General features: G+C 51.5%; 6 protein-coding genes and 1 long non-coding RNA gene across 19 annotated transcripts in view; 2 read left to right on the top strand and 5 right to left on the bottom strand.

Moving 5' to 3' along the window:
• The window catches only part of TLCD1 (TLC domain containing 1), an 8,970-nt gene extending 6,256 nt beyond the window's left edge, over positions 1-2,714 (bottom strand). Inside the window, exons 1-2 of the mRNA XM_039365539.1 lie at positions 2,447-2,714; positions 1,871-1,953 (exon numbers count right to left, since the gene is read on the bottom strand). Of these exons, the coding sequence (XP_039221473.1) occupies positions 1,871-1,953; positions 2,447-2,637 (274 nt within the window). The 5' untranslated portion in view covers positions 2,638-2,714. The remainder of the gene's footprint in view (positions 1-1,870; positions 1,954-2,446) is intronic.
• Positions 2,715-6,627: 3,913 nt separating this feature from the next.
• On the top strand, positions 6,628-33,766 carry NEK8 (NIMA related kinase 8). Of its 4 annotated transcripts, none has more exons than XM_039365533.1 (15): positions 6,628-6,734; positions 7,832-8,037; positions 18,684-18,916; positions 20,779-20,910; positions 22,023-22,231; positions 22,741-23,120; positions 23,286-23,467; positions 24,995-25,145; positions 26,721-26,797; positions 27,453-27,570; positions 29,571-29,721; positions 29,900-30,066; positions 31,195-31,353; positions 31,449-31,607; positions 33,415-33,766. In XM_039365533.1, exons 1-15 carry the CDS (start codon positions 6,688-6,690, stop codon positions 33,441-33,443), a joined length of 2,400 nt encoding a protein of 799 aa, XP_039221467.1. In that variant the 5' UTR covers positions 6,628-6,687; the 3' UTR covers positions 33,444-33,766. The 4 variants fall into 4 exon arrangements, with proteins under 4 accessions (XP_039221467.1, XP_039221468.1, XP_039221470.1 ...); XM_039365534.1 differs by having other exon boundaries at positions 22,744-23,120; XM_039365536.1 differs by having other exon boundaries at positions 22,951-23,120.
• Positions 33,767-43,914: 10,148 nt separating this feature from the next.
• Positions 43,915-56,978, top strand: TRAF4 (TNF receptor associated factor 4). The gene is made up of 7 exons (XM_039365540.1): positions 43,915-44,057; positions 49,594-49,645; positions 50,661-50,765; positions 50,897-51,058; positions 51,954-52,115; positions 52,766-52,921; positions 55,659-56,978. The coding sequence occupies exons 1-7, from the start codon at positions 43,915-43,917 to the stop codon at positions 56,289-56,291; spliced, it is 1,413 nt and encodes a 470-aa protein (XP_039221474.1). The 3' UTR covers positions 56,292-56,978.
• Positions 56,979-57,896: 918 nt separating this feature from the next.
• On the bottom strand, positions 57,897-73,853 carry LOC120318165. The gene is made up of 2 exons (XR_005559430.1): positions 73,806-73,853; positions 57,897-58,067 (listed from the first exon to the last, which is right to left on the bottom strand). It is a non-coding gene; the product is annotated as an uncharacterized LOC120318165 (long non-coding RNA).
• A 2,664-nt stretch (positions 73,854-76,517) lies between these two features.
• On the bottom strand, positions 76,518-97,688 carry FAM222B (family with sequence similarity 222 member B). Of its 3 annotated transcripts, none has more exons than XM_039365508.1 (3): positions 97,589-97,688; positions 82,251-82,375; positions 76,518-79,356 (listed from the first exon to the last, which is right to left on the bottom strand). In XM_039365508.1, exons 2-3 carry the CDS (start codon positions 82,330-82,332, stop codon positions 77,822-77,824), a joined length of 1,617 nt encoding a protein of 538 aa, XP_039221442.1. In that variant the 5' UTR covers positions 82,333-82,375; positions 97,589-97,688; the 3' UTR covers positions 76,518-77,821. The 3 variants fall into 3 exon arrangements, with proteins under 3 accessions (XP_039221442.1, XP_039221440.1, XP_039221443.1); XM_039365506.1 differs by lacking the exon at positions 97,589-97,688 and adding an exon at positions 91,224-91,381; XM_039365509.1 differs by lacking the exon at positions 97,589-97,688 and adding an exon at positions 91,224-91,235 and having other exon boundaries at positions 76,518-79,244.
• ERAL1 (Era like 12S mitochondrial rRNA chaperone 1) lies at positions 97,129-111,807 on the bottom strand. 4 transcript variants are annotated; one of them, XM_039365510.1, is made up of 11 exons: positions 111,390-111,807; positions 107,524-107,651; positions 106,748-106,825; positions 105,862-105,908; positions 104,987-105,048; positions 104,696-104,808; positions 100,753-101,020; positions 98,936-99,114; positions 98,763-98,843; positions 97,589-97,707; positions 97,129-97,370 (listed from the first exon to the last, which is right to left on the bottom strand). In XM_039365510.1, exons 1-11 carry the CDS (start codon positions 111,727-111,729, stop codon positions 97,292-97,294), a joined length of 1,494 nt encoding a protein of 497 aa, XP_039221444.1. In that variant the 5' UTR covers positions 111,730-111,807; the 3' UTR covers positions 97,129-97,291. The 4 variants fall into 4 exon arrangements, with proteins under 4 accessions (XP_039221444.1, XP_039221445.1, XP_039221446.1 ...); XM_039365511.1 differs by having other exon boundaries at positions 98,936-99,085; positions 100,757-101,020; positions 111,390-111,806; XM_039365512.1 differs by having other exon boundaries at positions 97,129-97,707; positions 98,936-99,085; positions 100,757-101,020; positions 111,390-111,806.
• A 23,967-nt stretch (positions 111,808-135,774) lies between these two features.
• The window catches only part of FLOT2 (flotillin 2), a 51,968-nt gene continuing 48,907 nt past the window's right edge, over positions 135,775-138,835 (bottom strand). For all 5 annotated transcript variants that reach the window (XM_039365519.1, XM_039365517.1, XM_039365518.1 and 2 more), the window contains 2 exons: positions 137,589-137,738; positions 135,775-137,368 (listed from right to left, as the gene is read on the bottom strand). In XM_039365519.1, coding sequence (XP_039221453.1) covers positions 137,330-137,368; positions 137,589-137,738 — 189 coding nt within the window. In that variant the 3' untranslated portion in view covers positions 135,775-137,329. The remainder of the gene's footprint in view (positions 137,369-137,588; positions 137,739-138,835) is intronic.

A 138,835-nucleotide genomic window follows, 5' to 3' on the forward strand; every position in this document is an offset into this window, starting at 1 on the left:
AACAAAATACAAAGACCTACAAATAGAAATAGAAAGACTGTGGCAAAAGCAAGCAATGTTAGTACCAATAGTCATAGGCTCCTTGGGTGCAATCCCAAAACAACTGGAGCACCACTTGAACACCATTGGCACTGACAAATTCGCCATTAGTCAATTGCAAAAGGCGGCCTTACTAGGAACTGCTTCCATCCTGCGACGATACCTGTAATACCATCAAACATCCACATCTGCCTATCCCAGGTCCTGGGTAAGGACTCGATAGGTAGACAAAATGCCAAATCCAGTCTGAACATCTGGCTGACTGTGCGATGATCCATAATAATAAAGTTGGAAGGGGCCTTGGAGGTCATCTAGTCCAACCCCCTGCTCAGGCAGGTTTAATAAATAAGTTTTAATAAATCTGCAGGGCAGCTATTTGTAGAGAAGCCACAGATCCAGCTGGCCCCCCCCCCAGCCACCCCCAAACCATCCGTCTCTCAGGAGTCAAGAGAACGGCCATTAAACCAGGAACCTGTGTGCTCACCTTCCCCTTCGGCCTTTATATCTAGTTTCGCTCTGCCACAATTTGAACTCGGGGCCAGCGCCTGGATAACCCCATGAAGCTTTCTTGGCCCTTTTCTCTCAGAAATGACTTACTCTTCCCTTCTTGCTGGGTTGTGCGAGAGGCAGGGACCCTAAATGACCACCTGGCTGGACTCGAACTCGGGTCTTCCACTTCAGGGGTCTACAGCCTTGGCAACCTTAAGGCTTGTGGGTTTTCGGACTCGTGGACTTCAACTCCCAGAATTCTGCAGCTAACTTTAAGACGCGTGGACGTCAATTCCCAGAAGGCCCCAGCCAGCTGTCTTAAAATTGACTGGAGTCTTAAAGTTGGCTGGGGAATTCTGGGAGTTGAAGTCCACAAGTCTTAAAGTTGGCTGGGGACTTGTGGGGGTTGAAGTCCACGAGTCTTAAACTTGGGTGAGGAATTCTGGGAGTTGAAGTCCACAAGTCTTAAAGTTGACTAGGGATTTCTGGGTGTTGAAGTCCACAAGTCTTAAAGTTGCAAAGATGGGGATCCCCGTGTCTACTTCATAGCCAGGGGTCTTCAGCCACTCCCCCATAGCCCAACACCCCTAAGTATCTCACCCCACTTTCACCCGGCTGCACCCCTGGGAGGACAGAAACTTAACTTTCCCGCCTCCACCTCACCCTTTCCCCCCCCCCCCGCACAGAATTCAGTCCAGCCTCATCTCCCAGTTGTGCTAAAGCGCCCCCCCACAACTCAACCCCCAAATGGGGGGCCCAAATGCCCAGGAATTCACATCGCCATTGTCAAGAGCGACACTCAGGGTGGGGGGGAGGAATACGGCAGCTCTGGCGGGGGGGGGGGAGTGGGACGAACCACGCAACTGGAACAAAAGTGTTTTAATTCCTCCATTGTGTTCTCCTGCACGACAACACGGCAAAGCTAAAACAACATTTTCTGCCTGGAACAGATCCTCGGGCAGCAGGTGGGCCTTTCCCACCGAGACCCCCCCCCTTTCAAGGTCACGCCAGAGGGGGGGTATGGGATGGGTGACCTTTGTGGGGGGCCCCCCAGCCCGTCTCTTCGGATGCCCCACTAAACAGCTCCAGCGCCAGACGTTGGGTCCTCCGGGGTTCCCCAAAGACCCCCTGGCAAGCATTGGCAAAGGACAAGTTCTCCTAGGGGCAGGTGGGCTTAAATGGGTCGGTGGGCTTCAGTACTAAAAACCGTGTCCGTGAAAGGCGGAAGAGTTGCCTTGGGGGGGGCAACAAAGTTAACAAACAAAGAAGCAGTTTCCAATAAACCCCAGCCCCCCCCCTTGGAGACCAATGGCAAAGCCCCCCCCCCCAGGATTCTTCTTACCTGTGGAAAAACACAGCAGCAGGTGAGCGGAAGGGGAGGTGGTCTGCACCAGGTCATCCAGGGCCCCCGGCAGCTGACACATCCTGGGGGGGGAGAGTCACCGAGGTCAGCAGAAAGAACGGGAAGACCCCCCCCCAAACCAGGAAGTAATTTTAGAGGTGGGGGGAGAGAAATGAAAAAATGCCTCTTGGCATTTCTTGGCCTTCCCCAGCTTGGCCGCACCCCAAATTGGGCAACAGGTTGGCGGAAGCTTGGCAACCCTCCCCCCCCCGCCCCCCCTCCAGCAAAGAGGCAGCTCGAGAAAGTGAGCCCAGCTGGGAAGATGAGCTCAGATTGCCCCCCCCGCCTCCGCTTAAGCCCGTTTGGGGGTCCCGGCCAACCCCAGCCCGTCCAACGAGCCGATCCCCCCCCCACCCCGATCGCTTCCCGGAGGGGCCCCGGGGGTCCCGCTTCGAAGCCTCGGCGATCGTTGCTCCGCCGCGTTCCCACCCGGGGGGGGGGGAGACCGGCGGCTGGCGGGCCGGAGGGGGGCGCCCAGCCCCTCGGCCGGCGCTCTGCGCGCGCCCAGAGGCTCACCCGACGACGGCCCAGAGGCCGGCCACCACGGAGTGGGCGAAGGAGACCAGCAGGTTCCTCCAGCGCCAGGTGCGGGTGGCGTCGAGGCGGACGTGGGCGGGCAGCGGGCAGCGGCTCAGCGCCCAGCGGAGGGCCGCGAAGGCCAGCGACGAGCCGGCCACCAGCCCGGCCGAGCGCAGCCACGGGGCCATCGCCGCCCGCCTGCCCGCTCGCTCGCTCGCTCGCCCTCCCGCTCGGCTCGACGGCCCGGCCCACGTGCGCCCCCGCGGGGGAGGTCCCCCGCGCCCCGCCCCGCCGCCCCGGCCACGCCCCCGAGGGGGTTCCCCCCGTGGGGTGGGCGGGGCCCGGGCCCGCCCGGCACGTGTGCGCGGGGGCAGCGCCGGTGCCCGGCAGCCGTTGCAGCCGTCGGGCGGGCACGGAGCGGCCGCCGGGGGCTTTTTTGACGAAGCTGGACGGGCGGGATGCGCGGGACCCCGCCAGGAACCGCCGCAAATGCGGGCGAAGTTGCTTGGCTTTTGCCCCCAGCTGCCGCCGCCGCAACGCAGCCCCGAAGCTTCTGGCGCTAAGCGAGACGGTGGGTGGTTGAGGGAGCCTTGCCCCGTTCTTACGACTTTCCTTGCCGCAGTTGGGAAGCGAGTGGCAGTAGTTGTCAGTTGGTGCACAGAGTTGTGAAGCGAATCTCGATTTTTCCCCTGGACTTTGCACGTCAGGAGGTGACAAAAGGGGATCACATGACCCCAGGAACACTGCAACCGTCACAAGGACCTGCCAGTTGCCAGCCTCTGAATTTTAATCATGTGACCGTGGGGAGTCATTAAGTGTGAAAAGCAGCCATAAGTCACTTTTGTTGTGCTCTATTTCCTGCAACAGCCAGTTGTCCGAAATGGTACAGGGTTTCCTGCCAGAGCAGGAGGGTTGGACTAGATGACCTCCAAGATCCCTTCCATCATCGTCATCATCATCAATAATATAATAACAACAATAACGTTGTTGTTGTTATTATTATTACAGTTAAGTGAATCGCTGACCTTGGAGGTCATATAGTCCAGCCCCCTGCTCAGGCAGGAGACCCTAACCCAGTGGTTCTCCACCTGTGGGTCGGGACCCCATTTGGGGTCGAACGACCATTTCACGGGGGTCGCCAAACAATGCAGTCCGCCATTTTTTCCCCCCCTTTTCCTTAGCTGTGCTACTCCCTTTTATTCTATTGGCTTTTGAAAGCCAATAGAATAGACTCTCTTGAATAGAGTCTAATTCTAGTTGGCTTTCAAAAGCCAATAGGAATTGTCCAGGCTGTCTCTGCCCTGCTGAGCCCGCCAAAAGTCCCATTCTGCCAACGGTGCTGCACCAGTTGAGTAGTCCTCGACTTACGACCGGTTGAGTAGTCCTCGACTTACGACTGGTTGGGGGTCGCGGCATTAAAAAGGTTGAGAACCACTGGACTAGATGGTCAAAATACAACTTACAAAGGTGGTCAATATAGAGAGATTGGCTTTCTACTGTGACATTAGAATAGAATAGAGCTGGAAGGGACCTTGGAGGTCTACTAGTCCAGCCCCCTGCTCAAGCAGGAGACACTCTGACATTTCCGGTATGTGACTGTCCAGCCTCTTCTTAAAAACCTCCAGTGATGAAGCACCCACGACTTCTGGTGGCAAGCTGTTCCACTGGTTAATTGTCCTCACTGTTAGGAAGTTTCTCCTTAATTCCAGGTTGCTTCTCTCTTTGGTCACTTTCCAGCCATTGTGTACATATAGTATATGTTCGGTCAACTGAATTAGGCCAACTTAGGGAGGTTTTACAGTGCATAAAAGATGTTTATATGTATATAAAAGATGCAGTGCATCTATTTTAATTACTGGTTGCCAGGAGTCCTGCCCCAAAGCAAGCCATTTTGAGTTTCCTGTATTAATTTCAGTGGGTTGCTGGAAAAAGCTGCCTCGACTTCTTTAGAGGAAGTTTAGACCTGCTGGCAGCTGCATCTGGAGAAGGGCGGGACCAAGAAGGCGGCAGAGTGTCAATTAAAATCCAGCTTCCTGGCTGTTCTGCCCACCCAGAATCTCTCCTGCTCCTCCTGCAGCCAGCTGCGGGCACTGGAAGGTGCCACGTCAAGGAGAAGCAAACTTCTTTTTTCTGAGTTTTTTTTTTTTAACGCTTTTCTCTCCATCAGCCTTTCCCAGCTTCTGGCTATCCTCCGCCCTGCAGGAATAATTTAATCAATTTTTAGAGCGCCCATCACAGTCAAGCTGAGATCAAGCCGTCTTGCCTGCTTTGTTTAGTTTAGGAGACCCATATAGAGAGGGGTCTATATGGTGGTGGAGGGTCCTCCCCTACTCTTTTCCTCCTCTCCCCCCCCCACCCCAGGATCAGCTAGTATGTCTCCCAGTCCAGGGAATGCCACATGGAACCTCAAAGCCTGTGCAACAGGGGCCTGGACATGGAAGTTCGTTTTGTTTGTAGAATACAGAATGATGGAAGGGACCTTGGAGGTCTTCTAGTCCAACCCCCTGCTCAACCTGGGAACTTTAAGACTTGTGGACTTCAACTCCCAGGATTCCTCAGACGGCACGGGACTTCTTTGCACCTGCTCCAAGAGCAGACACCCCACCATTGATGAGGAGGGGGGTGGAATGGTTGGGAGGCCACAGAGAGAGGAAGGATGAAAGGTGCTTTGGGGAGAATGTTGTCACTTTAAAACTGACCAGAGTCCCCCAAAAACTGAACCCTCCTCACCAATGGAGGAGAAAGGACTCCAGAGACCATCTTCCACCATCATCCCCTGCAGAGGGTTGCCTCCCCTGCCCAGTTTGGGAGCAGCCACAAAATGCATAGACCAGCTTAGAGCTCTGGGCACCCCACACACCTGCTGGCTGGGGATGATAGGAACTGAAGTCCTGAGCCATGGGGGAGACCCTCCTTGTCTCCTTGCACCCACCCTGCAAGATCGTGGCTGGCAGAATGGTGCTGGTGGTGGGGGGTGACAAGCAAGGTCGCATCTCAAATCCCATCATCCCCTGCCAATACGAAATGGACTAGGGAGAGCCACAGTCCTTCCATGCCACTATCTGAGAGGATGTGGGATGCAAGGTGTCAGTTGGGGAAGGGCTGCACGGTGGGTGTTGTTATTGTAGTCCCTTCCTCCGGGGTGGTTATTGTAGTCCTCCCTCCGTGGTGCTCCGTCGCTGGAGGTTTTCAAGAAGAGACTGGACAGCCATTTGTCTAGAATAGTGTAGAGTAAGAGTGTCCAACCTTGGGAATTGAAAGACTGGTGGACTTCAACTCCCAGAATTCCCCAGCCAGTAGTAGTAGTAACTGTGAGAGGGACCTCGGAGTCCTAGTGGACAATCATTTAAATATGAGCCAGCCATGTGCTGCAGCTGCCAAAAAGGCCAACAGTGTTAGGCTGCATTAACAGAGGGATAGAATCAAGATCACGTGAAGTGCCACTTTACAAGGCCTTGGTAAGGCCACACTTGGAATACGGCATCCAGTTTTGGTCACCACGATGTAAAAAAGATGTTGAGACTCTAGAAAGAGTACAGAGAAGAGCAACAAAGATGATTAGGGGACTGGAGGCTAAAACATATAAGGAACGGTTGCGAGAATTGGGTATGTCTAGTTTAACGAAGAGAAGGACAAGGGGGGACATGATAGCAGTGCTCCAATATCTCAGGGGCTGCCATAAAGAAGAGGGAGTCAAGCTATTCTCCAAAGCACCTGAAGGCAGGACAAGAAGCAACGGGTGGAAACTAATCAAGGAGAGAAGCAACCTAGAACTAAGGAGAAACTTCCTGACAGTGAGAACAATTAATCAGTGGAACAGCCTGCCTCCAGAAGCAGTAAATGCTCCAACACTGGAAGTTTTTAAGAAGAGACTGGACAGCCATTTGTCCGAAATGGTGTAGGGTTTCCTGCCCGAGCAGGGGGTTGGACTAGATGACCTCCAAGATCCCTTCCACCTTTACTACTATTATTAATGTTAAGTTGAAGTCCATCAGCCTTAAAGTCCCATAATTGGCCACTCTCGGCTTGGGGTCCACTGCTAGAGCAGGGGGCTCGACTAGAAGACCTCTAAGGCGCATTGCAATTCTGCCATTTTCTCATTCCATATATTCTAGTCTAGCCGGGCGGCGCGATAACGGCGCGGCTTGACCCCCGCCGGCCGCCGTAGGCAGCCGCGCCCGGCAAGGTCACCATGGCAACGCGAGGCCCGTCGGCCGCGGCCTACTCGGCGGCGCCCGATGGAGAAATACGAGCGGATCCGGGTGGTCGGGCGGGGGGCGTTCGGGTGAGGGCGGCGGTCGCCGTGGAGACGCGGGAGGGGGCGGGACCTCCCCCTCCTCTCTTTCCCCAGCCAATGGGAGCCGCCCGGCTCGAAAACCGGTTCTTAAGGAGGATTGGGGGGAGGGGAGGGGAGGGGGCGTTGACGGCGGGGCGGTTCTGGAGGCGCGGGACTACCACGCCCATCGTCCACAGCCGGCGGCCTTTGGCGCGCCACCCCCCCTCCTCCGCGGCGGCCTTCCAAGAGACGGGGCTTCTCCCGCGATGGGCTTTGTAGTCCCTCCCTGCGGGGATCGGGGGGGGGCTCCCGTCGGCATTCAGCTCTGGCGATGAAAACCCCATTTCTCCCCCCCCTCCCTACAGAGGAACCCCCCCTCCCAGCCCCCAGCCCTCCTTTGCACCCTCTTTACCCACGGGGAAACTGAGGCACAGACAGGGCACCATCTCTCAGGCCCGGCTGGGCTCCCCACGGAAAGTCCCGTTCCAAAGGGGCGCTCAGGGGAGGGAGGGGGGCCAAGCTGACTCCCCATGTAGAGGGGGTCAGTTATGACCCCCGTGCCCCCCAAACTCCCCCGAGCAAAAGGGGGCTCGTGGGAGGGGCCCAGCTGCCCCCCCGAAGTAGAAGCTCCCCCAGGCCTCCCAAGCCCTTGCCATGCCCCCCCTGCCCCCCTGCCTCTTGATATACCCAATTGCCCCACAAAAGGGGGCTCAAGGAGTGGGAGAGGGCCAAGCTGACCCCCCCTGTGGAAGGAGCCCCCCATGACCCATGACCCCCATCTCCCCCTTGATATTCCCGTTGCCCTGCAAAAGGGGGCTCAGGGAGAGGGGCCCAGCTGCTCCCCCATTTGATATAAGCCCCCCATGCCCTTCCCATGCCCCCATACACCCTGCCTCTTGAGGCACCCAGAGCTGCCCCATAAAAGGGGGATCAAAGAGTGGGTCCCCCCCTGGTGAGGGAATCTCCCCATGCCCCCCTTGACATGGCCGTCTGCCCCGCCAAAGGGGGCTCAGGGAGTGGGTGGGGGTTTAGCTGACCCCCCCATGTGGGAGGAATCCCACCCCACCCCCATGCCCTACTCCCTGACGCACCCGGCCGCCCCACAGGATCGTCCACCTGTGCCTGCGCCGGCTGGACCAGAAGCTGGTCATCCTGAAGCAGATCCCGGTGGAGCAGATGACCAAGGACGAGCGCCTGGCGGCCCAGAACGAGTGCCAGGTGCTGAAGCTGCTGCATCACCCGCACATCATTGAGTACTACGAGAACTTCCTGGAGGACAAGGCCCTGATGATCGCCATGGAGTACGCGCCGGGTAGGGGCGCCCGCGGGCACCACCGGAGGCCTCCCCACCTCGAAGGGGAGGGGAGCTTTGCCCGCCAAAAGGTCGAACCCTCCGTCCAGTGCGGTCTCTCCCAGAAGCCTCTTGGCCTTGAACGGGAGGGGGGCCTTGTCTGTCAAAGGGTTGAACCCTGGGTGAAATGGGCAGGTGCAAACAGGTGGCATTGGGCACCTCCAGATGTCAAAATGGAAGGGAAGCTGGCCCACTATAGGATTTCCAAGGGGCAGATGCCAAGGGACAGGCCTGGGCACCTCCTGGCCTTGAAAGGGAAGCTTTGCCCACCATCGGGTTGGACGTTGGGTCAAAAGGGCTGGTGCCAATGGGCTATCCTAGGTGCCACTGGCCTCAGAAGGGGAAGCTTTCCCAAATTTTGGAAAAATGAGAATCTACCATCTGATCAGATTATTATTACCAGAATTCTAGAGTGTGCAGAAATGGGTAGACTAACATTAGAAATGAAAGAAAAAGAGGATTCAATTTATTTTAGAACTTGGGAAAAAATTTATCAATGGTTAGAGACACGTTAGAACTTGAAGGATTTAATATTTTAGAATAGATGACTGATTTTTAATCGAGTTCTAACTAACATTTTGATGATACGATTACTTTTCCTCATTTACTGATTTTCATTTGTTACTTTTGATTGTTAGGATTTATTTATTTTTTGGGGATTTTATTAGTAGTGTTTACTTAATAGGTCAACGTATTTGTTTACAAATTATTTTTAATATGTTACTCTGAGCCCCCTTTGTTAAATATGGTTGAATATGATACTTACTCATTATTATGAACCGGACGGTTGCTTGTTTGTTGAAATATGTGATTGTACCTATCCTTATTTTACCCTAATTCCTTATTTCCTTCCCCTCCCTCTTTCCTTTTACCCTTCCCTTTACCATACCTGTATTCTTCCTATTTTTCCTTACCTATATAAATTTAATAAAATTTTGTTTAAAAAAAGAAAAAAAAGAAGGGGAAGATTTGCCCGCCAAAGGGTTGGGTGCCTAGGCTTCCACAGAAGAAGGGCGAGAAAAACATTCCATGCTTACTCAGAATGAAAGGTGGCAACCCTGGGCAGACTCTCTGATCAGCTCAGCCCAGGAACATATTGGGATGGGAGACCAAGAGGAAGACCAAGAGGGATTCTGGGAGTTGAAGTCCACCAGTCTTAAAGTTCCAAATTTCCTACAAGGTCAAATAGATGTTGTGGGTGCTCCATCACTGGGGGTCTTTAAGAACAGTTGCTTGTCTGAAATGGTGTAGGGTCTCCTGCTTGAGCAGTGGCGGGGGGAGAGGAGGCTGGACTAGAAGACCTTCAAGGTCCCTTCCAACTCTGTTCTGATTGATTGAATGTTGCCATCTAGGAGTTTGCCTCTTTCCCGGCAGCCCTTGCCCCATGGAACACCCACCCCACAGAAATGAAGCAGGCCTCCACCCTCCTTGCCCCCCCCCCAAGGCTTGGAAGACCCCCAAGTGCTGGGATCAGATTGGATAACTGCAGATGAGAAGTCTGGCTGGGTGCCAGGTTTTTGTCGTGGTTGTTTTTAATGCGGCTTTGTTTTATGGTTTTATTATAGTTTTTACGGGTTTTTATTTTGCCTTGGGAGCCGCCCGGAGTGGGATTATAAAACGGATGGTTATATAAATGTTTTGCATGAATAAATACATTAAATAAATGAACAAGGTCAAAAAGTACTTCGGGGAAGGCAGTGGCAGGACGGCTCTGGGGCTGAGAAAACGGTCCGTATTCGTCCCTGGAAGTTTTGCTCCACTCTTGTCTGAATTTTATTGACGGGTGGAACAAGACTAGGAACTGGTTATTTAAAGCAGATTTCTAAATATCCAGCATTTCTTGCCGCTTATTCACCGGTCCTACTCAAGCTCGGTGGCCTGAATTCATCCACCAGAATTACAGCCTTGACCACAAGCATGAGGAACTTTACGCAGCTACTGCAAGAATTTCTGTGGCCAAGCAAGCCGGTTCTTAGCTGGACCGTTTTACGAGCTGCTTTGTCACGGTTGTCAAAGAAATCACGGAAGTCCTTAAGCGAAGCATGCAGTCGTTAAGCGAATCCAGTTTCCCCCATTGACTCTGCCTGTGGGAAGGTCGCAGATGGAGATCACATGACCCCCGGACACTGCAGCCGTCGTAAATAGGAGTCAGTTGCCAAGCCCCCCCTCCCAAATTCTGATTGTACGACCATAGGGATGCTGCAATGGTCGTCCGTCCAAGGACTGGCTGTAGGTTGCTTTTTTTCTGTGCCGTTGTAAATGTGGTCACTAAACGAATGGGTTGGAAGTCGAGAACTGTGTGTAAAAGCGAGAAAATAGATATAATAATAATAAAGTTGGAAGGGACCTTGGAGGTCATCTAGTCCAACTCCCTGCTCGAGCAGGAAACCCTATACCCTTTCAGACAAATGACTGTCCAGTCTCTTCTTAAAAACTTCCAGTGTTGGAGCATTCACCACTTCTAGAGGCAGGTTGTTCCACTGGTTAATTGTTCTCACTGTCAGGAAGTTTCTCCTTAGTTCCAGGTTGCTTCTTTCCTTGATTAGTTTCCATCCCTTGCTTCTTGTCCTGCCTTCAGGCACTTTGGAGAGTAGCTTGACTCCCTCTTCTTTGGGGCGGCCCCTGAGATACTGGAAGACTGCTATCATGTCCCCCCTCGTCCTTCTCTTAATTAAACTAGACATGCCCAATTCCAGCAGCCGTTCTTCATATGTTTCAGCCTCCAGTCCCCTAATCATTTTTGTTGCTCTTCTCTGCACTCTTTCTAGAGTCTCAACTAGAGTCTAGGTTAGTGTTTCTCAACCTTGACAATTTTAAGGCATGTGGACTTCAACTCCCAGAATTCCACAGCCAGCAATGCTGGCTGTGGAATTCTGGGAGTTGAAGTCCACATGCCTTAAAATTGTCAAGGTTGAGAAACACTGGTCTAGGTGGAAGGGACCCAGAAATTAAAATCTCTGCCTCTTGAAGGGACCCAGTTTGTAAGCCTGCCAGGCTAATTCTAACCTGTGCCAGGTTATTTATCCGTTTTTATAGCGCGCTCTCATTTAGTGACCAGAAGCCCCAAATGCCATGCTCTGATCCTATACCGGGAACATTTTCCAAGGCCCAGGAACCCAGGGCCTTCCATAGGCCTCAGGGGCTCTGCTGCCACGACCCTTCCCCAAATTCTGAACGAAGAGTTCGGACCACTTTATAACCACTTGCACTACTTGCACCCAGTTTTGGTTGCCACGACATGTTGAGACTCTGGAAAGAGGGCAGAGAAGAGCAACAAAGATGGTTTTAGGGGACTGGAGGCTAAAACATAGGAAGAGCGGTTGCAGTAATTGGGTATGTCCAGTTTAATGAAGAGAAGGACTTGGGGTGACGTGAGAGCAGCATTTCAGTATTTGGGGGGTTGCCACAAAGAAGGGGGGGGGGGGTTTCCACCTGTTCTGCAAAGCGCCAGAGGGCAGGACAAGAAACAATGGGTGGAAACTGATCAAGGAGAGAAGCAACCTGGAATTAAGGAGAAACTTCCTGACAGAACAATTAACCAGCGGAACTCCTTGCCTCCAGAAGTTGTGAGGGCTCCAACACTGGAAGTTTTAAAGAAAAAAATTGGACAACCATCCTGTCTGAAATGGTACAGGATCTCCTGCTTGATCGGGGTTGATCTAGAGGACCTCGGAGGTCCCTTCCCGCTCTTGTCATTCTGCTGCCTTGCCTTCTTGCTAGGTGGGAATTGAACTTGCCTGGAGGGGGCGATGAGTGTTGGAGTCCACACTCCCTCTGGGCTGGGTCTCTGGTCTCCAGATGCTCTGCAGGGGAAGGGTCACCGTCCCCTCTCTGCTACCTCGGGGGGGGGGGTCTCTTGTTGTGAGACCAATACAGGTCATTCCCAACTTAACGGCCACAATTGAGCTCAAAATGTATGTTGCTAAGTGAGACCTTTGTTAAGCGAGCATTGCCCCATTTCACGACCTTTCTCGTCACAGGTTGTTAAGTGAATCAGTGACTTTGCTTGCGAGAGGGTTGCAAAAGCAGGACCCGTGCCTCGGGATGCTGCGACCATCATAAGTACGAGTCAATTGGCGAGCGTCGGCATCTTGAGCGCAGGACCCCGGGGGTCGTAAGTGTGAAAAACGGTCATAAGTCACCTCTTTTTGTTTAGTGTCATCGTAACTTTGAACGGTCACTAAGCAAGGCGTCGTAAGTCAAGGACTGCTTGTGGAACTGGGGCCGGACCCAGCAGACTGTGTTCCTTCTCCCAGCCTCAGTGAAAGCTCCCCCCTCCCTCTCAGAGGATCCTCCCCCAGGAACTGGGGTGTGGGGGGGGGGTTGCCAGCCACCTGTGCATATGTGTGTGTGTGCTAGAGAATGGGATACTTGCACAACAGTGTGATGGGGGAAGGAGAGGGGGAGGACTCCAGGAAGCAGCCTGTGCCCCCCCCCATGCAGTAAGGAAGACCCCCACCTTGCTCCCTCCTCTCCAGCCCCAGGCTCCAAAATTTTTTTGGGGGGGGGAATTGCAACCGGTGGGCTGCTCCCTGCTAACACCTGGGCTGCTAGGAGGGGGCTGGGGGGGCATTGAGAAGGGGGGGGGCTGGCCTTGCTATAGCCAGGGAAGCCCTCCTCCCCTTGTTACAGAAGCAAGCTTGTGTTTGTGCGAGTGGTGTGTGTCCGATTTCAGGTGGGGGGGGAGGAGAGGCACTCCCTACCAGAGGCAGCCCCACTGGGCCTTGCAAACAAAGGGCCGTTTTGTGTGTCTGCTTACACAGTCGCAAGCAAGGAGGAGACACTGCAGCAGACACCCCCCCCCCCCGGGTGGCTCTTGGCTCAGGAGCGGAGCTGCCAAACAGGTCGGGCTTGATCTGCCGGGGCAGAAGCTGGGCTCAGCTGTGGCTGTTTTTTCCCTGAATGCCAAGGAGGCTGGGTTAACCCTTGGCGGGTCTCCTCTCTTGGCCCAGTGGCCCCCCTGGGGGGAACGACTTTTTGATGCTTTTCAGGCCCTGGAAGTATTCCAAGGCCACACCTGGAACCCTGCATCCAGTTTGGGTCACCACCATGTAAAAAAGATGTTGAGACTCTAGAAAGAGTGCAGAGAAGAGCAAGATTTTAGGGGACTGGAGACTAAAACATATAAAGAATAATTGCTGGAATTGGGTCTGTCTAGTTTAACGAAGAGAAGGACGACGGGGGACATGATAGCAGTGTTCCAATATCTCAGGGGCTGCCCCAAAGAAGAGGGAGTCAAGCTATTCTTCAAAGCCCCTGAAGGCAGGACAAGAAGCAACGGATGGAAACTCATCAAGGAGAGAAGCAACCTAGAACTAAGGAGAAACTTCCTGACAGAGAACAATTAACCAGTGGAACCACCTGCCTCCAGAAGCGGTGAATGCTCCAACACTGGAAGTTTTTAAGAAGAAACTGGACAGAAATGGTGTCCGAAATGGTGTAGGGTTTCCTGCCTGAGCAGGGGGTTGGACTAGATGACCTCCAAGGTCCCTTCCAACTTTACTACTACTACTACTACTATTATTATTATTATTATCGATCATCGCACAGTCAGCCAGATGTTCAGACTGGATTTGGCATTTTGTCTACCTATCGAGTCCTTACCCAGGACCTGGGATAGGCAGATGTGGATGTTTGATGGTATTACAGATATCGTCGCAGGATGGAAGCAGTTCCTAATAATAATAATAATAATAATAATAATTATTATTATTATTATTATTATTATTATTATTATTATTATTATTATTATTATTATAGCAGTGTTCCAGTATCTCAGGGACTGCCCCAAAGAAGAGGGAGTCCAGTTATTCCCTAAAGCTGCTGAAGGCAGGACAAGAAGCAACGGGTGGAAACTCATCAAGGAGAGAAGCAACCTAGAACTAAGGAGAAACTTCCTGACAATTAGAACAATTAACCCGTGGAACAACCTGCCTCCAGAAGTGGTGAATGCTCCAACATTGGAAGTTTTTAAGAAGAGACTCGACAGCCATTTGTCTGAAATGGTGTAGGGTCTCCTGCCTGAGCAGGGGGTTGGACTTGATGACCTCCAAGGTCCCTTCCAACTTTATTATTATTATAAGCCCCCCCCCACACACTCTTTGCCCTCCTCTTGACCCGCAGCCTGGAATTGGAAGGGTCTGAATTTTGATTGGATTCCTGCCTGCTCGTTCCCGGCCCTGCTTTGCGCTCTGCAGCCTGCGCTTGGTTCTCCCCACCCCTACCCCTGGCCCTTCTCCCCAAAGGGGGAACTGGCTCTAGGTTTCCGAGCGCAGAATAACAAGAGTGGGAAGGGACCCTGGAGGCCACCTAGTCCAGCCCCCTGCAGGAGACCTCCTAACCATGCTGGACAAATGATGGTCCAGTCTCTTTGGGGAGACCTCCTATGATGGAGCACCCACCACTTCTGGAGGCAAGTGGTTCCACTTGTTTTAGGCAGTCCTCAACTTAACCACAGTTCATTTGGTGACTGTTCCAAGTTACAGGGGCACTGAAAAATGTGACATGACTGTTTCTCCAGTCCCCTAATCGTCTTAGTTAATGGAATAACAGGAGCAGAAGGGACCTTGGAGGTCATCCAGTCCAACCCCCTGCTCAGGCAGGAAACCCTGTACCAGGGGTAGGCAACCGTGGCTCTTTTATGACTCGTGGACTTCAACTCCCAGAATTCCTGAGCCAGCTGTGCTGGCTCAGGAATTCTGGGAGTTGAAGTCCACGAGTCATAAAAGAGCCACGGTTGCCTACCCCTGCCCTATACTGTTCAGAACAGAGGGTCATCCAGTCTCTTCTTGAAAGCCTACAACGATGGAGCAGCCCTCACAACTTCGGTTCCCCTGGTTCATTGTCCTCACTGTCAAGAAATATCTCCTTAATTCCAGATTGCTTCTCTCCTTGATGGGTTTCCATCCCTTGCTTCTTGTCCTGCCCTCAGGGGCTTTGGCAGCCCCTCTGTGGCAGCCCCTCAAATATTGGAGGAGGTCACCATGTCCCCCCTGGGCCTTCTCTTCGTTAAGACTACTAGACCTATTTATTTATTTATTTATTTATTTATTTATTTATGAGACTTATATACCGCTTTAAGTGCAAGCACTCTCTAAGCGGTGTACACCAGTAAGCAATGTATAGATATATATTTACATTGCCCCCAACAATCTGGGTCCTCATTTTACCTACCTCGGAAGTCTGGAAGGCTGAGTCAACCTTGAGCCAGTGAGATTTGAACCGCTGACCTGGTGAACACAGTCAGCTAAAGTGGCCTGCAGTACTGCACTCTAACTGCTGCGCCACCTCGGCTCATTCACCTACCCCGTTCCAGCCACCGTTCTTCCTATGTTTTTGCCTCCAGCCCCCTGGTCATCTTGGTTGCTCTTCTCTGCCCCCTTTCCAGAGTCCAGCTTGGACACATGGCTGTCCAGTCTCTTGAGAAGGTTGAGGAGAGGAAACCAGCAAGCAGCTTTGCCGTCTCCCCGCCGTTCCCTGTTCTTCCTGGCTGGCTGGGGCTGCAAACGGGAAGCTATCCTAAGCAGGCCTTTGGACCAGGCTGGCAGAGCCTTGGTGCTGGCTGGTCTTGGGTCCCTGCCTGCTGGATACGACGTGTGGGATCAGCTTACTCTGCGGGTCCTTCCAGAGAGACTTTGGTGCTGCGGGGTTGTTCAGCCTGCTGGACCTTTGGTGCAATTCTGTCCGAGTGCGCGGTGGCAGCACTCAAAGGCAAACCACTTTTTCTTAGGACAGTGATGGCGAACCTTTTAGAGACCGGGTGCCCAAAAACCACCCCGCCCTGTCCGCCACCCCGTGCCCCGCCTGCCTACAGGGCCACGCACCTCCACAGCCCGCCACAACAGATCGCAGGCGGCCCAGCAGCGCCATGGTGGGCACACCCTCCACCCGCACCCTGCGTCATCATCTGCTCATGACGGAGCGCAAAGGCAGAGTCTTGTCCCCGCTGCCATGTCCTTTGCTGCGCTGCTCTGTGCAGGCCGCACCCGGGGGCGACTCTCCTCCCGGGGGGCGGCTGCTGGTGAGAGGCCCATGGGGGGAGGCAGGGCTGGGGTGAAGGCACGCGTGCCCACAGAGAGGGCTCTGAGTGCTGCCTCTGGCATGCATGCCATAGGTTCGCCACCACTGTCTTAGGATCTCGTCACTAAGAGGCTCATGCCATTTGAGATTGTCCTCATCTGATAAGGGAGGGCTCTGTCAGAGCGTGCATGGTCTTATTGCGCGAGATAACCCAGGAGTAAACATAGTAAACAGTGGTCTATATTAAATGGTGGTTTATCTTACGCTATCTACAACATCATACACCAGGAACAATAGACATACCTGTGCTAATACAGCAGGATTCAACAAACCACAGTTACAGCAGGAAACGGAAGAGAGAGAACACTTCAGCGGAGCCTTCCCTTTATACCAAGGCTCTTAAAGGGACACAGACCCTGCGGAGTAATTCCCCATCATTACATCAGACATCTCACATTACATAAGCTGGCTAGCTGTTAAATCAATGCCTTGACAGGCTTCTTGCCCAGTTGATTGGTACATAAGAAGAGACTGGACAGTCACTTGTCTGAGATGGTATAGGTTCTCCTGCTTGAGCAGTGGGCTGGACTAGAAGACCTCCAAGGTCCCTTCTCTTCTGTTCTATTCTGTTCTATCTTGCTCCATTCCATTCCATATTTTCTTTTCTTTTCTATTCTATTCTATTCTATTCTATTCTATTCTATTCTATTCTATTCTATTCTATTCTATTTAATGACCGTTCGAAGTTACAACAATATTGAAGTGACGTATGACCCTTTTCACACTTACGACCGTTGTAGCATCCCCGTGGTCATGTGATTTACATTTGGACCCTTGACGAACTGGTTCACATTTACGATGGTCTACGTGTCCCGGGGTCACATGATCCTCTTTTGCGACCTTCTTCCCAGCAAAGACAATGGGACGCCAGATTCACATCACAGCTGTGTTACTACTTTAAGAACTGCAGGGATTCATTGAACAAACGTGCCAATGAAAGCAGTAGAACGGGGCAAAACTCACTCAGCCAATTTCTCACTCTGCAACATACATTCTGGGCTCAGGTGTGGTCATAAGCTGAGGACTACCTGTATCTGGACAGTGGCCATCAAAGGACACAGCAGTCCAGATGTCCTTGTCTCCTGGCCTTGGCCCCTTTAAGACTGTGGACTTCAACTCCCAGAATTCCCCAGCCAGCTGGTAGTGCATGGTCAAAACTGGAGGCGTCCTACCTTGGCCCTTTAAGACTGTGGACTTCAATTCCCAGAATTCCCCAGCCAGCTGTTGTGCATGGTCAAAACTGGAGGCGTCCTACCTTGGCCCCTTTAAGACTGTGGACTTCAACTCCCAGAATTCCCCGGCCAGCTGTTGTGCATCGTCAAAACTGGAGGCGTCCTACCTTGGCCTCTTTAAGACTGTGGACTTCAACTCCCAGAATTCCCCAGCCAGCTGGTAGCGCATGGTCAAAACTGGAGGCGTCCTACCTTGGCCCCTTTAAGACTGTGGACTTCAACTCCCAGAATTCCCCAGCCAGCTGTTGTGCCTGGTCAAAACTGGAGGCGTCCTACCTTGGCCCCTTTAAGACTGTGGACTTCAACTCCCAGAATTCCCCGGCCAGCTGTTGTGCCTGGTCAAAACTGGAGGCGTCCTACCTTGGCCCCTTTAAGACTGTGGACTTCAACTCCCAGAATTCCCCAGCCAGTTGTTGTGCCTGGTCAAAACTGGAGGCGTCCTACCTTGGCCCCTTTAAGACTGTGGACTTCAACTCCCAGAATTCCCCAGCCAGTTGTTGTGCCTGGTCAAAACTGGAGGCGTCCTACCTTGGCCCCTTTAAGACTGTGGACTTCAACTCCAGAATCCCGTGCCAGCTGTTTTGCCTGGTTCAAAACTGGAGGCGTCTACTTGGCCCCATTAAGACTGTGGACTTCAAACTGCCAGAACTCCTTACGGCCAGTGTTGTGCTGGTCAAATGGAGCGCGTCCTACCTGTGGCCCCTTAAGACTGGGACTTCAAAACTCCAGAATTCCCCGGCAGCTGTTGTGCCTGGTCAAAACGGAGGAGTCCTACTGGCCCAATTAAGACTGTGGACTCTAAACTCCCAGAATTCCCCAGCTAGATGTTGTGCCTGGCAAAAAATGGAGGCGTCCTACCTTGGCCCCATTAAGACTGTGGACTTCAACTCCCAGAATTCCCCAGCCAGCTGTTGTGCCTGGTCAAAACTGGAGGCGTCCTACCTTGGCCCCATTAAGACTGTGGACTTCAACTCCCAGAATTCCCCGGCCAGCTGTTGTGCATGGTCAAAACTGGAGGCGTCCTACCTTGGCCCCTTTAAGACTGTGGACTTCAACTCCCAGAATTCCCCAGCCAGCAAAGCTGGCTGGGGAATTCTGGGAGCTGAAGTCCACACGTCTTAAAGGGGCCACGGTTGGCTGCTCCTGTTTCAAAATAAAGGCAGGACAGAGAACTTGCCGGCAGCTACGCTGAGAGGCAAAGACAGTGGGGTTTGCAGTGGGGAGCAAACCCCCTGGGGGTCGTGGGCTCTGCGGACCCCCGGCCTAAGGCCGCCTCCCTCTTCCTCCCCTGCCCAGGTGGGACCTTGGCTGAATTCATCCACAAGCGGGGCAACTCCCTCCTGGACGAGGAGACCATCCTGCACTTCTTTGCGCAGATCCTGCTGGCCCTTCACCACGTCCACGCCAAACAGATTCTGCACCGGGACCTCAAGACCCAGAACATCCTCCTGGACAAGCACCACACCATGGTCAAGATCGGTGACTTCGGCATCTCCAAGATCCTCAGCAGCAAGAGCAAAGCCTACACCGTGAGTGGGCTTTTGGGTGGGTGGGTGGGGGTCTGCGCTGGCGGTTTCTGGGTGAAGGGGGGCAGGGGGAGGCAACCTTGGGTCTTTTGTGACTGGTGGACTTCAACTCCCAGAATTCCTGAGCCAGCATGGGGGAACTATGGCCCCCTTCATGACTGGTGGACTTCAACTCCCAGAATTCCTGAGCCAACATGGGGGAACTATGGCCCCTTCATGACTCGTGGACTTCAACTCCCAGAATTCCTGAGCCAGCATGGGGGAACTATGGCCCTTTCATGACTCGTGGACTTCAACTCCCAGAATTCCTCAGCCAACATGGGGGAACTATGGCCCCTTCATGACTCGTGGACTTCAACTCCCAGAATTCCTCAGCTAACATGGGGGAACTATGGTCCCTTCATGACTGGTGGACTTCAACTCCCAGAATTCCTGAGCCAGCATGGGGGAACTATGGCCCCCTTCATGACTGGTGGACTTCGATTCCCAGAATTCCTCAGCCAGCATGGCTGGTTCAGGAATTCTGGGTATTGAAGTCCACAAGTCATAAAAGAGCCAAGGTTCCCCATCCCTGGGCTCGGCTGGTGTTTCTCAGCCTTAGCAACTCTTAAGATGTATGGACTTCGACTCCCAGAATTCCTCAGCCAGCAGGGTGATTGCAAAGGATACTGGGAATTGAAGTCCATGCGTAAAGAATGGTCTAGGCCAGTGTTTCCCAAACTTGACCATTTTAAGGCATGTAGACTTCAACTCCCAGAATTCCACAGCCAGCATTGCTGGCTGTGGAATTCTGGGAGTTGAAGTCCACATGCCTTAAAATGGTCAAGTTTGGGAAACACTGGTCTAGGCTGGTGTTTCTCAACCTTGGTAACTTTAAGATGGGTGGACTTCAGCTCCCAGAATTTGGGGTGGGGGTGTCTTACCTTAAGACAGTGGTGGCAAACCTATGGCACGGGTGCCAGAGGCGGCACTCAGAGCCCTCTCTATGGGCACGCATGCCGTTGCCCCAGTCCTAGGCCTTCAGCTGGGTTTTATAAAACCTTTTCGCTTTAGGCCTCCACCACCCTGTGCAAAAAAAAAAAAAGTTCAATCAATTTCAACTTCTCGTGGGAAAAATAAAGATCTTGCAAAGTTGAAATTGATTGATTGAACTTTTTAGTTCCACCCAGTCTGCTGTTACCACCGCAGCCATGCCCAGCCAATGGGCCACACCCGCCCGGCACCCGACGATGCATAAGTGGGTTTTGGGTTGCAGTTTGGGTACTCGGTCTCTAAAAGGTTCGCCATCACTGCCTTCAGACCACCACAGCCAGGCCTCCCACACAGCCCGACACTTGTCGCGCCTCTGCTTGACTTTAGCGGCCGCTTGCCGTCCCTTGCAGCTGGCTGCCCTGTGGCGCCTTGCGCCGGTGGCAGGCGGCATCTTGCCACGAGCAGCGGAAATGGTCCAAAGCGCTGTGCCCTTACGACCGTTGCAGCCTCCCCATGGTCACACGATCAAAATCCAGACGCTTGGCGACCGACTCGTATTTACGACGGCCGCAAAGTGCCCTGATCCCCTTTTGCGACCTTCCGACAAAGCAAAGTGAATGGGGAAGCCAGATTCACTTAACGGCCGTGTTACTCACTTAACGACTGCCGTGATCCACTTAACAAATGTGGCAAGGAAGGTGGTAAAGTGGGGCAAAGCTCACTTAACCCCTGTCTCGCTTAGCGATGGAAACTTTGGGCTCAGTTGTGGTCGTAAGTCGAGGACTACCTGTAAGTGACCAAACCAGACGGGGGGGTGGGGCTTCTGCTTTCTCCCTTTTTTCCACGTTTCCGGCTTGGCTGACGGGCGTTCCTTGGGGCGCCTCTCTCCTCAGGTGGTGGGCACCCCGTGCTACATCTCCCCGGAGCTGTGCGAAGGCAAGCCCTACAACCAGAAGAGCGACATCTGGGCCCTGGGCTGCGTCCTGTATGAGCTGGCCAGCTTGAAGAGAGCCTTTGAGGCCGCCGTAAGGGATGGGTCGGGGTGGGGTCTTCTCTCTGGTGCGGTGCGGCCCCCGGGGTGCCCCAGACACCCAGCACGCACCGCCTCTGACCACTGCTGGCAGGGAACCAGCGGAAAGGCTGGCCGCTGAAATTTGGTGAAGTTCTGTGGTTCTGCTTGAGTGGGGGCTGGACTAGAAGACCTCTAAGGCCCCTTCCAGCTCTGTTCTGTTCTGTTCCATTCTATTCCATTCCTTATTTTCTTTTCTTTTCTTTTCTTTTCTTTTCTATTCTATTCCATTCCATTCCATTCTTCACTTCTTCTATTCTACTCTACTCTACTCCATTCTGTTCTATTCTGTTCCATTCCATTCCATTTATTCTTCTATTCTATTCTATTCTATTCTATTCTATTCCATTCATTCTTCTGTTCTGTTGTGTTCTGTTCTATTCTATTCTATTCCATTCCATTCCATTCCATTTATTCTTCTGTTCTGTTGCGTTCTGTTCTATTCTACATTTATTCTATTCTATTCTATTCTATTCTATTTATTCCATTCCATTCCATTCCATTTATTCTTCTATATTCTATTCTATTCTATTCTGTTCTGTTCTGTTGTGTTCTGTTCTGTTCTATTCTTATTTTAATTCTATTCTATTCTTATTTTAATTCTATTCTATTCTATTCTACTCTATTCCTATTCCTATTCCTATTCTAAATATCCTCCGCAGGGAGGGTCTGTGGCCATAAATACCTGGGAGGGGGTCTTGCCAGGAGCAAAGGACCCCTCTTATACAGAGAGGGTTCCTCCGTAAGGGGGGTGCACAGAATGGGCAGGTCCTGGGGGCTTCTAGTGCCAGTCAGAGCAGGCAGCAGTGGAGGAGGCAGAGAGGTGGAGGCACCAGGCCAGAAACTGGGAGACGGTGAGTTCTAGTCCTGCCTGCTGGCTGACTTGGGGCCAATCCTCAGGAGATGGTGAGTTCTAGTTTCGCTTTAGGCATGGAAGCCAGGTGGCTCTCTTTCTCAGCCCAACCCACCTCACAGGGTTGCTGTCGCCCCCTTGCCCTCCTGGGGCAATTTTTTTTTGGGGGGGGAGTTCCTGCAAATTCCCTGATGGCGCCCCCTCCTCTCCCGCAGAACCTGCCCGCTCTGGTTCTGAAGATCATGAGCGGCACCTTTGCCCCCATCTCGGACCGCTACAGCCCTGAGCTGCGCCAGTTGATCCTCAGCCTGCTCAACCTGGACCCCTCCAAGCGGCCGCCGCTGAACGAGATCATGGCCGAGGCCCTCTGCGTCCGGCCCCTGCTGGACCTTTACACCGACGTGGGCAGCGTCCGGATGAGGAGGCAAGTGGGGGGAGGGGGGGCCTGCTGTTTCCCCAACCCCCCCTCCCTGCTTCTTCTCCCCCGCCTGACAAATACAGGCCATCCTCAATTTACGGCCGTTCATTTAGTGACCGTGTGAAGTTACAACGGTGCTGAAAAAAGTGATTGAGGACCGTTTTTCACACTTACGACCGTTGCAGTGTCAGAATGTTGGGAACCGACTTGCATTTATGACGACCACATTGTCCCGTGTGTGTGTGTGTGTGTGTGTGTGTGTCACGTGATCCCCTTTTGTGACCTTCCGACAAGCAAAGTCAGAGGGGGACAGTAGATCTGCTTAACGACTGTGACAAGCGGTCCTCAACTTACGAGCGCGGTTCAGCCCAAAATGTAGGTTGCTAAGTGAGAGATTTGTGAAGTGGGCTTTGCCCCATTTTACGACCTTCCTCGCCACCATTGTTAAGTGAAACACAGCAGTTATTAAGTGAGTCACTTGGTCGTTAAGTGAACCCGGCTTCCCCCATTGTGAGAAGGTCGCAAAAGGGGATCCCGTGCCGCCGCCACCGTCGTAACTGCGAGTCAGCTGCCCAGCGTCTGAATTTGGATCACGTGACCACGCGGGGAGGCTGCAACGGTCATAAAGCGTGGAAAAGGGTCACAAGTCGCTTTTTCCGGTGGCGTTGTAACTTCACACGGTCACTGAATGGACTGCCCGTACTAATGGAAGCGATTCACTTAAGGACGGTGGCAGGAAAGGTCGTAACACTGGGAAAAACTCACTTGGCCACGTTGAGGCTGAAATTGTGGCCCGTCTCCTGTGCTCTCGGCAGGCCCGAGAAGTCGTGGAGAGCAGCACCGGCCGTGGCCCAGAGCAGGACCGGGGGTGCAGCTGTCACGGCCAGAGCGAGGGGTAAGGCTGGGCCTGTGCTGGGGGGGGTCTCCCTCCGTCTCCCCAGGGGTCCTCCCCCGAGGGAGGGAGGGGCAGACTTGCAGCTCCCCTTCTTGGGCTTGGGGGCGGCCGGAGAGGGCAGCGTCCCCACCCCAGCACCCACGGACGTCCTTCTCTCGGACACAGGTGGCCGCGCCGGGACCCCCAGGCCCGGCCTCCCCCCGGCCTTGTCCTCCATCTACACCTGGGGCTCCGGCATCGCCACCCCCCTCCGCCTGCCCATGCTGAACACCGAGGTGGTGCAGGTGTCCACGGGCCGCACGCAGAGGGCCGGCGTGACCAAATCCGGGCGGCTGGTCCTGTGGGAGGTGAGAGCCCCTCGTTTCTGCCAGGGATGAGGGGGCAGCCCCCCTCTTCTCTGCTTGCTGAGGAAAGGGGCTGGGGAGATGCTGGTTAGCCCCCACCTCCCCGGTGGTCCTGCTTAACCCTCTTTTAGAAGTTTGCTCCAGTTTCTTTTTCCCCTTTTTAAAGAAAACCCATCAAGGCCCCCTTTGGGAAGGCAGTTGGCAGCTCCAAGTGGGGTGGGGTGGGGGCTTTAGGCAGGCCCCAGCGAGGTTGGCACTGCAGAGGCAGAAGGGGCCTGCCAAGGCGAAACAGACCCCCCCCTTTTTGCCAAATAGAATTGAATATGTTGAATAACCAGTTCAGCTCCAAGTGGGCGGGGGAGAGAAGGAATGAAGTAGCTGGGAAGGGGGGGGGGGCAGCCAGACACTTGGGGAGGGAGGGAGGGAGGAGGAGGAGGAGGAGGAGGAGCAGGAAGAGGAGGAGGAAGAAGACCACTGTGGGGTCCTTGGTGCTCTCTGAGCTGGGTGGTTTTCGTGCAGACATTTCATGATCCAGCTAGGCAACATCATCAGTATTGGAAGGGAGTTTTTTTTTGTGGAGTAGAGGGAGGAGGAGGAGGAGGAGGAGGAGGACGACGACAACAACAATGACGACGACGACTGTGGGGTCCCTGGTGCTCTCTGAGCTTGTTTTTTTTCTTGCAGACATTTCATGACCCAACTAGGGAACGCCATCCATGTTAGAAGGGAGGGTTGTGGAGAGGAGGAAGAGGAAGAGGAGGAGAAGTGGAAGGGATGAAGTAGGGGGGGAGAGGAAGAGGAGAGAGGGGGAAGATTGTGGAGTCTTTATTGATCTCTGAGCTGGGTGGTCTTCCTGCAGACGTCTCATGACCCAACTAGGGAACGCCATCAGTGTTAGAAGGGATGTGGGGTTTGCAGAGGGGAGGAGGGGGAGGTGGGGGGGGATCTGCTGCTCCATTTAGGGCAGGCCTCTCTTCTCTACCCGAGAAAGCCAGCAGAGAGAGATTGGGGCTCACACAAGCGCCCCCCCAGGGCACCTCCCCTCTTATTTATTTATTTATGAGACTTATATACCGCTTTAAGTGCAAGCACTCTCTAAGCGGTGTACACCAGTAAGCAATGTATATATATATTTACATTGCCCCCAACAATCTGGGTCCTCATTCTTCCTTGCAGCCTGGTTCTTTCCTTCCTGCTGGAAGAGCAGACGGGATCCGGGCCCAGTTCTCAGCCCCAAATGGGAAACCAAGGCAAAGTTCCATGGGCAGAGTTAGACGGTCCCTGGGAAGGACCTCTGCACGTGCCTAGGAGCCTTCCTTCTCCTTCTAGTCCAGTGGTTCTCAGCTTTGACAATTTTAAGGCGTGTGGACTTCAACTCCCAGAATTCCACAGTCCACACGCCTTAAAATCGTCAAGGTTGAGAAACACTTTTTCTAGTCCCTTCGCTGTTGCAATTCAAGGCTGGATTTTGAATCTGAGCAGCTCGGCTTGATCTGGTCTCGCTCTTGCCGCTTCCCCCCCCCTCCGCAGCCGCCCCCCTTTGGCACGGCCGGGGGGCCCTCCCTCCCGGGGGCCACGGAGCAGCTGCAGCCCCAGTTCGTGTGCCGCTTCCTGGAGGGCCAGTCCGGGGTGACCATCAAGCACGTTGCCTGCGGGGATCTCTTCACTGCCTGTTTGACAGGTAGGAGAGGCCTGGGCTGGCACGGGGGGTCCTGGCAGGGTCCCAGGAAGTGGACCCCGGTGGGAGGGGTCTCCCCTGGACACCTGCAAGGCTCGCAGTGGACTGGAGAAGAAATGCATTCAATTTTCACTCCTTCATTCAAGACGGGCTTCCCCCCCCCTGCACAAAGGTTTTTCAGGCAGCGTTAGGGCAGGGGTCTCCAGGCTAGGCCACTTGAAGGCCTGTGGACTTCAACTCCCAGAATTCCCCAGCCAGAGGTGGAATTAAAAGTCAGCTGGGGAATTCTGGGAGTTGAAGGGCGCAGGTCTTAAAAGTGGCCGAGTTTGGAGGCCTCTGGGCTGCAATACTGGAATCCCGCAGATCCGATTGTGCTGTGCCTGATCCTCCTTTTGATAATCCATGGATTTGTCTGGGCTTCTTCTGAACATGAAGATGTTTAAAACTCATTTTGACTCAGTTCCTGCCTGTCTTCACCTTGGTCATCTAGGGCGGGGGGTCATTTTGGGTCTGGGGTTGGACTAGAAGACCTCCAAGGCCCCTTCCATCTCTGTTATTCTATTCTATTCTATTCTATTTTCTATTCTATTCTATTTCCTATTCTATTCTATTCTATTCTATTCTATTCTATTCTATTCTTATTTCTATTCTATTCTATTATTTTCTATTCAATTCTATTCTGTAATTCTATTCTATTCATTCTTCTAGTCTAGTCTATTCTTTTCATTCTTCTGTTCTATTCTAATTCTATTCTATTCTATTTTCTATTCTATTCCCTATTCTATTCTATAATCTATGTTCTATTCTTTATTGTATTCTCTATTGTATTCTATATTCTATATTCTATTCTATATTCTATTCTAGTCTATTCTATTCTATTTTCTATTCTATTCCTTATTCTATTCTATTCCTTATTCTATTCTATTCCATTCTATTTTCTATTCTATTCTATTCTATTCTATTCTATTCTATTTTCTATTCTATTCCCTATTCTATTCTATAGTCTATGTTCTATTCTTTATTGTATTCTCTATTGTATTCTCTATTGTATTCTATATTCTATATTCTATTCTATATTCTATTCTATTCTATTCTATTTTCTATTCTATTCCTTATTCTATTCTATTCCTTATTCTATTCTATTCCATTCTATTTTCTATTCTATTCTATTCTATTCATTCTTCTGTTCTATTTTCATTCTAGTCTAGTCTAGTCTATTCATTTCATTCTAGTCTAGTCTATTCTTTTCATTCTTCTATTCTAGTCTAATTCTATTCTATTCTATTCATTCTTCTAGTCTAGTCTAGTCTATTCTTTTATTCTTCTCTACTCTTCTCTTCTCTTCTCTTCTATTCTTTGATTACTTTCCTTAGTCTCCGTCCTCTTGCTGTCCTTTGGGGTCCAGCCGACCTCAGCCCCATTGAGCATCCAAGCTGGCCTGTTCCTTTGTTCCCTGCTGCTCTGGCTGACCCAGCCAGGTGCAAGCCTTGGTTTGGGGGGCTGGGATTGGGGTGTGTGTGTGTCAGTGGATCCGCGCAATATGCCGGGTATCCTATCGGCTCCTTTTCCTCCCCACAGACAGAGGGATTGTCCTGACCTTCGGCAGCGGCAGCAGTGGCTGCTTAGGACACGGATCGTTTGTGGACATCAGCCAGGTTGGTTCTGCCCTCGGCTCAAGCATCTGGGGTCCGGTCCCCGAGGAGGGCGCGGTGGGCTCAGGGCTAAGGGGGGAGCCACAAATTCTCATTTTATCCACACACACACACACACACACACACACACACCGCCCTCCATCTGCAAAAAAAGGGAAACTGCGCAAGGGGGCTGCTGAGACGCCGCAAGAGATTTAAAAGGAAACTCGGGTGCACGGAGACATCAGAATACAGAATCACAGAAGTGGAAGGGATCTTAGAGGTCATCCAGTCCAGCCCCCCCTGCTCGAGCAGGAGATCCTGTACCAGGGTTGTCCAGCCTTGGGAACTTTTAAGAGTTGTGGATTTCAATTCCCTTGTTGGGGAATTGTGGGAGTTGAAGTCCACGAAGTTCCAAGGTTGGACACCCCTGATCTTCAGCTCGAGCAGGGGGTTGGACTGGATGACCTCCAAGGTCCCTTCTGTTATTCTGATTCCCCTGGGATGGCGTAAAGCAGACCTGGTGGGTGAAGCTTGCAGATTTTTCCTTCTCCTGCCTTGAGACAAACCTCACCTGCACTTCCCGGGGGCGCGGAAGGTGGCGGAGAAAGGCCGGGGAGGCGGGGAGGGGGGGGGTGAGCGCCATTGGCCTCTTCCCTTTCTGACCTGCTCTTTGCAGCCCAAGATCGTGGAGGCCCTGCTGGGATACGAGATCACGCAAGCCGCCTGTGGCGCGTCCCACGTCCTGGCCCTCTCCAGCGAAGGGGAAGTCTTCACCTGGGGCAGGGGCGACAACGGTGAGCACCGAAGCTGGCCAGCTGACCCACATGTCCAGGGAGAGATCCCTGGTGCTCCCTGGAGAGTTTTTCTCTAGACCAGGGGTCGGCAACCTTGGCTCTTTTAGGACTGGTGGACTTCAACTCCCAGAATTCCTGAACCAGCCATGCTGAGGGGAAAGGGAGAGGTTATAATAATAACAGTAAAGTTGGAAGGGACCTTGGAGGTCATCTAGTCCAACCCCCTGCTCAGGCAGGAGACCCTAACCCAGTGGTTCTCAACCGGTGGGTCGGGACCCCATTGGGGGTTGAACGACCATTTCACGGGGGTCGCCAAACAACACAGTCCGCCATTTTTTCCCCCTTTTCCTTAGCTGTGCTACTCCCTTTTATTCTATTGGCTTTTGAAAGCCAGTAGAAGAGGCTCTCTTGAATAGAGTCTAATTCTATTGGCTTTCAAAAGCCAATAGGAATTGTCCAGGCTGTCTCTGCCCTGCTGAGACCACCAAAAATCCCATTCTGCAAACGGTGCTGCACCAGTGGAGTAGTCCTCGACTTACGACTGGTTGGGTAGTCCTCGACTTACGACCGGTTGGGAGTTGCAGCATTAAAAAGGTTGAGAACCACTGCCCTATACCATTTCAGACAAATGGCTGTCCAGTCTCTTCTTAAAATCTTCCAGCATTGGAGCATTCACCACTTCTGGAGGCAGGTTGTTTCCAAGTTGAGTCATGCTGGCTCAGGAATTCTGGGAGTTGAAGTCCGTAAGTCATAAAGGGGCCACCGTTCCCCCATGCTGGCTGAGGAATTCTGGGAGTTGGAGTCCACAAGTCATGAAGGGGGCCAGAGTTCCCCCATGCTGGCTCAGGAATTCTGGGAGTTGAAGTCCACGAGTCATAAAAGAGCCAAGGTTGCCTACTCCTGCTCTAGACTTTCCCTCTTTGAACTTACCAACAGAAGGAACCGGCACTCCTTTAGCTTATATGACCCTCCTGGCTTAGGGAGAGTCCTAGAATCACCCCACAAGATCCTCCAATGCAGCAAAGGTCTGCAAGGAGCTTCAGGAGCTGCGCTTCAAAGCAGCCTGTGTGCCGACAGCTGGGGGCCGCCGGGGTTGCAAGCAGTTCCTTGTTGAAAAAGCAGCCTTTGGGGAATTTATTCTTCAAACAGGTAGCAAGTTGTGCCTTTCTTTACCACTTTTAAGGACTATTCATCTCTAGTAAGCTAAGGGAGGCTGTCTTTAGTCACAGCCTGTTCTTCCTTTTTGAAGATCGATGCCATGAAGGCAGGACGAGAAGCAACGGAGGGAAACTAATCAAGGAGTGATTCAACCTAGAACTAAGGAGAAAATTCCTGACCGTTAGAACAATTAACCAGTGGAACAACCTGCCTCCAGAAGCTGTGAATGCTCCAACACTGGAAGCTTTTAAGAAGAGACTGGACAGCCATTTTGTCTGAAATGGTCTAGGGTTTCCTGCCTGAGCAGGGGGTTGGACTAGATGACCTCCAAGGTCCCTTCCAGCCCTAGGATTCTATAATTCAGGAAGGAAGGAAGGAAGGAAGGAAGGAAGGAAGGAAAATGGATGGTATCTAATCAAGGAATCAACTTAGAACTAAGGAGAAACTTCCTGACAGCAAGAACAATTAACCAGTGGAACTACCTGCCTCCAGAAGCAGTGAATGCTCCAACATTGGAAGTTTTTAAGAAGAGACTGGACAGCCATTTGTCCGAAAGGGTGTAGGGTCTCCTGCCTGAGCAGGGGGTTGGACTAGATGGCCTCCAAGGTCCCTTCCAACATTATTATTATTATTATTATTATTATTATTATTATTAACCACAAGGAAGAAGGCTGCTGAAGGCAAGCTAGGATAACGAAGTGCAGAATAACTTTAAAAAAAAAATATTGATGGCTGAAGCATCCCGAATCATTGGCCTCTTCCCTGCTCGGGGGGGGGTCCCCCAGGGGGAGCTGGCGGGAGCCCCTTCTAACAGCCCCCCTTTTCTTTCTCCCGTCTCCTAGGGCGCCTGGGGCTGGGGACCCTGGAGTCCCACAGCTCCCCACAGCTGGTGCCCCTCCCCTCTGGCTACGACGCCCAGGAGGTCCTGTGTGGCATGGATGCGTCCATGATCCTCACCTCCAAGAATCAGATCCTGGCCTGTGGCAGCAACAGGTAGGGCGGGGGTCCCCGTTTGCCTTCCGGGGGCTAAAAAAGCCCCCCTCTCGGCTGGGGGAACCGGCTGCCGGCAGAGCTTGAACGGGCAGCCTGGCGCCAAGCGGGCCGGAGGGGCTCAAGAGGGAGGTGGCAGCTTGGCGCTGACTCTTCTCTTCCCCCCCACCCCCCCCACCAGGTATAACAAGCTGGGCCAGGACAGGACGCTGCCCCATGGGGAGCCCCCCACCGCTGCCGAGCAGGTGGAGGAAGTGCTGGTCTTCAGCCCCGCCTGCTCGGCCCCCCTGAGCGAGGAGACCATCGTGGGCGCGGACATCGGCACCTCCCACTCAGCAGCCATCACCGGTGAGCCCTCCAGGGCAGCCCCTGGCCATTAAATGGAGAAGCCTTTCTAGATGCTTTAATTCGGAGCCCAGGCCGCCCTCGACTTACCGCCGTCTGTTTAGCGACGGTTCTTGCGGCCATTTTTCACACTGAATGACCATTTTTCACACTTAATGACACTTGACCCCCGGCTCCTAATTTTCTGACCGTTGTTGGGTAACACGGTCCCCTTTTGGCGACTGTCTGACCAGCAAAGCCAGCAGGGGGGGGAGTCAGACTCGCTTAATGTCCGTGTTACTGACTTAATGACCTCAGCGACGGACGTGACCATTCAGGTGAGAAAAGTCGTCAAGTGAGGCGAAGCTCAGCGAATGCCTCACTTAATGACAGAAACGTTGGGATCAGTTCTGGTTGTAAGTCGAGGACTGCCTGTATGCCCCTCGAATCTGCTTGGGCGCAGAGGCTGGCTAGCCAGCAGGGCGAACGTAAGTCTCCAGCTTCATTTAAATATGAATTTAAATATTATGGGAGCCCTGCAGAACCTGCAGCATAATTTAAATATTTAAATAGTAATTTAAATATGAATTTAAATATGGGAGCCCTGCAGAACCTGCAGCTTAATTTAAATATTTAAATATGAATTTAAATATTATGGGAGCCCTGCAGAACCTGCAATGTAATTTAAATATTTAAACTGTAATTTAAATATGAATTTAAATATTATGGGAGCCCTGCAGAACCTGCAACTTAATTTAAATATTTAAACAGTAATTTAAATATAAATTTAAATATGGGAGCCCTGCAGAACCTGTAGCTTAATTTACATATTTAAACAGTAATTTAAATACGAATTTGAATATTTTGGGAGCCCTGCAGAACACTACTTCCCAGGGGGAACCGGTGGAATTTTTGCCTGATTTAATTTGCCTTTGGACAGATTAATCGATTCCTGAGGATCTTTTAGCGGGAAGCGGGGGGGGGGCTTGGTCTTCCCAGACATCTTACTTAGCAGCCCACAGTCCGGCAGTTACGCCACGCACTCGCGCGATGCTTCGTTTTATGACCGTATTGCTTAGCGACAGCCGTTCTGGTCCCAGTCGCCCTGCCAACCCCAGGGCACGATGCGCTTTCCTCCTTCTCCACCCACAGCCTCCGGCCAGTGCTACACCCTGGGCAGCAACCAGCACGGCCAGCTGGGCCCCATCTCCTGCCGGGCCAGCCGGGCCCCCTACCTGGTGGAGGGGCTGCTGGGCACCAGAGTCACCCGGGTGGGCTGTGGGGATGCCTTCACCCTGGCAGTGGGAGCAGGTGAGTGGCCGCGCGGGAGACTCGGAGCCCCCCCCGCCAGCCTTTGGGCAGCGCTTGGGGTCAGCCGGGTCAGCCTGCCGCCTGTGCCCCCCCAGATGGCGAGGTCTACACCTGGGGCAAGAGCGCCCGGGGGCGTCTGGGCAGGAAGGAGAAGGAGGCGAGGAGCCCCCGGCCCGTGCAGCTGGAAGAGGGCCCCCCCAGCCTGGTGGTCTCGGTCTCCTGTTGCCATGGCACCACCCTGCTCACTCTCAAGCGTGAGTAGCCGGCAGCGGGCACAACTGCCAAGGGGGGGGGCTGGGCATCATCTGCCAGCTGGCAGGCAGTGTGGGAAGCCCCTGTCCCCACGGCCACCCCTTCCCCTGGGAGGGGCTGGGCTCCCTCGGCTTTCAAGCTCCAGAAGCCACCCAGCAGTGGAAAGTGGCAGTTGTGCTCTCTCTCTCTCTCTCACACACACACACACTCAGAGAGTCAACAGCAGTGCTGGCAGCAAAGGATCTTTGCAGCCCAGGGTTGAATTTGGGGGTCCTGGTTGCTCTCTGAGCTGGGTGGTTTTCTTGCAGACGTTTCATGACCCAACTAGGTAACATCATCAGTGCTAGAAGGGGGTGGATTGTGAGGAGGAGGAGGAAAAGGGGGGAGGAGGAGGAGGAGGAGGACTGTGGGGTACCTGGTGCACTCTGTGCTTGGTCATTTCCTTGCAGACATTTGATGACCCAGCTAGGGAACATCATCAGTGTTAGAAGAGAAAGGGGTTTGTAGAGAGGGGGAGGAGGAGGAATGTGGGGTCCTTAGTGTCCTCTGAGCTAGATGGGTGGGGGTGTGTGAGGAGGAGGAGGAGGAGGAGGAGGAGGACGACGACTGTGGGGTCCCTGGTGCTCTCTGAGCTTGGTGGTTTCCTTGCAGACATTTCATTACCCAACTAGGGAACATCATCAGTGTTAGAAGAGAAAGGGGTTTGTAGAGAGGGGGAGGAGGAGGAATGTGGGGTCCTTAGTGTCCTCTGAGCTAGATGGGTTGGGGGGGGTGAGGAGGAGGAGGACGACGATGACTGTGGGGTCCCTGGTGCTCTCTGAGCTTGGTGGTTTCCTTGCAGACATTTCATTACCCAACTAGGGAACATCATCAGTGGTAGAAGAGAGAGGGGTTTGTAGGGAGGAGAAGGGGGAGAAGGAGGAGGACTGGGGTGGGTCCTTAGTGCCCTCTGAGCTAGAAGGGAGGGGGTCTGTGAGGAGGAGGACGACGACTGTGGGGTCCCTGGTGCTTTTCTGGCAGACGTTTTGTGGCCCAGCTAGGGAACATCATCAGGGCTGAGACTCGTGAAGAGTCTTTGATGGCCCTAAGATCCCTTTCTTGCCTTGAACGGTGGGGTGGCCTGCCCCTACCCTGGAGCTCTGCTGGCTGAGGAATTCTGGGAGTTGAAGTCCACCCGTCTTAACCTGGCCGCGTGTGGACACCCCTGTCCTAGCCAGTCCAGTCAGACTTGTCCCTTAGTGAGGATCCCGTGGCTGCTGGACTGTCCACACACAGGAGGACAGCCCTGTAGCACTTGGGGGGGGGGCGGTTAGCAGCCCCAAAAGGGGGCAGCAGCCCCAGAATCCCCTCCCCAGATGCTAAGCACATCTGGGCAGCTGCCCACCAGCCTCCTAAGCCGTTTTTTTTTTTTTCCAAAATTCCCCTCCCAGGGCAGGAACTCCGGAAATAGCTGCTGGGCTAAATGTGGCCCCGGGAGAGGGTGAATCAGCCTGCCTGCCTGCCAAAACCTGGGGGGGGGGTAGTGGGGGGGGCAGCTGAGGATGAATGGACCGCCCTGAAGACGGAAGGGAAGAGGATGGGTTTGTGGGTTCGGCCAGCAGACAAAGCCCCTCTGTGTGACTTGCTCCGAGGTTTGGCCAGCTCCGGCTTCTCGCTGTTCCTCCCCCCCCCCAAACATGCTGTGGGGAGGGAAGCAGGTCCTGGCTGAGCCCAAACTATCCCCCCTCCCCTCTTTCCTTGCAACCTGGTTGATGATTATATTTTTTTTCCCTGTGTTTGTGTATGTGTGTGTGTGTGTTTGCATTTCAGCCGGGGTGGAAGAATCCAGCCCGCAGTGAACGGAGGGAGATGGAGAGAACAGCAGCAGCAGCAGAAAGGACCCCCATGGGGTGGGGCTTCCCCTTTCAGGGAATCCTGACCCCCCCCACACACACACACCTCATCTGGGAGGCTGAAGCTGACCCATGAACTGGGAGGAAGAGGGTGCCCAGCGCTGGCTGATGCAAGATTGCCCCCCCCTCTCTGCAGCTTCCTGGGGTGAGAACAGCCTCCATGCCCCCCTCCCAAGGCAGAGCAGCCTCTCCTGGGGCAGGCAGGGCTCTTCCCTGGGGGGGGGTCAGGGAAGCCGTGGGGCCAGGCCCTGCTGGCTCGTCTTCCTGCGCTGACTCAGGCGGCTGTTGCCTAGGTTTTCCGTGGGGAGACGGCCAGGATCTGACCCCGGGGCCGGTCGGATGCCGGGTTTCGAACCCGCTCCAGCCCCTGAGGCCCGATCAGCGAGGGGGCACTCCGCAGCCATTCCAGGCAGCCCTTGGCTTAACGACCACACTGGGCCCAACAATTTCCGGCGCTGAATGAGGGCGATTTGTTCTCTCGCTCCGTTTGACGACCTTTCTTGACACCGTTCTTAAGTGAATCGCTGCCGTCATTAAATGGACCGTGCGGTTGTGAAGTGAATGCGGCTTCCCCCCTCCCATTGACTTTGCTCGTCGGAAGGTCGCAAAAGGGAGCCAGCTGAACCTCAGGAACGCTGCGACCGTCGTAAATACGAGTCGGTTGCCGAGCGTCTAAATTTTGATCACGTGACCTTGGGATGCTGCGACGGTCGCAAGGGTGAACAGTGGTCGTAGGTCGCTCTTTTCACTGCCGTTGTAACTTTGAACAGTCACTAAATGAAGTAAGTCGAGGACTACAGAATAGAATAGCATAGAATAGAATAAAATAGAATAGAATAGAAAATAGAATAGAAAATAATAGAATAGGAATAGAATAGAACAGAGTAGAGTAGAATAGAATAGAATATAGAATATTGAATAGAATAGAATATTGAATAGAATAGAATAGTGAATAGAATAAGAATATAGAATAGAATAGAATAAGGAATGGAAGAATAGAATAGAATAGAATAGAATAGAATAGAATAGAATAGAATAGAATAGAATAGAAAATAATAGAATAGGAATAGAATAGAACAGAGTAGAGTAGAATAGAATAGAATATAGAATATTGAATAGAATAGAATATTGAATAGAATAGAATAGAATAAGGAATGGAAGAATAGAATAGAATAGAATAGAATAGAATAGAATAGAATAGAATAGAATAGAATAGAATAGAATAAGGAATGGAAGAATAGAATAGAATAGAATAGAATAGAATAGAATAGAATAGAATAGAATAGAATAGAATAGAATAGAGCTGGAAGGGACCTTGGAGGTCTTCTAGTCCAACCCCCTGCTCGGGCAGGAGAACCTATACCGTCTCGTTCAGCATGGGTCCAGTCCAGTGGCACCTCCCAAGCTAAACAGACCCTCCAATGCTGAGCCTGCTGACTCTCCCCCACCCACCAACAAGACCCCCTCTAGTCTGGGGAGGGGGGGCTGTCTCTGCCGTGAGACCCCTGCAAAGTTCAATCTGGGGGAAGGGCGGGGAAGGGGCGGCTTCAGCACATCTGAATGCCAGGTTTCCCAACACCCTCCGGATGCTGGATTTTTAACCTCCAATTGTGGTGGTTGTTGTCGCTCCAGCTACGGCCATTCTTCATTCACAAACTCACAAATCAAACCGTCCCTTTGACACTCTTTCGCAAGCCCCCCCCCCGAAGACCCGGTTTGGTCAGGGGGGCTGCGGAACCCAGTCTGGGATGGGCCCCCTCCCACAGCTCACTTGGCTCTGGGTTCTCGCCAGGGTGGGGGGTGGGGAGGCTGTTGTTTTTTATTTTTTTATATATATATATTTTCTACACTGTGTTTTATTGTAAGCCGCTGTGAGCGAGCAGACAGCTATGAAGATTTTCTAAATAAATGAATACATTTTTAATGGCTGAGTGTGGAATACTTTGAGGAGTGGGGGGGGGTCTTTTGGTCAAAGCCAGGGGTCTTCCAACTTGGCCCTTTGATGACTTGTGGACTTCAACTCCCAGAATTCCCCAGCCAGGATGCTTTAAGTCAGCGGTCTTCCAACTTGGCGCTTTGATTTGTGGACTTCAACTCCCAGAATTCCTCAGCCAGTGTGCCTGGCTGAGGAATTCTGGGAGTTGAAGTCCACAAGTCATCAATGGGCCAAGTTGGAAGACCCCTGGGTTAGAGCATGGTTTGCAAAAAGCCCCATCTCTCACGAATAGTCCTCAAATTATGATCACTGTTGGGGGCCTGAATTTCCGTCGCTAAGCAAAGCCGTGGTTAAGTAAGCGAAGTCTGATTTTATGTCCTTCTTTGCTGTGGTTGTTAACTGAAGCACTGCAGTTGTTAAATGAATCAAGAGATGTTAAACTAATTCCAGCTTCCTGCGTTGACTTTGCTTGTCCGAAGGTCACAAAAGGGGATCACTGCAACCGTCATAAAATAGGAGCCAGTTGCCAAGCATCCCGGATTCTGATCACGTGACCCTGGGGAATGCTGCAACGGTCGTAAGTCTGAAAAACGGTATTAAGTCCCTTTTTTCACTGCCACGGTTACGTTGAGCGGTCACTGAATGAATTGCTGTAAGTCGAGGACTATCTGGTTACCCGGGATGCAAATCTTCATCATATGACTGGGGATGTTGCCAGGGTCATAAGTGCGAGGACTGGTCACAAGTCACATTCCTCAGTGCTGTTGTAACTTCAAACAGCCGCTAAAGCAATGTTTGTATCTCAAAGACTTAGCTGTCCAGTTGTAAGCATGAAAACCGGTCACAAGTCACGTGTTTGAGCTAAAGTCACTAAATGGAACGGTTGTAATCCGAGGACTACCTGCATTGAATTCCCATTCTTGGTTCCGTGTTCAAGAACAGCCACAAAGGCTCCATCAGGAACTTTGAAGGACTGGATAAAGCAGGGGTCCCCAAACCTGGCCACTTTAAAACTGGTGGACTTCAACTCCCAGAATTCCTCAGCCAGCAAAGCTGGCTGAGGAATTCTGGGACTTGAAGTCCACCAGTCTTAAAAGTAGCCAAGCATTCTGGGACTTGAAGTCCACCAGTCTTAAAAGTGGCTAAGCTTGAGGACCCCCGGGATAATGGATGAAAGATTCAAATCTATAACTTTCCCGTAGAGGGATGTGGAACGAACTGCAGTAACCTCCCGAGGACTTGCTCCTAGGATACGCGAGGGAGGAAGCTAATAGTTTGGCTGAACCCTCCGCTGTCCTTGCTTAAAAATCCTGGAAAACTGGGGGAGTGCCAGAAAACTGGAGGAGGAGGAGGACAGACTGGAAGGGAGGAAGAAAGGAAATCTGGGAAAACTGCAAAACGTCCAAAAGTATCCCTGAGCAGCTGCTAAAGAATCCAGCTTGTAAACCTCTTGTAAACCTCCAGTCATCGGCCTAGGCTCCAGCAGGAGTTTGTCCAGATTCAAATTTATAACTTTGCCTTCGGGCAAATAAATCCCTCCTTCCTTTGAATTTGTTTTCTCCCCCCTAGCCTGTAACTTCCTTAATAGAGCACGTTTCCCACCCACCCACCCTTCCCAGTTTGGAACCGGTTCAGAGAAAGAGGACGGTGGGTAACAGAAAGGCAAGATGGTGAAAAGCGATTAAAGTGGATTAAAGCAGCTGCACACCTCAAGGAAGGATGTGGGATGGGGAGACGGGGCCTAAGAAACGGGGGTCCTGCTTTGCGGCAGGATGTGGAATTGCGGGTTTAAGTTCCAGGAAAGGCAGTTCTGATTGAAAGATAGGGGGGGGGGGAAATGGAGCTGGACAAGAGTGGGGGTCTTGAGACCCGTGGCGGGTCCTCTGGGGTGGAGGAGAGGCAGGACAAGCCCCCAGGTAGTCCTTGACTTACAACGGGTGGGGGGGAAGGAAATGGGGCTGTCGGCCAAAGCCGCCTCCATCCCAGGCCGGATCCTTCTGTGGGAAGAAGGTTTTCCAAAGAAGCTTTTGGGGAGGAGAGGACCTGAGCTGTGGGGGGCCGAAAGGCATCTGGCCGGTCAGCCTGGAGCAGGAAAGTAGCCCTTGTAATGCTTTTGATTGCATCCGTTTGGGGAAGGATGGCCGGGCGCAAGGTCAGGGCTTGGCCAGGGGGTCATCCAAGTCAAACAGTTTTTGAGACACTACTAGAAGGTCACTTGTCCGAAACGGTATAGTGTTTCCTGCTTGAGCAGGGAGCTGGACTAGAAGACCTCCAGGGTCCCTTCCAGCTCCGTTCTATTCAACTGATCTGAAAAGGCTGGATCAGTGGACTTGGTCTTAATAATAATAATAATAAAGTTGGAAGGGACCTTGGAGGTCATCTAGTCCAACCCCCTGTTCAGGCACCCACAACTTCTGTTCCACTGAATAATAATAATAATAATAATGATGATGATAATAATAATAATTATGTTGGAAGGGATCTTGGAGGTCATCTAGTCCAACCCCCTGCTCAGGTAGGAAACCCTGTACCATTTCAGACAAATGGCTGTCCAGTCTCTTCTTAAACACTTCCAGTGTTGGAACACTCACCGCTTCTGGAGGCAGGTTGTTAATAAAGTTGGAAGGGACCTTGGAGGTCATCTAGTCCAACCCCCTTCTCAGACAGGAGACCCCATACCATTTCGGACAAAGCGCTGTCCAGTCTCTTCTTAAAGACTTCCAGTGTTGGAGCCTTCACCGCTTCTGGAGGCAGGTAGTTCCACTGGTTAATTGTTCTAACTGTCAGGAAGTTTCTCCTTAGTTCTAGGTTGCTTCTCTCCTTGATGAGTTTCCATCCGCTGCTTCTTGTCTGCCCTTCAGCTGCTTTGGAGAATAGCTTGACTCCCTCTTCTTTGGGGCAGCCCCTGAGATACTGGAACACTGCTATCATGTCCCCCCTAGTCCTTCTTCCACAGGACAGGCACCGAGAACGGCCATCCCTGGCAGATGCCTTCAGGCTCCTTGTCTGAGTCCAGGCGGTGGCCACGCAGGAGGTCTCTGTGGCTTAGCCAGGGTCCCGGGACAGTCAGGCCAACCCTCAGCCTCCCTTAGTGACGAGCTGCCTTGTCCTTCCACAGCAAGCAGCAGGAGAGCGGTGGGACAAGCCCATTGTTGGATTTGGGGACCTCTTATAGCGATACCCCTGCTTCTTTCTAGTCATAAAGTGCCCAAGGTTGGAGACCCCTGCTTTAGGTCACCGTTGTCCTACAGGTGCTTTTTTTTTTTTTTTCCTAAAGGCAACAGGATTTTCCTGGTTGCTTTTTTTTATTTTTTATTTTTTTGTTCCTTGAAAATATTTCTCTTCCCATCCAAGAAGCTTCTTCAGTTCTAATTTCAGTCCCGTCAGAACCGAAGAAGCTTTTGGGATGAGAAGCGAAACGTTTTCAAGGAACAAAAATAAAAGAGCTCTTATGGGGAAAGGAAAAAAAAAACCTTCCTCAAAGGAAGAGGGAGGGATGTGGGTGGACTTCCCTTTGCTGACCTCGGTCTGAGTAGGAGCTGGACCCCCACCCTCCCCTCCTTGCCCTGGGGTGCCTTCATTTGGATCCCAGCCCTGACTGGCTTTGTAATTTCAATTTCTCCTGGGAAGATAATTAGGAGTGGAGATTCAGCCGGGCTCCGTTTGATCTGCTGCCAGGCCAGAGGGGAGATCAGCCGGGAACGTTCCTGCTCCAGTTTGAGCGATCTGCTTGCACCCCAAGTCTCGGAGGGTGACCCCCTGTAACGGGGGAACTCATCGACACCCCCGCCTCCCCATTACATCTCTGTATAGGGTTTCCTGCTTGAGCAGGGGGTTGGACTAGATGACTTCCAAGGTCCCTTCCAACTTTTATTATTATTATTATTTTTATTGTTGTTAATAATAATAATAAAGTTGGAAGGGACCTTGGAGGTCATCTAGTCCAACCCCCTGCTCAGGCAGGTAACCCTATACCATTTCGGACAAATGGCTGTCCAGTCTCTTCTTAAACACTTCCAGTGTTGGAGCATTCACCGCTTCTGGAGGCAGGTTGTTAATAATAATAATAATAATAATGTTGGAAGGGACCTTGGAGGTCATCTAGTCCAAACCCCTGCTCAGGAAGGAAACCCTAGACCATTTCGGACAAATGGCTGTCCAGTCTCTTTTGAAAAACTTTGTTGTCGTTGTTATTGTTATTATTGTTATTGTTGCTGTCCCGCCATGGTCATCTCACCCTCCAGCGAGCAGGACACATTCAGAAGGAACTCATCGACACCCCCCTCCCCATTACATGTCTGACAGGGTATAGGATTTCTTGCTTGAGCAGGGGGTTGGACTAGATGACCTCCGAGGTCCCTTCCATTATTCCGTTCTTATAACGCTGCTTTCCTCAGAGATGGGACCAGATGCTTCTTGTCCTGCCCTCTGGTGCTTTAGGGAATAACCTGACCCCCTCCTCTGCTTTGGGGCAGCCCCTCAGATACTGGAGGCACAGCTTCAGGATCAGAAGCGGGAAGCTGGGCAAGGGGGAAGCGGTGGGAGCGCAACCCAGGTGCGCTTTGGGTGCCATCAGCGCAGCGTCCGTGGCTGGGCGGCTCCTACGCCCGCCGTGGGCAAGGCAGAAAATGACCTTGACGCCAATCTCTTTTCCAAACAGACGTGGGGGAAAGAAAAAAAAGATTTTAATGAATGCCAGTTGGAGAGAGGCCAGCCTTGCTTCCGCTAAACGCAGTGTTTCTCAACCTTGACCATTTTAAGGCATGTGGACTTCAACTCCCAGAATTCACAGCCAGCAATGCTGGCTGTGGAATTCTGGGAGTTGAAGTCCACATGCCTTAAAATGGTCAAGGTTGAGAAACACTGCGCTAAAGAGAGTGTGCCCCCCCCGCCCCCGCCTCCAGCCTTGCCTCCTTCCCCAGTTGGCTGGCTGCCCTTCGGGGTCCCTCTGGCTGAAAATGGCTGCCCCCCCCCCCAGGGGACGGCTCTGAAATGTGGGAGTTTTTAACAAGAGACCGGACAACCGTTTGCCTGAAATGGTCTAGGGCTAGGCCTAGGTTCTCCTGCCTGAGCAGGGGGTTGGATTAGATGACCTCCAAGGCCCCTTCCCAGTCTGTTATTCTGCTATCCTTCCTTCCTTCCTTCCTTCCTTCCTTCCTTCCTTCCTTCCTTCCTTCCTTCCTTCCTTCCTCCCTCACTCCCTCACCACTGGAGGTTTTTAAGAAGAGACTGGACAGCCATTTGTCTGAAATGGTACAGGGTTTCCTCCCTGAGCAGGGGGTTGGACTAGATGACCTCCAAGGTCCCTTCCAAGTCTGTTATTCTGCTATCTTTCTTTCTTTCTTTCTTTCTTTCTTTCTTTCTTTCTTTCTTTCTTTCTTTCTTTCTTTCTTTCTTTCTTTCTTTCTTTCTTTTCTTTCTTTTCTTCCTTCCTTCCCTCCTTCCCTCCCTCCCTCATCACTGGAAGTTTTTAAGAAGAGACTAGACAGCCCTTTGTCTGAAATGGTATAGGGTTTCCTGTCTGAGCAGGGGGTTGGACTAGATGACCTCCAAGTTCCCTTCCAAGTCTGTTACTCTGCTATTTTTCTTCTTTCTTTTTTCCTTCCTTTCTTCCTTCCTTCCTTCCTTCCTTCCTTCCTTCCTTCCCTCCCTCCCTCCCTCCCTGCATCAATGGAACTTTTTAAGAAGAGACTGGACAGCCACTTGTCTGAAAAGATATAGGATTTCCAACCTGAGCAGGGGGTTGGACTAGATGACCTCCAAAGTCCTTTCCAACTCCATTATTGTTATTTATTATCTCCCTCTGTCCCTAACAGAGGTAGGGGGACAGTAGGCTGACCTCAAACCACCCCAATTTGAGCCACGGATTAACTACCTCTGGTCCCCCCCCCCGGGAGAAAGCCAGTCTCCTATCATTTGGGGGGTGGGAGTCTGGACTTAAAGAGACTCCCTGCCCCCCCCCGACCAGTTCTGGGGTATCCTCCATTGATGAGGAAGGGTCTGTTCTTCAGGATGAGTTATGACTTCAGCAATGTTTAAGCATGCAGAGCAGAGCAAAACCACAAGCACCTTTGCTATCAATACAGGTGGTCCTCCACTTACGACCACGACGGAGCCCAAAATTTCTGTGGCTAAGCAAGACAGTGGCTGTGAGTTTTGCTCCCCCCTTTATCGTCTTCCTTGCCACCGGAATCACTGCGATCGTTAAGCGAGTCACACAGTCGTTAAGTGAATCCGGCTCCCCCCCTCATTGACTTTTGCTCATCAGAAGGTCACAAAAGGGGACCTACACAACTGCAACAGTCATAAATACGAGACGTTTGCCAAGTGTCTGGATTTTGATCCCAAGGATGCAGCAAATAGTGTGAAAAAGGGTCATAAAGTCATTTTTCCCAGTGCCGTTGTACGTTTGAAGTCACTAAGTGACCTGTTGTAAGTTGAGGACTACCTGTACAATGCTTCATATCAACCCCCCCCCCAAAAAAAATTGTTCTCTAAAGCAGATCTTTTCAATCACGGGAACGTTAAACCCTACAGACTTCAACTCCCAGAAAGTGATGGAGGTTGAGAGATACTAATTGCAAAGCAGATTCTGATTAGACGTATTTTCTCCACATTAGATTTTGAAGGACTCACACAGCACAGCCAGGCAGAGGTTGTTTGCTTTTGCCAAGGGGGGGGGGGAAGATGGCATTAGGGATCAGGGGCAACAGTCAGACACACCCCCCCACCCCACCCTTGCCAAGGCAGCCTTTGGCCTGGCAATACTGCAAAGCAGATGGTCAGAAACTGGAACGCCATAATCGCCCCCCCCCCCATTTCACATGACACCCCCCCCCCCAAACCCTTGCTGGAGTTTAAAGATTTTGAAAAGAGGGTCTCCCCAGCCCCCAGCCCAAAACCAGGATTGGGCACGGATGAATTCGTCTGAAAAACCGATTCAACCTTTTGAACATGTTTGACTCTCCCTGCGGTTAGTTGTGTCTGTGGTGCCCTTTGCTGTTTTTTTTAAAAAAACCCAGTGATTCTCAACCTTGCCAGCTTGAAGACGGGCGGACTTCAACTCCCAGAATCCCCCAGCCACCCTAGGCAGGCTGGGGAACACTGGGAATTGAAGTCCGCGGGGTTTAAAGTTGCCGAAATGGAGAAACTCTGCTTTAGGGGACAATTTGGGAGGGTGGGGCTTTAACGTGAAGCATTAGTCCTCGGTTTACGGCCATTGGTTTAGTGACTGCTTGTTTAGTGAGCGTTTGTGCCGGCTGGGGAATTCTGGGAGTTGAAGTCTTCAAGCTGGCCAGAGGGAGAAAAAAAATGAGAAAAAGCAAGTCAGTTTAGCTCCTGCAAGTTCAAAGCTTCCCTTTGGTGTCTGTTTTCCTGGGGGGCGGACTAATGCCCCCACACCCCTGGGATGTGGGCAAGGAGGGGTGGGCACCCCAGTCCCATCAGTTGCCCCACGGCCTCACAAAACCCCACCTTGGTTTATCCCCCCCCCATCACCCCATCCTTGACCTTCTTCAAGCCACAGTGGGAAACCGCTGCCCCCTCCCCAGAGACGGTCCCTCCTGGGTGCAGCTGGGGTGGGGGTGGGTGGGCAGGGGTCTCTCCTGCTCCTGCTCTCACCCCTCCCTTTTGGGAGGCGAGGCTTCTTTCGAGCCTGGCTGCGTTTCCACTCTTCCGGGAAGCTGATTGGCAAGTCACAGGTAGGCTGCCACTGCAGGGAGAAGCTCCACCTGACCCCCTCCCACTGCAATGGGGCAGGCAGGGTCTCTCCAACTCCCGTCCTGCCCTCTCTTTGGAAGCTTGGCTGGAGCCTGGCTTGGTTTCCAGGCATCAGGAGGCTGAGTGGCAAGTCACAGGTAGGCTGCCACTGCAGAGGGAGGCTCCACCTGACTCCCCACACCTTACTGCAGCGGAGGCGGGGCAGGGTCTCTCTCTCCGACTCCCTCCCTGCCCCGCCCCGTTTGGAAGCTTGGCTCGAAACGGGCTTGGTTTCCAGCCGTCCGGAGGCTGACTGGCAACTCGCAGATAGGCTGCCACTGCACGGAGAGGTTCCACGCGAGCGCGGAGGATAATGGGGGGGGGTTTCTCTCTCCGGTTTCGACTCCCACCCCTCCCTTCGGGAGCTTGGCTCCACAGGTGGGACTGACCCCGCAAGGGGGGGGGGGCTCCACGCGGGCATCCCCAAGAAGCCCGGGCAGAAGCAACGGCAGCAGCGGCGCCCGCGGGCGCCTTTCCAGTTGGCAGGCAGCGGAGCCCGGCGGGCGGGGTGGGTGGGTGGGGGCGAGACAGGGGGCGGGGAGGGGCGGGAAAGGAGGGGCGGGGCCCGGCCCGGCCCCTCCCCCTCGCCTCCAGCAGCCCGACCCGCGGCGCACACAATAGCGGCGGCGAGCGCGGAGCTCGGCGGCGCTGGGCTGGGGGCGGCGGGGCCTGGGCCGGCCGGGCGGGCGGGCGGGCGGCGGGGCCGGAGGGTCAGCCGGAGCCATGCCGGGCTTCGACTACAAGTTCCTGGAGAAGCCGAAGCGGCGGCTGCTGTGCCCGCTGTGCGCCAAGGCCATGCGGGAGCCGGTGCGCGTCTCCACCTGCGGCCACCGCTTCTGCGACACCTGCCTCCAGGAGTTCCTCAGGTCGGTGGGCGACCCGGGACCCCCAGACGAGCCCCCCCCACGCCCGGGCCCTGGCTCCCCCGGGGCGTGTGCAGAGGGCCCCCCCGCGCTGCCCCAGCGGAGACCCCGGCCCGGGCGAGCTGGCTGGGGAGGGCCCCCCCTCTCCTCTGCCTCTCCGGGCAGGGGGCTGCCTCGGGGCGGGGGGGGGTCGTCGTCGTCGTCTCCTCTTGGCCTGATCGGACGGAGCCCGCGCGTTCCTGCGGGGGTCTCAGCGCGGGGACCCCGCCGGCCCTTCCCACGCGAGGCAACCCCTTCCCCCCCCCTCCAATTGAACCCTGCCCTGTTTGATGCCCGCTGGCCGGGAAACGGCCTCCCCCCTCCCTCCCCCGCGGAAGCATCGCCCGTGTTTGCAGAACTCCGCCGAGCAAAGTTCGGGCCGGGAGAGGGCTGGATCCCAGGGAGGAATTTCTCCCCCCCCCCAGCCATGCTGCCTATCTGGCTCCTTCTCTCTTCTGGGGTTGGGGGTTATTGGGGGGGGAGCGGCTGGGGGCGGGAAGCGGAGTTTAACCCCGAAAGGGGCTGGGGGGCGGGCGGGCGGGCGGGCGCTGACCTGGCCTGCCCAGAAACTCGCCGACTTTCGCTGGTTTCGATGCTTCGGTGCTCCTGGGATGGGAGACCAACAGGAGATGTGCAGGGCGGTGGCTGGACCAGGAAGTCCCCAAGAAAAAGGAACGGGAGGAAGGCTCTGTTTAAGGGACGGCGAGGCTTCCCCCCCCCCGCCGGGATCCTTTTTTTCTCCAATTCAGGTGGGATGTGCAGAATAACAGAGGTGGGGGGGACCCAGGGAGGTCTTCTAGTCCAACCCCCTGCTGTAGCAGGAGACTATCAGGGAGGTCCAGTCTTGGGAAGTTGAAGACTTGGGGACTTCAACTCCCAGAATTCCTCTCAGTCTTCTTCTTGGCTGGGGAATTCTGGGAGTTAAGTCCACAAATCTTCAACTTCCTAAAGTTGGACACACTCGCTCTATGTCCCATTCCGGACAAATGGACGTCCAGTTCTGGACTGAGTCTACATCAGCCAGCAAGTCCACCGGATCTCGGCTCTCGACAAGTCCGAGAAAACAAATAGGTGGGCGGCTGCAGAGAAGGCAGACTCCTGCAAGGGTCTGGGGTCCATGTGGAAGTGTTCCTGGCTATCTTTGGGGCGTGGCGTGGGGGGGCACGTCTGGTTGGCCCCCTTTTCCATCTCAGGAGCCCTGTGTGTTTGTGAAGCAGCGAACTCACTCTTCCGCAGAGATTCTGCTTCGGAATAAGCGCCATAAGCTTTGCAATCTATAATCCCGCCCTTGAGTTGTTGTTTGTTGTTGTTGTTATGTGTGCGCGTGCATGCAGGAGCCCCAAACTCACATAAACACACCACAGGGATCTGGATTATCTGGACAGCCCAGATAGCTTTGTTCCTACTTGGGCTGGGGGCTGATTGAGGAGACCCTTCCCAAATTGGATCATTGGGTTTTAAGTCCACAGTTGCTGGGGGGGGGGTCACCCTGTGCTCACCCCATTTGAAAACGTTGCGTTGGTGGGTGTGGGGAGGGGGGCTGGGAGGGCTGCTGTTTTCCTAGCCTGGAGGGGGTGTCCCCAAGGTGGGTGGGATGAAGAGGGTCTCCCCCCCTCCCGCACGGTGTGGAGACAAAGGCAACCCCGGAAGGAGTGGGGGGGGGCGTCACATAATGGCTGTTTGCCAACCTCAGACACTGGGGGAGCAGCTTTGAAGCCCCCTCTTTGACGGGGGCTGAGTGCAAGCTCCCCCCCCCACTTGCCCTGCCCCAGTTGGAAGCAGCCTTTGATTCCAGGAATGTGCCTGGAGGGAATTAGGGGAGGGGGTGTCTCTCTCCAGCCCCAGCCAAGGCTTAGAAAGGCTTGCTTGCCTGCATATTTTCCCCACTGCTTTGGGGTGGGGTGGGCGAAGTTGCTTGCAGGCCATCCCTCCCTGCAGGGGAGGGGGCTGTGGGAGTGAACCCCCCCCCCAGCCCGGCCTGGGTCCCAGAAGTGAGGGAGGGGTGGGGTTCCTCTTTCTCTCGCCCCCCATCGCCAGTGCTGATGTTACTGCTGTCTCAGCACATTCTCCGGCCCAGGAGTTTAGGGGATTAATTGTTTGCAGCCCCTCCTGCTGGGGGGATTAGCAGCCCCCCCCTCGGCTGTTTAACCCTTGCGCTTCCTCTGGGTTCACGCTGCCCCGACAGGGGATCCCCCAGAAGTCCACAGGCTGGGGGAGGGGGGTCAGGAAGCCCCCAGCCCTGAATAACTAAAGAGAAGAAGGGATTTTACAGAGGCCTCAGCCGGCCCCAAAATTTCTGTGGCTGGAGTGAGACATTGATTAAGTGGGTTCTGCCTCGTTTTGTGACCTTCCTGGCCACGGTTGTTAAGTGAATCACTGCAGTTGTTAAGTGAGACACACGGTTGTTAAGTGCATCTGGCTTCCCCCATCGGCTTTGCTTGTCGGAGGGTCGCCAAAGGGGACCGCGTGACCCCAGAAGGCCGCGACCGTCGTAAATAGGAACCAGTGGCCGGGCGTCTGAATGTCAATCATGTCGCCACGGGGACACAGCAAGCGTCGTAAGTGTGAAAAAGGGCCACGAGTCGTTTTTTTTTTCCCCCAGTACCGTTGTAAGTTTAAATCAGGGGTCTTCCAACGTGGCCCTTGGATGACTGGTGGACTTCAACTCCCAGAATTCCTCAGCCAGGCACTGGCTGAGGAATTCTGGGAGTTGAAGTCCACCAGTCATCCAAGGGCCACGTTGGAAGGCCCCGTGTTTGTGTATTTTCTGTACTACTTCCGCTGCTGGGCTGGTGGTCTTGGACCCCGACGATGAAGTGGGGTGGTGCCCGCAGGCCTTTCTCGCTGGGCTGGCTGTGCCCCCAGCTGTGGGAGGAAGCGGGGGGGGGGGCGCTTGGCCCATGCCCCGCCGGCTGGGAGCCGGGCCAGGGCAGTTGGCGGGCGACCCCTGGGCTTCACACCCATCCAAGTCAGCAGATGGAATGGGGGCTGGCAGACCAAGGTGGGGCAGAGGGCCAACTGGCTGGCATCTGCTGAACAGGTGGGCTCCTTGCCATGTGCCTCCTCCTGGCCAGGTGCCAAGCCCCCTCCCCCCTCCCCCTAGCTCCTTCCATGCAGGCCCCACCCAGTTCAGCTGCAGCCCACCGCCTTGGCGCCTCCCCGGGGGCTGCACTCCTCCATAACTTCTTGGCAGGTAGCATAAATGCCCTGGGCAGCTTTGTGCCTGGGCTGCCACTTCCCCTGATTAATAATAATAATAGTAAAGTTGGAAGGGACCTTGGAGGTCATCTAGTCCAACCCCCTGCTCAGGCGGGAAACCCTATAGTCCCATTTCGGACAAATGGCTGTCCAATCTCTTCTTGAAAACTTCCAGTGTTGGAGCATTCACCGCTTCTGGAGGCAGGTGGTTCCACTGGTTAATTGTTCTGATTAAGGAGGATCCCCTTGCAGAGGGCTCTGGATGGGGGGGGGCAGAAAGGAAACCGGGGAGTCTGGGGGTTGCCAGGAGCCCCAGAGCGGAGTGAATCGGGCACCCTTCTTGCCAGGATGGAATCTGATCAAGGAGAGAAGCAACCTGGAACTAAGGAGAAACTTCCTGACAGTGAGAACAATTAACCAGCGGAACTCCTTGCCTCCAGAAGCGGTGAATGCTCCAACACTGGAAGTTTTTAAGAAGGGACTGGACAGCCATTTGTCTGGAATGGTGCAGGGCAGGGGTAGGCAACCTGGGCTCTTTTAGGACTCGTGGACTTCAACTCCCAGCTGGCTGAGGAATTCTGGGAGTTGAAGTCCACGAGTCCTAAAAGAGCCCAGGTTGCCTACCCCTGGTGTAGGGTCTCCTGCTTGAGCAGGGGGCTGGACTAGATGATCTCCAGGGTCCCTTCCCACTCTATTATTCTGATTGGCGGAGGGAGGGTGAGTCAGGGTTTGCGCTGTTGGCACCCGGTGCCAGAGTGACCTTTGCCCAGCGTCTGCTCAGCTGGACTTCCCGCAAGAGGCGGGTTGTGTTGGCATTGTGGTGGGGAGGGGGTGTGAGGCAGAGGGAGGGGGGCTTTGCAGAAGGACCCCACCTGAATCCCGGACAAACATCACACAGTCAGTCCCTGACTTACGGCAGTTCATTTAGTGACTGTTCAAAGTTACAACAGCACTGAATCAAATGACTTAGGACTGTTTCTCCCGCTTAATGACCGTCGCAGCCTCCCTGTGGTCACCTGGTGCTTGGCAACTGACTCATATTTATGACGGTCACAGCATCCCGGGGTCGCCTGGCCTTTTGGGGGCTTCTGACAAGTAGAGTCAACGGGGAAGCCATTTAACAATCATGTTCTTAGCCGAACAGTGGCCATGATTTGCTTAACGACGGCGGTAAGAAAGGTCGCAAAGTGAGGCAAAACTGACAACTGTCTTGCTCAGTTCTGGTCGTAAGTCCGAGGACTGCCCGTATAAAAATAAATTGGGGTGGCTAGGTTTTCCCGGGGGGGGGGGCAGCCTTCTCTTAGAACCTGCAGCTGCAGGAGCACTTTATCGGAGGACATCCAGTCCTCGGCTTACAACCGTGATGGAGTCTGGCCATTAAAGCCGTGACGGTCACAAAGGGCTCACTCACGTGACCGACCTGATTTTACAACCCTTCTTTGTGACAGTTGTTAAGCGAAATGATTGTTTACTTTGGGCCATTTTGGGGAGTTGAAGCCCACAAAAAAAAAAATCTTGGGGAACACGATCAGAAGCGACTTTTTTTCAGTGTCGTCACTAAATGAAGCATTGTAAATTGAGGACCGCCAGCTTTCTCTTGCCTGGCAATGCAGCCATGCAGGCAGGGAACTTGGCACATCGGCCACCTTGAAGGTGGGCACGGCAAGTCCTGGGCATCGGAACTGCCCCCCCCATGCCAGTTGGGTCTGTTTATTCTGAGCTGCGCAGAAGCCACGTCCGTTGTGTTGTTGTTAAGCAATCTTTGTCTTGCCCGTTGCGCTGTTGTTAGGCCGTGGTCGGGGGAGGCGGAGCCAAGGAGGCTGGTGGGTCTCAAATGGCTTGGCCAATGGCAGCCGGGGATCCCTTGACCTGCAGCTGAGCCATTAAAACCAGCCAGCCGCCAGCAGGATCCCCCTGTGGGAAAAGTTGCGTGTCGGTTGTGGCTGCGGAGAAAAGGGTTTCCCGCTCAGTTAAGCTGACACCATCGCAAAAGCCACAGAAATGTGGAGTTTCCCAATCAAAATCACAGGTGGGGGAAACAAAACATTCTAGTCCTCAGTGTCATAATCCCTGCACCCTCCAGGGCGGGCACGAAGCGCTTCCAGGCCAGGGCATTGGGACAGAGGAGCCTGCGGTTGGGGGGGGACGGCTTTGTCCCCTGGGCGGTGGGTATCGGGGCCGTCCTGGCACAGAGCAAGGTGGGCAAAATCTTTTGGGGGCCCGAACTGGACGGCCACGTTGCTGTCCTGGAGGCGAATCTTACCCTGCGCCTGGCCGTTCAATCTCCTGTTTCCTCCCGCAGTGAAGGCGTTTTCAAGTGTCCGGAGGATCAGCTGCCCCTGGATTACGCCAAGGTGAGCCCCGTGCTGGCCAAGGCTCTGCTGGGGGGGGGCCGGGGGGGTGATTTTGCCCCTCTTGGCAACTTCTGACCTGCTTCCTCCCCATTCTGCCCGCCTCTCTCTCCCTCCTGGGCTGGTCAGTCCAGGCAGGAATGACCGGAAGGCCCTGATGACCATGACAGGAATAATGGGGAGAGGGCTGCAGGGAGGGGGGGGGCTGGAAGGGGAGGGGAGGGGCTGCCTGGCTGGGCAGGGCTTTGCCTCTGAGCTCCAGTGAGGATGGGATCTGGATGGGCTTTGGTGGTGTCCAAAGGGATGGGTGGAAGGGAAGGAGGAAAGGAAAGGAAAAGGAAAGAGGAAGGAGGGAGAGAAAGGAGGAAGGGGGAGAGATGGAGGAAGGAGGGAAGGAGAAGGAAGGGAGGAAGAAGAGGGAGGAGGGAAGGAAGAGAGGGAGGAGGGAAGGAAGGAGAAGGAGGGAGGGAAGAAAAAAGGAAGAGGGAGGAAGGAAAGAAGGAAAGTAGGGAGGGAGGAAGAAGAGAGGATGGAAGGAAAAAAGGGAGAAGGAGGGAGGGAGGAAAGGAGGAAGAAGGAAGGAAGGAAGGACAAACAGACAGAGGGGGAGGATAAAGAGAACAGGAAGGGAGGAAGGATGGAAAGAAAGAAAAAAGGAAGGAAAGAAGGAAGGACAGAAAGACAGAGAGGGAGGGAGGGAGGATAAAGAGAGAACAGGAAGGAAGGATGGAAAGAAAGAAAAAGAAGGAAGGAAGGATGGAAAGAAAGAAAAAGAAGGAAAGAAGGAAGGACAGAAAGACAGGGAGGGAGGGATAAAGAGAGAACAGGAAGGAAGGATGGAAAGAAAGAAAAAGGAAGGAAGAAAGGATAGAAAGAAAGAAAAAGAAGGAAGGAAGGAAGGACAAAAAGACAGAGAGAGGGAGGATAAAAAGAACAAGGACGGAGGGAGGAAGGAAAGAAGGAAGGAAGGAGCCAGCCCCACCTGAGACCCCCCTAAGAGCCCCCCTTCGCCCTCCAGATTTACCCAGACCCCGAACTGGAGGCCCAGGTGTTGGGCCTGAGCATCAGGTGCATCCACAGTGAGGAGGGCTGTCGCTGGAGTGGGACCATCCGCCATTTGCAGGTGAGCTGCCCGCTGCCCCCTCCTCCTCCTGCTCGGGGGGGGGGTTGGGGCTGAAGGGAAGGGGGGGTCCCAGCCGGCCCTCCTCCCGCCTCGGAGTGACCCCCTCCTCCCCCTCCTCCCCCCTGGTCCAGGCCCACCTGGGCACCTGCAGCTTCAACGTGGTGCCCTGCCCCAACCGCTGTGGGGCCAAGCTGAGCCGCCGCGACCTGCCCCCCCACCTGCAGCACGACTGTCCCCAGAGGCACCTCCAGTGCGAATTCTGCCGAGCCGACTTCACGGGGGAAGCCTTTGAGGTGAGTGGGGGGCAACTGAGGGCGGGGAGGGGGGACCAGGAGGAGCTTCGGTGAAGGTGCAGCTGCCATAGGTTGTCCCTGGGGGGGGGGTCTTAAACAAACAACCCTGCAGTTGTGCGGCCCTGCCTGGCCTGCGGGTGTGTTGGGGAGGGTGTGAGCCACAATCGCAGCCTTTGTGCAGGAGGCAACGGGGGGGGCCAGGCCTTCTGCCCTGAATGTCCTCCCCTCCTGTGCACACCGGCTGGGGGGTGGGGGGGCAGGTGCCCCGTGGCTGCTGGGGAGGGGCTTCCAAGGGGTCAGCTGCGTCTCTCTCCCTCCCTCCCTCTCTTCTCTGGGGGTGTCACGTGACAGCCCCGTCATGCATGTGAGAGTTAGTGGCCTGAATTTTGATCAGGTGACCCCGGGGATCGTAAGTGGGGAATATCACTGTTTGCAGGGCTGTTGTAACTGTGAACGGTCACTAAATGAACTGTCATAAGTCAACGGCTGCCTGTAGTGCAGTGGTTCTCAACCTGTGGGTTGGGGTCGAACGACCATTTCATGGGGGTCGCCAAACAATGCAGTCCGCCATTTTTTCCCCTTTTTCTTAGCTGTGCTACTCCCTTTTATTCTATTGGCTTTCGAAAGCCAATAGAATAGACTCTCTTGAATAGAGTCTAATTCTATTGGCTTTCCAAAGCCAATAGGAATCGTCCAGACTGTCTCTGCCCTGCTGAGCCTGCCACGGAGACTTCCCAGCTCCCATTTTCTCCATCCACCTGGGCATTTCCTGGTGGCCTCCCCTCCTCCTGCTTTTCCTCCAAAGTCCTGGCTTGGAAGATCTGGGGAGCAGGACCCCCCCCCCGGCTCACTCTTCCCTTTCTCCAATTTCTCCCCCCCTCCCCTCCCTTTCCAGAACCACCAGGGGGTCTGCCCCCAGGAGAGCGTCTACTGCGAAAACAAGTGTGGGGCACGCATGATGCGCCGTCTGCTGTCGCAGCACATGCTGGCCGAGTGTCCGAAGCGCACGCAGCCCTGCAGCTACTGTGCCAAGGAGTTCCTCTACGACACCATCCAGGTGGGTCACGGGGGCCCCCGAAGGGCACACTGGCCTTTTGGGGGACGGGAGGCAGCTGGGGGGGACGCCCCCTGCTTGGTTAAGGGGGGGGCTGCGTGTGACACGCTGAGCCCCCACACGGGTGGGCTCTGGGAATGCCCTCATCCCGACTGCAGGGCCTTTGTGGCCCAAGGAACCTGGCTACAGAAAAGATTGGGGGGCATGTCTGTGGGGGGGGATTTGGGGGGCTCAAGGAGAGGGTCCCTTTGCATCCTGCTGCATAAGGCTCCCCCCCCCCGAGCAGCCACGTAGGGTGGGGGGGAGCTGGCTTGGTCTTTTGTTGCATCCCCACTTGGCCTTTGAGACTTCACGGGGTTCTCCCCAAATACTCGGGGGGGGGGGTGTAGCTCCTCCTGAGCAGCACTTGCAGAGTAGAGCTTCACTGCGGAAGGGCAGTCTACCTCTAAACCACAGAAGAAAGGCACATGCCAGTTGCCCTATTTGCCACATGGCCACAGGGGTGCCGCAACAGTCAGACGTGTGAAAAATAGCCTAAATCACTTTCTGGCAGTGCCGTTGTCACTTCAAACCGTCACTAAATGAATGGTTGTAAGCCGAGGACTTCCTGTAATCCGGCAGACGCTGCGCTGTGCCTTTTCCTCCCTCTCCAGAACCACGAGTACCAGTGCCCCCGCTACCCCGTGCCCTGTCCGAATCAGTGCGGAGTCCCCAACATCGCCCGCGAGGACTTGAGCGGGCACCTGAAGGACAGCTGCTCCACCGCCCTGGCTCTCTGCCCCTTCAAGGAGGCCGGCTGCAAACACCGGGTAAGCCTGCCCCCCCCCGCCTTCCCCAGAGCTGGCTAAGGACCCCATGCCCCCCCCCCGCCTGCCCTTGCCGGCTCCCTCAGCTGCCAGCTGCAGCCCCGTCTGGCCACCATGAACCTGTTCTGTCCCAGACTATAGCCGTCTTTGTTAAATGCACAAGGAAAACCCCCTTTTGAGAAATAGGCTGGAGACTCAGAAGAAAACAAAATATTGGTAACACACCTGCCAAATGGTCCAAAAACAAAAGCAACAAAACACAGTCCAAAGGGAGGCAATTGTCCACACGAAACACGATGCAAAACAAGGAGGTAGTCACTGGCAACACCAACAGAACATGATCCCATGAAGTACTTTGCAATGGTTGCCTTCAGCAACCAGCACCACCCACACCTTCCCTTTTTATACAGCAGCCCCAAGGTGTGGCTTCTCAGTGCCTTCTCCTCCGCCCTTGGAGTTGCCGTAGTGACTCCCTCTGACCTGCTCTAGTTAACTGCCTTCCTTTAGGAGCGTCTCTAATGACGTCCAGCTGTGAGTCCTCAGAGTCTGACTCATCTTCCCCACACAGCTGTGTCTCATCCTGACCACGATTGGAGAGGCCAGGCTCTTCATGAGATTGTGAGTCTTGTAACTCATCAGAGCCTCCCTCCAAGTCTTATTAGAATTTTATGCAGGATCTCTTCTTCCGTTGGGGTTTCCTTGTTCCTCCAATTTTGAGCAAAAACCAGCCTGGAGGCCGTTAAAATGTGTAGCATTAAATAAAATACGCCTTTGTCATGTTTTTGCGTAGTTAAACCTAATAGAAAGAGTTCTGGTTTTGGTTCTACGGCTTGCTCTAATATTTCTTCCAACCATATTTTAATCCTGTTCCAAAAATCACGAGCTCGCGTGCATTCCCACCACATATGATAGTAAGTTCCACTTTTCAAATTGCATTTCCAACATTTAGGGGAGACATTGGTATACATTTTAGACAATCTTGTGGGTGGGAGATGCCATCTATAAAACATTTTGTAAAGGTTCTCTTTGTAAGAGGTGGCCAAAGTAAGCTTCTTGTTTCTTGCCCATAGTTCTTGCCATATATGCAGATCAAAATTAAGACCAAAATCCGTACTCCAATTCAACATAGTCACTTTTACTTGTTCCTCGTACGTTGCCTGATCTAGCAAATAATAGTATAGTTTTTTAATCATTTTATCCTCCGACCCCAAAATTATTTTATCCAATTCTATTGGTTCTAATTTAATACCTAACTCTTTTTTGTCTTTCCGATATCTTGCCTGCAGTTGCAGGTATGCCCACCATTCTAATTCTATCCCTTCATCGTGGATGGTTTTCCTGGATTTCAATTCCCCTCTTTCATCTAAAATATTTTTATATGTTATGATCTTGTCTAATTGAGTAAATTTTGGGTGTACATATATTTCTAACGGTGAGATCCAACTAGGTACTTGGATATAATTTGGTTGCCAAATTTTTGTCCATACATCAATAAGAGCTTGCCTAATATAGTGACTTCGAAAATATTTATGTACTTTATATTTATGATCCCATAATATGGCATGCCATCCTATTTGTAGGTCATGGCCCTCCAGACACAATAGTCTCCTATTTTTTAGTAATATCCAATCTCTTACCCATACTAATGCTGCGGCCTGGTAATATTTCTCCAAGTCTTGATGACTTTCCAAACCCCTCTTCCTCCTCTGATTCCCCAGATTCAGCTGCCGGGTCCACTGGCTGGCATGGACTCACAACAGAACCTCGGCACGGAATCCATTTTTATTTTGATTTCCCCCGACTTCTTGCTCTGCTTTGCTCCCGTGGGAGAGCGGGACGTGGAAACGCTCTCTGTGCTGTGCCCACTGTAGTGCCACCTCTCTGGAGGAGCAGGCGGGAGGGGGTTTCCATGGCCAAGGCTGGCAAGCCACCAGATGGTAGGGGGGGGGGTGTTGTCTGGCTTGGGGCAGAGACCCTCACTTCAGTTGTGCGTGCACCAAGCTAAAGCACGGGGGCAGAGGAGTGCCGGATCCCTCCAGGGCAGTGGTTCTCAACCTTTTTAATGCCGCGACCCCCCCCCCAACCGGTCGTAAGTCGAGGACTACTCAACCGGTCGTAAGTCAAGGACTACTCAACTGGTGCAGCACCGTTTGCAGAATGAAATGGTCGTTCGACCCCAAATGGGGTCCCGACCCACAGTTGAGAACCACTGCACTACAGGCAGCCGTTGACTTACGACAGTTCATTTAGTGACCGTTCAGTTTAGTGACCACTCAGGTGACCCTGAGGACACAGATAAACCTCCAGGTGGCCTCACTGACTCTCTAAAACAGTGGTTCTCAACCTTTTTAATGCCGCAAACCCCCCCCCAACCGGTCGTAAGTCGAGGACTACTCAACTGGTGCAGCACTGTTTGCAGAATGGGACTTTTGGCGGGCTCAGCAGGGCAGAGACAACCTGGACAATTCCTATTGGCTTTGGAAAGCCAATAGAATTAGACTCTATTCAAGGGAGTCTATTCTATTGGCTTTCAAAAGCCAATAGAATAAAAGGGAGTAGCACAGCTAAGGAAAAGGGGGATAAAAATGGCAGACTGCGTTGTTTGGCGACCCCCGTGAAATGGTCGTTCGACCCCAAATGGGGTCCTGACCCACAGGTTGAGAACCGCTGCTCCAGGGGAACCTGGCGCTGCCTCTCTGTATACCCGGCCACTTCTAGTCGCCTCTCTCTCCTCTCCCAGTGCCCCAAAGTGTCCCTGGGCCGCCACCTGGATGAGAACACCAAGCTGCACCTGGGCCTGATGTGCGCGCTGGTGGCCCGCCAGCGCCAAGAGCTGGTCGAGCTGCGCCGTGAGGTGGAGGAACTGGCGGTGGGCAGTGACGGCGTACTAATCTGGAAGATCGCCGATTATGCCCGGAAGCTGCAGGAGGCCCGGCTACGGAGCAATTACGAGTCCTTCAGCCCCCCCTTCTACACCCACCGGTACGGCTACCGGCTGCAGGTGTCCGTCTTCCTGAACGGCAACGGCAGCGGCGAAGGCAGTCACCTTTCGGTCTACATCCGAGTGCTGCCTGGCCAGTACGACAACCTGCTGGAGTGGCCCTTCGCCTACCGGGTCACCTTCTCGCTGCTGGACCAGAGCGACCCCTCGCTCTCCAAGCCCCAGCACATCACCGAGACCTTCCTGCCGGACCCCGCCTGGAAAAACTTCCAGAAGCCCGGCACGGGGCGCACCTCCCTGGACGAGAGTCTGCTGGGCTTCGGGTACCCCAAGTTTATCTCGCACGAGGATATCAAGAAGCGCAACTACGTGCGCGACAACGCCGTCTTCATCAAGGCCTTGGTGGAGATCCCCCCCAAGATCATTTCCTGAGGGGGCGGGAGGCCGGGGGACGGAGGGGTGCTGGGGGTGAACGCCGCCCCCCAACTCTGGGTTTCCCCCACTTTGGAAAAACAGTTCTGCTTTTTTTCTGACCCGCCTCTCTGCTTCGGGTTGACCCCCCCCTCCCTTCATTGAAATGGTGCTAATTGCTGCGGGTTCGGGCCCGAGTCCAGCCTGGCTTGAGGAGCAGGGGGGGGGTCACTTTCTTCCCAGGAGCAGCTGGGCTGCCTCTGGGGGGGTCCCCCCATCTTCTTCCCAAGCACCTTTTGGGGTCTGCAAATACCAGCCGTGCGCTGGGCAACTTCAGGAAACCTGTCGGGCGAGGGGGGGTGTGCAGACCGGATCAGGGTCTTCCAGATGTGCACGGTGCCCCTATGAGCACTGCTCCCCCTTTCCGGGGAGCAGCTGGGGAGGGGTTGAAAGCCAGCTCCCCAATTCTTCCGTTGGGGCCCACCTTTGGACTGCTGGCCTGGACCTGTCCAGAGACCGGTGTGGAGGGGTGGTGGAGCTCCCCCTGGCCAGCACTCAAGAGCCATATTGTTGCCCGCTGGGGGGTCCTTTTGCCAGTGGGGGGGGGGCTGCCCACCAGCTGTAGCTGCAATCGCTACTCTTTGTCTCCCTTTTTTGGAGTTACCTTTTTTTCTGTCTTTTTAATAAACCATTTCTTGTATTTATTAATGGGGCTTGATTGATGGGTGGCCTCACGCCTCAGCTGTGGCACAAAGGCCAGAAAGAGGAGGAGGGGCAGGATTAGCCCCCCCCCCATACACACATACACAGCATAGCCATGTCCTCTCCTCCTCCTGGGAATTTGGAGGGGGCAGGGAGAAACCCCCCCCCCCGTTTAGTTTTAAGCTGCCTGGTCTATCTTACTAGAGAAGTGGAGGTTTGTGGAGTAGAGGAGGAGTAGAGGAGGAGGAGGTTTGTGGAGTAGAGGAGGAGGAGGAGCAGGAGGAGGAGAACTGTGGCGTCCTTGGTGCTGTTTGAGCCGGCTGGTTTTCTTGCAGACGTTTCATGACCCATCATCAGTGCTAGAAGGGAGGGGGGATTGTGGAGAGGGGGGGAGGAGGAGAAGGAAGAGGAAGAGGAGGAGGGGAAGAGGAAGGAATGAAGGGGGGAAGAGGCAGAGGAGAGAGAAGAGGATTCTGGAGTCTTTATTGATCTCTGAGCTGGGTGGTTTTCTTGCAGACGTTTCATGACCCATCTAGGGAACATCTTCAGTGCTAGAAGGGGGTGGAGGTGAAGAGAAGAGGAAGGGGGGGGGACTGGGGGGGTCTTTGCTGCTCTCTCATCTTGGTGGTTTTCTTGCAGGCGTTTTGTGACCCAACTAGGTAACGTCATCAGTGCTACTTCTCTGCCTATGAATCCTCTCTGCCGGTGACCCCCCCCCTTTGCAGGCTTGTGTTGCAGTTGTGGTGCGCCCCACTTTCTTTTCAGGAGCTCCAATTCCAGGGGCTGCCATTTGTTCCCACCCAACACCACCACCCCGTTTTCCCATCCTCCCACGGAGGTGCAAGGCCATAACTACTGTGGGTCTTTGGTGTTTTTTCCAGGCATTCACACACATACAAACACACACAGATACAGAAACATATATAAGTTTGAGTCTTTTAATGACTGGGTGTGCATTTCTCCTCCCTGTGGCTGCGTTCTCTGGATTCCTCCTCCCTCCAACATGGGCAGGGAGGGTTCCAGCTCAGGGCAGCTCTTAAAATATCTCCTAGCCCTGGAAACTTTGAATTATCTCCCAGCCCTGGAGCGTTTCTCCTGCAAGAAAAACCACACAAGTTGCGACCCAGAGTTTCTGCCACACAACCCTCGTGCCTGGGGAGGCTTCCTACCTCCCCCCCCCCCCCGGTCCCCAAATCTCCACCCTGGGATTGCAGGATTGTAATCAGGAGCAGTAAAACAATTCTCAAAGATTGCAAAGAATCTCTTGCAAGATACTACTATGGGATCGTGGGAGCTAATTTCAGCTGGAGACCCCTCCCCAGCCACCTTGCAGCCCACCTGTAGGAAGGGAATTTGAGGGGGCCCCACACTTCCCCAGTTGCAACCAGGGGCCACTGAAGAGCTGTGACGTGGCCAAGCCTTCGATCTTTGCAATCCACGTAAAATGAGATGGATTTTTGGTCTGTTTGTTTCTTTGTTCGAGCAGGGACAATCTTGAAGAGGATCTGCTCTCCACGCAAAGCAGGTTTTGCTGGTTTTGCGGCAAATTGTTGGATCTTTGTCCCCAGGGTCACTAGAGGCTCCTGCCCTGCTTGGATGCTGGAGCCTGGGGTGGGGGTGGGGGTGGCCTGCATTGACCCCCTAGGTAGGAGACGAGGGTCTCTTTCGTGCTGCAAACATTTATGGGAAACTGACTCTCCAGCTGGAGCATGGAGCATGCAAAGCACAAGAAGAAGACTGGGTTCGAGTGAATAGATAGAAATAGAAATAATAGAAATAGAATAGAATAAGAATAGAATAAAATATGGAAAGAATAGAATATGGAAAAAATAGAATAGAATGTAGAATAGAATAGAATAAAAAATAGAATAGAATAGAGAATAGAATTGAATATAGAATCGAATAAACTAGAAAACAATAGAGAATAGATTAGGAAAGAATGGAATATGGAAAGAATAGAATAGAATAAAATATGGAAAGAATAGAATCAAATATAGAATCGAATATAGAATAGAATAGAAAATAGAACAGAATATAGAATAGAATAGAAAATAGAATATAGAATAGAATATGGAAAGAATAAATATGGAAAGAATAGAACAGAATAAAATATGGAAAGAATAGAATAGAATGTAGAATAGAATAGAGAATAGAATTGAATATAGAATCGAATATAGAATCGAATAAACTAGAAAAATGAATAGAAAATAGAATAGAATAGGAAAGAATAGAATATGGAAAGAACAGAATATAGAATAGAAAATAGAATAGAATATAGAATAGAATATGGAAAGAATAAATACGGAAAGAATAGAACAATAAAATATGGAAAGAATAGACTATGGAAAGAATAGAATAGAATGTAGAATAGAATAAAAAATAGAATAGAAAATAGAGAATAGAATTGAATATAGAATCGAATATAGAATCGAATAAACTAGAAAGTAGAATAGAATAGGAAAGAATAGAATAGAATGTAGAATAGAATAGAGAATAGAATAGAATAGAATAGAGCTGGAAGGGACCTTGGAGGTCTTCTAGTCCAGCCCCCCCCCCCCCGCTCAAGCAGGAGAACCTACAGCATCCCAGAAAAGTGAAGTCCGGTCTCTTCTTAAACATCCCCAGTGATTTTCTCAGCTCGTGGCCTGGGCCAGTGGCTGACTCTGCCAGGTTAGTCACGGACCGTTAAAATTAATAATGGCCGGTCTTTAGTAATGGGAATAATATCTTTTGAGGGAGGGAGAGTGGCCACCTGCAGAATCAAATCAATGTCTGCCTGTTTGGGGTTTCCTTCCCCTCCCCGCCCTGACCCATTGAGGCCAGTCAGCCAGGCTGACGCCTCTCCTGAGTCAGGCCAGGTAGCAGGAAAAATTAAATTTTTTCCCCTCCCAGGACGAACCGGAAGCTCACCGGAGTCGGCTGCTTAGGAAAGGTCTCTGTTGGGGCACGTTCTGGATTTCTCCAGATTGCACCAGACTCTCCTGTTCTGGCCTGAAAATAGCTGTGACATTTAAGAGGGGTGTGTGTGTGTGTGTGTGTTTGTGTGTCTATGTATGCAAAGTTTTTTTCCCTTGCATACATACACACACACACACACACACACACACACACACACACAGGCTTTTGGGGGGTGGAATTGTGGCATTTTCAGCCAAAATGCCATTTCTAGATCCCGCCAGCGGTTCTGGACTTTGAATGCTTTGTGTCATTCCGGGCACCAGATTTTCAAAAATGTGGAATCAGGGAGAAAATAAAAAAAAAGGATTGCAGGGGGTGTGTGTGACACAACAGCCGTGTTCCAATATTGGAGGGGCTGCCCCAAAGAAGAGGATGGGGTCAACTTATTCTCCGAAGCAGGACAAGAAACAATGGATGGAAAGTGACCAAGGAGAGAAGCAATCTGGCATTAAGGAGAAATTTCCTGACAGTGAGGACAATCAACCAGTGGAACAACCTGCCACCAGAAGTTGTGGGTCTCTCATCACTGGAGGTTTTTATGAAGAGACTGGACAGCCACTTGTCTGAGAGGGTGTAGGACTTGGGTTTGGCTAGTCTAAAGAAAAGAAGAAAGAGGGGAGACATGATAGCAGCATTCCAGTATCTGAGGGGCTGCCCCAAAGAAGAGGAGGGGGGTCAAATTATTCTCCAAAGCGCCAGAGGGAAGGACGAGAAACCATGATTGGAAACTGATCAAAGAGAGAAGCAATCTGGAATTAAGGAGAAACTTCCTGACAGTGAGGACAATTAACCAGTGGAACAGCTTGCCACCAGAAGTTGTGGGTGCTCCATCCCTGAAGGTTTTTAAGAAGAGACTGGACAATCACCTCTCTGAGATGGTGTAGGTCAGGGGTAGGCAACCTCGGCATAGCTGACTCGGGAATTCTGGGAGTTGAAGTCCATGAGTCATAAAAGAGCCGAGGTTGCCTACCCCTGGTGTAGGTTCTCCTGCTTAAGCGGGGGAATGGACTAGAAGACCTCCAAGTTCCCTTCCAGCTCTATAATTCTATTATTCCATGGAAGGAAGGAAGGAAGGAAGGAAGGAAGGAAGGAAGGAAGGAAGGAAGGACAACAGATGGAAACTAATCAAGGAGAGAAGCAACCTGGAATTAAGAAGAAATTTCCTGACAGCTTGAACGATTAACCAGTGGAACTGCTTGCCTCCAGAACTTGTAGGCGCTCCAACACTGGAGGTTTTTAAGAAAAGACTGGACAGCCATTTACCTGGCAAGGTATAGAGTCTCCTACCTGAGCAGGGGTTGGACTAGAAGACCTCCAAGGTCCCTCCCAGCCCTAGGGTTTTTCTATGATTCATTACAGAGTTGTCTCTTTTTCAACTCTTGTTGGGAAAAAAAAGCCTAATAAAACCCAAGAAACAGGAAGAGGTAGACAATAATATCTAGACTAGAACTCACCATCGCCTGGTGAATGGCCCAATGGCCAGCTTTCATACCTACGGGGGGGGGCTAGAATTCACAGTCTCCCTGTTTCTAGCCTGGGGGCTTCACCACTAGGTTAAACTGCCTTGGCCAAATGCATTTTTCTTTCCCAATCAGGATTTCTCTCCCAGCTTCAGAATCTTTGCAGCTGGGGAGGCCGGTTAGATTCTCGTTAGCCAAAAATCAAAAGGAGTTGACTTAACACAGGGGTCTTCCAACGTGGCCCTTTTAGGACTTGGGGACTTCGACTCCCAGAATTCCTCAGCCAGCGTGCACACGCTGGCTGAGGAATTCTGGGAGTCGAAGTCCCCAAGTCCTAAAAGGGCCACGTTGGAAGACTCCTGACTTCACACCTTTTGCAACCCGCCAATTTTATTCCACAGCAGAAGCCTTGGCTGGCCAAAGGATGCGCCCAGTGAAAATGTCTTTTTACGCCTGGAAAGGAGATTTTTAAATAGCAGGAAACGCTCCAGTGGGCTCTCCGCCACCCGGGTTCGAATCCCGCTGCTCTGTTTTTATCGCGTGTTAAATTTTGCATCGATTGCTTCGTTTCAACTCCACCGGACGCCCTTCGGAAGCGTTTCTCCTTTCAAATTTTTTTCATCAGGGCCCTGGCTCTGGGGCTGGGCTACCTTTAGGCCTCTTTGCCCCCCTGCCTGGGGGAGGGAGGCTGGCAAAGGGGGCAGCTGGGGTGCCCAGCGTGGGGAGGAAGGCCGGCGGTGATGCCAACCCTTTAAAGGTCACCGGTGTGCAAAAGTAGACACATCTCAGCAGCTTTCAGTCCCGCTGGCTTTCCTTTTCAGCCTGGGGGGGGCAGGGGGGGGAACAGCAGGGCAGTGAGGATTAAGAGTGAAATCCTATCTTTTCTCTCCTCCCCCCACATCTCTCCGCCCAGCTTGTGGGCATTAGCCTCTGCTTTAATCGCTGACCCAGATGTCGTTAGGACAGGAGCTAATTCCCTCCATTTGGGGGGGGGGGTCTTCCCCCTCTCCCCAGCTGAACCTTGCAGGAAATTGCTGGTGGGTGGGGAAAGCAATGGGGGGGGGGGCTCTCACAGAGGCAGAAGAAAACAGCATTGTGCAAAAAGTGCAGAGACGAGCAAGGAAGGTGATTCGGAGGCTGGAACATATGAAGGACGGCTGCAGGAACCGGGTACTACGTCTAGTTAGTTTAATGAAAAGAAGGACTCGGGGTGACGAGTCCAGCCTTCCAATATTTGGGGGGGCTGCCACAAATAACAGGAGGGGGGTCAATTTGTTCTCCAGAAAAGCCTGAAGGCAGGACAAGACACAACGGATGGAAACTAATCAAGGAGAGAAGCAATCTGGAATTAAGGAGGAATTTCTTGACTGTTAGAACGATTAACCAGTGGAACGGCTTGCCACCAGAAGCGGTGAATGCTCCAACACTGGAAGTTTTTAAGAAGAGACTGGACAGCCTTTTGTCCGAAATGGTGTAGGGTTTCCTGCCTGAGCAGGGGGTTGGACTAGATGACCTCCAAGGTCCCTTCCAACTTTATTATTATTAACAACCTGCCTCCAGAAGCAGTGAATGTTCCATCACTGGAGGTTTTTAGGAAGAGGCTGGACAGACATTTGTCTGGAATGGTGTAGGGTTTCCTGCCTGAGCAGGGGGCTGGACTAGATGACCTTCGAGGTCCCTTCCAATTCTATGATTCTGAATTGAAATCCCGACCTGGAAGGGATTCTAGGCTGATGCCTCATTGTACTCCATTCCCTGGCTCTGCCAGTTCTTCTCTTCCTTTCTTTTCCTCTCCTCTCCTCCCTCCCTCCCTCCTTCCTTCCTTCCATCCCTCCCTCCATTCTTTCAATCTTCCTTCCTTCCTTCCTTCCCTCCCTCCATTCTTTCAATCTTCCTTCCTTCCTTCCTTCCTTCCTTCCTTCCTTCCTTCCTTCCTTCCTTCCTTCCTTCCCTCCCTCCCTCCCTCCCTCCATTCTTTCAATCTTCCTTCCTTCCTTTTCTTGTTCCTTCTTTCCTCAAGCGTTTCTCGTCCCCCCCCGAAATCCCTGCCCAAGCACCGCCCGTCTACACCCGTCCTCCATTCTTCTTTCAATCTTCCTTCCTCCCTCCCTCCCTCCCTGTTCTTTCCTTCTTTCTCACTTTCCTCCTCTTTTCCTCTTTCCCACGTTCCTTTCTCCCTGACAGGCACAAAAGACCCTGCCCAGGAATCTTTTCCCATGAAGGTTCGCCAACTGCTTGGAGTCTGACCAGGGTCAATGGAATTCACATGCGGCCGGCTGGACTTTGTTGGTGGCTACACTGGGATTCTAGGCTGATGCTTCTTTTCACCCCGCTCTCTGGCTTTGCTAGCCCTTTTCTTAAACACACACACAAACACACACACACACACACACACACAGAGAGAGAGAGAGAGAGAGAGAGAGAGAGAGAGAGAAGGATTCCCTCCAGACCCACCAGCCAGCTCAGGGAACAGCTGCATAAGGGCAGGAAACCCCCCCCCCCACAATTAGCCTGATGTGGCATTGAAGGGCACGTTGCTCCTCTAATTCGCAACAGATGGAAGGGAGGGGAAGGGAGGGGGGTTGAGAATGGGATGTCCCCCTGCGGCTTTAGAGTGGCATCTGTGGGGTAAAGAAGGTCCATTTGCAAGCCCAGACTTGGGGGGGGGCAAAGGGGACACCGTAGATTCAGCCACCGCGGGCTACCAGGCCCCCTTCTCTACTGCTCTGCAGAAGGGGGGGGTCACCCCCAACCGTGCTCTCCCGCTACGCAGCTCTCCCTCCCCAGGAACCCATTGGAGGAGGAGGACCCCACCGGGTCTCCCCATCTTTCCACCCCAGCTTTTGTGTACTTGTTACATTTACAGGCTGCCCATCTCACTTTGGAGTTACTCCAGGGTGCTTGCAACATCCTAAAACACAACATAAAACAATGAGTGGGTTTAAAAACATTGAGAAGCATTAAAACATTGAAATTAACAAAAACACTAGACAGAAATAAACCAGTATCTCAGGGGCTGCCATAAAGAAGAGGGAGTCAAGCTATTTTTCAAAGCACCTGAAGGCAGGAGAAGAAGCAACTGGTGGAAACTGATCAAGGAGAGAAGCAACCTAGAACTAAGGAGAAACTTCCTGACAGTCGGAACAATTAACCAGTGGAACTACCTGCTTCCAGAAGCAGTGAATGCTCCAACACTGGAAGTTTTTAAGAAGAGACTGGACAGCCATTTGTCCGAAATGGTGTAGGGTTTCCTGCCTGAGCAGGGGGTTGGACTAGATGACCTCCAAGGTCCCTTCCAACTTTACTACTATTACTATTACAGTACAATTGAGTAGAATAGAGCTGGAAGGGACCTTGGAGGTCTTCTAGTCCAGCCCCCCATCTTTCTTTCTTTCTTTCTTTCTTTCTTTCTTTCTTTCTTTCTTTCTTTCTTTCTTTCTTTCTTTCTTTCTTTCCTTCTTTCTTTCTTTCCTTCTTTCTTTCTTTCTTTCTTTCTTTCTTTTCTTGGAAATAAGACATTATGGGTCCCCTCCCTCAAGGAGGTCCACCTGGTGGGACCCAGAAGAAGGTCCTTCTCCATATGGCTCCCTCCCCGTGGGACATCAACCCTGCAGAGATAAGACTGGTCCCCATCTTGACACTCTTCCAAAAGGCCCTGAAGACGGGGTTCTGTAGACAGACCTGGGGACCCCCGGAGGATACAGGGGATGGTTTGATCGGGGTCACAGGGCAGTGGGGGGCACTTCGGGTTTTATTTCTGTAAGCCGCACCGAATTAATCAGCCATGCTGCCCGTTTTCTTAACAAATAAATGGCTGAAAGGCCGGAGGGGCCGTGACTGCTTCCGGGGCAGAGGTCTTTGACCTTTGGGGGCCCTAAAAAAAGATGGGGGCCTCGGTCACCAAACTAGAGCCTACCGGAGGACTGCTTTTAATCAGGATGCATTGCTGACACCGAGTTCAAAATTATTTTTATTGTTTATTTATGTCCGACAGTCCTTGACTTACAACAGTTCATTTAGTGACCGTCCGAAAACACAACAGCGGTGAAAAAGCTGACATGACCATTTTTCACACAGCCATTGCAGCATCCCCCGCGGTCCCAGGATCAAAATTCAGACACTTGGCAACTGACTCGTATTTATGACGGTTGCGGTGTCCCAGGGTCACACGATCCCCTTTTGCGACCTCCACGGGGAAGCTGGATTCACTTAATGACTCTGTTACTAATTTAACGACTGCAGTGCTTCACTTAATAACCATGTTGCTAATTCAACCGCAGTGATTCACTTCACAACCTTGTTGCTAATTCAATCTGTGATTCACTTAACAACCGTGTTGCTAATTCAGCCTCAGTGATTCACTTAACAACCTTGTTGCTAATTCAGCCTCAGTGATTCACTTAACAACCTTGTTGCTAATTCAGCCTCAGTGATTCACTTAACAACCATGTTACTAATTGAACTGTGGCGATTCGCTTAGCCACGGTGGCAATAAAGGTCGTAGAATGGGGCGAAGTCCACTTAAGAAAGGTCTCCACTCAGTCACAGAAACACCGGGCTCCACTGTATTGTAAGTCAAGGATTGCCTCTATTTATTTATGAAGCTTATCGGCTGCCCGTCTTACCTGTGGGTAATCTTGGGGGGGGGGCTTAGAAGGGCAAAAAAGAGAAAAACTATCCAAGGCTGGCAAAACCTTAATAAAATAAAATTCCAAAGCAAGGCAGCCCTGGGCCTGTCGTCCTTTGTTCTCCGGACTGCAAAACCGCCTGGGAGCGCCTGGCAGCGCCTGAAACCCAAGCTTGGCCTGTGAGACGATATTTGGGCACCTGGTGGAATTAAGAGACCCCCCCTGGGCACACATCTAGGCACAGGTGTTTGCCCCCCCAACCCTCCCCGGAGGCCCTCCTGGCACCTGGGCAGAGCCAGCTGCCAGCAGAAAAACAAGCCGAGCTGGCACGGCTTCACCCAGGTGGGGATCCCCGCACCATCCTGGCCCTCCGAAAGCAGCTTTTAAGGGCTTCAGTGGCTTTGTCTTCCCGGCTGGGGCAGGCACTGAGGGGGGGGGCAGTGGGCACAGCACGGCCCAGTGGTTGCAGCCCCCGAGGGACCGAGGGAGGGAGGCTCCCTTGAGGTGGCTGTCACGACCGGGGGGGGGGAAGGGAGTATAATAATAATAATAATAATAATAATAATAATTAATAATGACAATGAATCATGCCCTTCATCCACGCAGTGACATTGATAGACTTTATCTACCAAGGCAAATAGGTGGGCGTGGAATGCTACAAGTACATCAGATGGTTGAAGAGGAAAAAATGGCTTGGGAAGAATATCTGAAGAACAATGATGAAGATGCACTGAAATTAGTATATCAGGAAGGCTTACTAACTACTGGAGAGACCAAACTGGCCTACAAGAAAGACCAAATGAAGAACAGAATAGAGGCATGGGAAGACAAAGCACTACATGGCCAATACATTAAAAAAATAGCTGCGAAAGCAGATAATAATAAAACCTGGCAATGGCTAAGAGCAGGAAAATTGAAGAAAGAGACCGAGGGACTAATTCTGGCTGCACCAGACCAAGCCTTAAGGACAAATGCATACAAAGTCAAAATTGAGAAGACAGCAACAGACAGTAAGTGCCGCCTATGCAAAGAAGCTGAAGAAACAGTGGACCACTTGGTAAGCTGTTGCAAGAAGATTGCACAGACTGATTACAAGCAGCGACATGACAAAGTAGCAACAATGGTGCATTGGAAGATCTGCAAAAAATATCATTTGCCTGTAAGCAAAAACTGGTTGGATCATAAAATAGAGAAAGTCATAGAAAATGATAAAATTAAACTTCTCTGGGACTTCAGAATTCAAACAGACAAGCACTTGCAACATAACACCCCAGACTTAACAATTGTCGATAAGAAAGACAAAAAAGTCTGGATAGTGGACGTGGCAGTGCCTGGAGATAGCAGAATAGAAGAGAAAGAACTGGAGAAGATAACAAAATACAAAGACCTACAAATAGAAATAGAAAGACTGTGGCAAAAGCAAGCAAGGGTAGTACCAATAGTCATAGTCTCCTTGGGTGCAATCCCAAAACAACTGGAGCACCACTTGAACACCATTGGCATTGACAAATTCGCTATTAGTCAATTGCAAAAGGCGGCCTTATTAGGAACTGCTTCCATCCTGCGACGATATCTGTAATACCATCAAACATCCACATCTGACTATCCCAGGTCCTGGGTAAGGACTCGATAGGTAGACAAAATGCCAAATCCAGTCTGAACATCTGGCTGACTGTGCGATGATCCATAATAATAAGTTGGAAGGGACCTTGGAGGTCATCTAGTCCAACCCCCTGCTCAGGCAGGAAACCCTAGACCATTTCAGAGAAAGGGCTGTCCAGTCTCTTCTTAAAAACTTCTAATATTGGAGCATTCACTACTTCTGGAGGCAAGGAGTTCCACTGGTTAATTGTTCTCACTGTCAGGAAGTTTCTCCTTAGTTCCAGGTTGCTTCTCTCCTTGATGAGTTTCCATCCGTTGCTTCTTGTCCTGCCTTCAGGCACCTTGGAGAATAGCTTGACTCCCTCTTCTTTGGGGCAGCCCCTGAGATATTGGAACACTGCTATCAAGTATACAGGCGGGTCCTCGACTTACGACAGTTCATTTAGCGACTGTTTGAAGTTACAGGGGCACTAAAAAAAAGCAACTTAAGACCGTTTTTCATGCTTATGACCGTTGCAGCCTCTCCGGGGTCACGGGATCAAAATTCAGGTTGCTTGGCCACCAGCATGTACTTACGACGGTGGCAGTGTCCTCCTGGGGTCGCACGGTTCCCCCTTTTGTGACCTTCTGACAAGCAAAGTTAAGGGGGAAGGCAGATTCACTTAACGACCGTGCGACTCCCTTAACAACTGCAGCGATTCACTTAGTGTCTGTGGCAAGGAAGGTCACAAAATGGGACGAAAGCCACTTTTCAGCTGCAATGGAAATTTTGGGCTCGATCGAGGGTCGTAAGATGAGGACTACCTATAAATTGTGACAGAAGGCGGCCAAGCTGTTGCGCACCTCCCGGGCCTTCATGAGGTCTAGGAGCGCCTGGCATCAAGACAGCCAAAGGCCAGCAGAAGCAAAAGCGTCCACTGTGGGGCCGGGTGGGGTGTCCGAAAAGGTGCCCATTTTGACGGCTGTGGCTTATGGCGCTGGAATTTCCGTCGCTGAGTGAGGCAGCTGTTAAGGGAGTCGCACCCAACTTTATGACTTTTTTCCCTGCCATTGTTAAGCAGATCATGCGGTCTTTAAGCAAAACCAGCTTCCTCCACTGGCGTCGCTGTTTGGGGAGGTCGTGTGATCCCGGGATGCTGCAAACCCTTGTCAACGCAGGCCGGTGGCGAAGTGCCCGGATTTTGATCACGGGAACACGCTGCGTCGGTCCTAAAGATGAGGACCTGTTATAAATCCCTTCTTTTCACCACCCTCTTAACTCTGAGTGGTCCTTAAATCAGCGGCCGTAAGTCAAGGACTCTCTGTGCAGTTGGGGCAGTCCTGCAAAGAGGTGTGTGTGTGTGTGTGTGTGTGTGTGTGTGTTATGCCAGGCTTTCCTTTGCTCCTCCTGGCACCCGCTCTGGGGAGGGCCCACCAGGCTCAGCAAGTCACGTGTTTTGCAGGAAGCAGGTTGGGGGGAGGAGGAAGGGGGGGGGCGAGTGGGGGAGCTACCTGAAAAGACCTCTGTGCTGCTTTGCACGTTTCAGCCAGGAGCCAAGCGAGGAAGGCGGCGCCAGGGTGCCACGCGGGCGCCAACACAGTCAGCGGCCAAGGAAGGAGAATACTCATAGCTCAGGGTGGAGTAAGGCCTCCTGGGTGCTCTCTGAGCTGGGCGGTTTCCTCGCAGACATTTCGTGACCCAACCAGGGAACATCATCAGTGCTAGAAGGGAGGGGGAGGAGGAGGAGGAGGGAGGAGGAGGAGGGAGGAGGAGGAAGAAGAAGAAGAAGAAGAAGTAAGAAGAAGAGAGAAGGAGAATTGTGGGGTCCTGGGTGCTCTCTGAGCTGGGTGGTTCTCCTTGCAGACGTTTCATGACCCAACTAGGGAATATCATCAATGCTAGAAGTGGGGGGAACGCAGAGAGGAGAGGAGGAAGAGGAGAGGAAGGAGAATTGTGGGGTCCTGGGTGCCCTCTGAGCTGGGCTGTTTCCTTGCAGATGTTTCATGACCCAACCAGGGAACATCATCAGTGCTAGAAGGGAGGGGGGGGGGGAGGAGGGAGGGGAGGAGGGAGGAGGAGGAGGAGGAGGAGGAGGTGGACTGTGGGGTCCTTGGTGCTCTCTGAGCTTGGTGATTTTCTTGCAGATGTTTCATGACCCAACTAGGGAATATCATCAGTGCGAGGAGGAAGATGGCGGTTGAGGAGGAGGAGGAAGGGGAGGAGGAGGAGGAGCGTGGGGTCTTTGATGCTCTTTGAGCTGGCCGGTTTCCTTGCAGACGGTTTCATGGCTCAATGAGGGAGCCTCGTCAGCACCTGCACCAGCATCATGGATAAGGTTCCCTAGTTGGGTCATGAAACGTCTGCAAGGAAGCCACCCAGCTCAGAGAGCACCGAGGACCCCTCAGTCCTCCTCCTCCTCCTCCTCCTCCTCAATTTCTGCAAACCCCCTCCCTTCTAGCACTGATGAGGTTCCCTAGTGGGGTCATGAAACGTCTGCAAGGAAACCGCCCAGCTCAAAAGAGCACCAAGGACCCACAGTTCCCTTTCTCCTTCTTTCTTCTCTTTCTTTTTCTCCTTCTCTTTCTCCCCTCCTCCTCCTTTCTAGCACTGATGAGGTTCCCTAGTTGGGTCATGAAACGTCTGCAAGGAAACCGCCCAGCTCAGAGAGCACTGAGGACCCCTCAAAACCTCAGTGTATTTCAGAGGCCACCAGGAGCCCCCTCTCACACCAGCTCTTTGCCTTTAACAGGGCCCTGGGAGGGAAGGGGGGAGGCAGGACCCCTCCCTGGAAATTCAGACTAGCCCCACCCATTTTTGGCCCGCCCAGAAGCCCCTGAAGGCCTGGCTCTGCCATCCGGCCTGGGGCTCCCAGGGGGTGGGGACAGGCCCTCCACCACTCTGGGGCTCCTATTTTGCCTGGGGCTGATCTTTTTTTAATTTTATTTATTTATTTATGAGACTTATATACCGCTTGAAGTGCAAGCACTCTCTAAGCGGTGTACACCAGTAAGGAATGTATATATATATATATTTACATTGCCCCCAACAATCTGGGTCCTCATTTTACCTACCCTGGAAGGATGGAAGGCTGAGTCAACCTTGAGCCGGTGAGATTTGAACCGCTGACCTGCTGAACACAGTCAGCTAAAGTGGCCTGCAGTACTGCACTCTAACTGCTGCGCCACCTCGGCTCTTTTATAGCATTTTTTTTTTTAAAAATCTGGACTTTATATTGGCTGTAGATCTCATTTCCATATTGGGTTCAACTGCGGTACGTTGCCCAGAGTTGCATCTTGTGAGGTGGCTGGCTATGCAAATTTAATTAATTAAAAGATAACAATCACGAAATAAACCCAGGGGAAACTCGCAGACCGACGCCTGGCTGGACTGCCAGGGGTTTCCAGCTGGGAAGGGGATGCCTGAGGACCCCCAAGCCCACCTGGGGGAGGGGGGGGGTCGTGGTGTCTGGAGATGACCGACCATTTGGAAGAGAAAGGGCCGGTCTGCTAGCTGGGGCTGCCCCCTTGTGGTCAGACCGTGGAAGAGCAACAGCTTCCGAAAACAGCACTTGGTGTGCCCAGATGTGGACCTGCATTTCCAAAGGATACAGAAGGAGATGGAAGGGATCTTGGAGATCTTCTAATCCAGACATATCAAACACAAGGCCTGGGGGCCGGATGCGGCCCACGAAGTGGTTTCATGCGACCCATGAAGCCATCCTGGAAACAGTGAGGGAACGGCCCCCGCTGCCTTGGCCCTGGACCAGGCCAGCCGGGAGCCAATGTACAATTTTGTGTTGACCATCTATGCTGAGACGCATCCACTCTTAGCTCCACAAGGCCATCTGGAAACAGCGAGGAACCGGCCCCTGGGTGCATGTCGGCCCTGTCCCCTGGGTGCATGCTGGGGAGGGGTCCCCCTTTGTGGGGAATGAAGGAATGCACCATCGCCTGGGAGTGGCCAGCAAATGGCCCTCACCTACTTCACATATCTGGCTTGATGGGCTCCAGGGGAGGGGTTTCAGCAGGCAGTGAGGCTCCTCCAGTGGACCATGCCTTGGCGCTTCCCCCGGTCCCCCCCCTTCTGCCAGAGACCCTCAGATCTGTCCCACTCCTGCCCAGGCCCCCACAGGCACCCTTGACACGAACGATGTAGAACTGGCCACGCCCACCCAGTAGGCCACACCCACTCCCTCCACGCCCACCCAGTAGGCCGCACCCACCCTGGCCGCAACCCCCCGGCCCCCCAAGGGCAACCGCAATGCTGATGCGGCCCTCAATGAAATTGAGTTTGACACCCCTAGTCCAGCCCCCTGCTCAAGCAGGAGACCTTATACGGGGGGGGGGGGAGGGTCCAAACTTGGAACTTTTAAGCAATATTCTGGACTCCCAGAATTCTCTGCTGGCTGGGGAATTCTGGGAGCTGAAGTCCACAAGTTCCCAAGGTTGGACACTCTTACCCTACACCAGGGGTAGGCAACCTCGGCTCTTTTATGACTCATGGACTTCAACTCTCAGAATTCTGGGAGTTGAAGTCCAGAAGTCATCAAGGGGGCCATAGTTTCCCCATGCTGGCTCAGGAATTCTGGGAGTTAAAGTCCACCAGTCATGAGGGGGGCCATAGTTTCCCCATGCTGGCTCAGGAATTCTGGGAGCTGAAGTCCGCCAATCATAAAGGGGCCATAGTTCCCCCATGCTGGCTCAGGAATTCTGGGAGTTGAAGTCCACCAGTCATAAAAGAGCCAAGGTTGCCTACCCCTGCCCTACACCATTCCAGACAAGTAGCTGTCCAGTCTCTTCTTAAAAACCTCCAGCGATGGAGCACCCACAACTTCTGGTGGCCAGCTGTTCCACTGGCTAATTGGTCTCAGGTCAGGAAGTTCCTCCTTCATTCCAGGTTGCTTCTCTCCTTACGTTTCCATTCCTGGTTTCTTGTCCTGCTTTCAGGTGCTTCGGAGAATAAGTTGATCCCCCCACACCCCTCTTTTTTGTGGCAGCCCCTCAAATATTGGAAGATGCTATTGTGTCACCCCTGGCCCTTCTCTTTGCCAGACACACCTAGTTCCTGCAACTGTTTTATATGTTTTGGTCTCTAATCATCTTTGTGGCTCCTTCTTCTCTGAACTCCAGAGGCTCTGCAAGAGAGGCAGAAACACCCCCACTTTGATCCCCCCCCCCAATTGCTGGACTCAACTTCCTGGAAGGACCGCCACCTTCGGGTTTCTGCTGCCTCTGCTCATCCATCCCTGGAAGGACCCCACAGGACTGACCACCTCTCAGGGTCCAGCAGCAGCAGAGACAAGCCAGGTCCAGACCCGAGGCCCGCCTGACCTTTGGCGGCAGGGGTTCTGGTAGACTGCCCCTGGCTTTGGGGCTTCGCATGCTTGCATTGCTCCTGGTTCGAACCCCCTGCCCCGTGAGTGAGCAACCGTGGGTTTACGCCACGTGGCAAACTCAGATAAAGGGACGTGGTGTACACACACCCCAGTCCACAGTCCAAGGAAGAGCGTGACGGTCTGGTTCCGACGATCTGGGCAGACCGCGTTCGGCCTGACCTTCTCCTCACGGCTTCACCCAGAGAGGACTCCAGGCTGGTCACGACCGGTGGAAGGCACCTGCGCTGTCCTCCACCTTGCCTCCTGCGTGGCGTTACGGCTGCTCCCCAGCTTACAGGTCTGCTTAGTGACCATTCAGAGTTAGGACCGTCCTTCACACTTACGACCGTTACAGCACCCCCCCCCATGGGTCACCTGGTCAAAATTCGGGCTCTTGGCCACTTGCCTGTGGTTATGACGGTCACTGTGTCCGATGGGGGGGGTCACCTGGCCCTCTTTTGCGCCCTTCTGGCAAGCAAAGTCAGTGGGGGAAGAAGCCGGATCGACTTCACTTAAGCAGGGGTAGGCCACCTTGGCTCTTTTATGATGGGTGGACTTCAACTCCCAGAATTCCTGAGCCAGCCATGCTGAGGGGAAAGGGAGCCATAGTTCCCCCATGCTGGCTGAGGAATTCTGGGAGTTGAAGTCCACGAGTCATGAGGGGGGCTAAAGTTCCCCCATGCTGGCTGAGGAATTCTGGGAATTGAAGTCCACCAGTCATAAAAGAGCCAAGGTTGCCTCCCCCTCAGCTAGTGTGATTTAACTTAACAAATGCAGGGATCTGATTAACAACTGCAGCAAGAAAAGGTTGTAAAATGGGGGCAAACTCACTTGTCTTGCTTAGCCGCAGAAATCTGGGGCTCACGTGTGGTCATTAAGTCGAGGACTGCCTGCATTGATCTGATCTGCGTGCTGCCCATCTTGCCTGGAGGCGTGGTTACAGACTTGGAAGGGACCTTGGAGATCTTCTAGTCCAGCCCCCTGCTCAAGCAGGAGACCTGATAAAGTAATAATAATAATAATAATAATAGTAGTAGTAGTAGTAGTAGTAGTAAAGTTGGAAGGGACCTTGGAGGTCATCTAGTCCAACTCCCTGCTCGAGCAGGAAACCCTGTACCCTTTCAGACAAATGGCTGTCCAGTCTCTTCTTAAAAACTTCCAGTGTTGGAGCATTTACCGCTTCTGGAGGCAAGGAGTTCCACTGGTTAATTGTTCTCACTGTCAGGAAGTTTCTCCTTAGCTCCAGGTTGCTTCTCTCCTTGGTGAGTTTCCACCTGTTGCTGCTTGTCCTGCCTTCAGGCGCTTTGGAGACTAGCTCTTTTGTGATCCATTGTCAAAAAGACCCCCCCCCAGTTTTAACTCCACCCTGCAGCCAGTCTTGGTCCTCCCCCTTTTTTAGGGAACCCCAGCCCCAGACCCTCCCTCTGCCAAGCCAGGAGGACTGGACCAGGCTGCCCACTCTAGCCTTGCCCCTCCTGCTTGCACCCCGCAACGGACCCCGACTGAACCAGGCGGGCCGTTCTGCTCCACGCAACCCCCTGCCCGTCTCTTTAGGGTCAAACCTTCCGCCTTTTGCACCCCCACCCACCCACCCTCACCCCCGTGCCCATCCAGAGGGCCGGCAGTGCCGAAGGACCAGCGAGTTTAAGTTTAAAAAGCTCCCCCCCTTTTTTTTTTGGCTTCACCTTTTTTTATATTTTTTGTTCCTGAAGACAAAAAAATAAAATACAAACAGTGTGAGAGAGAAGAAAGAAACCCAGCGCACGAGGCTAACAGCAGCAGCAATGAAGACCAGGGAGGATTGAAATCGGCCCGACGGGAGCCCCCACCCCCCCTTCTCCGTTCCTCGAACCCGGGCTTGGGGGGGGGTCAGTGCAAAGGAGAAGATGACCCCTGCAAGGCGACCCACCTGTCGAAGGACGGCTTCGGGCTCCTGGCTGAACGGGACAGGAGGATGAGGCTGCCATAAAGTGGACACTGGATCAAGGCTTCAGCTGGGGGGGGGGGATACTGACCCAGCCTCCCAGGGCAGGAGCAATGGGGTGGGGGAGTGGGGGGGGGAGAGGGCAATAGCCATGGGGACCAGGACAGCCCAGCTTCCATCCTGAACTGGCCAGGGACTCTCTCCTTGTGGACCAAGGCCCCAGAAACGGAGTCCTGGGGAGCCACTGGAGGGGGGCAAAAACACCCAAACAAACTGGATTAAAAGCTGGAGGGACTTTGAAGGATGCAGACTAACTCTGGCATGGCCTAAGGCTGGGATGCCAACATCCTTGAACCCAGATCTGGGGGGGGGAGGGGGGAGAAGGAGACCCTGATTTACCAACACAAGGCCTATTTAATCTTGGCTAAAACTCCACTCCCTGCGGCTTCAATTCAAGGGCGGATTGAATTAATTGAAGGAAGGAAGGAAGGAAGGAAGGAAGGAGAGGAAGGAAGGAGAGGAAGGAAGGAGAGGAAGGAAGGAAGGAAGGAAGGAAGGGGGGGGAACCTAGAACAGCCCTAACCCATCCCAAAAGCTGGGGCAGAGAAGGGGAGTGGGATCTGGCACCCTCCCAGGTTAACCGTCTAATTTGACCCCAGGTAGCCGCTTTATGGAGCAGACGTGCCGATGGATCGTCATAAAGTGAAGAGGGAAGGAGAGAGGGTTTAGCCCCCCCCCCTTTTTGGGGAGGGTTGGGTTTGTGTAGGGAATGTGTTGGAGGGAGTTTCATCATTTGAGGGGAAGGGGGGGGAAGAGAGACAAAACAGGAGCCCTTCTTCACCTGCCCGGGTTGCTCGCCGCCCGTGGAAACAAAGAATAAATTAGGATTTTGGCGTCAGAAAACCCGGCATCCCCGTTTAAGGCAACGCAAAGGGAGACGTCGGAAGGACATTCAAGACAGCTTCCGGGTTTGGCGCTAAAGGGGGGCAGCGTGGAAAGCGCCGGAAATGACCGTCTGGAAAAGGGGGGGGGCAGTGGGGCAAAGGGCTGGGGATGATGTGGGGGGCGTGGAAAGTCAGCAAAGAACTTTTTTGGGGGGGGGGTGTCCCTCCGACCCAGCATTACAGGCTTAAATCAAGGCCGGGCCCACCCGACCGGCTTCCGGGCTCTCCGTTGGTGACAACTGCCAAGTAGGACGTGGCTTTAATAGGGGTAAATGTGCCTCCCCCCCCCAATTTTAAATTAAATTAAAAAAAAAATATTGAAGGTTTTTGTTTTCGTCTGGATCGCTTTCGTGCGTCATAACCCATGCTTGTCTAAAATGGAGGGAAAATGGAGGAGCAACCGCTTAAGGCTTGAGTCGGTAGCCCCTCTCCCCCCCACCTGTGGGGAAGGGGAGGGGAAGGGGCTGCCCCCCCCCCCACAGTGCTAGATCCAGGCTCACATTCACACAGACAGAGTAGATGGCCGAGTTTACAGCGTACAGTGATTGCTTTAGCCAGTGTTAAGAGCAGGGGTCTCCAAACGCGGCCCCTTTAAGACGGGTGGACTTCAACTCCCAGAATTCCCCAGCCAGCTTTGCTGGCTGGGGAATTCTGGGAGTTGAAGTCCACCCGTCTTAAAGGGGCCGCGTTTGGAGACCCCTGGCTAAGAGAGAAAAAGCTTCGGAAAAGCAGCTGGAGGTTTGGATGGGGTTCTTTTTTCAACTCCAAACATTACCGTGATCATTTTTTGGGGGGGGGGCTGTCTTTTGGGGGAGGGGGCATCAGCGACGGGGTGTGTGCGTGTGCGTGTGTGGGGAATGGGACTCCAGCACCACTTTTCACCCAAAGGACCAGCTCCGCCCCGTTAGGAAACCGGGAGGACCCGAAGACCCTCCCCAGAGCTGGATCAAAGCAGTCCTCGACTTAGCGACCATTCGTAAGGCGGCTGACGAAAAATCCCCGCAGTTATGACCGTTGCACGGGGTCACCCTTGGTGCGTTCGGCCAACCGACGTGCGAATGGTGACGCTGGCCGGGTCCTCAGGACATGTGATTCTTCTCCCCCCCTTTTTGCAAACCGGTCCACGGGGGAAGCCAGATTTATTCAACGACGCCGGGACTCACGGAGATTTGCTCGGCAGTGGCCAAACAAATCGGGGGGGGGTCCCTTAATGCCCACCCGGCTTAACAACATAAATTCTCCCCCCCCCCTCCGATGGTTATCGTTAAGTCGAGGACTCCCTGCGTCTGTTGCTCAGCCTTGAAATGGGGGGGGGCCTTGTTCTCTGAGCGCAGTGGATTATTTTTTGGAGCAGACGTTTCGTGACCCAACTAGGCAACAGCGTCAGGGTCAGGAGGGGTGGGTGGGTGGGGGTTGCCATCTGGATCCAGCTTCCAGGGACAAAGGGCCGAGATTCCCCAAGAGGCCAAAACAGACAGGCCTCCATTACATCCCATAATGGCTGGGGAGAAGAGGGCATCTTAATCGGGGGGGGGGGGCTTCGTTGCACCTAGTGGGGAGCTCCCTTCTGGGGTCTTCTGCCCTTTGGAGGGGGCTAAGGGACTCCCAGGGCCTTCTTTCAGCCAAGCCCCCCCACCCACCCCCTGGCAGGAAGGGGCAAAACTAGAGGCTCTGCAGAGGCATTCCTTCCGGGGTCTATGTGTGTGTGTGTCTGCTACAGGGGGAGGGGGGGCAGGGGGCTTCTGGGAGGGGATATTCTGCATTTGCTACAGGCTGGCAGCGGAAAAGTCGGGGTGGGAGAAGGCGGGGGGGGTCACCCAGAAGGGAGGGGGGGGCTCACCTCTAGTGCCAGCCGTTTGCGAGAATGATCACAGCAGTTTGCCAGTTCAAAAAAGAGAAAACAGCCGGATTGCCAGCCCAAACTACCCCTACGGTCCTCGCTCCGAGCGAAAGTCACCGTGCCACCACCGCCGCCCTCCTCATCTGTACCCGGGGTGCTGGAGGTGAAGGGCGCAGCTCTCGCCGGGCCCCCGGCCTCGGTTCACCGACGTGCGGGCGGCTTTGCTCAGCGGGGCTCCGCCTGGCTCGCGGTGGCAGGACCGGTGGAAGTCCGGGTACTCCATCGGTGGCATCACGCTGCCCGGGCCGGGGGGCCCTGCCCCGGCTCGGCAGTGGGGGCCAGCTGTGCACTCCAGGGCAGCTGCCCCCATCGTCTGCAGTCCGCCTGCTCCTCCTCCTCCGCTGCCGCCCCCATGGAACGGCAGGGCTAGGTCCTGGGAGCCCGAGCTGTCGCTGTTGGGCGTGGGCAGAATGTTATTCCACAGCGGGGGCTGGAAGTAGTGCCCGTTGGTGAAGGGGGCAGGCCCGGGCAGGCCGTTGATGGGGGGCGATGGGGCAGGCTTCTCCAAGGCGGCCTTCGCGCCGAACGGCTGGGCCATGCACAGCTCCAGGGCGTAGCCTGACCCTTTACCAGATAAGCCCTGCCCGGGTAGCTCTCGCCCGGGGGGCTTCCCCATGGGGGCCGAGGGTCCGATGGCCTCGCCACACATCTGCTGTAGGTGAGCCAGCTGGTGCTGGTTCCAGGCCACGGCCACCTGCTTCATTTCGCTTTGGTAGGCAGGAGGGCCACGGGCCACACTGCCCTGCGGCACCCCCATGGCAGAGGGCGGGACCGGCACGGCGTGGTCGCCAGGGTTGACCATGCCGCAGGAAGGCAGGGGGGTGGGGACGTTATGCGCGGACACCCGGGTGCTGGCGCTGATCAGGAGGTTGCGGCTGATGGGGCTGGGGTTGGCGATCTGTCCCTCGCAGACTGAGGTAGCGCTGGCGCCCGTGCGCGCCTGGCAGAACTGGCTGATCTGGTGCACGATGCTGCTCAGGTCCGGAGGCTGGCTCTGCTGCAGCGTGGCAGCCATGGAGAGCGGGATGGTTGAGGTAGAGACGGTCACATTCGGAGGGGCGTCGGCGTCGGCCATCTTCCTGCCCAGGTGCATGCCCGACAGCGGTGGGGGCTGCGGAGGCTGCTGCAAGTGGTTGGCGGGGTGCTGCGGCGGCAGCTGCTGCAGGCCGGGGTGGGCCACATTCTGTGGCGGCTGCAGGGTGGGGGGGACCCCCTGAGAGTGGAGCTGCTGGAGGGCCTGCTGGCGAGCCAGCGCCTGGGGGTGGCTTAAAGTGCTAGGTGCCGGGTAGGGGACGGAGGGGGGGTTCATCATGGCTTCCGGCAGCAGGCGGGTCCGCTTCCCGTCAAAGTCCTTGATGACCCCTTTGGCCGGGGACCGGACGATGGCCAGGAGGCCTGTTTTCACAGAAGCCTGCGACGGTGGGTAAGGGCTGTACCTCTGTCCAGAAGTGTCCAGCCCGTTCACAGTACGGCGCACGTGTTTCCGCTGAGGGACCTTGATGCTGTTGGGGAAAATTTTGATGGTCAGAGGGTGGTTGGCTACCTTCTTAGCATACGCGTCCAACTCTGCTGGAGTAGGGTGCTGTGCGGCTCTCATTTTCTGTGGAGTGTCCCCTGGTTGGGGAAGGGGGGAAGAGAAAGTCAGAGAGACAGAGAGCATGGAGAGAAAGGGAGAAAAGGAGAACGAGAGAGAGAAAGAGAACGAGAGAAAGAGAGAGAGAAGCCATCAACACCAACTGAGCGAGCAGTCAGCGTTCTCTTCAGAACCTCCGAACTGCCCGGGGCTGAGCTCGAAAGAGGGGGGAGGGGGAACGCGCCCAAAACGGGGGCCCAGCAGGGTCTTGTTTAAAAAAAAGAAAGAAAAAAGATGGCCACGGTGGCATGACTGGAGCTCCATTTGTTTCTGATGGGCATTGGTGGAGTCCCGCTCGTACCCTCTCGCTGTTCTGTCTGCACCCTTGGGACCCCCGATCGGGCGCCACACCCTCCGTGGCCCTCTGGAGCTTTGGATAGCCTGACGCGGCTGCAAATCCAGCGGATGCTCAAATGGGGTTTTGTTCTTTCTTTTTAAAAAACAAGCTGGCCGTGGTTAGAATGCAGCGTTACAAACTGACTCTGCCCACAGCCAGGAAGTTCGATCCCGACCGGCTCAAAATGAACTCAGCCTTCCGTCCTTCCGAGGTCGGTAAAATGAGGACCCGGATTGTTGGGGCAACAGCCTGACTCTCTCAATCGCTTAGAAGGGGCTGTAAATCACCGCGAAGCGGCATATGTCTAAGTGTTGCTGCTATTAATGCAGCTGTTGGTCCCCAGAAAGAGGTGGTTGTCTCACACAACGTCGGAAAGACCCCTTTCCTTGAACCCTCTTCCTGAACCGAGCAACCGTGCCCCCCAAAGTTAAAAGGAGACGCTGCTTCTTCCAGCTTTTCAGAAGTTCCGTTACTGGTTTTGGAATCAATGCAAAAGTTCCCCTCCTCCAGGATAACGCAAGTACGGGTAGTCCTCAACTTACGACCGTTCGCTTAATGACTGTTTGAAGTTACAACAGCAGTGGAAACAGGGAACTGTGGTCATTTTTCACACTCATGACCATTGCAGCAGCATCATGCTCACGTGATCAAAATTTGGACATTTGGCAATGGGCTCGTATTTATGACGGTCGCAGCGTCCCCCCAGGGGGGTCACGGGATCCCCTTTTTCCGACCGTCTGACAAGCAAAGCCAATGGGGGGGGAAGCCAGATTCACTGAACAACCGGGTTGTTAGCTTGACAGCTGCAGGGATTCCCTTAACGACGGTGGCCAGAAAGGTCGTTAAATGGGGCAAAACTCACTAAACGACTGTCCTGTCCACCCACAGATATTTTGGGCTCAGTTATGGTTGTAAGTCAACGATTATTTGTAGCCAGATTTTACTCTCTGCCTAGGGTGCCCTGTGGGGGTTAAATCTTGGTTTTGGTGGGGGTCTCTATGGGTCTCTGTGGGGCACGAGGCCGTCTCCAAATTGGGAAGCCACAGCCCATGCCCAAATGTCACCCCCAGCCACACTGGGGATGGCCTGGGGGTCCTGGAGCTCAGGCCAATCAAATACAAGGAAAAAACAACTCTTTGCTGGACTTTCTTAGACACCCCCCAAAAAAGTTTCTTCCCCACATCTGGACTGTTGTGGGGAGAAGCAGAGGGCCCAGGGCAGCCTCCCTCACGAGCAGACAAGGGGGGCTGGGAGCTGCATCTGGACTAACCAAATATTGGCTATGTAAAGGGGAGATCAAAATACAGGGTAGTTCTCGACTTATTTACACAGTCCCTTTAGTGACCGTTCCTAGTTACAACGGCACTGAAAAATACGACTTAGAGCTGTTTTTCACAGTTGCGACCTTCGCAGCATCCCGAGACGGGCACAAACCGAAACATTTATAGGCGGCCCCTTGACTCACAGCCGTTCATTTAGTGACTGTTTGAAGTTACGACGGCACTAAAAAAAGAGCAACTTACGACTGTTTTTCACACTTAACGACCATCGTAGCAGCACCCACACGGTCACGTGATCAAAATTCAGATGCTTGGCAACTGACTCCTGTTTGTGACGGTCATAATGTCCCGGGGTCACGTTGACCCCTTTTTATGATCTTCTGACAAGCAAAGTCAGTGGGGGAAGCCACTTACTGACTTATCAACTGCAGCGATTCACTTAGTAACTCTGGAAAGAAAGGTCACAGAATGGGGCGAAACCCCACTTAACCGACGTCTCACAGCAGAAATTCTGGTCGTAAGTGGAGGACTACCTGTAACCCACCCCAGCACAGCTGGGAAGGAAAGGAAACGGGGCCAGACCAGGGAAGCGGGCCCAGCAGATGTGGCAGGCAGCCTCTCCTACGCGTAGCCTCCCAGGGTTGTCCTGGTGAGAGCAGCAGTCTGGCTGACCCTCCCCTTGTGACGTTTAGCCACCAACTTGTAATAAATAAAAAAAAAATGGGAGGAGGTTGGTAGTGAGGTCAGGACCACGGAGGGTCTCTCTGACGCCGGGTTTCCCCACCGTGGCAGCCTGAAGACGGGTGGACTTCAACTCCCAGAATTCCCCAGCCAGCACAGCTATTTGAACTGAGGGCTCATTCTATTTAACCCCCCCCCCACCCGCCCCAGCCAGACTTGTGGCCTCCTACGGATGTTAAATAAATCCGTGTTTCTCTGGCCACTTGGAGACGGGCGGACTTCAACTCCCACAATGCTCCAGCTGGCTGGCTTCCCCATTTCCTGTTAGGCTGGGGGATTCTGGGCGTTGAAGTTCAGCCGTCTTCACGCAGCCGAGGTGGAGGAATGCTGGTTTGAGGCCTCATTTTGCAACCCTAACCCCTTCTTGGATCGCTTTGGGGGATCCAAGCCAATACCCCCCCCCCAAAGTGCGCCAGAGACCCGCTGGAGTGCTGGTTCTGCTCTTGACCATCCGGGTTTAGTTCCTCCCCCCCGTCCATCCCTTGGGCGTGCGGTCAAGCGGCCAGCCGAAACTCACATTTCTGAAGCCCAGTGTTCATCTGCGGGTAAGGAAGCAGCTGGAAGGAGAGGTCGCCAGGTCCTGGGAGGCAGGCCAGCATGGCAGGCGGCGGTCAGCACATGGGCTCCGGAGTCCTCTGCGCACTGCAAGGGAAGACAGGGGTCAGGGAGACTCACGGGGTCCCCCAGGGCAGCCTGAAGGGCTCCTTGCAAGCCCGAGATCAAAGACGGGCGTGATCGGAAAGATTTAGACGTCGACTTACAGCTTACGTTTAGTGACCGTTTGAAGTTACGACCAGCATTGAAGAAAGCAATTTAGGCCTAGTTTCACACTTACGACCGTTGCAGGATCCCTGTGGTCACGTGGTCAAAATTCAGACGCTCGGCAACCGACACCTATTTACGACGGTCGCAGCCTTCCTGGGGGGGGGGGTCACGTGATTCTCATTTGCAACCTTCTGGCAACGGGGAAGCCAGATTCACTTAACCGTGTGACTCACTTAACAATGGCAGTGATTCACTTAACAACTGCGGCAAGAAAGGTCGTAAAGCGGGGCAAAGCTCGCTTGACAAACATTTCACTTAGCGACAGAAATGTTGGGCTCAGTTGCGGTCATAATTCGAGGACTGCCTGTATTTATGATTTTGTTGGGTCTCTGCACTTCAGCACTGGCAGTCCTCGGCTTACGACCGGTTGCTCAGTTAAAAAAAAAAAAAGGCACTAGTGATCCGGATTCAAAGTTCCGATGCCCGCGGTAGACGGCGGGTTACGACCGCGGCCAGGCTCAAATTTTGGTTGCCAAGTGAGACGCGGGCTGAGTTTTGCTCCGTTTTACGACCTTTCTTCCTGCCACGGCTGTTAAGTGAATCATTGCAGCTGTTCAGTGAATCTGCAACTGTCTTAAGTACATGCCAGTTTCCAAGTATCCAGATCTGGATCATGTGACCTTGGGGACACCGCAAGAGTTTTAACTGGGGGAAAGTCATAAATCTCTGTCTTCGGTGCAGTTGTAATTTCAAACGGTCACTAAATGAACAGTTGTAAGTTGAAGGCTGCCGGTACAGGTAGTCCTCAACTTACAACCTCCACCAAGTCCAAAATTTCTGTTGTTAAGTGAGACATTTCTTAAGTGACAAGAAAACTCCAAAAATGTCACTTAAGAAATGTCTCACTTAACAACAGAAATTTTGGGCTTGGTGGCGGTCGTAAGTTGAGGACTAGCCTTCAACTTACAACAGTTCATTTAGTGACCGCCTTTGTTAAATCAGTAACATGGTCGTTAAGTGAATCTGGCTTCCCCGTTGACTTTGCTTGTGAGAAAGGTGTAAAAGGGGATCGTGTGACCCCTCCTGGGACACTGCGACCGTCATAAGTATGGATCAGTTACCAAGCGCCTGAATTTTGACCGCGTGTCTGCGGAGAAGCTGCAACGGTTGTCAGTGCGAAAAATAATTGTAAGTCACCTTTTTCAGTGCCGTTGCAACTTTAAATGGTCATTAAACGAACGGTCGTAAGTTGAAGACTACCTGTGATCCCTGTTCTCTCAGTGGCATCTGGGTGCTTCCTTTAGGATGGGAGAAGGGATCCAATTCCTGGCATCCAAGACAGGAAGGAAGGAGAATGTAAAGTGAAGTGCGAAAAATGGCCATTGCTCACTTTGTTCATTCCTAAGGCAGGACTAGAACTCGCGATCTCCTGCTTTCTAGTCTGGTGCCTTAACTGCTGGTTCATTTATACTGAATTAGGAATTTATACTTCGTAACAGTGAGGACAATTACCCAGTGGAACAGCTTGCCACCAGACATTGGGGGTACTCCAAAACTGGAGATTTTTTAGGCTAGACAGTCATTTGTCCGAGATGGTATAGGTTCTCCTGCTTGAGCAGGGGGCTGGACTAGAGGACCTCCATGGTCCCTTCCAGCTCTGTTGTTCTATTCTATTCTATATTCTATTCTATTGTGTTCTATTCTATTGTGTTCTATTCTATATTTCTATTCTATTCTATTCTATTCTTTCTGAATTCTATTCTCTATTCTATTCTGAATTCTATTCTGTATTTCTATTCTACTCTATTCTATTCTTTCTGAATTATATTCTCTATTCTATTCTGAATTCTATTCTATATTCTAATTCATTCTGAATTCTATTCTATATTCTATTCTATTCTGTATTTCTATTCTATTCCATTCTATTCTTTCTGAATTCTATTCTATATTCTCTATTCTATTCTACTCTTTCTATTCTACAATTCTATTCTACATTTCTATTCTATTCTGTATTATATATTCTATTCTACTCTATATTCTATTCTATTCTCTATTTTATTTTATTTTCTGTTATATTCTATATTCTATTCTATTCTATATTCCGTTCTATTCTATTCCATTCCATTTTGTCCCATTCCATTCCAGAATATCCTTAAATTCACAAATGGGGTGAATGTTTGTTGCTATAATATTTCCTTTTCTCCTACATCAAAAATTACTGTTTGCTAACCAGGAGAGCCAGTTTTTGGTGTGGCGGTTAAGGCCTCAGGCCAGAAACCAGGGAGTGAAGGGTTCTAATCCTGATCTGGGCCCAAAGGCAGGTGATGCACTCGCTCTAAATTGAAACAAAATTTTCAAACTGCATAAAAGGAAATTTGAATGCCAGTTGGATCTCCTTGCCCGTGTAAATTCGTTTGCTAAATGAATTCTTTTCTTTATTTGTGTTAGAAGCACCTTAGAATTATAGACATACAGCATTCAACTGAGCACGTAAAATGGGCAGAAAATGAAATAAATGTGTCTTCTCATTTTAATCTTGGCTGATTTATCGACATTTATCTGGTTTAGATAAACCCCAGGTTATTTTTGTAAGTTCTTCCTGGTTACCATTACTACACAGAAAAATGTTTGTTAGTGTTCATTTAAGGTTTTTTTCTCTCCAAATTGCCAGAGAAAATAATACTTGCCCAAAACTAGACTTATTTTTCTAGCAAGATACAGAGAATCACCTTACCCTGCCACGTTCTACTGCCAGATGACATTTTTAATTTGTAAATAATGCTGCAATCAAATCAGTCTGCTTCATTAATACAGACGCACTCTAAAACCACAAACTGCACATTAATGAAGACTGAATCAGACAATTATAAGGGTCGTGAAAAATTATAACATGCTTTGGCTGAGGAATTCTGGGAGTTGAAGTCCACAAGTCTTCAAGGGGCTACGTCTAAAGACCCCTGTCTTAAATCCTGCTTTGCTGGGGTGCCCAAAAGCACATATTAAAGAGCGTTTCTAATGTAACGCCACCGAAAAAATATTTTGAGCCCTCTAACCGTGAACATGACACAAACTCTCTGATCCGTATACAACCCAACCACAAATAGAAACACACACACACACACACACACACAGGCCACGGAGTTGGGGCAGCCGCTAAACTCCAGCCAATGGCACAACATAAATAAAAGTTGGTGCATGCAATCAACTATTTCCAATTAGGGCTAAAACCGACGCTGAATCCTGCCATCTTAACGACCTCAGCCCAGCCTAAAATTTCCACGGCTTAGTGATGCTGTCGTTAAGTGAGTTTCGGCCCATTTTGTCACCTTTTTGCCGCAGTTGTTAAGTGAATCACTGCGGTTAAGTTGTTAACACGGTCGTGAAGTGAATCTGGGTCCCCCGTTGAGTTTGCCGGTCAAAAACTCGCAAAAGGGGATCAGGGGAGCCCGGTACGTTGCGACCGTCATAAATGTGAAGCGGTTGCCAAGCGTCTGAATTTTGATCACGACCAGGACCAGGTCGTTAAGTGTGAAAAGTGGTTGCTACGTTGCCGTTGTAGCCTAGAACTGTCACTAAATGAGTGGTTATTAAGTCAAGAGCCACCCATAAATATTTCCGAATTTTAATCGCATGACCATGAGGATGCTACGATGGTCGTTAAGTGTGAAAAGGGGTCCTTTTTTCAGTGCTGTTGTAACCCAGAACTGTCACTAAATGAACGGTTGTTAAGAGCCACCTATAAATATTTCCGAATTTTGATCGCGCGACTGGGAGGACGCTATGACGGTCGTAAGCTATTTTTTCCCCGAGCAGAGAGAACTCTGAATGGTCCCTAAACGAACGGCTGTTAAGGCGAGGACTACCTGTGTAACAACGAGCACAATCACATGACACTCGAAGCAGCCCAAACCAACATTTAACCTGCCATCCTAGTCTTCCGACACCCCATCCCAAAAACATTCTGAGCCACCAATTGCAGCCAAGGTGGTGTGTGAAGCACACACAGGCCAAATGTCCCTTTGTCCATCTCGGTTGTTTATCTGAAATAGTACAGGTGGTCCTCCAGTTATGACCATAACTGAGCCGCAAACTTACGTTGCTAAGTGAGACATTTGTTAAGCGAGTTCCCCCATTTTACGACCTCTCGCCAGTTGTTAAATGAAGCACTATAGCTGTTCAGTTCAGCCACGGTTGTTAAGCGAATCTGACTTTGCTGGTCAGGAGGTCGCAAAAGGAGATCACTTGACCCCAGGGCACTGCGACCGTTGTTAAGTACGAGACAGTTTTCAAGTGTCTGAATTTTGATCACGTGACCATGGGGAGGCTGCAACGGTCGTGGGGAAAACGGTCATAAATCCCTTTTTTGAGTGTTGTTGTAACCTTGAATGGTCACTAAATGACCTTTGTAAGCTGAGTACTACCTGTATAGTGTCTCCTGCCAGAGCAAAGGGGGAGGTTGGGCTAGAAGACCTCTGAGGTCCCTTCTAACTGTTGTTATTCATTTATCACGGACTGCTTTCCATGATGATGATGATAATAATAATAAAGTTGGAAGGGACCTCGGAGGTCATCTAGTCCAACCCACTGCTCAGGTAGGAAACCCTACACCATTTCGGACAAATGGCTGTCCAGTCTCTTCTTAAAAACTTCCAGTGTTGGAGCATTCACCGCTTCTGGAGGCAGGTGGTTCCACTGGTTAACTGTTCTTACTGTCAGGAAGTTTCTCCTTAGTTCTAGGTTGCTTCTCCCCTTGATTAGTTTCCATCCGTTGCTTCTTGTCCTGCCTTCAGGCGCTTTGGAGACTAGCTTGACTCCCTCTACTTTGGGGCAGCCCCTGAGATACTGGAAGGCTGCTATCCTGTCCCCCCTCGTCCTTCTCTTCATTAAACTAGACATACCCAATTCCAGCAACCGTTCCTTATATGTTTTAGCCTCCAGTCCCCTAATCATCTTTGTTGCTCTTCTCTGTACTCTTTCTAGAGTCTCAACATCTTTTTTACATTGTGGTGACCAAAACTGGATGCAGGATTCCAAGTGTGGCCTCACCAAGGCCTTGTAAAGTGGTATTAACCGTTCACGTGATTCTATCCGTCTGTTAATTGATCTGCTACCAACTCCCAAGAAGGGAAGGAGGCCTTAATTCGGATTAAGTCAATTACCCTCTCTAGTTCTGGAGCTTGAAAATAATTCCTGAAAACAGAAGAAAAAGCACCGAGATATATGAATAAAAATCCACAGATAAAAAACCAACGGCAACTTCAGCAGATTGTGCTCTGCTTGTCCCCCAGGATATCCTCAACATACAGCCTTTTGTTCAGCGAACGTTCAGAAACTACAACCTCATGACCGTGTTTCACACTTATGACCATTGTAGGATGCCCCCCCTCATGGTCACGTGATCAAAACTGGGATGTTTGGAGCTGACTCGCATTTATGACAACCAGTGTCCCAGGGCCATGGGATCAGCTGTTGCCACGTCAAAGGGAGAAGCCAGATTTGCTTAACAACCGTGTGACTACCTTAACTGCAGCGATTCAGTTAACAACAGGGGGCGAGAAAGGTTGTAAAATGGGGCAAAATTCACTTAAGTATCAGACATTTTGGGCTCAGGACTGCTTCTATGTGCTTTGTAAACCCTTAACGACTTAAAATTTACAACAGGCCTTCATGGGAACAAGGCTTGGGAGAGATTGCAAAGTCTGGAGATGACACATCATGTTGTCAGGCAGAGCTGATGCTTTAAATCTCGGTTCCTGTAGCTAAGAATTACAAATGAATTCCCAGGCCCGGAAGATAAAACTACTCAAATGGAGAAATGACAATTTAATCCCCAGGCTGTGGACTGGATGAGGCCGCTGGAGGGAGGGGGGGGCACCTCCCTCCATTTTGCAGGAGGAATAGCTGAAATTAGGAAATCATCCTTCTTTTAATAAAAAGAAGGACCAGGGGTGACATGATAGCAGCATTCCAGTATTTGGGGGGGGGGCTGCCACAGAGAAGGGGGGAGGGGTTCCACCTATTCTCCAAAGCTCCTGAAGGCAGGAAAAGAAGCAACGGATGGAAACTGATCCAGGAAAGAAGCAACCTGGAACTAAGGAGAAACTTCCTGAGAGAACAATTAAACCAGGGGAACAGTGTGCCACCAGAAGTTGTGGGTGCTCCCATCACTGGAGGTTTTCAAGACGAGATTTGTCTAAAAGAGTCTAGGGCAGGGGTAGGCAACCTTGGCTCTTTTATGATTTGTGGGCTTCAACTCCAGAATTACTGAGCCAGCCAGGCTCAGGAATTCTGGGAGTTGAAGTCCAAGAGTCATGAAGGGGCCGAAGTTTCCCCATGCTGGCTCAGGAATTCTGGGAGTTGAAGTCCAAGAGTCATAAAAGAGCCAAGGTTGAAGACCCCTGGCCTAAGCCCCCCTGCTGCAGCAGGGGGTTGAACCCTTCCAACTTTGCTATTTTTTTCGGTTTAGGCACCCAAGTAATAAAAACCTGGAGTTTGCAGGCAGAGGCTCTAGTGGCCACAACCTTCCCCCCCAAGGGTGACCCAAGTCAATCTTGACTTAATTTGGAAACTGGATAGCAATGCAGCCGACTCAATTATAGTGGGAAATCCAGGGCTGACGCGATCCTGTGCAAGTCAGGATCATCCATTTTACTTCTGGCTTTTGCCGATTTAAGAAAAGCTGCCAAACTGAGATCAGGTGACTCATCAATCCCTCCTCTGCAACAATTATCAAGGAATGGATTTAATGGTGCATGATGCCCTTCCTCTCACAATGTGCAATGTCCCACCTCTTGGTGGTAAAGCCCAGCCTAACAAATCTTGGTCAAAAAAATGCATTTGGCAGGGAAAAAGGATTTCAGGCAGTTGCCACGAATCAATGCTGACTTGAACTCACCCCAAATAAATAAAATAAAATAAAATAAAAAAAATAAAAGCACAGAAGGGACAATCCTTCATCTGCCTGCATTCTCTGCTTCAAGAGGCCCAGGTTTTGCACAGCTTTCCTGCACTCGGGACCCAGCCTCTCCCGTGACCTCAGGGGAAGACCCCCTTCTCCAGCAGCAACTCTGCAGATCATCCTGATGAGAAGAGCCCTTTGCCTCCATATACAAGTAGTCCTCAACTTACAACAATTCGTTTAGTGACCAAAGCACTGGAAATAGTGACTTAAGACCTCCTCTTTACACAATTGTGACCTCTGCAGCATCCCCATGTGGTCACGTGATCAAAATTCAGACGCTGGGCAGCTGACTCGTATCTATGATGGTGGCAGAGTCTCGGGGTCCCGTTTTGCGACTATCTGAGTCAACGGGGAAGCTGGATCCACTTAACAACCCATGTTGCTGACTTAAAAACTGCAGGGATTCACTTAACAACCGTGGGAAGAAAGGTTGTAAAATGAGGGGGGGGGGAAAAGATTCAATTCACCGATGTCTCACTTGGGAACGGACATTTTGGGCTGAAATGCGGCCGTTGAGTTGAGGACTGCCTACGGTCTTAGGGAAGGGCTCCAGCGCCACCCTCTCCGCCTTCGGCAGGCCAGGGGACCCGGCCTAATTTCGGACTCCGATTCTGGCAGCAGAAGCGCCGCCCGAGGAAGGGAGAGGCCGAGGCTCAGACCAGGGCAGGGAGGAAACGGTGGGAACTGGCTTTTCAAGCCAGACATAGAAACTGCCCCGGGGCAGCTTCCATAAATTCACACGCTTGCAGGCCTGGGGAGGTGCAGGTCCCGGGCCAGAGGCTTCACTTTGGGGGGGGGGGAAGGGGGAAAGACAAGGCAGATAGGGGAGGGGGTGCATAAGGGGTATTGAAGCTGAACTGGGAGACCCCCCCTTCCCCCTTCGATCAAGGAGCCAGGGCCTGGGAGAAAGCAGCCCTGGGAAAGAGTAGCCCCTTGCTCCCCCCTCCCATTGGGAACCCCAGGGAAGGAGCCCCCCCCAGCTGCAGGATAAAGGGGGGCAGATGAGGTTTTGAGGCCTGAAACTGAACCGGGAGACCCCTTCGCCTCCCCCCCTCCCTCCCCCCCCCGATCAAGGAAGCAGGTTTTGCTCTGGCCCAGCTCTGGAGGGAGCCCCCCCCGCAATGGGGCCAGGAGGGACCCGCCCAATAAGCCAGATAAGGGGGGGGCGGTGGTTAAGGTTTGGGCTACTGATCCCGAACTGGGGGACCCCTCCGCCCCCCCCCGCTGGATCAAGCCCCCCCCCACCAAGTTTTATTCTGGGCCGAGCAGCAGCAACGGTGGGAGGGACCCCACTGTTAGCCCCCCCCTCCGAGAGGGCCGGGGGGGGGAGATCGGGTTTTGGCACTGATCGTGAAGTGTGTGTGTGTGGGGGGGGGAAAATCAAGGCCCAGGAGGAGGAAGCTCGGGGGAAGGGAGACCCCCCCAACCCCCCCCCCAATAGGGCGGGAAGGACCCTCCGAGCCTCCTCCCCCCCCCCGCAGCCTCAGGAAGGGTCTCCTGGCAGCCGGATGGCCGCCCTTCCTGCCTCGCCCTCCAGGCCTGCCTGCCTCCTCCCCCCCCCCACAAGCCCACAAAGGGGGGTCCGAGGAGCCCCTGCCCCACTTTGCCAGGGGGCTCCTGGGGGGGCAGGGCCGGGCCCACCGCCCCCCCCGCAGGGCGCCCGAGAGGGGGAGGGGTAGTGGGGGGGAAACTGAGGCCGACCGGGGGGCCGCCCACCCCACCCCCCGCGGCCGGGGGGCTGCCGCCGGGGAGGGGCCCGCTCACCGTGGGAGCCCCCGCCCGGCCCTCATGGCGCCGCCGCTCTGCTTCGCCTCCTTCGCCGCCGCCGCCTCGTCACCCCTCAGAGCCGGCTCGGCCGCTCCCTACTGCGCACGCGCCGCGCCGCCCGGCCCTCCAGGGGAAGGTCAGAGCGGAGGGAGAGAGCGGCGGCGCGGCGCCGCTTCCGGCGGCCTCGAGGAGGAGGAGGAGGAGGAGGCGGGGAGAAGGCCGGCCCAGGCGGCCAATAGGGAGGGCAGGAGAGAAGAGACGGGCGCCTCCGCCGACATCGCTCTTGCGCCCCCGCACGGCTCGGAGGGCGAACGGCAGCCGGGAGCGCTCGCGGCTGGGAAAGGCCAGCCTCGCTTCTTGCCTTGAAGGCCGGGGAGTCTCTCCGTCTGCGCACGCGCGCGACCACCGGAAGCGCCGCTCAGTTCGAACGGAGAGGCGCGGCCCTTTTGTCCGCAGTCTGAACTTCCGGACTCGCCACGCGTCCAACGCCGGTTGCCACTCAAGCCCCGCCGGGCCTCAGTTTCCCCCTTGGGCGGCTCCGGATACTCCGGGCCGAGCTGCTTCCTTGCGGCCTAGCCTCCAAGACAAGCCCCCTCCCCAAGCGGCCTTCCCCCCACTCCCCCTTGCCCTTTTCGCCACCCAGGCGGATCCCTTCATTCCCCCCTTTGAAACTACAGGTACTCCTCGAGTTATAGCCATTCGTTTAGTGACCACTTGAAGCTAACAGTGGTACTGAAAAAAAGTGACTTATGACCCTTTTTCACACTGATCACCGATGCAGCATCCATCCCTACGGTTATGTGACTATTCAGATGCTTCAGCAACTGCTTCCTATTTATGATGGTCGCAGCGTTGTGTGTGTGTGTGTGTGTGATGTGACGTGATTCCCTTTTGCAACCTGACAAGCCAAATCAAAAAGGGAAGCTGGATTCACTTAACAACCATACTATTAACAACTGCAGTAATTCACTTAACAACTTTGGCAAGACAGGTCGTAAAACAGGGCAACCTCATTGTCTCGTTTAGCAACAGAAACTTTGGACTCAATTGTGATCCTAAGTCGAGGACTACCTGAATCTCGACTCTTAAAAAACAGGAGATGGGGTTGTTAAACGGTACATTTGTGTTGCCTTGGAAATATGTCTTTTTTCTGTAAGGTATTTCTCCCCCACCCGCTTTGAATTTAAAGGAGGTGAAATCTTTTTTTTTTAAAAAAAGGGAAATCAGTTTCAATTTTTGAAAGGCCTTTCTACAGAATCCAATTATTTTGCCAGTAAACAAAACTTAACCTTTCCCCTACGTCCTTTTAATTTAAAGTTCATTCAAAACTGTTCTTAGATTTACTCCAGGATACCCAAGCTGTCTGTAAGCTAAGCAGACATTCAGTCAGGAGTTGAAATATTTTATTTGAAGTATAAATGCGTGTAGCCCTTGAGATTGAATAGAATAGAGCTGGAAGGGACCATGGAGGTCTTCTAGTCCAGCCCCCTGCTCGAGCAGAAGAACCTATACCATCTCAGACAAGGGACTGTCCAGTCTCTTCTTAAAAATCTCCAGCGATGGAGCACCCACGATTTCTGGTGGCAAGCTGTTCCCCTGGTTAATTGTCCTCCCTGTCAGGAAGTTTCTCCTTAATTCCAGGTTGCTTCTCTCTTTGGTCAGTTTCCAGCCATTGTTTCTCGTCCTTCTCTCTGGTGCTTTGGAGAATAACCTGACCCCCTCTTCTTTGTGGCAGCCCCTCAAATACTAGAATGCTGCTATCATGTCACCCCTGTTTCTTCTTTTCTTTAGACTGGCCAGATGCAGTTCTGAGCTTTATTTGCCTTTGAGATTTAGCAATGTCGCCCCCAATGTTGGCTCTGGCTGTGAATCGGATAAGTACTTTGTTCCTCTTATCTCCTTCTAGAGACAGTTCAACCAATCTGGCTTCGCAGAGATGGCAGCCTTTGTGAAGGTCAACCGGTTGCTGGTTAACTATTAACTGTTCTTTTCCACTTATTGGCAGGAGAATCGGATAACAAGGTCTCGTTGTATTGTGACACTTAAAGCAGAACCCTCTTGAGAGCAGAGAGGGGAACAGCTGCTGCCAATCAACACCAACAGTTGCATTAGGCAGACTCCTGGACTCCTGACTTGCAATAAGCCATCGTGTATAGCCATCATGGGCTTGTAAACCATAGATTTATATCTCAGCTGGTTCCTAGAACGCAGCTTCCCTTCTGTGGGTTATTCAAGCATGACGGTTATACAGATGGTCCTCGGTTGATAACCACAATTGAAGCCAGAAGCAAGGCAGCTATAATTTTACGACCTTTTGGGACAGTTGTTAAGTGAATCGAGTTTTCCCTATTGACCTTGATCAGGGGTCCTCATCTCTACTCTTTTCTCTTATCTCCCTATCTGCCTGCTTGCCTCTATCTGTCTGTCTGCATCTGCCTATCTCTCTATCTGCCTATATCTCTATCTCGTCTGTCTGTCTGCCTGCCTGCCCATCCATCCCTCTCTCTCCAAACTGCCCACCTTTATTACTCTAATTCAGTGGTTCTCAACTTATGGGTCGGGACCCCATTTGGGGTCGAACGACCATTTCATGGGGGTCGCCAAACAAGGATGTCCGCCATTTTTTTCCCCTTTTCTTTGGCCACGCCCCTGGCACCCAGTGATGTATAAGTGGTTGGGGGTCACCACAACATGGGGAACTGTATTATGGGGTCGCGGCATTGGAAAGGTTGAGAACCACTGCCCTAATTAATTTACTGCATGTGCCCAACCTGGCCACCTGTAGATATTTATTTTATTTTTAAAATTTATAAATCGCCCCACTCCCGCAGGATTCCGGGCGGCTAACAATAAGAACACCATATAACATGACAAAAACAAACAGTACAATAACAGTCATCCAGGGGTCAGATTTTATAAACCCCAGGCCTGCCGGAAAAGCCAAGTCTTAAGCAGCTTGCGGAAAACCAACAGGGTGGGAGCGGTCCTAATCTCCGGGGGGAGCTGGTTCCAAGACGTGGGTGCCATCACAGAGAAAGCCCTCCTCCGCGGCCCCCCAAATGGCACTGCTTGGCCGACGGGGCCTGAAGGAGGCTCAGCCTGTGGGATCTAACCGGACGTAGGGAACTATGAGGTAGTAGGCGGTCTCACAAGTAGCCTGGCCCTGAGCCATATAGGGCTTTAAAGGTAATGACCAACACCTTGAATTGGACCCGGAGACTAATAGGCAACCAGTGCAGCTCACGGAGGATATGTGTAACGTGGGTGTATCGAGGAGTACCCACTATCACTCGCGCGGCTGCATTCTGGACCAACTGTAGTCTCCGAATACTTTTCAAGGGTAGCCCCATGTAGAGCGCGTTGCAGTAGTCTAGATGTTTTGGCTATGAAGTGGTGGGAATCCTGGGGAGGACCCAGCTGAAACTAAGGTTAACCTCTTATCAAGGTTAAGCAAGGGCCATTTTTAAAAGGCTTGCAAGTCTTCCTTTCGGCACCGATATGCTGTCCCCAAAGCTCAATCTTCCCATGCAGGACCGGAGGGTGCGTGGTTTTATGTCAGTGGTTCTCAACCTGTGGGTCGGGACCCCAGTTGGGGTCGAACGACCATTTCACGGGGGTCGCCAAACAACGCAGTCCGCCATTTTTTCCCCCTTTTCCTTAGCTGTGCTACTCCCTTTTATTCTATTGTCTTTTGAAAGCCAATAGAATAGACTCTCTTGAATAGAGTCTAATTCTATTGGCTTTCAAAAGCCAATAGGAATTGTCCAGGCTGTCTCTGCCCTGCTGAGCCCACCAAAAGTCCCATTCTGCAAACAGTTGAGTAGTCCTCGACTTACGACCGGTTGAGTAGTCCTCGACTTACGACCGGTTGGGGGTCGCGGCATTAAAAAGGTCGAGAACCACTGTTTTATGTGCTGCCTGCCTCCCGCGGATGGGGCTTTGCTTGTTTGTGTGGCCCAGTTGCTGGCATGCCGCGGCCCGGTTCCCAGACCAGGGGGTTGGGAAACCCTGTTCTCTTCGCTCGAACCTGGAGGCCTGGAAAGGAGCGGGGGTGGCTCCCAAAGGCCCCTCGCTTAGGGCCAGCAGATCCGGCAGAGGCGGTTTCCTCCTAAGGGAACTCCAGCTGGGACAAGATTTTCTGCCTAACCAAGATGGGCTGAATCCGTCAACAGGTTCCAGCTCTCTGCATCGGAAAGACCCCCGAGGCGAGGCCAGGGGCTTCGGGGAAGGCAGCTCTCTTCCCGGGAGGGTCAGCTGCCCTGAAAATTGCAATAATTTGAGTAACAATAATTCAGTGTTAGTGTTAAGGCAGGAGTCTGCAACCTTGACCCCTTTAAGACTTGTGGACTTCATCTCCCAGAATTCCTCAGCCAGCATAGCTGGCTGAGGAATTCTGGGAGATGAAGTCCACAAGTCTTAAAGGGGTCAAGGTTGCAGACCCCTGCTTTAAGGAGCGAGGCTGGGGCTACTCTGGCTGCAGGGCCAGCCAGCCCTGACCCCCCAGTCCTGTGTCCCAACAAGCCTCACAATCGCAGAACCGTCTGTTTAGCGACCGTTCAGTTAACAGCAGAGAACGTTTTTTGCACTTATGACCGTGGGCAGTCCCCGAAATTCAGACGCTCGGCAGCTGGCTCATACTTACGACGGTCGTCACATCCCATAGGGGAGGGGTGTCACGCCATCCCCTTTTGCGACCTGACAAGCAGTCCACGGAGGGGAAGCCAGGTCCGCTTAACGACCGTAAAGTGCAGTGATTCGCTTAATAACTCCGGCAAGAAAGGTCCCAAAACGGAGCACAACTCAAAAGCGTCTCGCTTACCGGCAGAAAGCTTTCGGCCTCCGTGGCGGTCGTTAAGTTGAGGGCTACAGGCACCTGAAATTTCCGTCGCTAAGCGAGACGGCGGCTTCAGTGAGTTGTGCCCCATTTTTTTCCCCTTCTCCAAATCTGTTAAGCGAATCTCTGCAGTTTTTTTTAACTTTTTATTTTAGACCAACAAAACAAAACAAAGCACAACAAACATTACACACATACACACATAATATATCCTTTTTTGTTAACAGCAATTTGTAAGAGTACTCTTCTATTCTTTACATTTCCCTCCTCTTTCTTCTTTGAAATATTTGTCCTTATTGCCCCATTGTTTCTTATTTACATTTTCCTTCTTTCATATTCTACTACTTACTAGGAATCCAACATTATTCATTGTAGTAACACTCATATTTTTTTTATAAGGCTCGACCAGAATTCCATCTAAGCATACAAATATTCTCATATTATTTAGTGCATATACTGTTTTTACTCTAATACTATTTCCAACATTAAAATTCACCCCTTTTCATCCAAGTATATTTATTTAATTTTATTTTTCTTTGACCTATATAATAATTCCTCCTTTCTTGTTTTATGCTAATATCGTGTGTAATGTTTCTAAATTTTACTTTCTCTAGTCATTTTCTATAATCCCATTTTATGTAAACTTCCTAAAGATACATCACATCTACATCCAATTTCCTTAGATTGTTAAACGTCTAAACTCTTTTACTTGATATATTTAATCCTTTTAATCCCTGCAGTTTTTAAGGGAGCAATGCGGTCGTTAAGCGAATCCATTGACTTTGCTGGTCAGAAAAGGTCGCAAAAGGGGATTGCGCGACACCCCGCCCCCGGGGACACTGCGACCATCACAAACACGGGTCGGATGCCGAGCGTCTAAATTTCGATCAAGTGATCCCGAGGGGAGGCTGCAATGGTCGTGCTAAAAACGGCCATTAAGTCACTTTTTTCAGTGCTGTTCTAACTGGGAACGGTCACTAAACGAGCGGATGTAAGTCGAGGCTTTCCTATGATGCCTCTTCCACCCCCATCCCTGTCTTCCCGCGTCAGCCGAGGAGGAGGAGGCCGTTTCTCTGACCAGGAGCCTCGTTTTATTGCCATGAGAGGCCCGTCCGATGAGCCAAATCTGAACGTTCTTCACCCACGGGGCAAGCAAGGGGGGCCAGCCCAGTGGCAGCCCCGGGACCCCCCAGCCGTGGCTTCTCCTGGGTGGAAATGGCACCCAGACCCCTTACTGGTACACAGTGAGCGCGCCGTCACGTGTCTGCCGTCCATGAAGAGCCGTCGGGAGGGGGGGGCGGGAGAGATTCCTATGCCAAGTGAAAACGTGACTCACAAGTGGCCCCATCCGCAGGGAGGGAAGGCATTCCGGCTGCCCCTCGTCCGGGAAACCCTCTGGGGGGGGCTGAGATGGGAAGGAGGGGGCTGCATGTCTGCCTCCAAGCGTCTGCCCCCCCCTCTGGCACGAGAGGGGGGGAGGGAGGGCTCTGGCCAGACCAGAGCAGCGTCCGAAGGGACCCGGGCTCACTCTTTCAGCTGGACGGAGAGCTTCAGCTGGACTTCACACAGGAAGGCGTCCATCAAGTCGTAGCCGGCCTCGGTGGCGATCCGGCCGATCACCTGGCCCTGGTGGCCAATCAGCATCTTCTGCAGGAGGAGCAGAGAAGAGCCTTCAAGTGCGCCCATCGCCCCTTTACCAGGACCCACCTGCCCTCCCTCCCTTTCCATCTCCTTCCTTCCCTTTCTGCCTCCCTCTCTCCTTCCTTCCTTCCTCTCCCACCTTCCTTCCTTCCTGTCTGCCTGCCACCTTCCTTTCTCCCTCCCTGTCCCCTTCCTTCCCTACCAGCTTCCTGCCTCCCATCTTCCTTCTTCCCTTCCTTCCTTCCTGTCTGCCACGTTCCTCTCTCCTGTCCCCTTTCGTCCTTCTGTCTCCTTCCTTCCTGCCCACCTGCCTCCCAGCTTCCTCCCTCCCTTTTTCTGTCCCCTCCCTTCCCATCTCCTTCCTCCCTGCCTCCCTCCCGTTCCTCCCTATGTCCCCTCCCTTCCTACTTGTTTCCTTCCTTTCTTCCTTGCTCCCTCCCTCTCCTTCAGCACCAGTGTAACTTCAGTCACTAAATGAATGGTCTTAAGTCAAGCACTAGCCTGCCTTTATTTTTGATGCGTTTTATATTATTTTTTAAAAATGCTTGTTTGTTTGTTTCCATTCTTTGGGAATTGCAAGACGCCGAGAGTCACTGACTGAGAAGGGCAGCTATAGAAATGGAATAAATAAATGCGTGATAATAATAATAATAATAGTCGGAAAGGATCTTGGAGGTCATCTAGTCCAACCCCCTGCTCAGGCAGGAAACCCTAGACCATTTCAGACAAATGGCCGTCCAGTCTCTTCTTAAAGACTTCCAGGGTTGGAGCATTCACCGCTTCTGGAGGCAGGTTGTTAATAATAATAATAATAAAGTTGGAAGGGACCTTGGAGGTCATCTAGTCCAACCCCCTGCTCAGGCAGGAATCCCTATACCATTCATAGACAAAGGGCTGTCCAGTCTCTTCTTAAAGACTTCCAGGGTTGGAGCATTCACCGCTTCTGGAGGCAGGTGGTTCCATGGGTTAATTATTCTCACTGTCAGGACTGTGCTGAAACGCATGCCCCCCTCCCCTCCCCCCCCCGCCAAGAGGGGAGGCCCCAGACCCAAAACACTCACCAGGTATCTCTCCTTCGGGACCAGCAAATGCTGCACAATCTGGAGCTCCCCGCCGGGACCCTCTTCCCATAGGGCTGTTTCCTGGAGGAGAGAAAAAGCCCACCGGAGATCCAGCACGGATCCGCCAGCCAGGAGGGGGCAAGGGTGGGACCCGGGTGCCGGGCTGGGCTCACCTGGGTCACGAGGTAGGGCACTTCGTGGGGCAGGTGTTCCAGGAGTCTGGCCCGGATGAGGTTCGCGCAGATCTCTTGCGGAGACTGGCTGGTCAGGACCTCACTGTGGTACTCCCAGGGACCGGGCTGGGCTTGCTTGAGGAGGTACTTCTGTGGGCGCAAAGGATCCTGGGTCGCACCTGCCGGAGTGGAGGGCTACCTGTACGGGGTTTCTAGACCATCCCTCCACCCCCACCCCGGCCGCCCAGAGGGCTGCAGAATGTCTCTGCCTGCTTCAGCATCTGGAAGTTTTTAAGAAGAGCCTGGACAGCCATTTGTCCAAAATGGTGTAGGGTTTCCTGCCTGAGCAGGGGGTTGGACTAGATGACCTCCAAGGTCCCTTCCAACTTTACTACTACTACTACTACTACTACTACTACTACTACATTATTATTATTATTATCATCATCATCATCATCATCATCATCATCATCATCATCATCATCATCTCTTCTCTGGACCGGCAGCATAGATCCACCTCGTCCTTGGCTTACGGACGCCTGTCAGCCCAACCTTTCCGTCGTTAGGCAAGACACTGGCTAAATCTTTCTCCTAGCCCAGAGGTGGCCAGCCTCGGCTACTTTAAGACTTGTGGACTTCAACTCCCAGAATCCCCCAAGGTTGTAAAAGTGGCCACGGTTGGAGCTGGCTGGGGGATTCTGGGAGATGAAGTCCACGAGCCTTTGAAGTGACCAAAGCTGGGGCACTCCTGGCCTAGGTACAGGGAAGCGACTTGAATAAGCGGCGAAAGATTTCAAGCCCAGCTAAGAAAGAGCAGCCCAGACGCCGTGACTCCACTCCCAAGCGGGCAGCCTGCGAGTGACAGAGCCCGGCCATTCCCCCCAATTTCCTCAAAAGCTGAACTATTTTCTGCTCTTTTCCCCACGCCCCCCACCCCTCCTTCTGTCTCCTCCTGGCGAGGCTGGGAAGGGATCATTTCAACCCAAGGTCCATGGAGATTCCCCGCCATCCAGGGCAGGATTGTCCCACGGGGGCTTCTCCACATGGCCACTTGAAACCCTTTCCCTTCTCATCTGAGAAGCTTCTTCAGAGTTAGTTCCTTCCTTCCTCTTTCCTTCCTTCCTTCCCTCCTTCCTCCCTCCCTTTTCTTCTTTCCTCCCTCCCTTCTCTCCTTCCCTCCTTCCTCCCTTTCCTTCCTTCCCTTCCTCCCTTTCCTTCCTTCCCTTCCTCCCTCCTTCCCTCTCTTCCTTCCTCCTTCTCCTTCCTTCCCTCCCTCCTTCTTTCCTTCCTCCCTCCTTCCCTCTCTCCTCCCTTCCTTCCTCTCTCCTCCCTCCCTCCCTTTCCTTCCTTCCTTCTTCCTCCCTTTCCTTCCTTCCTTCCCTTCTTTCTCCCTCCCTCTTTCCTTCTTTCCCTCCTTCCTCCCTCCCTCCCTCTCTCTTTCCTTCTTTCCCCCCTTCCTCTTTCCTTCTCTCCTTCTTTCCTTCCTTCCTTCCCTCCCTCCCTCCCTAACTTGTGGGTGCTCCATCACTGGAGGCTTTTAAGAAGAGATTGGACAGCCATTTGTCTGAAATGGTACAAGGTCTCCTATTCCAGCAGGGGGTTGGACTAGAAGACCTCCAAGGTCCCTTCCTACTCCTGGGATTCCGTCTCCTCTCTTCCCTTTCCTTCCCCCCCTGCCCCCCCTCTCTGCAGAACTCCTCGGTTCAGAAGTGAAAGGTTTTCAAAGGAAAAAAAAAACAACAGTCCAGTCCCTTTGGGGCGAGCATGGCAAACCCTTCCCGGGGGCTGGCCGGGACTCGAGGGCGGGGGCCACTCACGTGCCTTCAGCGTGTCCACCTCCTCCTCTTGCAACGCAGCCAGCATGAAGATCTCCCGGAAGCCCGGCCAGCCTTTCTGGCCCTTGGGGCTCTCCGGGGTGCCGCTCTCCATGCCTGGGACCTTCTCCAGGGCCTCTGCGGGGGGGCTCTGGGCCCTCTTGGGGGGCCGGTACAGAGACCTGGTTCCCAGCTTCTTCCCTCCAAAGGCGCCTTCGGTGAGCTCGACCACCAGCTCCAAGAGAACGCCCTTCTGCTTCACCAGATCCACCTGACCCCGGAAAGGAGAAAGGAAATCAAGTCAGCTGCTTGATGTAAAGAAGAAGTTCAGACGCTGGAAAGAGTGCAGAGAAGAGCAACAAAGATGATTTTAGGGGACTGGAGGCTAAAACATATAAGGAACGGTTGCTGGAATTGGGTCTGTCTAGTTTAATGAAGAGAAGGATGAGGGGGGACATGATAGCAGCCTTCCAGTATCTCAGGGGCTGCCCCAAAGAAGAGGGAGTCAAGCTATTTTCCAAGGCGCCTGAAGGCAGGACAAGAAGCAACAGGTGGAAACTCATCAAGGAGAGAAGCAACCTGGAACTAAGGAGAAACTTCCTGATAGTTGGAACAATTAACCAGTGGAACCACCTGCCTCCAGAAGCAGTGAATGCTCCAACACTGGGAGTTTTTAAGAAGAGACTGGACAGCCATTTGTCCGAAATGGTGTAGGGTTCCTGCCTGAGCAGGGGGTTGGACTAGTTGACCTCCAAGGTCCCTTCCAACTTTATTATTATTATTAATATAAAATCTGAACTCTTAACGGGAAGATTACAAATGTGTATCTATCTTTTTTTTTATTTCATTTGTCGCCACCAGGAAATCAGTGAAATGTCCGTTACAGCCAGTCCTCAATTTTGAGGTCTCATAGTCCATCGCCTTGTTCAAGCAGGAGACCCTAGAGCAGGGGTCAAACTGCCGGCCCATGGGCCGTATGCCTTATGAGGAAATCGCGCCCACCCCATTGCCAGCAATGGGGAAAACGTTTCGATACGTCGCATGACGTCACGAGTTTTAGCTTAGTGAAAAAAACAAACAAAAAAACCCAATAAATTGTTCTGTGTGAACCAAGGTCATTGCTGCCTGAGTTTTGGCGGTCTGAAACTTTCGTTAGGAAGCCTGCCAAAGTACTTTATTGTGGTAATAATAATAATGGAAAAATGTTTTATAGATGGCACCTTGATCCACAAAAAATGTCTTTTATGTACCCTGACTTACAACCTAAATGTTGGAGATGTGGTTGTATGGACGCTACTTATTATCATATTTGGTGGTCGTGCAGAGAGATAAAAGCATTCTGGATTAAGATATGGTGGAATATCCAGAGAATTTTTAAAAGGAGGGTAAAATTTACTCCACAATTATTTTTGTTAGGTATAGTTATTGATTGTGATACAAAGGAGGTTATATCGATGTTAAATTTGATTACAGCTGCGAGGCTGTTAGTAGGACAATATTGGAAGAAGGAATCTTTGCCTACATTGCAGGAATGGTTTCTTAAAGTGTCTCATTTGGCGGAAATGGCAAAGATTTCGGCTTTCTTAAAGGGTCAAACGCACGAGAAATTTCTTGCTGTTTGGGATAAATGGATAAAATTCATACAATTTAAATTTGATATAAAAAATACTATATAGTTTTTTCATAATTTTTAACTCTATATATATATATATTTTCTATTTTATATTCTCTTTTTTTATAAATATAAATTTTTTTAACTTTTTTTTAATTAAGCCTATATTCTGCTCTGGGAGGCCCTGGGGGGGGGAAGGGGGGGTTTGGGTAGGGGTGGGGGAAGGGGGTTTTTGTTGGGTAATGTTTGTTTTTATTTGTATATGTTGTTTTTTGTTTTTGTATTGTCTTTTATTTTCTGTACAATTTATAAAACTTTTTAATAAAATAATAATAATAATAATAATAATAATAATAATAATAATAATAATAATAATAATGGAAAAACATCAGCTGTATGGAAAAACATCATCTGAAATAGAATCGCTGCTCAACACTGTCCGTATATATAGCCAAGATATTGTAATGGAGTTTGGTTTGGACAAATGTGCCACACTTACTATCAAACAAGGAAATATAATGAAAACTGAAGGAATCAAGATGCCCCACAAAAATAACATTAAGAGTCTGGATGAGGAAGAGTACTACAAATACTTGGGTATCCTTCAAGCTGACAACATCAAGCACACTGAAGTCAAGAAAAAGATTAGAGGTGAATACATCAAGAGAGTGAAAAAGATCTTAAAATCCAAACTCAATGTAAAATTTATAAAACTTTCAATAAAAAAAAAAAAAAAAAATCCAAACTCAATGGAGGAAATACCATAAAGGCAATCAACACCTGGGCAATTCCAGTCATTAGGTACACAGCTGGAATAGTGGACTGGACTCAAGCAGAACTAAAAGCAATGGATAGGCAGACCAGAAAAATAATGACAATGAATCATGCCCTTCATCCACGCAGTGACATTGATAGACTTTATCTACCAAGGCAACTAGGTGGGCGTGGAATGCTACAAGTACATCAGATGGTTGAAGAAGAAAAAATGGCTTGGAAGAATATCTGAAGAACAATGATGAAGATGCACTGAAATTAGTATATCAGGAAGGCTTACTGACTACTGGAGAGACCAAACTGGCCTACAAGAAAGACCAATGAAGAACAGAATAGAGGCATGGGAAGACAAAGCACTACATGGCCAATACATGAAAAAAATAGCTGGGAAAGCAGATAATAAGAAAACCTGGCAAGGGCTAAGAGCAGGAAAATTGAAGAAAGAGACCGAGGGACTAATTCTGGCTGCACAAGACCAAGCCTTAAGGACAAATGCATATAAAGTCAAAATTGAGAAGACAGCAACAGACAATAAGTGCCGCCTATGCAAAGAAGCTGAAGAAACAGTGGACCACTTGGTAAGCTGTTGCAAGAAGATTGCACAGACTGACTACAAGCAGCGGCATGACAAAGTAGCAACAATGGTGCATTGGAAGATCTGCAAACAATATCACTTGCCTGTAAGCAAAAACTGGTGGGATCATAAAATAGAGAAAGTCATAGAAAATGATAAAATTAAACTGCTCTGGGACTTCAGAATTCAAACAGACAAGCACCTGCAACATAACACCCCAGACTTAACAATTGTCGATAAGAAAGACAAACAAGTCTGGAGAGTGGACGTGGCAGTGCCTGGAGATAGCAGAATAGAAGAGAAAGAACTGGAGAAGATAACAAAATACAAAGACCTACAAATAGAAATAGAAAGACTGTGGCAAAAGCAAGCAAGGGTAGTACCAATAGTAATAGGCTCCTTGGGTGCAATCCCAAAACAACTGGAGCACCATTTGAACACCATTGGCATTGACAAATTCGCTATTAATCAATTGCAAAAGGCGGCCTTACTAGGAACTGCTTCCATCCTGCGACGATACCTGTAATACCATCAAACATCCACATCTGCCTATCCCAGGTCCTGGGTAAGGACTCGATAGGTAGACAAAATGCCAAATCCAGTCTGAACATCTGGCTGACTTTGTGAGTAATAATAATAATAATAATAATAATAATGATGATGATGATGATGATGTTGGAAGGGACCTTGGAGGTCATCTAGTCCAACCCCCTGCTCAGGCAGGAGACCCTAGACCATTTCAGACAAAGGGCTATCCAGTCTCTTCTTAAAAACTTCCAGTGTTGGGAGCATTCATTTGGACATGTCTGCCCTAGAGCATTTCAGACAAATGAAATGGAAAACCTCCAGTGATGGGGCAATCACAACTTCCTGAGGCAGGCTGTTCCACTGGATAACTGTCCTGACTGTCCCCAGGAGCCAAAGAGGCCTGAAAGACCCACCTACCCCAGAGAGGAACCGAAAGGAGAGGGCACAGCCAAACTCACCTTGTTCAGGACAAGGAGGCTGGGCACCTGCGGAAACTGCTTCAGGCAGCGTAGCACCTGTGGGTGGAGCTGGTGCCGGGTGTGGCGGTCCGAGACATCCACGAGGACCAGCACTTTGAGAAAAAAAGGAGGAGGAAATGAACTTGGCACCAGCCATTTTTCCCCTGTGAGTGCAAACCGAAATTCAGGGGGATCCGTGGCCCAACAGCCCGTGGCAGCCCTGCCACCCTCAGCTCATCACCGTGGCAGAGCCAGGCAATGGCATCCGGTGAAGGCAGGCCGAACCCTCACCTAAATCTGCATCGTTCAAGCTGTCGAACGGGTCAGACAGCATGGATTTTTCCAGGTTGTGTCTGAAATGGAAGACGGTCGGTCATAATGTGAATACTTCCCTCCCTCCACAAACACACACACGAGACCCATTGTCTACAGCAGAGAGGTCCAACCCTGGTAACTTCAGACGTGGGGACTTCCATGCTGGCTGGGGGATTCTGGGAGTGGAAATCCTCTCAAAGCAGGCTGGCTGGGGGATTCCGGGAGAGGAAGTCCACCCCTCTTAAAGCAGGCTGGCTGGAGGATTCTGGGAGTGGAAGCCCACCCCTCTTAAAGCAGGCTGGCTGGGGAATTCTGGGAGTGGAAGCCCACCCCTCTTAAAGCAGGCTGGCTGGGGGATTCTGGGAGTGGAAGTCCTCCCCTCTTAAAGCAGGCTGGCTGGGGGATTCTGGGAGTGGAAGTCCTCCCCTGTTAAAGCAGGCTGGCTGGGGGATTCTGGGAGTGGATGCCCTCTCCTCTTAAAGCAGGCTGGCTGGGGGATTCTGGGAGTGGATGCCCTCCCCTATTAAAGGAGGCTGGCTGGGGGATTCTGGGAGTGGAAGTCCTCCCCTGTTAAAGCAGGCTGGCTGGGGGATTCTGGGAGTGGATGCCCTCTCCTCTTAAAGCAGGCTGGCTGGGGGATTCTGGGAGTGGATGCCCTCCCCTCTTAAAGGAGGCTGGCTAGGGGATTCTGGGAGTGGAAGTCCTCCCCTGTTAAAGCAGGCTGGCTAGGGGATTCTGGGAGTGGATGCCCTCTCCTCTTAAAGCAGGCTGGCTGGGGGATTCTGGGAGTGGATGTCCACAAGTCTTCATGTTGCCAAGGTAGGACACCCCCATTCTAGACCCCACCCTACCTTTTGCCTTTGGCAGCGGTGGTGAGGCCAGGGGTATCCAGGATAATCTAGGGAGAGAAGAGGAATTTAAGCACATTCAAATCAGGACAGTTATCTTCCTGACTTTTGCCATGTGCAGAAAGGAAATTAAGACAACAAACTTGTTAGATAACCGTCTATCCAGGGTGCTTTGAGCTGCCACACTGATTGCCCTCCAGACACAGGGACACTCCGGGCAGTAAAACCATTTCGTACAAATTGAAGGTTGTGTTTTGATCAGGAGCATCATCTCTTCTCAAAGAATCAGGGAGGAAAAAAAGGGAAGGATCCAATGTGATCTTTTAGATCAGGGGTCTTCCAACTTGGCCCTTTGATGACTGGTGGCCTTCAACTCCCAGAATTTCTCAGCCAGGCATGCCTGGCTGAGGAATTCTGGGAGCTGAAGTCCACCAGTCATCAAAGGGCCAAGTTGGAAGACCCGTCCTAAAGCATGCCTGGCTGAGGAATTCTGGGAGTTGAAGTCCACCAGTCATCAAAGGGCCAAGCTGGAAGACCCCTGTCTTAAAGCCTCCTGGCTGAGGAATTCTGGGAGTTGAAATCCATAAATCATCAAAGGGCCAAGCTGGAAGACCCCTGCTTTAGATACCTAAAAAGTCTCTTTTTTCAGCATCCGAAACTGCCTCCCTTGGTATTCTATTCTATTCCTATATTCTATATTCTGTCTTTCTATTATATTATATTTCGATATTCTATTCTGTTCTGTTCTATATTCAATTGGTTAGGGACAATTTGTCATGAACCTGCTGCTGTTCCCGCCAACCGAAAGTAAGAATAAGCCTCACGGGAACCATGCTCCACCTCCCAATCCTGAAAGAAAAAGTTAAGCCTCATGGTTACGACTACTCACCAGCTGCGTGTCCGCGGCTGTGATGACGCCCTGAGCGTTGCACCGCGTTGTGTGCACCTTGCTGGAGACCGGCAGGACCTGTCAAGGAAAGCAACTCAGAATGTTTTACAGGGAGTCCTGGACTTACAACGCTTCATTTAGCGACCGCCCAGTGACAAAGGCACAGGAAAAAAGTTGACGTAGGACCATTTTTCACACTTTGCGACCGCTGCAGCATCCCCGTGGTCACGTGATCCAAACTCAAGACGCATGGGAACGGACTCGTGCCTACGACGGTCGCAGTGTCCGCGGGTCACGTGATCCCCTTTTGCGACCTTCCGACAAACAAAGTCAAAGAGGGGGAAGCCACAACCGGGTGACTGACTTACCAAGTGCAGGCTATTCACTTCACAACTGTGGCGAGAAACGGGGCAAAACTCACTTAACGGATGTCTCGCTTAACAACAGAAGCTTTGGGCTCAATTGCGGTCGTAAGTCGAGGTCTACCTATACATCGTTAAGACCTGAAGAGCAGCATTTATTCTTACTGTAGTCCTCAACGTACGGCAAACGGGAGCATTTTCGTTATGGAGCAAGGTGGGTTAGAGGCTAACCACCATTGTGGCCAGGGCCGTTAAGCGAATCACAGCCTCGCTAAGCGAATCCGGCTTCCCCAACCGACTTTGCTCGTCCGAGGTTAGCGGCGAAGGTCACGACTGACCGTGGAGACGCTGCCCCAGTTGTTCAGCGAGAGGGACGGCTGTCCCTTTTTTCCAAGCCCCGTGCCGTGCCCTTACCTTCCGTCCCAGCAGCTGGTTCGACAGGGTGGACTTGCCAGCGTTAGGGGCCCCGATAACGGCCACTCTCAAGACTTTGGGGTTCCTCGGCTGATCAGGGCGGTGGGACAGCAAGGACTCATGCTCCCCTGCAGGAAGAGTGTAAAGGTTCAGCGGGCCGCTGTGAGGGATGCCGGCAAGTGGCGTTCAAAACTCAGGAGGAATAGAACAGAATAGAGAATGAATAGAATAGAATAGAGGAATAGAATAGAATAACAACATAGAATAGAATAGAATAGGACAGAACAGAATAGAGAATGAACAGAATAGAGAATGAATAGAATAGAGGAATAGAAAGGAATAGAATAGAATAACAACATAGAGTAGAATAGAATAGAACAGAATAGAGAATGAATAGAATAGAATAAGGAATAGAAAGGAATAGAATAGAACAGAACAGAGAATGAATAGAATAGAATAGAATAAAGGAATAGAATAGGAATAGAATAGAATAACATAGAATAGAATAGAACAGAACAGAATAGAGAATGAATAGAATAGAATAGAATAGAATAGAATAGAGGAATAGAATAGGAATAGAATAGAATAACAACATAGAATAGAATAGAACAGAACAGAATAGAGAATGAACAGAATAGAGAATGAATAGAATAGAATAGAGGAATAGAAAGGAATAGAATAGGAATAGAATAGAATAACAACATAGAGTAGAATAGAATAGAACAGAGAATGAATAGAATAGAATAAGGAATAGAATAGGAATAGAATAGAACAGAATAGAGAATGAATAGAATAGAATAGAACTGGAAGTTTTTAAGAAGAGACTGGACAGCCATTTGTCCGAAATGGTGTAGGGTTTCCTGCCCGAGCAGGGGGTTGGACTAGATGACCTCCAAGGTCCCTTCCAACTTTACTACTATTATTATTATTATAACAACATAGAATAGAATAGAACAGAACAGAATAGAGAATGAACAGAATAGAGAATGAATAGAATAGAATAGAGGAATAGAAAGGAATAGAATAGGAATAGAATAGAATAACAACATAGAATAGAATAGAACAGAACAGAATAGAGAATGAACAGAATAGAGAATGAATAGAATAGAATAGAATAGAGGAATAGAAAGGAATAGAATAGAATAACAACATAGAATAGAATAGAACAGAACAGAATAGAGAATGAATAGAATAGAATAGAGGAATAGAAAGGAATAGAATAGGAATAGAATAGAATAACAACATAGAATAGAATAGAACAGAACAGAACAGAGAATGAATAGAATAGAATAGAATTACGGAATGGAATGGAATAGAATAATAGAATAACAACTTTATTATCAGTTGAAATGTACACTCATCGGCATACATTAAAATGAAATTTCATGGCATACGCCTCTCAAAGGGTCACCACCTTCAATATGCACCACATAAACGTGACAAAAATAAATGCATAAATATTTACATGCCCTAAATATCGTGCCTTTCCCCTGCACCCCACCCAGTCCAGAGAAGCACATCTTTATATATTTATATCCCACCGTTATTTGTACAAGTATCTCAAAGCAGCCAACCTATTTCAACACGTCTCCCTCCTCCTATTCTCCCAAGAACCACCCTGTGAAGTGGGCTGGCCTGAGGGAGGGGGACTGGCCCAAAACCACCCAGCCACTTTCATCCATAAGGCAGGACTAGAACTGGAACTCACCGTCTCCTGGTTTGTAATCTGGTGCCTTTTGCCACTAAGCCAAACTGGCCGTTTATTTACTTATTAAATTTCCTAAGTGACCTAAATGACTCTGGGCAGTTTACAACATAACTTTATAATAACTATGATATATATAATAACTATTATATATATGTGTATGCATGTGTGTACACACAAACACATACACACACAAGAGTGCAGAATAACAGAGCTGGGACCTTGGAGGTCATCTAGTCCAACCTCTTGCTTGAGCAGGAGACCCTATACCATTTCAGACAAATGGCTGTCCAGTCTCTTCTTAAAGAGTGAATCAAGGCAGTTGTGAAAGGACTCTGGCTTTCTCCCTTGACTCTGCTCCTCAGAAGGTTGTAAAAGGGAGGGGGGTCACATGACCCCAGGATGCTGCCACCGTCACAAATGTGAGTCAGTTGCCGAGAGTCCGAATTTTGATCACGTGACCCTAGGGATGCTGTAAAGGTCACAAGTGTGAAAATTGGTCGTAAGTCACTTTTTACAGTGCCGTTGTGACTTCGGTCACTAAATGAACTATTGTTAGTTGAGGACCACCTGTACAGAAATGGGGGGGGGAGTCATTAAGTGTGAAAAACGGTCATAAGTTCCTTTTCTGACCAGCCATACTCAGCGTGTAGTCCTTAATGGAACCGCATCTACATGGAGGGAAGTGTGTAGTGGGGTGCCCCAGGGCTCTGTTCTGGGCCCAGTGCTCTTCAACATCTTCATCAACGATTTGGACAAGGGGATAGATGGGGAACTCATCAAATTTGCAGACGACACCAAGCTGGCAGAAATAGCCAACACTCCAGAAGACAGGCTTAGGATACAGAAGGATCTGGGCAGACTTGAACACTGGGCGCTATCTAACAAAATGAAATTCAATGGTGAAAAAAGCAAGGTCCTACATTTAGGCAAGAAAAACCAAATGTACAGGTATAGTATAGGGGGTACCTTGCTCAATAGTAGTAACTGTGAGAGGGACCTTGGAATCCTACTGGACAATCATTTAAATATGAGCCAGCAGTGTGCTGCAGCTGCCAAAAAGGCCAACACAGTGCTGGGCTGCATTAACAGAATCAAGATCACATGAAGTGTTAATACCACTTTATAAAGCCTTGGTAAGGCCACACTTGGAATACGGCATCCAGTTTTGGTCACCACGATGTAAAAAAGATGCTGAGGCTCTAGAACAGTGGTTCTCAACCTGTGGGTCGGGACCCCATTTGGGGTCGAACGATGGGGGTCGCCAAACAACGCAGTCCGCCATTTTTTTCCCCTTTTCCTTAGCCTTGCTACTCCCTTTTATTCTATTGGCTTTTGAAAGCCAATATAATAGACTCTCTTGAATAGAGTCTAATTCTATTGGCTTTCAAAAGCCAAAAGGAATTGTCCAGGCTGTCTCTGCCCTGCTGAGCCCGCCAAAAGTCCCATTCTGCCAACGGTGCTGCACCAGTTGAGTAGTCCTCGACTTACGACCGGTTGAGTAGTCCTCGACTTACGACCAGTTGGGGGGGGGTCGCGACATTAAAAAGGTTGAGAACCACTGGTCTAGAAAGAGTGCAGAGAAGAGCAACAAAGATGATTAGGGGACTGGAGACTAAAACATATGAGGAACGGTTGCTGGAATTGGGCATGTCTAGTTTAAGGAAGAGAAGGACGAGGGGGGACAGGATAGCAGTGTTCCAATATCTCAGGGGCTGCCCCAAAGAAGAGGCAGTCAAGCTAGTCTCCAAAGCCCCTGAAGTCAGGACAAGAAGCAGTGGATGGAAACCAATCAAGGAGAGAAGCAACCTGGAACTAAGGAGAAACTGCCTGACAATGAGAACAATTAACTCGTGGAACTCCTTGCCTCCAGAAGCGGTGAATGCTCCAACACTGGAAGTTCTTAAGAAGAGACTGGACAGCCCTTTGTCCGAAATGGTGTAGGGTTCCTGCCTGAGCAGGGCGTTGGACTAGATGACCTCCAAGGTCCCTTCCAACTTTATTATTATTTAGTGCTGTTGCAACTTCAAACGGTCATTGAACGAAAGGTCGTAAATCGAAGACCACCTGCACGAAGACGGACCGGGCAAACCCCAGAGACGTCTGCATTGGGGACCCCCTTGCGGGCACGTGTCGCCCCCCCCCCAGGCGCGAGGCCTACCCGGAAAGGCGGGGGCGGGAGGGGCGGCCGGCCCCCCCAGCGACGGCTCCGCTTCTCCCGAGGCGATCCCGGCCAGGTGATCCAGCGCGGAGTCCCCGAGGCTCTGCGGGCGGCCCGGCCCGGCCCAGAGGGGCTGCGGAGGGTCAGGGCGGCTGCAGGTCCGGCCTCCCTCCTCCTCCTCCCTCTTTCCACCGCGTGGCCGCGAGTTCCGCAGGCTCAGAGCGCGGGCCGAGGCCTGCTCCAGGGCAGGGGAGGCGCCCGAGAGGAGCCGGACCCGACGCGCGGCCAGGCCCAAGACCCGCAGGCCCAGGGACACCGCCGCCGCCGCCGCCGTCGTCATGGTGACCCGGCGCCTCACGAAGCGCGCTCGCTCGCGCCCGCCGCCATCTTGGCCCTCGCCTCGCGAAAGGCCTTGTGGGAGGAGCGCGAGGGGAGCCACCGCAGAGGCGAGCGGCGGCTAGAGCGGCCCGGGAAACCGCGCAGGCGTCTTGGACGGCGCCGAGAGGGGCGGGGCCAGGCGGGGCGGGGCCTCGGAGGGTCGAGGAGAGACGGCGCCACTTTTCCCTTCTTTTGTGCGCTTCCATTGCGCAACCCTTCTCCGAGCATGCGCAGAAGGCCTGCTCGACCTGGGAACGCGCGTGCAGAGACTCACGTGGTGGGGAGGCGAGCGGAGACACAGTTCCTCTGGGCATACGAAGAGTGCCTTTGCGTTCCAGACCCTTTGGAGCTGGGCGGGTGAATTTTGTTTGCTTGCTGCAAGCGCCTGAAAGGCTTCCAGCGGTCTCTACAGCCCCGCTCTCCCACCCCTCACCCGTCTGCCCTCCAGGTCCCCGGAGCATACGCAGAGTGGCTTTGCTTTCCGGCCCTTTCGCCTCCGTGGAGCTGAGCGGCTCTATTTTGTTTCCTTCGTGCCAGTGTTTCAAGGGCTTGAGTGGTCTCCTTTGCTCTCCAGTTCCTCTGAGCATGCACAAAGTGCCTTTTGAGTGCCACCCTGTTAACATCTCCCTTTTCTGCCCTGACCTGTTTCCTTCGTGCAAGTGTTTCAAGGGCCTTGAGCGTTCTCTGGAGCCGCCTCTGCCCTCCGGTTCCTCTGAGCATATGCAAAGTGCTTTACTCGAAGGAGCAGCAGCCTCAACGGCCTCTCTTCTAGGGCTCTGCCACCAGCCCCCCACCCAGCAGGGGGGCACCCAGGACGTGTGGGACCCCTATAGGGGAGAGAACTGGGCTGCCCCCAATACCCTCTGCTGAGTGGGGTACAACTGCCCCTCCTCCCTGCACCATAAACACAAGCGAAGCGCCCCAAGGAGACGTATTGGGGTCTCCTGTGGGGTGGTCCCTCCTGCCTCCTCGGGACACCCTGCCTGATAGGGAACCCCGAATTTTCCAGGCCAGCAGAGGAAGCTGAGCAGGACCCCAATCCCCCTCCCTCCCCGATAAAATTCCCAATAAACCTTTTTCAACCTTCACCAAAAGTCCTGGCGTCTGTCTTGAACTTCTTCCGTCTCTGTCTTGCAAATTCTAAATTAAGTGTCCGTACGCAGATTAATGGAAACTACCCCCCCCATACTGGGTGGGTGACTGTCCCCCTTTGCCCACCCATCCCAGTCCCATCCCACCGAGGCAGGCTCAAGAGGGACGGTCCCCAGCTGGCCTTTTGACCAACCCAAAACCTTGCTTGGACTGATCGTTTCCCACAACCCTTAAGAATAAGAGGCAGCAGAGTCAAGAGGACCAGGGCCACAGCTTTATTTTCCACACAGGATGATGGGCTACGGTGTCCTTGTGAGGTCAGACGGCATCTTCTAGCTTTTGGGGTGATGGAAAGAAGCTGGTGGGCGAGGGCAGAAGAACCCTTACCATTACTAAACTCAGTAATGGTAACGGTTTCGCTGACACGCCACGAGGTCGGCCTTCCAAGACGTTGGCAGAGCGGTTGTGTTGCAGGTCAGAGTGTAGCCCCTTCCCCTTGTCTGCATCTCTGCTTTCTTGGGGTCTCTCTCTCTCTCTCTCTCACACACACACACACACACCCTCCGTGCATGAAACATAGCTGCTCCCTGGGATAAGATGAGCCTAGTTTACATCACTCAAAAATGCTTAAAGCTTTCATCTTGCTATAAGACTGGGGATAGCAGGGGGTTGGACTAGAGGATCTCTGAGGTCCCTCCCAATTCTTGTTATCCTGCTCTTCTGCTTGTTATTCTGCTTATTCTCTTATTCTGTGACTCTGTTAGCAAGATGGGCTGCATATAAATGATCAAACAACACCAGCCTAGTCCCGGATCCTTGGAAAGGACCGGATAGGTAGATAAAATAGGCAAATCCAGGCTAAACATCTGTCTACCCCAGGTCCTTAAGAAGGATGGGATAAGTGAGTGCTCCATCCCTGGAGGTTTTTAAGAAGAGACTGGATAGTCACTTATCTGAAATGGTATAGGTTCCCCTGCTTGAGCAGCAGGCTGGACTAGAAGACCTCCAAGGTCCCTCCCAGATTCTATTCTATTCCATTCCATTCCATTCTATATTCCATTCTATTCTATATTCTATTCCATTCTATATTCTATTCTATTCCATTCTATTCTATTCTATACTTTTTCCTTATTCTATTCCATTCCATTCCATTCCATTCTATTCTATTCTATTCTATTCTATTCTATTCTATTCTATTCTATTCTATTCTATATTTTTTCCTTATTCTATTCTATTCTATTCTATTCTATTCTATTCTATTCTATTCTATTCTATTCTATTCTATACTTTTTCCTTATTCTATTCTATTCTATTCTATTCTATTCTATTCTATTCTATTCTATTCTATTCTATTCTATTCTAAAATTGGCAAACTTATTTGTGTTTCATATTTCTTAACTGCCCTCAGATCCAGGCGAAACATCTGGCTGATGTGCTACCAACCATAATAACCTTAACTCAGAGTCGGGCAACTGTGTCCCCTTGACGACCTGTGGACTTCAACTCCCAGAATTCCTGAGCCAGCCAATATGGCTGGCTCAGGAATTCTGGGAGTTGAAGTCCACAGGTCATCAAGGGGACACCGTTGCCTATTCCTGCCTTAGGACACGCTTAGGAGTCCTGTCAGCTCCCTGGCATTTAAAAGGGAAATTGATAGGAAACATGCAACGCATCTGGTCTGCAAAAAAGAATAAAAGATAGAAAAATCCCATTTCCCCAGCCTTCTAATCCATATTAAGGAACAAGGCTTTTTGCTGACGCTTGCCCCTTTTCTGCTGGCTCTCTCCGGTGAAAACACTTGGGTGGTCTTTTCCACCCAAGGTGGAGATGCTTCTGGACTTGGAGGGTTTGAAGGTGCTTCAGATGGATCCAGGAGCTCCAGGTAGTACATCATCTATACTGTAGTGTCCGATTCCAACTTACAGTATATGATGATATCCGAGCTGGAACCTCAGCAAGTCTTGTCTCTCTCGGGGCGCCTGCAGCTGGAGAACTGGGAGAAAAAAAAAACAACCCACAGATAAATTAGGGAGATAAAGCTAGTTTAAAATGCACAATGGGGTGTTGGCTGGACCCTCTCCAAAGTGGGATTCCCCAGCTGTGCTCTAGATTAAGCTTTGCACCTGCACATAAATAAACAGTTGGGGCTCGGGTATTCTGCAAATTCCTAACGGAACTGAACTGAGCTGAATTAACCCCTGACCTAAATGGAAGTAAATGGAACGAAACCTGAATGAAACCTAAAGGCAATGAAACTGAACGGAACTAAAAAACTAAACCAAATTGAACTAAACCTAACCTAAAACTGAACTAAACTAAAAATTAAAACTAGGAACTAAAGTAAGTTAAACTAAACTGAATGGAACTAAAGTAAAGACTGAACTGAAAATTAAACCAAAAACTAAACTGCAACTGAACTAAACTAAAAATTAAACTAAGCTGAACTGAACTGAACCAAGAACTAAACTAAACATGAAACTAAAAACTAAATTAAACTAAATGCTAAACTAAATCCTAAACTAAACCCTAAATTAAACATTAAACTAAACAGTAAACTAAACACTAATTTAAACCCTCAATTAAACACTAAACTAAACCCTAAATTAAACACTAAGCACTAAATTAAACACTAAACTAAACCCTCAAACACTAAACCCTAAATTAAACACTAAACTAAACCCTCAATTAAACACTAAATTAAACATTAAACAAAAAACAAAACAGAAACACAAGTTAAGATAGGCAAGAAAATCGTTAGTGAGCACCTGTCCAGCCTAGATGAGTTCAAATCGCCAGGACCAGACGGATTACACCCCAGAGTTCTCAAGGAACTGGCAGATGTGATATCGGAGCCACTGAACTATATTTTTCAAAGATCCTGGAACACAGGGGAACTACCAGAGGACTGGAAAAGAGCTGATGTAGTTCCCATCCTCAAAAAAGGAAAAAAAATGGATCCAGGAAATTACAGACCTATCAGCCTGACCTCAATACCTGGGAAGATCCTGGAAAAGATAATCAAACAACGAATCAACGAACACCTAGAGGCAAACAAAGTCATTACTAAAAGCCAACATGGGTTTGTCAAAAATAGATCATGCCAGACAAATCTTATTGCATTCTTTGACCAAGTGACAAAATTAGTGGATCAGAGGAATGCTGTGGACATAATTTACTTGGACTTCAGTAAGGCATTTGATAAAGTAGATCACAACCTACTACTTGACAAGATAGAAAAATGTGGGGTAGACAGAACCACCACCAGATGGATCCGTAGCTGGCTGACCGGCCGTACTCAGCGAGTGGTCCTCAATGGAACTGCATCTATATGGAGGGAAGTGTGTAGTGGGGTGCCCCAGGGCTCTGTTCTGGGCCCAGTACTCTTCAACATCTTCATCAACGATTTGGATGAAGGGATAGATGGGGAACTCATCAAATTTGCAGACGACACCAAGCTGGCAGGAATAGCCAACACTCCAGAAGACAGGCTTCAGATACAGAAGGATCTGGACAGACTTGAACACTGGGCACTAACTAACAAAATGAAATTCAATGGTGAAAAAGCAAGGTTCTACATTTAGGCAAGAAAAACCAAATGCACAAGTACAGCATAGGTGGCACCATGCTCAATAGTAGTAACTGTGAGAGGGACCTCGGAATCCTAGTAGACATCACTTAAATATGAGCCAGCAGTGTGCGGCAGCTGCCAAAAAGGCCAACACAGTGCTAGGCTGCATTAACAGAGGGATAGAATCAAGATCACGTGAAGTATTAATGCCACTCTTCAATGCCTTGGTAAGGCCACACTTGGAATACTGCATCCAGTTTTGGTCACCACGATGTAAAAAAGATGTTGAGACTCTAGAAAGAGTACAGAGAAGAGCAACAAAGATGATTAGGGGACTGGAGGCTAAAACATATAAGGAACGGTTGCTAGAATTGGGTATGTCTAGTTTAACGAAGAGAAGGACAAGGGGGGACATGATAGCAGTATTCCAATATCTCAGGGGCTGCCATAAAGAAGAGGGAATTAAGCTATTTTCCAAAGCACCTGAAGGCAGGACAAGAAGCAACGGGTGGAAACTAATCAAGGAGAGAAGCAACCTAGAACTAAGGAGAAACTTCCTGACAGTGAGAACAATTAATCAGTGGAACAGCTTGCCTCCAGAAGCAGTAAATGCTCCAACACTGGAAGTTTTTAAGAAGAGACTGGACAGCCATTTGTCCGAAATGGTGTAGGGTTTCCTGCCCGAGCGGGGGGTTGGACTAGATGACCTCCAAGGTCCCTTCCAACTTTACTACTATTACTATTAAACACTAAATTAAACACTAAAACACTAAACTAAACCCTCAGTTAAACACTAAACCCTAAATTAAACACTAAACTAAACCCTCAATTAAACAGTAAATTAAACACTAAACTAAACACTAAATTAAACACCAAACACTAAATTAAACCCTAAATTAAACACTAAACACTAAACTAAACCCTCATTTAAACACTAAACTGAACACTAAATTAAACACTCAACTAAACCCTCAATTAAACATTAAACTAAACCCTAAATTAAACACTAAACTAAACAGTAAACTAAACACTAAACTAAACCCTAAATTAAACACTAAACACTCAACTAAACCCTCAATTAAACACTAAACTAAACCCTAAATTAAACACTAAACCCTCAATTAAACACTAAATACTCAACTAAACCCTCAATTAAACACTAAACTAAACACTAAATTAAAGACTAAACCCTCAATTAAACACTAAAGACTAAATTAAACACCAAACTAAACCCTAAATTAAACCCTAAATTAAACTAGACACTAAGTTAAGCATTAAGCACTAAACGAAACACTAAAGTAAACTACACTACACTACAATAAAAAGAAAAAAGAAGAAAAACAACCTTCTAATATCGTAATTCCCTGGGCAGAGAAACAAAACCATTCTCCTTATTTATTCACATCTGACAGAATTGATAGACAGGACGATTGCTCTCCGTGGAAGGAAGCTGCTGTCCCAATAAAAGACTTTGCGGCAGGATGATGTTTCCCAGAAAGAGGGGCTGGATTGGAGTGCAACGCAAATAAAACTTGACGGTCAATATGCCATCGTTGCTTCACGCTTTGGGTTCTGGAGCAGAGTATTTAAGAAGCTGCTCACATAAAGAGGCTGTGAGTGTTTGCATCCTCATTAAAGCAACGTGTTCAAGGAGTGAGACAGTCTGGAGGCTAAATCGTATGATGGACAGTTGCGGGAACTGGGCATGGCTAGTTTAACAGAGAGAAGGATGAGAGGGGACATAGCAGTGCTCCAACATCTCAGGGGCTGCCCCAAAGAAGAGGGAGTCAAGCTGTTTTCCAAAGCTCCTGAAGGCAGAACAAGAAGCAACGGATGGAAACTCATCAAGGAGAGAAGCAACCTGGAACTAAGGAGAAACTTCCTGACAATGAGAACAATTAACCAGTGGAACAACCTGCCTCCAGAACCAGTGGATGCTCCAACACTGGAAGTTTTTAAGAAGAGCCTGGACAGCCATTTGTCTGAAATGGTCTAGGGTTTCCTGCCTGAGCAGGGGGTTGGACTAGATGCCCTCCAACTCTGTTCTTCTATAACAAAATAACAAGAGTTGGAAGGGACCTTGGAGGTCATCTAATCCAACCCCCCTCTCAAGCAGGAGACCCTACCTACACCCTTCCAGACAAACGGCTGTCCAGTCTCTTCTTTAAAAACCTCCAGTGTTGGAGCATTCACAACTTCTGAGGCAAGATCTTGGGCAATGGGCTGGACTAGAAGACCTCCGAGGTCCAACCAAGGATTCGATAACGTCCAGAAGACAGAGCTGCCCCCACCACCACCTTCCAAGATTATCCTGCACCCCCAGATGCTTCCTGGCACAGGGTTCAGGGGAGGACAGTGCTGGGGCATCCTGGGAAAAATTGGTGAGGCCCCCACCCTAGGGGTTGCGCCCCCCCTCCCCTTTCCCAGCTCAGCACTTACCCTCTCTTGCGTCTGGTGCCTCCGAGGTCGGCAGCGTTGAGCGGGGGCTTCGGAAGGAGCCCCTTTTATAGACCCCACAGTGGAGGCAGCCTATCTCACCCGCCCTGCCCGCCTGGCACCTCTCCAGAAAGCCCCCCCTCCTCCCCCAGACAGCCAGGAAGTGCTGCGAGGACACCCAGGTGGGGCTGAGATAAGGCAGCTGCCGGGCTACGTGGGGCTCCCCACCTCTCCTTCAGGGTGGGGGGGGCTTCGGGTTGTCCCCCCCCCAGCTCACTGGCTCAGTTGGTCTTTCTCTTTGGGGACCCCCCCCTCCCTGTTTCTATCGATGACCTCCCAGGAACCTCAAAGGACAGTTGAAGCTGAAGCGCAGCTCAGAATGAAAAGGGAGTTTTTAGGGTGCGAGTTCAAGTCCTACCGTGGCCGACCCTCCCCGCTCCCCCCCCCCGAACAAGTAATCCATCTGGCCGTGAACTGAAGCCGAGATGAAGCCGTGGCTTTGGCCCAATGGGACCACTAGCTGGGTTGCCTCTAAGCTCAGGCAGAAAGTCTCCCCTGCAGCCCAGCAAATCCCAATTGTATTTATTTAGAATTTAGAATATTTTTTGGGGTGGGGGGGGACAAAGGGCGATCAGGCACAAGAGGAATTTGTCTCTGCCTTCATTCCTTTCTACATGCAGGTGGTCCTCGGCTTACCAGCATTTGTTTAGTGACCGTTTGAAGTCAGCACTGGCACCAGAAAAAGTGGCTTACGATTGTTTTTCAAACTTACGACCATGGCAGCATCCCCAGGGTCACGGGATCAAAATTGGGACAAAATTTGTCAGCTGGTTCATGTTTATGACGGTCGCAGTGTCACGTGGTCCCCTTGGGCAACCTTCTGCCAAGCAGAGTCAACGGGCAAAGCCAGATTCGCTTAACGACCGTGTGGCTAACTTTTAACGACCGCACTGGTTCGCTTAACTCTGGCAAGGAATGTCGTAAAACGGGGCAAAGCTCAACAACTTCATTCACTTAGAGATGGAAGTTTTGGGCTCAAGTGTGGTTGTAAGTCAAGGACTATCTGGGAAATCTGTAAAGGTTGATCAATGCCAACTGGTCATTGAGGGCTCCTGGGTGCTTCTCTGAGTGGGCTGTTTCCTTGCAGACGTTTCATGACCCAACTAGATAGCATCATCAGTGCTAGAGAGGAGGAGGAGGAGGAGGAAGAAGAAGAAGAAGAAGAAGAAGAAGAAGAAGAAGAAGAAGAAGAAGAAGAAGAAGAAGGATAAGAAGAAGAAGAAAGAGGAGGAGGAGGAGAAGGAAAGGAGAAGAAGAAGAGATGAAGAAGAAGAGGAAGAGGAAGAGGAAGAAAGAGGAGGAGGAGGAGGAGAAAGAAAGGAGAAGAAGAAGAAGAAGAAGAAGAAGAAGAAGAAGAAGAAGAAGAAGAAGAAGAAGAAGAAGAAGAAGAAGAAGAAGAAGAAGAAGAAGAAGAAGAAGAAGAAGAAGAAGAAGAAGAAGAAGAAAACTGTGGGGTCCTTGGTGCTCTTTGAGTTGGGCTGTTTCCTTGAAGACATTTCATGACCCAACTAGGTAGCATCATCAGTGCTAGAGAGGAAGAGGAGGAGGAGGAGGAGGAGGAAGATGACGACGACTGTGGAGTCCTTGGTGCTCTTTGAGCTTGGTTGTTTCCTTGCAGATGTTTCATGACCCAACTAGGTAGCATCATCAGTGCTAGAAAGAAGAAGGAGGAGAGGAGGACTGTGGGGTCCTGGGTGTTCTCTGAGCCTGGTGCTTTCCTTGTAGACATTTCATGACCCAGCTAGGGAACATCATCAGTGCTAGAAGGGAGGAGGAGGAGGAGGACAACTGTGGGGTCCTGATGCCCTCTGAGCCTGGTGCTTTCCTTGCAGACATTTCATGACCCAACTAGGGAACATCATCAGTGCTAGAAGGAAGATGGGTTTGCTGAATGGGGGGAGAGAGGGGGGAGAGGAGGAGGAGGAGGAGGACTTTGGGGTCCTGGGTGTCCTGGGGGGTTTCTTTGTAGACTTTTCATGAGCCAACTAGGTATCATCATCAGTGCTAGAAGGGAGGGGGTTGTGGAAAAGAAGAGGAATACTACTACTACTACTACTACTGATGATGATAATAAATAAGAAACTGCAGCTTCCTGCAATAACTCCAGCAATTTTACAAAAAACTGTGCTATTCAGAACATCTTATATTGTAAGGAGGTACCTGGTTGACACCTAGGATGCTGGTAGCAACCCGTGTCAACCATCAGCGCCAGCCAACTTGAATGTTCAGTTGACTGAGGTTCACGTCTAATGAATAAAATAATAATAATAATAATAATAATAATAATAATAATAATAATAATAATAATAATAATCCACATCTGCCTATCCCAGGTCCTGGGTAAGGACTCGATAGGTAGACAAAATGCCAAATCCAGTCTGAACATCTGGCTGACTGTGCGATGAATGATAATAATAATAATAACAACAACAACAACAACAACAACAACAACAGTCTGGGGTCCCTGGTGCTCTCTGAGCTTGGCTGTTTCCTTGCAGACGTTTCATGACCCAACTAGGGAACATCAGCCGGGCCATCTACCGTTCTGCCTTTGTTGTGGGGATGCGCCAGGCCCAGGGTCAGAGGATCCCGGGTGAAGGAAACGCCTTTGCTTTTTGCCATCAGCGTTGAGGTGTGTGGGGGAGAAGCAGGAGCTGGAGCTGGTTTTGAGAACTCAGATCGGGACACCAAGACTCAGCCCGGGGAGTGTGTTTGTCTGCCTGGCCTGGCCGGACCTGATAACGACCCGCGGGAGCATCCACCCCGTCCCCCTCCTTATCAGGGACCCAGCCCAGACAGGCAGCTGGGCAGGGAGGCCTCGGACTCCACAGCCAATCCTCCACGGCGCCCAGGTGGCCATCTGCCCCGCTCAGCCCAGCGTATTCTGTTAAGTGTCGGTCGTGCCCCCTGCCCCGTACCCCTTGGGGATCCTACGGGAAAATGGGGTGCAGACCCAATCTGCTGACACAGGTCGTCCTCGGTTTACGACGGTCTGCTTAGTGACAGCTCAAAGTGACGGCGGCCCCCCAAAAAGTGGCTCAGGACCATTTTTCACACTTGCAGCATCCCTGGGGTCAAGTGATCAAAATTCGGACGCCTGGCAGCTGACTCAGGCCTACGACGGTCGCAGTGTCAGGCCGTCCCCTTTTGTGGCCTTCTGACAATGGGGGAGCCAGATTCACTTAGCAACCGTATGACTAGCTTAACAACTGCAGTGATTCACTTAACAGCCGTGGCAGGAAGAGTCGTAAAATGGGGCAAAACTCACTTAACCCAGTGTTTCTCAGCCTTGACAATTTTAAGGCATGTGGACTTCAACTCCCAGAATTCCACAGCCAGCAACGCTGGCTGTGGAATTCTGGGAGTTGAAGTCCACATGCCTTAAAATTGTCAAGATTGAGAAACACTGACTTAACCCAAGGTTTCCCTTAGCAAGATAAAATTTGGGCTCCGTCGTAGCCGTAACTTGAGGACTAGCTACTGAACTCTGCCTCTCTGCCCATGGTTGTCCAGGAGAGGCTTTGGGTGTGTCTTGTCAAACTTGGGGTTCACGGGCGCCTGATCCGCCTTGCCCCGCCTGCCGAGCCCTTCTGAGGTAATCTAGACTGTTATGTCCCGAGCCTTTGCAAACGGCTCGGGCGTTTGCAGGCAGTCCCGGGCAGGTGCAAAGCTGCCCGGGACCAGACAGGCTGTCGCCAGCGCCGTGCGCATGCGCGGGTGCTGGCGCGGGAAAAGTAACCCATTTACCCGGGAGTTGCCTATATAAGAGGCTGCGAGGCGTTTGGGCTGAGCTGAAGCCATCTTCCTGTAAGCTGAACGCTGAATAAAAGAACCTGAGAACTCCAGCTGCTTCTCGTGTCTGTTTTCCCGCCAAGGACGCAACACTGGCGACGAAGGTGGGATGCCTTGCACTACCTGGAAAGGAAAAAGTGTAAGCTTACCCAAGGAGTCCTGAGCGGCGGAAGAGGAACGGTGTTGACTCAGCAGCTGCCCGCCAATCCAGTGCGCATTCGGGGGTAGGCTGGCTGATAGACCCGTCTCCTGAAGATCCGAAGATGGCGAAAATCGGAAGGCTTGCGGAATTCGACGTCTCACATCCAGAGCGGTGGGAGTCCTACGTATCCAGAATGGAGAACTACTTCAAGGCAAACCAAGTGAGGGAAGATAGCTTGAAGGCTGCCACCCTGCTTTGCGCTTGCGGCCAAGACGCCTTCGAAATCGCAGAAAACCTTGCAGCACCTGTTCCAGTAGAGTCTGTAAGCTACGCAGACCTGAAGAAGCTGCTGAAGGACCACTTTCACCCCAAGGTGTCCGTTATCTCATGGCGCCACACCTTCGAGCAGAGGGATCAACGGTCCGGTGAGTCAGTCAAGGAATACATCGCCGCGTTACGGAAGGCCGCCAAGCCCTGCGAGTTCAAGGACCTCGAGGAACGACTGAGGGACCGATTCGTGTGCGGGTTGAGGCATCGAGAGCTACAACAGAGACTTTTCGCTAAGGAAGAATTATCCTTCCAAGACGCTTTAAGGGAAGCCACCGCGGAAGAAGCAGCAGGCGGCGCCGTCAAGAACATGCGGCCGATCAGAAGCAGTGCAGAGGGTGCGTCCGTGCACCAAGAAGACGTCCGACGAAACTCCGAGGAGGATCCGGACGAAGAAGTCGACCGTCTACACCCCGCGAAGGGAGAAAATCAGAAGGAAAGCTCTTCAGCTCCGCTCAAGTGCATCGGCTGTGGAGGTCGCCACAGGAGAACCGACTGCAAGTTCCGCTCCGCTACCTGCCGGGCATGCGGCAAACAAGGGCACATTGCAGCTGTGTGTCTGGGCCGACGAAAGGCACAACCCCAAGAAGAACGCCTGAAGGGTACCAGAGTCCCCAGCCAGAATAGGGTAGGTTTTTGCGCTTCGCGAAGAAGCATCTGTAGGACAGGCACACACAAGCCCATGAAGAAAAAGCTGTCACTCAACGTGAAGCTACAAGGGGTTCCATTATCTATGGAACTAGACACAGGGTCTGCCCTTTCCATCATTTCATTGCATACATTTAGGAAGATTTGTTCCAGTAGTGGGACTAAGGCCAAGTTAAGGCCTTCTGATATTGTATTAACTGATTTTCAGAACGCAAGAGTGTGTGTTAAGGGGGAGGCCACCCTTAACGTGCAATACAAGAGTTTTGAAGGTCCACTAGACTTGTTAGTAGTAGGGGGTGAAAGAACGAGTCTCATAGGACTCGATTGGTTTGAGGCCCTGGGGATACACGTCACAGGACTCAACAGCTTACAAACACTCGACCTACAGGAAGTCTGCAAAGAATTTGCAGATGTTTTCAGCCCCCAGCTGGGCACATTCAAAGGACCACCTGTGTCCTTAAAGCTAGACCCCACTGTCACTCCCATTAGGATTAAAGCAAGAAGGGTCCCTTTTGCTTTAAAAAGTAAGATTGACACTGAATTAGACAAACTAATCCAACAAGGAATCCTAGAACCTGTTGATTCCAGCCCATGGGAGACCCCCATTGTCACGCCTCTAAAGGCAAATGGGGACATTCGCATTTGTGCTGATTACAAATGCACACTCAATAAGGCATTGCAGCAACATGCCTATCCTGTTCCTGTGGTCAGTCACATCCTGGCCTCTCTCAAGGGGGGGCGTGTTTTTGCAAAGCTTGACCTAGCTCAAGCATATCAACAGCTGCCTGTTGATGATGATGCTGCCATAGCTCAGACCATTGTGACCCACAGGGGAGCCTTTTAAGTAAAAAGGCTACAGTTTGGAGTGAATGTCGCTCCTGGGATTTTCCAAAGCGTAATGGAAAACACACTACGAGGTATACCAGGGGTCTGCCCCTACTTTGACGATGTCTTGATTGCAGGAGACTCCACACACATCTAGCTGAAAGGCTTAGGGCTGTCCTGTTAAGATTCAGGAAATCAGGCCTTAAGCTCAGAAAAGACAAATGCAAGATTGGGGTGCCTTCTACTGAATTTCTGGGATTCAAAATTGATGCTGCTGGGATTCATCCTGCTGAATCCAAACTAACTGCTATTTTAGAAGCACCCAGGCCAAAGTCTAAGGCCGAACTTCAGGCCTTCCTAGGCCTCCTGAATTTCTACAATTCTTTTCTTCCACATAAAGCTAGTGTAGCTGAGCCTCTTCACAGGCTACTAGACAACAAGCTGTGTGGCTGTGGTCACAAGCACATGAGGCTTGCTTTAAAGAAGTCAAGGCCTTGCTCACTTCTAACAGTGTTCTTGCACATTTCAACGAGTCTCTTCCTGTGTGCATCGCTTGTGATGCATCCCCCTACGGGGTTGGAGCTGTCCTGAGTCACCTCAGGTCTGATGGAACTCAGGTTCCTATTGCATACTACTCCAGAACATTGTCTTCTGCCGAGCGCAACTACGCTCAGATAGACAGGGAGGCTCTGGCTGTTGTTGCTGGAATTAAAAAATTCCACGATTTTCTATATGGCAGGCATTTCACGGTCTTCACTGACCATAAGCCTCTGCTGGGACTGTTTACCACACGTAAGCAGACTCCCCACATCATTTCCCCTAGAATGCTTAGGTGGTCTATTTTTTTGTCTGCATATGATTTTTCATTACTCCACAAGCCTGGGAAAGAAATGGGCCATGCTGATGGCCTCAGTAGGTTGCCTCTGCCAGTAGTAGAAGCTGACCCCGCGCCAGCTTCAACATTCAACAAGCCTTGCCCGAGCTCCTCTTAGTGCCAGGGATGTTACCGCTGAAACAGGTACAGATCACACACTTTCACGTGTCCGCTCCTGGGTCCTGTCCGGGTGGCCTGAGCACTGCCCTAGTCCTGAGTTTCAGAGTTTCTGGTCCAAAAGGAACGAATTGTCCCTTTCTCAGGGTTGTTTGCTTTGGGGAAACAGAGTTGTCATTCCCACCTCAATGAGGACTAGGGTCTTAGAATCCCTCCACGAGGGTCATCCTGGCATTGTTCGTATGAAGGCTCTTGCACGCAGCCACTTGTGGTGGCCTGCTTTAGATAAAGATATTGAGGCTAAGGTACACGCATGCCACATGTGCCAACGATCTCGCCCAGAGATGCCCCAAGCTCCTGTGCATAAATGGGAGGAAACACAGTCCCCATGGTCTAGGGTGCACATTGACTACGCTGGGCCCTTTCAGGGCCAGTTCTTCTTGGTCCTTGTTGACAGCCATTCAAAATGGCTTGAGGTTGTGCCTGTCTCGTCCACCACCACTGCAAAGACTATTCAGGTACTGAGGGGGATTTTTGCTGCACACGGGCTGCCAGATGTCATTGTGTCTGACAACGGCCCTCAATTCACCTCCTCCGAATTCCAAGCTTTCTTACAGGCAAACCTGATTCGTCATGCCACATCTGCGCCCTTTCACCCTTCCACCAACGGTATGGCTGAACGCATGGTGCGCATCGCAAAGGACGCCTTGAAGAGACTCACCTACGGGGACTGGCATCACAGGTTGGCTGACTTTCTCCTTTCTTATCGCACCACACCGTCCACTTCTACAGGGAGAAGTCCAGCTGAACTTCGTTGGGGGCGCCAACTTACTACGAGACTTGACCGGTTGCATCCGGACAGACTGCCTTCATCTACCTCACATCCTAGGGCACCTAGACAACTACTTGTGGGTGCCCCGGTTTGGGCTCGCAATTACGGGCCTGGTCATACATGGGTCCCCGCTTCTGTGTCCAGGATCACAGGTCCTCTCTCCTACGAGGTTGCCCTGGACAACGGTCGTGTCCTGCGTCGGCACATCGACCAACTCCGCTCTAGGCGGGACTTTTCTGCTGAAACTCCTGGGTCTTTTCCAGGGGGGGAGGGGGACCCTTTGGAGCAAAGGGAAGGGCAAGAGTTACTGCCCATCTCCACTGAGGGAGCCACAGACGGCCCGTCCCAAGATTCTGCAATTGCTCCGAAAAGGAAGTCATGGAGCTTACCCACACAACAGGCATCCACGCCTACTCCAGCCAGGGAGTCACCCCGGGGGCATACTCACTTTCCACACATATCACACAGCACTCCAGTCACGGAGGATACCCGGGGGCATCCCAACAAATCATTCCCCGCAAGAGAGCTGGCACACAATCCCCAAAGTTGGCCTGACCTTACCCCAAATCCTACAGAGGGTCAAACATACACAGAGCTAGTCGAGGAACCAAGTCCCGACTACAACACCCCTAGCACAAATCAGGGGACACCTGAGTTTTGGGAGAGTACAGAAACCCACATGAGCCCAAACACAGAATGGGGTTCAGGGAATGGACAGCCTCCTGACAGGTCTTGGACTGACCTAGGAGGTCCTACAGAGACGCCCAGCAGCGGCTATCACTTCAAGGGGCCCGAGGGTCTACAGCTAGGCAGGTCAACCAGGTCACAAAGCAACAGAAGCCCTGGCCTGACGAGCCCGGTGGGCAAGCAAGCAGGCCAGGCATCGGGGCACAGTCCTTGGAAGACACCAGGGCACAATAGAGAGAATAGGCTCACGCCTCCCTCCAGTCAGGGGACTTATGCCAGTAACCCACAGCTAAGAAGGTCACAGAGAGCAAAGAAATCTCCCAAGTACCTAGAAGACTACATAACATTGCTGGCAAGGCAAAGGCCAGTAAACAGTGGGAGCACTGGGGAGCAAAATGTTATATAAAATAAATGCTGTATGTTGGTAGTAGTTTTAGCCCGGGGGAAAGGGGTGTTATGTCCCGAGCCTTTGCAAACGGCTCGGGCGTTTGCAGGCAGTCCCGGGCAGGTGCAAAGCTGCCCGGGACCAGACAGGCTGTCGCCAGCGCCGTGCGCATGCGCGGGTGCTGGCGCGGGAAAGTAACCCATTTACCCGGGAGTTGCCTATATAAGGGGCTGCGAGGCGTTTGGGCTGAGCTGAAGCCATCTTCCTGTAAGCTGAACGCTGAATAAAAGAACCTGAGAACTCCAGCTGCTTCTCGTGTCTGTTTTCCCGCCAAGGACGCAACATAGACCTTCCTTGATTCGTCTGCCACACCTGCTTCGCCCAGACTTTGTGCGCCAGAGGTGGGTGAAGAGTGCACGTTCCACGTTTGTGGCCCTGGTTTCACAACGGGTTATTGTTAAATGCGGGGACTGATTGGTTAGTCTAAAGAAAAGAAGAAACAGGGGTGGCATGATAGCAGCACCCCAGTATTTGAGGGCAGGACGAGAAACAATGGTTGGAAGCTGATCAAGGAGAGAAGCAACCTGGAATTAAGGAGAAACTTCCTGACAGTGAGGACAATCAACCAGTGGAACAGCTTGCCACCAGAAGTTGGGGGCGCTCCATCACTGGAGGTTTTTAAGAAGAGACTGGACAATCACCTGTCTAAAATGGGATAGGTTCTCCTGCTTGAGCAGGGGGCTGGACTAGAGGATCTCCAAGGTCCCGTCCAGCTCTATTCCATTCCATTCCATCTTCTCTTCTCTTCTCTTCTCTTCTCTTCTCTTCTCTTCTCTTCTCTTCTCTTCTCTTCTCTTCTCCTCTCCTCTCCTCTCCTCTCCTCTCCTCTCCTCTCCTCTCTAATACAGAATAGAATAGAATATAGAATAGAATTAAAATAATAGAATAGAATATAGAATGGAATAGAATAGAATTCAGAATAGAATAGGAATATTATGTAGAATAGAATAGAATAGAATAGAATAGAATAGAATAGAATAGAATAGAATAGAAGCTGGAAGGGACCTTGGAGGTCTTCTAGTCCAGCCCCCTGCTGTTGAAGTCCACCAGTCATAAAGGGGGCCATAGTTCCCCCATGCTGGCTTAGGAATTCTGGGAGTTGAAGTCCACAAGTCACGAAGGGGCCGTAGTTCCCCCATGCTGGCTGAGGAATTCTGGGAGTTGAAGTCCACAAGTCACGAAGGGGCCGTAGTTCCCCCATGCTGGCTGAGGAATTCTGGAAGTTGAAGTCCACAAGTCACGAAGGGGACATAGTTCCCCCATGCTGGCTGAGGAATTCTGGGAGTTGAAGTCCACAAGTCACGAAGGGGCCATAGTTCCCCCATGCTGGCTGAGGAATTCTGGGAGTTGAAGTCCACCAGTCATGAAGGGGGCCATAGTTCCCCCATGCTGGCTGAGGAATTCTGGGAGTTGAAGTCCATGAGTCATAAAAGAGCCAAGGTTGCCCACCCCTGCCTTAGGCTGTCTGCAAGGAGTAGGGGTCCTTCCATTCCCCACCATGCAGGCAGAGCTGAAGAAACTTCTTGGAGAACAGAAATTTCTTCGAAAGAAAAACCAGGAAGTCTAAATGTAATTTGAAGAGAATTAGGATTAAGGAATGATTGAAATATTGAGGGGAAATTAAGCTTAAATAAGAACTTTGAAAAAAGGATATATGCCGACCTAACAAATCAACTTTCACAAATATAAGTGAAATATAAACGGATTAGAAAAGATGTTATGGATAGATGTCATAAGATAGATAAGCAGTATAGCATTTTTATAATATATGAAATAGGAAAACATTGGGATGATGTACTTAAATGGAAAATGTGGATATTTAGATGTTAAATACTGAGAAAAACTGTTTGAATATTAAGGAGAAATTAAGCTCAAACAAGATTTATGAAAATAGGATACAATATATGGTGAAGCAATGATTTTTATAAAAATAATGCAAGTTGGTAAGAAAAAAAAAGTCACCTATGGACGCTATTATTGTTGGTCTAAACATGGAGGAAAATGTTTATATTTAATCATTTATGCGTTGAAAATATTAAAAATTATATTTGCTTAAGGTTGAAGGAGAATACTATTGGGAGAAGAGAAGATCAAAGAAATATACTATTAATCATACTAATTATGGAAGTATAACAATTAATTATTATTGACCGTTAATTAACTACTGTGTTTTTTCTAAAAAAAAAAAATTATGAACCAAGACAGCACGCTGCACACCAGGCGCTAAGGATTGTTATTGTAAAAAATTAATAAAACTTTGGATTTTTTTAAAAAAGAAAAAGCAGGAAATCCCACAACCTCCTGGAGAAACACACCTTTGGATCTGTAGAAGAGAGTGAGCTTGAGATACAGTTTTTCAACCTTGCCAACTTTTAAGGCGGGTGGACGTCAACTCCCAGAATTCCTCAGCCAGCTGTCCTGGTTGGGGAATTCTGGGAGTTGAAGTCCACAAGTTGCCAAGATTGGAGACCCCGATCTAGAGACGGACCAGAGAAAGACGCTGCTGCACTGGGACCCTTCTGGGTGGCCTGGCAGAGAAGCTGACACTCTTCCGGCTGCTCCAGGTCAAAGCTGCAGGATTTGGGGGTGATGCTGATTGAAGATGATTAGGGGACTGGAGGCTAAAGCATACAAGGAACGGCTGCTGGAATTGGGTCTGTCCAGTTTAATGAAGAGAAGGACGAGGGGGGACATGATAGCAGTCTTCCAGTATCTCAGGGGCTGCCATAAAGAAGAGGGAATCAAGCTATTTTCCAAAGCGCCTGAAGGCCGGACAAGAAGCAACAGATGGAAACTCATTAAGGAGAGAAGCAACCTAGAACTAAGGAGAAACATAATAAAAATAATAATAATAATAATAATAATAATAATAATAATAATAATAATAATAGACTGGGAAAAAGCAAGCAAGGGTAGTACCAATAGTCATAGGCGCCTTGGGTGCAATCCCAAAACAACTGGAGCACCACTTGAACACCATTGGCATTGACAAATTCGCTATTAGTCAATTGCAAAAGGCGGCCTTATTAGGAACTGCTTCCATCCTGCGACGATATCTGTAATACCATCAAACATCCACATCTGCCTATCCCAGGTCCTGGGTAAGGACTCGATAGGTAGACAAAATGCCAAATCCAGTCTGAACATCTGGCTGACTGTGCGATGATCAATAATAATAATAATAATATAACAACAACATCTGCCAGACTATCCCACCTCCTTTACATGGATGATCTGAAGCTGTATGGAAAAACATCATCTGAAATAGAATCGCTGCTCAACACTGTCCGTATATATAGCCAAGATATTGTAATGGAGTTTGGCTTGGACAAATGTGCCACACTTACTATCAAACAAGGAAAAATAGTGAAAACTGAAGGAATCAAGATGCCCCACGAAAATAACATTAAGAGTCTGGATGAGGAAGAGTACTACAAATACTTGGGTATCCTTCAAGCTGACAACATCAAGCACACTGAAGTCAAGAAAAAGATTAGAGGTGAATACATCAAGAGAGTGAAGAAGATCTTAAAGTCCAAACTCAATGGAGGAAATACCATAAAGGCAATCAATACCTGGGCAATTCCAGTCATTAGGTACACAGCTGGAATAGTGGACTGGACTCAAGCAGAACTAAAAGCAATGGATAGGCAGACCAGAAAAATAATGACAATGAATCATGCCCTTCATCCACGCAGTGACATTGATAGACTTTATCTACCAAGGCAAATAGGTGGGCGTGGAATGCTACAAGTACATCAGATGGTTGAAGAAGAAAAAATGGCTTTGGAAGAATATCTGAAGGACAGTGATGAAGATGCACTGAAATTAGTATATCAGGAAGGCTTACTGACTACTGGAGAGACCAAACTGGCCTACAAGAAAGACCAAATGAAGAACAGAATAGAGGCATGGGAAGACAAAGCACTACATGGCCAATACATTAAAAAAATAGCTGGGAAAGCAGATATTAACAAGACCTGGCAATGGCTAAGAGCAGGAAAATTGAAGAAAGAGACCGAGGGACTAATTCTGGCAGCATAAGACCAAGCCTTAAGGACAAATGCATACAAAGTCAAAATTGAGAAGACAGCAACAGACAGTAAGTGCCGCCTATGCAAAGAAGCTGAAGAAACAGTGGACCACCTGGTAAGCTGTTGCAAGAAGATCGCACAGACTGACTACAAGCAGCAGCATGACAAAGTAGCAACAATGGTGCATTGGAAGATCTGCAAAAAATATCATTTGCCTGTAAGCAAAAACTGGTGGGATCATAAAATAGAGAAAGTCATAGAAAATGATAAAATTAAACTGCTCTGGGACTTCAGAATTCAAACAGACAAGCACCTGCAACATAACACCCCAGACTTAACAATTGTCGATAAGAAAGACAAAAAAGTCTGGATAGTGGACGTGGCAGTGCCTGGAGATAGCAGAATAGAAGAGAAAGAACTGGAGAAGATGGAGAAGATAACAAAATACAAAGACCTACAAATAGAAATAGAAAGACTGTGGCAAAAGCAAGCAAGGGTAGTACCAATAGTAATAGGCTCCTTGGGTGCAATCCCAAAACAACTGGAGCACCACTTGAACACCATTGGCATTGACAAATTCGCTATTAGTCAATTGCAAAAGGCGGCCTTACTAGGAACTGCTTCCATCCTGCGACGATACCTGTAATACCATCAAACATCCACATCTGCCTATCCCAGGTCCTGGGTAAGGACTCGATAGGTAGACAAAATGCCAAATCCAGTCTGAACATCTGGCTGACAGTGTGATGATCAATAATAATAATAATAAAGATGGAAGGGACCTTGGAGGTCATTGAGTCCAACCCCCTGCTCGGGCAGGAAACCCTACATCATTTCGGCAATGAGAACAATTAACCAGTTGAACAACCTGCCTCCAGAAGCAGTAAATGCTCCAACACTGGAAGTTTTTAAGAAGAAACTGGACAGCCATTTGTCCGAAATGGTATACAGTTACCTGCCTGAGCAGTGGGTTGGACTTGATGACCTCCAAGGTCCCTTCCAACTTTATGATGATGATGATGATGAAAAGGGGGGCAGCTCTGGGCCCTAGAAGACATTTGGCTCTGCACAAGTATGCCTGGCGGGGCAGGGCGTTCCTTGCAGATGGCCCAAGAAGGAGTCAAGGAGCGGGTGGCATCTTTCTGGGCAGCGCCAGAAGGATGAAGCCGGTTATCGGTGTCCAGCTGCTGTTCATCTTTCTCCCGTTATCCAGCCGGACCTCCCGCCCTGCCCACGAGGCCCCCACCACCTGCTTCTCTCCAGATAAGGACCCCCCCCAACGATGAGTCCAAACAGGACCGTATCCTGCCTTATCAGTAGCTCCACCCGGGATGCCCCACCCGAGAGGGAGCTGCCCCCCCCCCCGAGCAGAAGCCGGTGTCGCTAGTCCGGCGTTATCGGAGGAGGCAGAGACCCAGCTGCCCTTCACCCCCCCCTCCGCTCGGCTCTGTTGGCCACCGCTGCTCCTAGTACCGTTCCAGCCAGATGGGTGACTTCCAACTCCCAGAATTCAGCGGGCAGGGGAATCATAGAATCATGGGATTGGAAGGGACCTTGGAGGTCTTCTAGTCCAACCCCAGGGTCAAGCAAGAGACCCTAGGGCAAGAGTAGGCAACCTTGGCTCTTTTATGACACGTGGACTTCAACTCTCAGAATTCCTGAGCCAGCATGGCTCAACTTGGAAACTTCTCCCTTTCCCCTCAGCATGGCTGGCTCAGGAATTCTGGGAGTTGAAGTCCACCAGTCATGAAGGGGGCTATAGTTCCTCCATGCTGGCTCAGGAATTCTGGGAGTTGGAAGTCCATGAGTCATAAAAGAGCCAAGGTTGCGTACCCTTGCCCTAGACAAATGGCTGTCCAATCTTTTCTTAAAACCTTCCAGGGTTGGAGCACCCACAACTTCTGGAGGCAAGGAGTTCCACTGGTTAATCGTTCTCCATCAGGAAATTCCTCCTCCATATATCGAATATGGATCTCAGAATACAGAATACAGTATAATAGAGTTGGAATGGACCTTAGAGGTCATCTAGTCCAACCCCCTGCTCGGGCAGGAAACCCTACACCATTTCAGACAAATGGCTGTCCAGTCTCTTCTTAAAAACTTCCAGCATTGGAGCATTCACCGCTTCTGGAGGCAGGTTGTTCCACTGGTTAATTGTTCTGTCAGAAAGTTTCTCCTTAGTTCCAGGTTGCTTCTCTCCTGGATTAGTTTCCATCCGTTGTTTCTCGTCCTGCCCTCTGGGGCTTTGGACAATAGGCTGACACCCCCCCCCCCTTCTTCTTTGGGGCAGCCCCTCAAACATTGGAGCGCTGCTAACACGTCACTCCAATTCCTTCTTTTCTCTAGCCCTGCAATTCCTTCTCCGCGTTTTAGCCTCCAGGATCATCTTTCTTGCATCTTCTCTGCGTTCTTCCTTAAGAGTTTTGGCATCTTTTTTTTGCAATTCACGGTGAGCAAAACTGGACGCAGCGTATCAAGTGTGAAGTCGATGCTTCGTAAAGTTGCCGAGGCAGGACCTCAGTGGACCTCTAGCCATAATAAGAGCAGGGGTCCCCAAACTTGGCAACTGGCTGGGGAATTCTGGGAGTTGAAGTCCACCAGTCTTAAAAGTGGCCAGGTTTTGAGACCGCCCCCCCCCCAGCAATTAGGGGGCTCTCCAAATCGGAGCCCACCTTCGGGCGAAGTCTCAGCAGCGGAGCAAAAGGGGCAGAGCCAAGGAAGGGGGTCTTTGTCCCCAAAGTGCTTTTTTTCCCCTTTCCTTTTTTCACACATCCCCATCCCCAACGGCCTGGGCCCGTCTCCAACAGTGAAGGCACCCAGGGCAGAACACATCCTGCAGCCAAGGAGACTCCATGCACCTTTGCACCACTCAGGGGACCCTGAGGACACAGGTACACCTCCAAGTGGCCTCAACGACTCTAAAAGGAGGCAAATGACCGGCGGTCTGCAAGGAGTATAAATCCTTCTGTTCCCCTTGAAGACATTTCACTTCTCATGCAAGAAGCATCTTCGGCTCTGACTGGATGGTATGGATTTATACTCCTTGCAGACAGCTGGTCATTCGCCTCCTTTTAGAGCAGTGGTTCTCAACTTTTTTAATGCCGCGACTCCCAACCGGTCGTAAGTCGAGGACTACTCAACCGGTCGTAAGTCGAGGACTACTCAAGTGGTGCAGCACTGTTGGCAGAATGGGACTTTTGGCGGGCTCAGCAGGGCAGAGACAGCCTGGACAATTCCTATTTGCTTTTGAAAGCCAATAGAATAAAAGGGAGTAGCACAGCTAAGGAAAAGGGGAAAAAAATGGCAGACTGCGTTGTTTGGCGACCCCCGTGAAATGGTCCCGACCCACAGGTTGAGAACCACTGTTTTAGAGAGTCGTTGAGGCCACCTGGAGGTTGACCTGTGTCCTCAGAGTCACCTGAGGGGTGCAAATGGGGGTGGAATTCCTTTCAACAGTTCCAAGAAGGCTCTACCCCCATCTGTGCTTCTGAGGACACAGGTACGCCTCCAAGTGGCCTCAACGACCCTCTAAAAGGATGCAAATGACCAGCTGTCTGCAAGGAGTATAAATCCTTCCGTTTCCCTTGAAGACGTTTCCCTTCTCATCCAAGAAGCATCTTCGGCTCTGATTGGATGGTATGGAAGGATTTATACTCCTTGCAGACAGCTGGTCATTTGCACTCTTTCAGAGTCACTGAGGCCACCTGGAGATTTACCTGCACCTGAGGGGTGCAAATGGGTGTAGAGTTCCTTTCAGCAATTCCAAGAAGGCTCTACAGCCATCTGCACTTCTGAGGACACAGGCAAGCCTCCAAGTGGCCTCAACGACCCTCTAAAAGGATGCAAATGACCAGCTGTCTGCAAGGAGTATAAATCCTTCCGTTTCCCACCATCCAGCCAAAGCCGAAGATGCTTCTAGGATGAGAAGCGACACGTCTTCAAAGAAAAACAAGTCCAGTTGCCTCTTGGAAAAGGCATCTTTGGGACGACCCTGGCCTGGATGGTGGAGAGTCTCTATAGACAAGGGGGTCTTTGGCCAGACAGGAGAAGAAGGTGGCGGCCCTCAGACCCCCCCTATGTTCCTGCCAGAAGCCCCCCCCCTCAGAGTCAAGACCAGGAGCAAGGTCCTTTAGCAAGGTCACAACTTTATTGTCCATTATAATTTCACATTTGGCTAAATGAGAGTTCCTGGCCACCTCTGGCCAGGGCAGCAGCCATGCACCACGCCCAAGCGGGGGGGGGGGGGGGAAGCAGGCAGCTTCTGTAGGGGGAGGGGGCTGGCCCAGGGGCTGCAGAAGGAGCAGTGGGGGGGGGAGGAAGGATTCGGCTACTTCCAGAGGCTGAGCAGGCCACCCCGCAAGGACTTCAGCCTTCCAAAATGGACTCGTTCACCCCCCCCCGGCACAAACCCCTGCCGAGGACCCATATTCACAGTGTGGGCGGTGCGAACCCCCCAAAATCCAGGGTGCCCCACTTCTCTCTCTGCCTTGGCAGTGGAGAGTGGGAGGGGGCAGAGGTGCCCCCAAGTTAGAAACAGGGTGGATCCCTTCTCCTGCAGGCAGGAAACCCCTTGCATGGGCTGGAGAGGAGGGATGAAGCCAGCCAGGCAACACCAGGGACAGCTGCCCTCCAGCCTCAGCGTGGAGGCCTGACCTTTCTCGAGGGGGCGTCAACCCAAGATGGAGGCCCCCAAAAGTAGGGCAAGAGGAGGGGGTATTGGCTGTTGGGGGGGAGACCCCGGGGATTCCTTGGCTGCCAGCCCTCTGGGTCAAAGGCCACCCCCGGAAGCTGCCCGGGTCAAAACTAGCGCTGGTGAGGAAGGGGTATGGCCTGGAGGAGCCCCCCCCCCGCCCACCCTTCCAGGGTTTCCGAGGCACGCAAAGGAGGAGGAGGAGGAGGACGGGGGGGGGGGTTTGGCAGCATGCAACGTCTGTGATCCAGACTGACCGATCAGGCACTTTCGCGGGGCAGGTGGGCCGAAGGGGAGGCAGTTCCACTGGATACAGGCCAAGCTGCGGACGGCTGGTGAGGGGTGGGCTCTGGGAGGCCAGACCCCCGCTAGGAGGAGCCAACAGACCCGGGGAAAAAAAAAAAACAGGCACCATCCGGAGACAAGGGGGGGCGGGACATGAGGTCAGGGCCTATGGGACCCCCAGCCAAAGCTGTCCGTCAAAATACTGCCCCGGCCCACCACCTCCTTTTCTGGGCACCAGGGCAGACCCTGCGGTCGGGGGGGGGGGCTCCAAGGCGGCCCACCCACTGGAGGGACCGAGAGGATGAGGGGAGGCCAGAGACCCTCCAGGTGTGAGTGCCTGAAGGGGGTGGGGAGTGGCTCTGGAGGGGTCAGGCCAGGTGAGGGGGGGCTCCTTCTGGGCAAGCAAGGGTCTGTGTGGGGTGGGGGTGGCGGGTGCAGGCAGTCAAGGCACGAAATTGGAGGTGGGGGCCGAGCAGGAGGGTGGGAGGTGTTTGGCTAGCACGACACAGAGCAGAGAAACGACTGACTCGGGAGACAAAGTCTCCTAGAAATGCGAGGACTGCTGGGGGTGGGGGGGACGTCCGTGCTCCTCCCACGATTAAGGCACCCACCGAGAGGGGCTCCCCCACCCTCCCCTGCTGAACGCCACGACAGCAGCGGGTGGGAAGTGCATAATGGGAGGGGTGGTCTTCTTCAGCCGGCGGAGAGTCAGGCTTGCACGCCCGTGGCCTTCTGGATCAAGGGGATCTGCAGGAGAGAAGCAGCAGAGGACACCGCTGAACGCAGCCCTAAAAAGAAGGGGGGGGGCTCCAGGTCCTGGGACCCCCACCTGCATCGTCCCACGTCTCTCCTCTGTGGGATGGAGAGGAGCCCCCCTCCCCAAGAGCTCAGGTGGGACCCCCGCCTCCGGAAACTACGTCCCTGCATCCCCGGCCGAGTGCCGAGGGCGAGGAGGTGCCCGGCTCACCTTGGTCAGGTCGACTCCGGTGAGGGCATGCACAGAGGCCGGGATCTCGGCCAGGAGCCGGTTCACCTCCGATGTCATCTTGCTGTTCTCTCCGCTCAGGATGACGATCTCGCCCACCTTGGAGAGGGGGGCCGAGACCTTGGCCGCGATCTGTGGAGGGGTAACGGGGTGAGAGAGCTGGAAGGGACCTCGGAGGCCTTCTAGTCCAACCCCCTGCTGAAGCCGAAGACCCCAGGGACCATCCCAGACAGACGGCTGTCCACTCTCCTCTTCAAGGCCTCCGGGGATGGAGCAGCCGCAACTCCTGTTCCACTGACTAATTGTCCTCACTCTCTGGAAATTCCGCCTTGCTTCTACCTTGGATCGCGCTTAAGAGCCGGAAGGGACCTTGGAGGACATCTAGTCCAACCCCCTGCTCAGGCACGAGAGCCTAGGCCATTCCAGACAAATAGCTGTCCAGTGTACTCTTGAAAACCTCCAGTGTTGGAGCAGCCACAACTTCTGGAGGCAAGGAGTTCCACTGATGGTCCTCGCTGTTAGGAAGTTTCTCCTTAATTCCAGGTTGCTTTTCTCCTTGATTAGTCCCCATCCATTGCCCTCCCTCCCTCCCTTCCTTCCTTCCTTCCTTCCTTGCCCTGTCTCTCCCTTTCTTCCCTCCCTCCCCTGCCTCATCCCTCCCTCCCTTTTTCCTTCCTCCCTTCCTTGCCTCATCCCTCCCTTTCCTGTCCCTTTTTCCTTCCTTCCTTCCTTCCTTCCCTGCCCCATCCCCCCCTTTCCTGTCCTTTTCCTTCCTTCCTTTCCCATCCCTCCCTTTCCTGTCCTTTTCCTTCCTTCCCTGCCCCATCCCCCCCTTTCCTGTCCTTTTCCTTCCTTCCTTCCTCATCCCTCTCTTTCCTGTCCTTTTCCTTCCTTCCTTCCTTCCTTCCTTCCCTGCCCCATCCCTCCCTTTCCTGTCCTTTTCCTTCCTTCCTTTCCCATCCCCCCCTTTCCTGTCCTTTTCCTTCCTTCCTTCCTTCCCTGCCCCATCCCCCTTTCCTGTCCTTTTCCTTCCTTCCTTCCTCATCCCTCTCTTTCCTGTCCTTTTCCTTCCTTCCTTCCTTCCTTCCTTCCTTCCTTCCCTGCCCCATCCCTCCCTTTCCTGTCCTTTTCCTTCCTTCCTTCCTCATCCCTCCCTTTCCTGTCTTTTTTCTTCCTTCCTTCCTTCCTTCCCTTCCTTCCTTCTCTGCCCCATACCTCCCTTTCCTGTC

This window comes from Crotalus tigris, unplaced genomic scaffold (assembly GCF_016545835.1).
Source record: "Crotalus tigris isolate CLP2741 ecotype Arizona unplaced genomic scaffold, ASM1654583v1 scf7180000020104.566533, whole genome shotgun sequence".
NCBI lineage: Eukaryota > Metazoa > Chordata > Lepidosauria > Squamata > Viperidae > Crotalus > Crotalus tigris.

Excerpts from the sequence above, each read along its gene's own strand:
- NEK8 (XM_039365533.1), top strand. The coding sequence starts at position 6,688 with ATGGAGAAATACGAGCGGATCCGGGTGGTCGGGCGGGGGGCGTTCGG. Across the intron at positions 22,232-22,740 it reads GGCAGCGTCCGGATGAGGAG|AAGGTCGCAAAAGGGGATCC; the intron begins GCAAGTGGGGGG and ends CCCCATTGTGAG. Across the intron at positions 25,146-26,720 it reads CTTCACTGCCTGTTTGACAG|ACAGAGGGATTGTCCTGACC; the intron begins GTAGGAGAGGCC and ends TCCTCCCCACAG.
- TRAF4 (XM_039365540.1), top strand. The coding sequence starts at position 43,915 with ATGCCGGGCTTCGACTACAAGTTCCTGGAGAAGCCGAAGCGGCGGCTG. Across the intron at positions 50,766-50,896 it reads GGACCATCCGCCATTTGCAG|GCCCACCTGGGCACCTGCAG; the intron begins GTGAGCTGCCCG and ends CCCCTGGTCCAG. Across the intron at positions 52,116-52,765 it reads TCCTCTACGACACCATCCAG|AACCACGAGTACCAGTGCCC; the intron begins GTGGGTCACGGG and ends CTCCCTCTCCAG.
- FAM222B (XM_039365508.1), bottom strand. The coding sequence starts at position 82,332 with ATGCTGGCCTGCCTCCCAGGACCTGGCGACCTCTCCTTCCAGCTGCTT. Across the intron at positions 79,357-82,250 it reads GAACACTGGGCTTCAGAAAT|GGGACACTCCACAGAAAATG; the intron begins GTGAGTTTCGGC and ends TTCCCCAACCAG.
- ERAL1 (XM_039365510.1), bottom strand. The coding sequence starts at position 111,729 with ATGACGACGGCGGCGGCGGCGGCGGTGTCCCTGGGCCTGCGGGTCTTG. Across the intron at positions 107,652-111,389 it reads TCCCGCCCCCGCCTTTCCGG|GGGAGCATGAGTCCTTGCTG; the intron begins GTAGGCCTCGCG and ends CTCTTCCTGCAG. Across the intron at positions 97,708-98,762 it reads TCCCGAAGGAGAGATACCTG|AAGATGCTGATTGGCCACCA; the intron begins GTGAGTGTTTTG and ends CTCCTCCTGCAG.